At 38.7% G+C, this 130,593-nt stretch overlaps 3 protein-coding genes and 1 long non-coding RNA gene across 5 annotated transcripts in view; 2 read left to right on the top strand and 2 right to left on the bottom strand.

Annotated features, from left to right (window-relative positions):
- Positions 1-8,506, top strand: part of LOC108718537 (D-3-phosphoglycerate dehydrogenase) — an 11,549-nt gene extending 3,043 nt beyond the window's left edge. The window contains exons 3-4 of the mRNA XM_041566343.1: positions 7,908-8,004; positions 8,252-8,506. Of these exons, the coding sequence (XP_041422277.1) occupies positions 7,908-8,004; positions 8,252-8,408 (254 nt within the window). The 3' untranslated portion in view covers positions 8,409-8,506. The remainder of the gene's footprint in view (positions 1-7,907; positions 8,005-8,251) is intronic.
- Positions 8,507-16,801: 8,295 nt separating this feature from the next.
- On the bottom strand, positions 16,802-22,325 carry LOC108719163. The gene is made up of 3 exons (XR_005961952.1): positions 22,289-22,325; positions 20,325-20,407; positions 16,802-16,973 (listed from the first exon to the last, which is right to left on the bottom strand). It is a non-coding gene; the product is annotated as an uncharacterized LOC108719163 (long non-coding RNA).
- A 3,500-nt stretch (positions 22,326-25,825) lies between these two features.
- LOC108719164 (serine/threonine-protein kinase 3) lies at positions 25,826-29,976 on the bottom strand. Its single transcript, XM_018267838.2, has 5 exons — positions 29,837-29,976; positions 29,577-29,649; positions 28,116-28,291; positions 27,407-27,605; positions 25,826-26,441 (listed from the first exon to the last, which is right to left on the bottom strand). The coding sequence occupies exons 1-4, from the start codon at positions 29,853-29,855 to the stop codon at positions 27,487-27,489; spliced, it is 387 nt and encodes a 128-aa protein (XP_018123327.2). The 5' UTR covers positions 29,856-29,976; the 3' UTR covers positions 25,826-26,441; positions 27,407-27,486.
- A 7,973-nt stretch (positions 29,977-37,949) lies between these two features.
- Positions 37,950-120,739, top strand: slc66a2.1.L (solute carrier family 66 member 2, gene 1 L homeolog). 2 transcript variants are annotated; one of them, XM_041565396.1, is made up of 6 exons: positions 37,950-38,115; positions 46,757-47,086; positions 48,588-48,721; positions 59,724-59,777; positions 82,383-82,599; positions 117,317-118,232. In XM_041565396.1, exons 2-6 carry the CDS (start codon positions 46,884-46,886, stop codon positions 117,513-117,515), a joined length of 807 nt encoding a protein of 268 aa, XP_041421330.1. In that variant the 5' UTR covers positions 37,950-38,115; positions 46,757-46,883; the 3' UTR covers positions 117,516-118,232.
- The last annotated feature ends 9,854 nt before the right edge of the window (positions 120,740-130,593 follow it).

Consider the following 130,593-nt stretch of genomic DNA (forward strand, 5'->3'; position numbering starts at 1 on the left):
CTCTTGCTGTTAGCGAAATACAGCTTCTCCAGACAACAACCGAACAGACACAATGGGTATATCTAGCAATGACCAGGGATGCAACAATAGTGTAGTAGACCCTGTGACTGTTGAGGGGCCAAAATGTATATCAATTCCAGGGGACCTCATTGATATGAAATGATCATGTTTTTGAGGCAATCTTCCTAAAGATGTGGGGGCCCTAACAAGCTATTGCTCTGGCGTCCAATAAATTCTTCCACATTATGTTCACCATTTATGCTTTCTAGCCCACAGGATTTCATGTTCACCTGAAACCAAGGAATTTGATTTGAATTGGGTTGGTGATGATATTACGGGGGCTACCCTGGGCATAATTGGCATGGGAAACATTGGCTACAGTATAGCTCTACGAGCAAAAGCATTCAGAATGAGGATTCTTTATCACAACAGAAACAGAAGGTAGGCCGCATTTCTTTTCTTGTTCTATGCATTACTGTTACATGTCAGCAGTATTTATATTAGTCACACAACAATGCACAAGCATGCAGGACCATGTCATTGATCCACCCGATTCTTGCACAAGTATGCAGAAATTCTGACCCATCCAAACCTTGTCCACTCTCCTGTAAACTTAGACTTTTAATGACACACAGATTGCACTCTTATGTCTTGAGGCTCACTCTTCCACAAGCCTCTGACTGCAGTCCCCCCTGTACCCCCTGATGGAGGCTCTGTCCAGACCATATATGGAGCCATGCCAATTGCCTGTTTGAATGATAAATGGCTGAGGATTAACCAGATTTCAGGTAGATTTAAAAATCATGTTGGGTGAGGACCTCCTTAGCCAACTGATGTGGTCCTTTCCTAATGGATTTGCATAAGCCACTACTATAATTTGTACTACTAGTTTTAGTTTGCCTAATAGAAAAGGGTGATGTACTGTTTCCTATAGGGATGCACCGAATCAGCCTTTTTCAGCAGGATTCAGATTCGGACGAATCCTTCAGTCTTCTAATTTGCATATTGCAATTAGGATTTGGATTCGGTTCGGTATTTGGCCGAATCTTTCACAAAGGAGTCGAGGGTTTGGACAAATCCTAAATAGTGGATTCGGTGCATCCCTAGTTTCCTACATTAACCTCCTACAGTATGTCCTGGTGATGCCACTTTGTATAATGGAAATCACTATGCATTTCTGTTTTACTTAATATTTTCAAAGATGGCTGTCAGTATCACTTTGAAAGTGAAATATACATGACATGAGCTCTTTCAGTTTGGTTATGTATAAAAAGATACATAAACCTCCCTCTGCATCATCCCCTGTGTCCCCTACCGCCCTTTGGCTCATACAGTGGTGTAACTACAGGCACCCAGGCCACTCTGTCATGAGTGTAATGTATTCATGGGTGTCCAGATATGCATGTGGCACATGGGAAGGGGACCCTTAGAGGGGTGAGGGCCCAGTTGCAAATCCCTCTCTGGCCTTTCCAAGTCTTCGTATGCAGAAGGGCTCATAGTTTCTCACCTTGTTCTATTGTGAAGTGATGTATTCTGGGACTTGGAAGTGCCTCTGCTGTTTTATGGATAAAACCTATAGAAGTGTAGCCACATATCCATCTGTAAATACATACAGATTTCATAAGGAACAAGAACAGCTAATTGTCTGCATGTTTTTGTCTGCAATTACACCCAGGTAGGGTGTAATTTATACAAAGAATGAATATAGTTTGAAATTATAGTTTATAACTGGATTACAATTATTTGTAAACTATTTGACACTTGATTGTACAGACCTCAAATGAGGAAAACTGAATCATTTGTTAACTGCTATTTTATATTAAGGTTTATATTTAACTACTGTGGTTTTATTTTTTAAAGGTTTTTTTTTCTGTCTTGGGTGCTAAACAGCAAAGTTTGGTGTGCTAGTGTGCTTACAGCAAGTTTGTCACAACCTGCTTTACTTTGCAGTTTTCCCTCCATTTGAGGGGGTGGGGTTTGATTAGTTGCACCTGAACAGACTGTATAAATAGAACCCCTGGCACTCCAGTGGAGCTTGCTCTAGTGTTAGCTGCTCTGTAAGTGTTTGCTCTGTAAGTGGAGTTATAAACACCGGAGTTAAGTGGGGGATCTGTAAGTGGAGTTATAAACACCGGAGTTAAGTGGGGGATCTGTAAGTGGAATTACAAATACAGGAGTTAAGTGGGGGATCTGTAAGTGGAGTTATAAACACCGGAGTTAAGTGGGGGATCTGTAAGTGGAGTTATAAACACCGGAGTTGAAAACTAAAGGAGGTTCAAACTAGGTCAAAAGTTTGTTCTAAACCCTCATTTTTATTTTATATATTTTTATTTTTTCCTGTTTTGATCTGTAACTGGGATAATGACTGCTAGCAAGATTGAAGGTCTGACTCAGTGCACAGTCTGCCATATGTATGCAGATTTGGAACAAGAGATCCAAAATGCTTACCTTTGTGGTGGTTGTGAGCAAATTGCCACTTTGGAGGCTCACGTTAGAGCACTAGAGCAACAAATTGCAACATTGCGGTCGATTGACAATCTTGAAAGGAGTCTTTTGCTCACTGACCTAGCGGGGTCAGATAGTTTGGGGGGAACAGAACAGCAGCAGGATGTTGAGGCAGCTAGCTGGGTGACAGTTAGAAAATCTAAGGTGGGCAAAAGGAAAATGGAGGCTGATCCGGAGATTATACATCGCAACAAATTTGCCAGATTGTGTGAAGATGATGGGAGTATGAACTCTGGATTGGCAATTCTAGATGGGGCTGATCTCTCTAACAGCCGGGAGACCAGTTTCTCTAGTAGTGGTGGGGAGGAGAGTAGAGTCAGGCCTAAGCAGATTGTGGTTGTAGGGGACTCAATTATTAGGAAAGTGGATAGGGTAATTTGTTGTCCGGATCGCTACAAACGAACAGTTTGCTGTCTACCTGGTGCCAGGGTTCGGCATGTGGTTGATCGGATAGACAAATTATTGGGTGTGGCTGGGCATGACCCAGCTGTCTTAGTGCATATCGGTACTAATGACAAAATAAATGGTAGATGGAAGACCTTAAAGAATGATTTCAGGGATCTAGGCTCTAAGATCAAGGAAAGGTCTTCCAATGTCATCTTTTCTGAAATTTTGCCTGTGCCACGTGCAAGTTTAGGAAAACAGCGGGAGTTTAGGGAGCTAAATGCGTGGCTCAAGTCTTGGTGCAGGAAGGAAGGGTTTGGGTTCCTAGAGCACTGGGCTGATTTTTCATTGGGGTACAACCTATACAGTCATGACTGTTTGCACCTCAATGGAAGGGGGTCCGCGGTGCTAGGGGAAAGAATGGCTAAGAGGTTGGAGGAGTGTTTAAACTAGGCAAGGGGGGGGGGTGAGATAAAGAATTATGGGGAAGCTAGGGTAGACGGGGGAGTGGGGTTAGTAAGGGGTCATGGGGGAGGAGTGAGGGGGGCATACAGTTTACCAGCTAAGGAGGTCCCTCTGTTACAAGGAAAACAGAATAATACTAATTTAACGTATAATTCTTCACTAAGTAATGCAAATTTCAAAAGTAAAAGTAGTAACCTCCGCTGTATGCTGGCAAATGCACGGAGTTTGTCAGGTAAAATGGGAGACCTGGAATTAATTGCATGCTCTGAAAATTATGATATAATTGGTATCACTGAGACCTGGTGGGATGAAACATGTGACTGGATTGTGAATTTAAATGGTTACACCCTTTTTAGGAGGGACAGAGGGATTAAAAAGGGTGGAGGAGTGTGTTTGTATGTAAAGCCTGAATTAAAGCCATGCGCTAAAGAAATAACAATAGCTGGCACTGGTGAGGGTGTAGAATCACTCTGGGTAGAGATTTTGACTGGGCAAAAGGTAACAAAAAGAATTATCATTGGTGTATGCTATAAACCACCTCGTATAAGTGTCGAGTATGAAGCCCAGCTACTCTTGCAGATACAAGCGGCTTCACAGCTGGGTCAAGCTGTTGCTATGGGTGACTTCAATTATCCAGACATTGACTGGGGTAATGGGGTTGCTAAGACAGAAAAAGCTAGTAGGTTTGTAAATATGCTGAATGACAACTTTTTATTCCAGCTCGTTCAAGAACCTACTAGGAATAACTCTCTTTTGGACCTTGTAATAACTAACAATACTGAACTCATCTCTAACATTTGTGTGGGTGAGCATTTAGGGAATAGTGATCATAACATGGTCTCCTTTGAGATTCTGTTGCAGCAGCAATTCTATAAGGGAGTAACTAAAACACTAAATTTCAGACGTGCAAACTTTGACAGTATAAGGGCATCTCTGCAACATATTAAGTGGGAAATGCTTTTCACAGGGTTAAACACAGAGCAAAAATGGGAAGTCTTTAAAATTCTGCTTAATAAATATACTTGTCAGTATATTCCACTTCTAAGCAGGGAACGTCGTTGCAAAGCAAAACCTTTTTGGTTCAATAGAAGCGTTGGTGATAAGGTGGGTAAGAAAAGACGTGCTTTTAAGGCTTTCAAGTTAGCTGGTACAGCCGAAACATTTATAAGGTACAAGGAGGCCAATAAATCATGCAAGGAAGCTATAAGGCAAGCTAAAATTGCTATAGAAAAGGATATTGCAGCAAGCAGTAAAAAAAATCCAAAATTATTTTTTAAATCTGTTAATAGTAAAAAAATGAAGCAGGAAGGGGTGGGACCCTTACTATCAGAGGGGGGTCAGCTGGTTGATGAAAACAAAATAAAAGCGCAGATTCTGAATTCATATTTTTCATCTGTCTACACAAATGAGGAACCAGTAAGTGAAGGTTTCCTTCTTAACAGTCCCAATTCTAGTAATACAACTAATGATGCATGGTTCACACATGAAGAAATTCAAAAGAAACTAGAACATGTTAAGATTAACAAAGGTCCGGGGCCAGATGGTATTCATCCCAGGGTAATTAGCGAGTTTAGCTCTGTGATTGCCAAACCTCTTTACTTAATTTTTCAGGATTCATTGAGATCTGGCATAGTGCCGAGAGACTGGCGAATTGCTAATGTGGTGCCTCTATTCAAAAAAGGATCCCGTTCTCAGCCTCAAAACTATAGGCCAGTTAGTCTGACGTCAGTGGTAGGAAAGCTTTTCGAAGGGTTAATAAAGAATAAGATACTGAACTTCATAGCAAATCATAATACTATGAGTTTGTGCCAGCATGGTTTTATGCGTAATAGATCTTGCCAGACTAACTTAATTTCTTTTTATGAGAATGTAAGTAGAGACCTCGATTCTGGGATGGCAGTGGATGTGATTTACTTAGACTTTGCTAAAGCATTTGATACAGTGCCACACAAGGTTACTGGTTAAATTAAGGAATGTTGGCCTGGAACATAGTATTTGTACCTGGATAGAGAACTGGCTAAAAGATAGACTACAAAGAGTGGTGGTAAATGGAACATTTTCTAATTGGACCAGTGTTGTTAGTGGAGTACCGCAGGGCTCTGTACTAGGTCCCTTGCTTTTCAACTTGTTTATTAATGACCTGGAGGTGGGCATTGAAAGTACTGTTTCTATTTTTGCAGATGATACTAAATTGTGCAGAACTATAGGTTCCATGCAGGATGCTGCCACTTTGCAGATTGATTTGTCTAAACTGGAAAACTGGGCAGCAAACTGGAAAATGAGGTTCAATGTTGATAAATGCAAGGTTATGCACTTTGGCAAAAATAATATAAATGCAAGTTATACACTAAATGGCAGTGTGTTGGGAGTTTCCTTAAATGAGAAGGATCTAGGGGTCTTTGTAGATAACACGTTGTCTAATTCTGGGCAGTGTCATTCTGTGGCTACTAAAGCAAATAAAGTTCTGTCTTGCATAAAAAAGGGCATTTACTCAAGGGATGAAAACATAATTATGCCTCTTTATAGGTCCCTGGTAAGGCCTCATCTGGAGTATGCAGCTCAGTTTTGTACTCCAGTCCTTAAGAGGGATATAAATGAGCTGGAGAGAGTGCAAAGACGTGCAACTAAATTGGTTAGAGGGACGGAAGAAATTTGAGGGTAGACTGTCAAGGTTGGGGTTGTTTTCTCTGGAAAAAAGGCGCTTGCGAGGGGACATGATTACACTTTACAAGTACATTAGAGGACATTATAGACAAATGGCAGGGGACCTTTTTACCCATAAAGTGGATCACCGTTCCAGAGGCCACCCCTTTAGACTAGAAGAAAAGAACTTTCATTTGAAGCAACGTAGGGGGTTCTTCACAACCTCAGGACAGTGAGGTTGTGGAATGCACTGCCGGGTGATGTTGTGATGGCTGATTCAGTTAATGCCTTTAAGAATGGCTTGGATGATTTTTTGGACAGACATAATATCAAAGGCTATTGTGATACAAAACTCTATAGTTAGTATAGGTATGGGTATATAGAATTTAATTAAAAGTAGGGATGGGTGTATGTATGGATGCTGGGTTTTCTTTGGAGGGGTTGAACTTGATGGACTTTATCTTTTTTCAACCCAATTTAACTATGTAACTATGTAATGTACACTGGTAATTCATGACTTGGTGATTTGAAGCTAGTGACAAATTTCTTACTATATAATACCCTAAAGCCAGTGGCTCACTAGGCGTTTTCTCTACCTGCAGGCCTGTGACAGGTGCAATATCAGCCTGTCATCACACTAGTGATGTGTGGGTCTGGTTTTTCCTGATCCGCACCAGCCCTCCCTCCACCCGCGCCCGCCCGAGCCTGTCTCCTGGCTTCCCTTTATAGACCCGCGCCGCCCGCCGATGATGTCAGAAAAAGGGGCGAAGCGAGCAGGCGCGTGACTATAAAGTTGAAAGCCGGCAGTTGAAGGTGGCGGGCGGGGAGAGCAGGAGGAAGAACTCGAACCGGACCCGGCTGCCACCAGCAAAGGGGGGTGTAGGGTCGGCCCGAACCCAACCGACCCGCGGGTATCGGGCCGGCCCGCACATCACTACTGCACACGTGGAGTTCATTTTGTGTGTGCTGACAGCCAGTTGCGTGTTGGGCCTTCTAAGAAAACATGATGCCAGGGAACCATTCATGTATATACTTCCCCTCCATTTGCCTTCTGTTTTATTATCTTTTATTACACCCATCCTAATTTCATTATCCAATCCTTTTTCATATTACTGTGTCATCTTTTCCACTGTGTGGATGGTCTAACTTGTTTATGCATTATCCTGATACTGTCATGGGAAAAAATGCATCAGTAAATAGTGCTGCTATAGCAGAATTCAGCACTGAAATCTTTCTCAAAAGAGCAAACAGATTTTTTTTATATTTAATTTTGAAATCTGACATGGGGCTAGACATATTGCCAGTTTCCCAGCTGCCCAAGTCATGTGACTTGTGCTCTGATAAACTTCAGTCACTCTTTACTGCTGTACTGAAAGTTGGAGTGATAACACCCCCAGAAGCCCAACAACAGAACAATGGGAAGGTAACCAGATAGCAGCTCCCTAACACAAGATAACAGCTCCCTGATAGATCTAAGAACAGCACTCAATAGTAAAATCCAGGTCCCACTGCATTACTTTCAGTTACATTGAGTAGGAGAAACAACAGCCTGCCAGAAACCAGATCAATCCTTAGGTTTTGGCTCTTTCTGAAAGCACATGACCAGGCAAAATGACCTGAGTTGGCTGCCTACACACCAATATTACAGCTAAAAAAAATACACTTGCTGGTTAAGGAATACATTTTATATTGTAGAGTGAATTATTTGCAGTGTAAACAGTGTAATTTAGAAATAAAAACTACATAATAAAAATCATGACAGAATCCCTTTAAATCTTGTTACTGCAGCAGCTATGTGCCCTTCAGTTCTATGGCATCCTGGATGTTTCAGACCTGTATAAATAATCCCATTTGCCTTTACATTTTGGAGAAAAGAATAACTATATTATTATCAATAATTTGTTTTGCAGGCAAAGTTGTTGACCAGGATGCCTTAGTGGAAGCCTTAGAAAACAGAACTATTAAGGCTGCTGCTTTGGATGTCACAGATCCGGAGCCACTGCCAAGGTATGCATTTATTGAATCTCGCATTATAACTGCAATGTTTAGAAAAGGATTAGCCACATAAATGTATATTTCACTGTGTTTTGTGTGATTTCCCTATGACATCTGTTTCCCATTAATATTAACTGTTTCTAGCCATGCAACTAACAACAACAAACCTCCATTGCAAAATCAATGCAGATCTCATGTATATAGGCAAGGTATTTTAATTTGCCATAATTTATGATTTAAATTTTATGCTCCTGTTTAGAAACCATCCTTTGCTGACGATGAAGAATGTAATTTTAACACCCCATATCGGAAATGCCTCTGACAAAACAAGAAGGAAAGTGGCAGAAAAGCTTGCAACAAATGCATCAGATATAATAAAAGGATTACCCATAATAGATATAGTGACAGCGCCATGATTGTGTTTTCCTATAATCATTTTTGCACATTTTTATTATTCAGCATGGTAAAAAAAATGCAATAAACAAACCAATAAACCTAGTTCTTAGCAGTCCTACCCACTATATGTATTGACTCAATTATTTTTGTGCAGATAGAGCAGTGCAAGCACAGAGCAAAAAAATATCAATCTGTTGATTAAGATGGCATGTTAAATCATAAACACAGCTATGTAACGATAAGCCCTTGCTAAATATTTTGACTCATTAACCTTAAATAATTCTTCTTAACATTATGTATGGTAAGTGAAGGTGACTTTTTTTGTTGATCAGGCAAAAATAAAACTCACATCACCCAGTAAATCAGCAGCCAGAGTCTGGAGTGGTATAACTTTACCAGCATTATTATTCTGTGTCCATTCCTCCACTCCTTGTACTGCTCCATTGCTTGATTCAGCCATTTAAGCTCCTGGATCCTCCCCTGCCCCCCATAGCACACCCACAGCCCTGTAGGTATATACAGTTAGGTCATAAATATTTGGGCAGACAACTTTTTTTTCAGCTTTAATTCAGTGGGTTGAACAAAATGATTGAATAAAAATGTGAGGAACTAAAGCCTACAATCACTTCATTTCAGGGGCTCAAAAGTAATTGGGCAAATTGAAAAACTGAAATAAATTTTTCATTTCTAATACTTCATTACTTTCTAAGACATCACCAGATTCTGGGGTTCCTCCTTTTTAATGCTCTGCCAGGCCCTTACTGCAGTGGCTTTCATTTGTTGTTTGTTTGTGGACCTTTTTGTCCCAAGTTTAGTCTTCAAGAAGTGAAATGCATGCTCAATTGGGTTCAGATCAGGTGACTGACTTGGCCATTCAAGAATATTCCACTTCTTTGCTTTAATAAATTCCTGGGTTGCTTTGGCTGTATGTTTTGGGTCATTGTCCATCTGTATTATGAAACGCCTCCCAATCAATTTGACTGGATTTGAGCAGACAGTGTCTCTGAACACCTCAGAATTCATTCGGCTGCTTCTGTCCTGTGTCACATCATGGATAAACACTAGTGTCCCAGTGCCACTGGCAGCCATGCACACCCAAGCCATCACACTGCCTCCTCCATGTTTTATATATGATGTGGTATGCTTTGAATCATGAGCTGTTCCACGCCTTCTTCATACTTTTTTCTTGCCATCATTCTGGTAGAGGTTGATCTTGGTTTCATCTGTCCAAAGAATGTTTTTCCAGGACTGTGCTGGCTTTTTTAGATATTTTTTTTTAGCAAAGTCCAATCTAGCCTTTCTATTCTTGATGCTTGCAGTGCACCCTCTGTATTTACTTTCATGCAGTCTTCTGTTTATGGTAGACTTGGATATCAATACACCTACCTCCTGGAGAGTGTTGTTCACTTGTTTGGCTGTTGTGAAGGGGTTTCTCATCCACCACTGTTGTCTTCCGTGGATATCCAGGTCTTTTTGCGTTGCTGAGTTCACCGGTGCTTTCTTTCTTTCTCAGGATGTACCAAACTGTAGATTTTGCCACTCCTGATATTATAGCAATTTCTCGGATGGGTTTTTTTTCTGTTTTTTGCAGCCCATGAAATACCGTATATACTCGTGTATAAGCCGACCCGTGTATAAGCCGAGGTACCTAATTTTGCCTACAAACACTGGGAAAACATATTGACTCGCGTATAAGCCTAGGTTGAAAAATGCAGCAGCTACTGGTAAGTTTTCCTAAATTTGGTCACAACAAAAATCTAATTAATGAAATGGCTCACTACATTCTTTACATACCTCTTACTCTGGTCTCTGAAAAGCAAACAGCTCAGCTGCTTCATTCATTTGTTCTTCCTGCTTCTGTCCTGCTTGCTCAGCCCTTTAACCCCTCCCTTCAGAATTGTCACTGCTATCCCACAGCCACAGTCCTAGAGGGTATTAACCCCTCTGCCACTACCCTTTAGTCTCATAAATGACTGCTGTTCTGCAAGGAATTCCATTAAAGGGGAATTCAACCTTCCACACATTTTCTTGCAAACCCCAATTATGAATTGCCAATGAGGGCCCCAGCTGAAACACTAACTCAGCATGGCACTTACCCTAACAGTTCATATCTCACCCCTCCTGTCTCCTTTCACATTCATCCTTCCTAAGGCCTCCGTACACAGTTCACATATCTCCTTCCTTCCCCCTCAGGCGTCAGCCCGCACCTCTCACTTCTTGTACAATAAATATCGATGCCTTCTGCTACTCCGCAGAACTTGAGAGGGCATGCTTTGCTGTACTTAAATTTCTGAAAGCAAGGCTAATGAATGAGGAAGGTGGAGAGATATATTGTACGAGAGGTTAGGGCTGAAGTCTAATTTATGAGGGCTGGGGGGGGATTAAGGACAGATGTTATCGGAGTACAAAGGAGGAAAGAAAGTAAGGGGAGTGGGCGTTGCATGCTGCTGCCTACCGTAATTAGCTGCACTCGTAGAAAAAAAATCCGGTACCTGCAGGCGGCGGATCAGCCTGTCCCTCCTCTGTGTACGTGGGAGGCTACTGCTGCTGCCGACACCAGGTCCAGATATCACTTCCTACACTCCCTACATACCGTATACCGGTACATGCCAGGACGCGCCGCTCCTCAACGTGATCGCGCAAACAGTGCGCATTCATACTTCCGCCGTAAGTCACGCTTCTGCACGTCTTCCTTTTCATCGACTCCCAGGGGCGTGCGCAGAGAGAAGGCAGCGGGAGAAGGCAGCGGGAGAGGGCTTGGCACTCGCGTATAAGGTACTGACTCGCGTATAAGCCGAGGTAGACTTTTTCAGCACATTTTGAGTGCTGAAAAACTCGGCTTATACGCGAGTATATACGGTAACTGCTAAAAAGGCTTTAGTTTTTTTATGCAATCTTTTTGTTCAACCCACTGAATTAAAGTTGAAAGTCTGCAGTTCAACTGCATCTGAGTTGTTTCATTTAAAATTGTGGTAATGTACAGAACCAAAATTAGAAAAAAGTTGCCTCTGTCCAAATATTTATGGACCTAACTGTAGTATACATACAGATAAGCCTTGATTTTACATTTCCTCATTTTGCTTTTCCAGTGAGCAAGGACATGGTCAAAGTACACCAGGCCAGGTTCAAATGCATAACCATCTGTACCACAAACAGATGCCTTAATGTATTGTTATTGCTACTTTTTATTACTCATATATCTATTCAGGCTTTCTTCTATTCATATTCCAGTATCTTATCCAAATCAGTGCATGGTTGCTAGGGGAATTTGGACGCAAGCAACCAGATTGCTTAAAATGCAAATTGAAGAGCTGCTGAATAGAAAGCTAAATCACTCAAAAAACACAAATAATAAAAAATGAAAACCAATTGCAAATTGTCTCAGAATATCCCTCTCTGCATCAATCTAAAAGTTATCTCAAATGTGAACAACCCCCTTTAACCATTACTCTACAGCAGAAAGTGCAGTAAGTAAGAGCAACAAAACAGGCATTGATAAATATTTTCGTTGCACTGCACACTGCATTTTGGTCATTCTCAGGTTTACACATAAATCCTTAGGACCCTCAGAGTACAAAAAAAACCTAAGTGTGTAAAGTTTACTTAATTTCACCCAGGTTGATCAAATTTGCAGATTTTAACAGAGACCAGTTAAAATCATACTTTTATAAAAGAGTACTTATCAATAGGTGAAAGTGAAAGTTCATCCTTTGATTAATACACCTTTCAAAATACCATAGAAATGAATGGAGAGTGGCGGAATTTCTAGAAGATTGTGGCGATCTCTAACTTCACTCTTTGATAAATATACCCCTGTGTCGTACTAATATAGTCAGACCTAACTTGTCACTCCCCCAAGGCGGGTACGTGAGTAGCCACAGCGTTTATATAAATTTAGTGTGATGTCATGAGATAAAACCTATGAAGAGACAATTTGCTCTTTGGTAGGCGTCACGGCGCTAGACTGTAACTGTGCTGCGGAACTTTTAAAAAGCAATCCGGGACTGCGGTCTGAAAATCTGAAGAAAGCAGCATTGTTGGGTGGTATGTAGTCCATATATAGGTGGCGGTGCAGCGCGTTGATACAGCTAAAGGGCTTGCTATCGATCCGCCTCAAGTTCTGTAACATAAGTTTTTTTTATTTAATTTACAAACAAGTGTGCATTTTTTAGGCAAACTCCATTCTGTTTGTGCAGTGAAAGGTGGATGCCATTCATGTTATTTACATACGGGTGCAATATTACATTGAAAAACGTTATTATATAGGTTTTTAATGGGAACCCCTCAATAATTACATTAGAGACATTTAAAAATGCACCCTGCAGAGTGTATTTTACAGCATTCCATCAAATTTGCCTTTAGATACATATGTTAACATCACTGTATCAGCCAATTAACCTTAGTTCTAAGAATATTCAAGACAGCAACTAAGGGGCAGATTTATCAAGGGTCGAAGTGAATTTGAGGGAAGTAAAAAACTTCGAAATTCAAAGTAATTTTTTGGATACTTCAACCATCAAATAGGATAGTATGACTTTGACTAGAAGTAAAATAGTTTGAATATTCGACCATTCGATAATCAAAGTACTGTCTCTTTAAAATAACTTTGATTTCAATACTTAAACCTGCCGAAGTGCTATGTTAGCCTAGAGTGTCTAGAGCAGTTTTCTAAGTTTTTGGAAGTTGAAGAAAATTGGTTCGTTCGATCGATTGCTGAAATCCTTTTAATTTGTTTGATTTTACTTTGACCACAAATGGCCAAATTCAATGAAAAAAAACTTCGACTTCGATATGCAAAGTCGAAGTAATTCAATTCGATGGTCGAATTTCAAAGTATTTTCAACTTCGAAATTCGACCCTTGATAAATCTGCCCCCAAGTGTTCATCTCCAAATCTAACTCTAATTGGCTTTTAAGCTGCATCCCCATGAATATCAAAAGGAACAAATAGCCATTTTTTCCAAGTTATTTGGATTTTAGTGTAGGCCCTCCTAAGAGGGGCTTGCAGTTTTTGAACCACTACTCAAAGCTGTAGGCTTGTGCATACACACACAGTTATGACTTAAACAATGTACAGCAAAATGTATGCACGTGTAATTCTCTAATGTTTTTGACCCACCTTGCTGCTATGTAACCTGGCCGAGCGTCCAAACGACTGATCTCCATGGGACGAAAAATGTCGGCACTCTCCACACACGGTCCAAAAATCGTACGAATCGAGGATTCCTACAATCTGATCCTTGTGTCTATGGCCAGCTTAACTGTGGCAAACTAGCGAGCAATTGGGCAGCAGAGTTTAAGCCACAGAAGTAGATGGGGAGGGAGGACTACCGTACAGTAGACTCCACAGTCTAATAGTCTGCTGTATGGTAGTTAACACCACCACCTAAAATTCATTACAAGATAAGCTGTCTACAGATAGAAGTGACAGCTAAAAGTTTTAAGATGCACTTCACTTCCGGGCTCATACACATTTTAATGTATATTTTCTTTTTATACTAGGAACAAGCACATCATGATTATTTTATTTTAATAGTAAATCCCTTGTACAGTAGTATATTTCATCAGTGGCGTAACTACCGAGGAAGCAGACCCCGCAGTTGCGGGGGGCCCGGGGGTACAGGGGGCCCGGCAGGGCCTGCTTCCTCAGTAGTGCCGCCGTGCCGGATTACCCACAAGGCGCCCTAGGCTACGGTCCACCTGGTCCAATGGGGCCCGGAGAGTAAATTATGTATTAGGCAGCTTTCTCTTCGTAGAGAATCTGCTGCTGAGTGTTGCTGCTTCACGGCAGTGACTGCACGCCCCCTCCCCCGCAGCTTGGCTGGACTGTGCAGTGAATAAAGTTGTTGGAGTTTTCACGGCCACGTGACTCGTCTCAGGGAGCGAGAGATAACCGCCTGCAGCTCTGCACCATAATATATCAGGTCAGCATGTGAGGTCCTGAGAAGTTCTGCTCAGTAGGCAAATAGGGGGTGGGAGGTTAAGGCTGTAGACAGGGGAAGGGAGCTGGAGAGAGGGGTCGCTGACACTTTTTATTGCTGCCCAGGTACCAGCCACAATCTGGACTGTTGGGGGGGGTTGGCGAGTTCTAGTTCAGCAAGTGCTTTGGTTTTTCTAAACATATTAACTTAAAATCTGCCACATGTTTTTGATCTATGTTCCATACTGATCACAATTAGAAACATCACAAGCTTTCCACTACATCAGGATAGACCAGAAGTGCCCATTATTAATCCCACACATTCCTGATTAAATAATCCCTGATTAAATATTTTTATATCTGTATCAGCATGCACAAACCATCAAACTAACTTTTGTTTCTCACCTACATAGTAGGTGAGAAAAATAAAAACCATCTCCATAAAAAGTTAAACGGGTTGTTCACCTTTGAGTTAACTGTTAATATGAGGTAGAGAGAGATATTCTGAGACAATTTGCAATTGGTTTTCATTTTTTGTTATTTAAGGTTTTTGAGTTACTTATCTTTTTATTCAGCAGCTCTCCAGTTTGCAATTTCAGCAATCTGATTGCTAGGATCCAAATTCCCCTAGCAACCATGCACTGATTTAAATAAGAGACTGGAATATGAATAGGAGAGTACCTTACTAGAAAGCTAAAAAACAAAAATTTGGCAATAACAATAAATGTATAGCCTTACAGAGCATTTGCTTTTTAGATGGGGTCAGTGACACCCATTTGAAAGCTGGAAAGAGTCAGAAGAAAAAGGCAAATAATTATAAAACTATAAAAAAAAAATAATATATATATAATAATATAATGTGTGGGACTGTGTTGAGAAGGTTACATTAATACAAGTAAAAAACAGCAGGCACATGATAAAAAGGAAATAATATAGATGGGGTAGAAAAGGAGACACAAAATGAAAGGCTTGATTTTTTTAATCAGAAAAATAGAGGTCACAAGTCAGTGATTTGGAAAAGTGGGTGTGTGATGATATGGCAAAAACATGAGTTCTGGGGTATTTATACATGAAATAGCCTTTGTGTTATCCTGCATATATTCTGGGGGTATTGATACATTAAATAATCCCTGTGCCATCCTGCTATAAATTCTGGGGGTATTTATACATGAAATAATCCCTAGGTCATCCTGCTATGAGTTCTGGGGGTATGTATACATAGAATTGCTACCGTGACATCTTTATATGAATTCTGGGGGGTATTTTATATGAAATGGTCACTGCATTCATTCTACTAAGTGTTTTATGGGCATTATAAATGAAATTGCATCAGTGGCTTTTTTTTCAGAACAATAAGATTTATAGGAAGAGGTTTAATAGGAAGAGCTAAAATAATATATATATATATTTCAAAGTGGGCACGATCTTACTTCTGCAGTAACAGCCCTTAAGTTTGCTCATAGCCTTTACAGAGAGATATGTGAAATTGACACTTTACCATCCTTCTGTAGTTCTGGGGTATTTATATATGAAATTGACACTGTACCTGTCTTCTATGACCTCTGGGGATATTATACATGAAATTATCCCACTATTTTGTGCAGAGGGGGCCCTGAAATTTTTTTTGCAGGGGGGCCCTGGCATCCGAAGTTACGCCACTGTATTTCATAAACCTGAGTTGCTGCATTGCTACCTACAACCCGTGTTCATTTTATTTCAGTCTTTGGATTTGTGCAGTTTGTTTCTGTAAGAAAAAAATGTGCACCCTATAATTTATTATGCAGTTTAGCAGTACATGCTATTAATGGGAATTGTTTAAAATTGTGACTATTTAAACTATTATTGTCACTGTGGCTTACTTGAAAGCAGTCACATTTTGGAAAACTTCACTTGGCCTTTAAAGCCTCTTCTGTGTGACTCTAACCTACGTATTTACCACTAAAAAAAAATATCAGTAGTAATAAAGCTGGTGATAAAGAAAGGGCAGTATACATCTGAAATAAAAGTTTTTGCTGTCATTTCAACTTTTTGTTTGAAAAACTTCACCCCAAACTTACACCACTGGCAAATAAGGGTCATAAAGCAGCTCAAAAGGGTTGGTGGAGAAAAGAAATTAAGAACATTAATGTAGGCATTTTATGGATGTGGAAGCCATGCCCAAAAGAGGGTTGGTTGGATCAATGTAGGGAAAAGGTCCATCCTCATTAGCCAACCAGAAGTTAAAGAGTAGGAGGGGGGAGTGTTTGTTTCTTATTATTTTGTCTGCCCACAGGGGGCCTCTTCCCGAATACTACAACACACCGTTTTCTTGTGTTACCCACGGTGCTACCCATTGTTTCCAGAAAGGTTACTGTAGGAATGTGTGATGTCAGTAGGAACAACTTACCACCATTTGAAATAATGTAAAATTCCCAGAATTAAATTGGCAGAAACAACAACTCCAACGTTTTTATTTTTTGGCAGAGCATGGAGGAAAAAAAAAATTCCAAAGCAATTTAAAACTGATGAAAATACCCCCCCATGTATTGCTTAACACATTCATTTTTGGATAATTAAACTTACATTATAATATAGTTTACAAGATACGCTCTTAATTTAACATATATAATATTGAATATAATATATAACATGTACAGCAGATTCTTCACCACAGTTTCATTTCAGTGCTGAAAAAAAAAGAATTGACATTTGTTACAATTCAGAAAATAAAACCAAAATGTAATATTTAACTAAAAACCTTCTTGTCCATGTAGGAGTTCACTGGATATTACTTAACATGAACTTAACATAACATTAACTATGATATAGACAGAAATAAATGTAAAGTTATCAACTGATCAGAACAAAAAAAATCCTGTCTCTGTTTGGGACGCCGGGATAAATGTTTTGACAAAATATGCCGCCCCCCCCTTTTTTTTTCACAAATTTATTTTCTGCTTTCTGACACTTGTAGGCCTATTTATTAAAGGTCGGATTTTGGTGGTGTTATAAATTTTTTAAACCACGATTAAACTCTATTTAACTCTATTTAATTTATTAAAAGAAGTTTTTTGTGGTTTTTACATGTAATAAATCTTTTAAATCTTTTAGAGAAAAAATAAAACACACATTTTTAGAGAAAAAATATGATTCATTGAAAAGAAAGGAAATCTGCATTTTAGTAAATTTGCCCCCATATCAAGGTTGCCCCCTCTCACCCCTGCTCTTTGCATTTGCAATAGAACCGCTGGCAATACAGATTAGGGACTCCCCGACCATACTAGGGCTGCAAATAGGTAGGCTTGAGGAAAAGGTCTCCCTGTACGCAGACGACATGTTACTATATCTGGCCAATCCTAGAGGGGCCTTTGATGCTGCCTTAGACCTAATTGAAAAATTTGGAAGGTTCTCAGGTTTAAAGGTTAACCGAGATAAGTCTGTGATTTTCCCCATAGATCCACTCCCTGTTGAACTTGCTGCGAACATTGGCCATCTCAGGGTGGTACAATCCTTCAAATACTTAGGGATCACCATAACGAAAGATTGCAAAGGTTTTGAGGAGGCTAATTTGTCCCCAATAACCAAGGCATTGGCCAACAAAATAGACGTATGGACGCAATTACCACTTACCCTCCCTGGAAGGATAAACTTATTTAAAATGGTATTCCTCCCCAAATTCTTATATGCCCTTCACAACTCCCCCATCAAACCCAGATCCCAGTGGTTCAAATATGTGGATCGGCTTATCAGGAGACTTGTATGGGCCGGAGATCGCCCCCGTTTAAATTTTAGAACTCTACAAGCCCCCATCGCTAAAGGGGGACTAGCCCTTCCCAACTTAAAGCTGTATTTCCTTGCAGGCCAGCTGACCTACTCGCATTGGTGGTTGGTTCCCTGCCGGGACAACACAGCTACAACACTGGAAGCCAACATAGTGGGCTCATTAGAGGTCCTAGCAAACCTCCTTTATAGGGGACCTTCTATAAGACATAACACCACGACCCCCATGCGAACAGTGCTCGATGCATACCAGAAAGCACTTAAACTGGCACACGGGTCTCGACCAACATGGTCCAAGTGGGCGCCACTCTGGGGTAATAGCTATCTTCCTCAATTTCTCACTATCCCTGATGTCTCTCAATGGGCCGCTAGTGGTATCAAACAATTGCAAGATATAGTAGTGGAGGGGGACTTAAAATCGTTCCAAGCTTTGAAGGATGAATTTAACCTGCCCCAAAGTATGTTTTTCCGGTACCTCCAACTTTCCCACGCCTTTCGTTCCCAATTCCCTGAGAGACCGATAGAAGTATCAGGCACTACTCTTGAAAAATATCTGCGTAAAGAGGGTCTAAACAAACCTTTGTCCCGCTCATATGCACTGTTTTGGTTGACCTCCCCTGATCCACTAGTCAATGTTCTAGGTAAATGGAAAAGGGATATCCCTGAATTAACTGATGACATGTGGGAGGACAGTTTAAGACAGATCCCTGAGATAACTATACCTGCTAGGGACCGGTACATTCAAATGAAATTCCTGAATAGGGTCTATCTGACTGCCTATAGGCTGGGCAAAATGTTCCCTAATGCATCCGATGTCTGCTTTAGGTGTGGGGGGGATGTTGGTTCATATATGCACATATTCTGGCATTGTCCAATTATTCAGAAATTCTGGAAAGACATGCTTTATTCCTCGGAAGCCTTAGACCTGCCTCGTATTTTGTCCCCACTGTTCTGCCTACTGGGAATATTTGAAGACCTGGATCTGGACCACTGCACCAAAATCTGCTATCTCCAACTTCTCTACTTCGCAAAGAAAGCCATACTTCTGAATTGGAAATCTACTGCCCCTCCATCCCTGCCATTCTGGCTGAACCTAGTCAATGGTTCACTGTCAAAACCAAAAACTGACATACCTTTCCCGCGGCTGTCCGCAAAAATTTAACAATATCTGGGGCTCTTGGCTGACCTATAGAGATAACCTGCTGAGAAATGTGAATTGTTAAACTGTGCTGTTCCTGATTGCTAGATGTGTTAGAATGCCCTGCTCCCTTTACCTTTGCTCTTCTTTCTTTTCTTTCTCTGTCTCTCTCTTAACCTATTTTCTTTTGAAAACCTGAAAATAAAAACTTTTAAAAAAAAAATTTGCCCCATATCTCTCCCTCTCTTTCTCATAACTGTAATTGTTACACAGAACTAAAATGTGCAGTTGCGCAGGTAAGATTTTGTGGAACAGGTAAGTCCTTTTGTAGTTCTGTCCTCAAAATTAAATGAATGGTGAACTTCTCTTTTAAAGTGATACTGACACTAAAAAAGTACATTTTAAAATAAATATGAATGTGCATTAAAAGTTACCTATAGGTCATGTTGATCATTTTTTGCTAAGAGGTTTGTTTTTTTAAGTTATTGTTAGTTGAAGTTTCTATACCTGACTGTTTTGCCAACCTGACTGTCCCATCTAAGCCTGTCAGTTAGAGATTCTGATGCCAACGGACTCCTGCTGCACAAATATGGCAGCCCCTCATACAGGAAAATGGGGCATCAGACAGGTAAATGTAAAAGCATTGGGCAAATACTTAGGGGCACATTTACAAAGCTCGAGTGAAGGATTCGAATTAAAAAAACTTTGAATTTCGAAGTGTTTTTTTGGCTACTTCGACCATCGAATGGGCTACTTGGACCTTCGACTACTACTTCGACTTCAAATCGAACGATTTTTTTATTCAACAGCTTTCCAGATTACTATTTAAGCAAACCAGTTGCTAAGAGCCAACCATGCACTGATTTGAATAAGAGACATGAATAAGAGAGGACCAGAAAAGAAATATTTGTAATAAAAAGTACCCATAACAATAATTTTGCAGTATTACAGAGCATTTGTTTTTTTAGCTGGGGTCAGCGATCCCCATTTGAAAACTATAAAAAAAAAAATAATGAAGACCAACTGAAGAATTGCTTAGACCTGACCATTCTATGACATACTAAAAGTTAACTGAAAGGTGAACCACCCCTTTAAGAATGCCAATGTATTGTATTTATACTTATGCAAAAAGATATGTCTCTGTGTTAATTGGTCCGACAGAACTTGGAATTTCTCTTGAAGTTTCTTCAGCAGGTTATCTGCCTAGAATGGAAAGACATTTTAAATGAATATTTAATTATTCTGTAAATATAATTTATTCCCTTGTGTGTTGGCTTAATTTTCATGAACTATGAAAATAACATAGATGGGAAACAAACCTCTGCTAGTGTAAATGACACTTTGACCTCAACCCAACTTGAAATTTCTGTTGGTCAATAATCTGTTGTCACACTCTCCCAACAAAGAATAGTGCAATATATATTGTTTAACAGTATAAGGCTAACATGGAAATATTTTGCCTACCCACAACTAAGCAGATCTGCTCAGTGCCCCTGCTCCATTGATTTGAATCTGATCAGCCTCTGTGCGCTCACACACAGGCTGAAATCAGCCCAAATATGCAGGCTGAAAACAACTGGTGGCAACAGCCTGTGTGTCTATAGCCTTAAAGGGGAAGGAAACCTCCTCGGCGCTAACCCCCCACCCCCCCTCCCGTGTATTGCCCCCCCCTCAAAGGAGGAAGAAGATCGCGTGGAAGAAGATGTCGCCTGTGAACTCCCTGGACTGGACCTGCGCAGAAGGGTAAGTAACAAGTTATGGGCATTTGCCCAGCGGGAGGGGTAGGCCAGGGGGGAGGAAGGAGGGGGGGCAATACACGGGAGGGGGGGAGGGGGGTTAGCGCCGATGAGGTTTCCTTCCCCTTTAAGGGTAAGGCCACACTGGGCATTTTGGGGAGATTTGGTCACCTGGCGACTAATCGCCTCGTCTTTGCGGCTACCATTCTCCCCAAACAGCTTCCCTCACTCTGCACCAGCTAAAATGAAAAAATGCCGGCGCTAATCACACGCAGCTTTTCTGAAGTCACCCGAAGTTTCCTCGTGAGGCAAATTCGGGCGACTTCTGAAAACAAACCGCGTGTGTGATTAGCGCCGGCGTTTTTTCATTTTGGCCCGGCGCAGAGTCAAGGAAGGCATTTGGGGAGATTGGTTCAATCCTAACGTTAAAAAACCCCTACCCACCCTACATAGACCCCCTCCCTCCAGCCTAAGTGTTACCCCGGGCAAATGCCCCATACGTTCTACTTACCCCTCAGTGCAGATTCAGGCATTGGAGTTCACAGAGCCATCTTCAGCTGCTTCTGTAATCTAAGGAATGAGACCATCGCGCTCCAACTGTGCATTCGGTCTCATTCTGAAGATTTCCGAAGATAAGAAGATGGTGCCTGTGATCTGCACCGAGGGGCATTTGCCCAGGGTAACACTTAGGCTGGGGGGAGAGGAGGGAGGGGGGGTATTTTTGCCACACCCATCTTTTGGCATCACTCATAAAGGGGAATGGGGATGTGACAGGACATACTACTGAGAGGTATGAACCCAAGCTTCAGTATGAGCAGTTGGATCACATGGTGTGCATGACTGGTCTGAAAGTCATAAGAACAGATTAAAGGGTTTTGATCCAACGTGTCAGAAGTAAGGATCACAGTATAACCAGTTGGATGGTTATCAGATAGACTTGAGCTCTTAATGTTATTGCTTCAGTGAATAGAAGTCAGTATAAACCTCTGATGTTCTGTATGCCTACATGTATTGTTTGCATGAGATGCCATTCAACATGTGTTTAACTATTCTACAAAATTAACTGCCTTTTCCCTTAAAATTGGAGTTGGTGAGCATTTGCCCTGACACTAGCACGCCCCAATTATATACATTTGAACATACACATTTTAATTGGTAAGCTCTTATGAGCAGATAAGATAACTTTCTGCTAGGTTTCCAAAAACAAATAAAAATGTGTGATATAGAAGTCGTATTAGGTGTTGCTGTCTCTTTAAAAGCACTTTTGTCATATATTATTATAATTATAAAGTCATAGCTTATTATTACAATTAGATTATAGGTCCGCAACCATAATATTCACACGAACCTCCATGCTACGTGCTATTAAAGTAATATCTGTTTATGCATGTTTCCATTCTGCGTGACAGACAGTGCAAGTGCAACAGAATTCCAAGGGAGGATCCACTGTGTGGAAAGGATAAAGCAACGCAGAACAGCAGTAATAAACTTACAAAGTCGGAGAGATCCTGGGGAGTCTTGGGATCACTGTCTGTCATAGCTGTGAGTGCTACAGGAGCTGTGCCACCAACCACACAGGTAAGTCTTCTGCCCGCCCACCACTTTCCTCTCTTATCAGCTGTGCTGGGCTGGGACACCGAGTCTGTATACCAGGGATCCCCAACCTTTTGAACCCATGAGCAACATTTAGAAGTAAAAGGAGTTGGGGAGCAACACTAGCATGAAAATTTTTCTTGGGGTTACAAATAAGGGCTGTGATTGGCCATTTGGTAGCCCCTATGTGGATTGTCAACCTATATTAAGGCTCTGTTTGGCAGTGCACCTGGTTTTTATACAACCAAAACTTGTAAACCAAAAAACTTATTAAAAAATATGCACCTGCTTTGAGGCCACTGAGAGCAACATCCAAGGGGCTGTAGAGCAACATGTTGCTCACGAGCTACTGGTTGGGGATCACTGCTGTATACAAACCGAACAATCACCTGCCTAACTGACTTGGTAACCTCAGCAACCAATCAGAGGATAGCTTGGGCCAACCCAAATCTGACTGTCTGCAGACAGCCCTCCCCCACTCTTAGCAACAATGGAAGTTTCTTATGATGGAATGTGACAATGACTAGTAGCTCTGTACAGCGTGTTGTACTTTCAACGGGATTTAGAAAGAAACCTGTGTCCTTTAAAGGGGCTGTTCACCAGCCCAGGGGACTTTTCTCCTGAATTCAGTGTCGCTGTGTGATCATTGGTCCCGGGAATCTCTTGTGCCACCCTAGCTCTGTGGTCTGTGGTCAGATCCAGTCCAAAATGTACAACTTTTTTCCTCCTGCATCGTTCTTGTATTGTACATTAAATTAATCAGGTGCCAGAATATACAATAAGCAAACAAAACAATAGAAAGGGGACACAAGCCTCTCTCTCTCTCTCTCTCTCTCTCTCTCTCTCTCTCTCTCTATATATATATATTCTGCTCTGAATTGGGTTTCAGCATGGAAGGTCCCATTGGGCACAGGGGTGTGAATAGCCCCCCGCCCAAATATACAGAATAGGGACAAATATTCTTATCATATAATAGATCAGTCCATTCTACCAATATGCACACTGGCACTCTGCACATACCCACTCATGCCCTGCACTGGCACATTGTGTGTACCACAAAATGTAGACTCATTGAGCCCTATGCATGCTGCAGGACCTTCAACCCCATCAGTGCTGTTGCCTAAAGTGCTTACAAAGTCATGCAACAACATTTGTACGGGAAAGGGAAAACCCAGGGGTGCCAAGAATCAGTATAATACTTCTTGGGAGCTTACTATAATGTAACTGCGCCCAGCTTAAATCAGTGCAAGGGACACCTGGCCCCAGTGAAAACATGGTGGTGTTGTACCAAATCTCAGAAGCAGTGTCATGTTTCCCATGTTCATGAATATCAGTGGGCATGGATGAGAATGATTTGTTATTCAACCTTATGTGAAATATGGCAGCCTGCCCAACGTCATTCTACTTTATCCTAACATGTGGGAAAGCAGCGTCATGCAGAGGGTGATGGGACTAATATCAAAGTGTGGGCCAAAGAGAACTGACAAGCTGATACAGACACAGCCTGCATTTAAATACAATAACCTCTCTTTAAAGGGTAAGTAAAAACCTGAAATCATCATAGACTATATGGTGTCATGTTTGGGACAGGGCTGTTTCACATATCCAACATCATTGTCATTAGTAAAGTTACATCCCACATTTAGAAGAAAAATCCTTCCTGGGAACTCTGGTGGGGTGGGATCCTCTTCAGAGGGAGGCAGATTTGCACCCCTGGGGAGCAGGGTACTAGGGTGATATATACATTATGATATAAATGGGTATCAATATATGTAGATTCAATTATACCCTTCTTCATTTAGCCCAGGGATCCTAGAGCTTTTCCTAAGGCTGAAGACAGATTGGGTGTGTTGTCAACCAAGTAAAAATCACCTCTTCTTAGGGCAACAAAGGGCCCAAAATAATTTTCCATCTGTGTTAATTGAAATCATTGCATGTAGGAAACCTGCATAAAAATACCCTCTGTCACCTTTTTTCACTACTACTCTGGTTCGGCGTGCAGCATTTTAGCTGTGTGTAGATGCCAAAATAATACTAATGGCAATGTCATGTCTATGAGCCGGTCGCATCTAGGGAAAACGTCTTCTAATGTCAGTGACATGTTTATGGGTCAATCTTTCCTAGTCCCAAATTGTATTGATCACAGCAACATGTTTGGTCACTGACCCATAGTCCCAAAGGCTACTAATATATGTGATATGTTTATGGGATAGTCCCTGCTAGGCCCAAAATTTTGTAAGGGTAATTACATGTTAATAAACCAGAACCGGCTTTACCCAATCTGAAGATGTACATGGCTTATTCCCTTCTTATATTTCTTCATCTTTTTCACCCATTTCTCACACCCCTTGATTCCACCTTGTCTTTTAATGATCCATTTCCCTTGCACTACAGCTCTCCTTCCCCTTAATATTCCTATACCTAACAATACTAGGGTACAATAAAAATGCAAGAACACAATTATATAATGTATTTATATACTGCAGATTTATTCATATTAATTTTAAATGGAAAGAACTCACGTCCATTAAGTTAAAATTGAAGTGTAAATAGGACCTATTTGGTAGTTGATCCAGAGAAAGGCAAAAACCCCCATCTGAAGCCAGAGCCAATTTGCCTCAGAGGGGGAAAAATTCCTTCCTGACTCCCAAAGGGCAATCGGACAAGTCCCTGGATCAACTTCTACTAAGATTTCATGTCTGTATCCCTGTGTTTTTCCCTACCTAAAAATGCATGTAACCCATTTAAAACTAATTAATGTATGGGCATAATTTTTACTTTGCTGTAGAAGTGGATGTTTGAAGGCAAGAGATGTGAAATTAGGAGCAATGGTATTTTAAAGATAACTTTTTAAAAATTCTGAACTAAGGGAGCAATAAAAATGTAGATGAGAATTTATATTCAAGGAGAAGGTTTCTTGGGGCTATGTGAAGGCAACAGCTACTGGTGGATCAGATGAATTTTTGAAGCTTTTAACAAATATGCAAAAGGGGGCCCAGCAGTTGACAGTAATCACTACTGCTGGTGTTGCCTTGAAAATAAGAAGGTGATGGTGGAAGTGTGTTGATATGATGACTGAGCCTGCTGGTATAGGTTCAGTAGAATAAGGGGAAGAGGCTGATAGTGGAGCTAAAGGTGAATGAAAAGAAGAGGCCATGGGTGGAGGTATGGTAATTAAAAAAAACTAATGTCTAATATCCCTGAAAAATACTACTGCTAATGCTAAATGCTACTGCTACTGCTAAGTCTGTGAAATTCTAAGGTGGATATCGCTATTGGAGCTATGGTTGTATAAAATGTGATGAATTTAGAGACTTATGATGTAGTCACATGAATTCCAAACACCACTGTTGTAGCTGTGGTAGCCTGAAATTAGATATTAAATGAGCCATAAATAGAGGCACTGTTTGGGCTATGGTAGGTGGAACTGCAAATGCTGAAGGTGTACCAGCATGGTGGTCTGCTGATAGAAGAGCAGCAGAATAAAAAAAGTTGGTAGCTGGTGGTGGAGCCAAATATATGGTAGATATACAGTAAGGTGCCACTGCTGGAATTGTAGTAGCTGCAAAGGATAATGCTGGTGGAAACTGTAGATGCTGGAGGTGTGTTGGCATGATAGAGTCTGGTGGAGGAGGAGCAGCAGAAGTAGAAGAAGCTGGTGGTGTTGCACAAAGTTGTATGAAATATAGAAGCAATGGGTAGAATAATGGTACAGTAGTTGAAATGTAAGGTACCACTGGTGGAGATGTGAACCTTGAATGTGAGACTGCTGGTGGTGTTGCATGATCTCAAGATAGATGCCACTGGTTACATTAGTAAATTATCATCCTGGCGCTTCAGGGAGAGGAGCAGACACTGCTGGTGGAACTGCACTAATCTCAAAGTCACCACTGGTTCAGCTGCTTCACCTGTAATATAAAATAAAAATCAATTATTAATCTATCATTATGAATATTCATTAAGAAGCATGGCATTAGAAAGAATTTTATGCTCAGACAGAATTCCCTTTGGCATAGGCCTTATTAACAGTAATGGGTACTAGTAGGAAAACAGAGAATTAGAATTACAGATTCATGAATGTTGCTAAGCCTTTAAAGGCCAAATACATTTTAAAAATCCCCTTGTGGTGGCAGCTCTTGGATAATCAGCCTTAGATAGATATATAAGAAATAAGAAACTTTCCAAATACAATCAATTAAATATTCTGTACAGTGTCTGAAATAATCAAGTTTATCTTCACTATGCCTCTCTCAGCATCTGTTTCTCTTCATTCTCTCTTCATGGGAGTTGGGTTTCAGATAATCATTGACCATTAGATCCAGTATACCTTATAGGGGGGCTCCTTTTGCCTAGAAGATGAATTAGAGCTCACTCTATCAAAATCACCAGACATCATGTCTCTCTACATGCAGGATTTGTGCAAAAGGCAATTATTTTGTTAGATTTTGTTTGTACTGGAATCAGTTATTTGAGTGAGCTCTAATACATCTGCTAGGAAAGGAAGACCCCCCCCTATAAGATATATTGGATCTAACTGTCAATGGTTACAGTATCTGACACCCAACTGCTGCATGTAGAGAGAATGAAGAGAAATAGATGTTGAGAGAGGGATACTGTATATAAACTTGATTACTTCAGACCCTGTACACAATATTTAATTGATTGTATTTAGAAAGTTTCTTATTTCAGTATGATGCAATAAAGCTACTGTCTGTGAGCAGAGAAAACCCTGATTTAGCCCATAACATCTCAGGGTGTGCATTTATCTGCTTGTCTCTTTGCATGTGGGAAAGATTTCAAGCAGTAAATGCAGAGAATGTTGGTCTAAGGCTCTGTAGGACCAATGAATAGTGATATTGAATGGAGACAGTACCTTTCTCTGTGGATGTTTCTTTCACCTAGGATTTTACACAGGAGATTCATTCTGGGCTGTGGATGTTACTGGCCACAAGATCAGTTACAGGGAAAGCCCTCCAGGGCCATTTGCAGAGCCACTTGTTGTTCCTTTGCTGTGTTGCGTGCGTAGAAGTCACAAGCGCGACGCAGCTGTTTCATAGCTTTTCCCTTCAATCCTGTATAGATTAAAAAAAGGAAAGTGAGGAAATAACCAACATTAAATTCCTGTTTTATCTAATTATTTGGAAATAATAAGATAGATGATAATTTTAAATGAACATGGACAGACACCCTACAGAGAAATTCCTTCCTGGGTAGCGGTCCATAGTGGGGCCCCACGCACAAGTTCATTGGCAAAGAGGTTTTTTTTTCCAACCCACAACTTTGATGTGATGGCAGAATTATGAAATATAAATTGAAGACCAAATTCAAATTCTTAGAATCTCATTGTCAATAACGTACTAAAATGCAATATTAACGTGATGTAGCCCTTAAAATATTTTCATTATTCATATTGTGATAAGAAATGCATCTCTGATCAAAAGTAAAATGCAATAAAACATTTAAAAAAATTAAAAATACATTTTCTTATTCCCAGCACCACTTTCATTTTGCAGTGTCTCATTTCAGTGTTGATTTACACTCTGTGATGGTGCAGTTGTATCAGATATAATGGATTCCCTCACCTTTCTTGGCCGGCCGGTTCTGCAGAGCCCGGAGATGTTCTTCAATCTCAGCCCTGATGATCTTCTTAGGGGGCAGTTCTTTGATGAATGGGTGCTGCAGGAGTTCTTCGGCACTCCCTCTCTCAGAAGGATCCTTCTTCAAACAGGACTCCAGAAAAGACACAAAACTTTGTGACCTGGATAAAAGGAATGAGAAGATCTTTTAGCTTTATCTAGTAAAAAACAGATCTATCCCTTTAAATGTCTAAAATGCTGAGAAAGAGAGAAAATGACTGAAGAATGTTAAACATCACATCGAATTAAAGGATTCACCTTTAAGTTAACTTTAAGCATGTTATAGAATGGTCAATTGTAAGCAACTTTTCAGTTGGTCTTCATTATTTTATTTATATTTTTTAAATTATTTGCCTTCTTCTTCTGACTCTTTCCGGCTCTCAAATGGGGGTCATTGACCCCATCTAAAAACAAATGCTCTGTGAGGCTACAAATGTATCATTAATGCTACTTTTCATTACTTGTCTTTCTATTCAGGCCTCTCCTATTCATATTCCAGCCTCTTATTAAAAGCAATGCATGGATGCTAGGGTAATTTGGACCATAGCAATCGGAAATGGCAAACTGGAGAGCTGCTGAATAAAAAGCCAAATAACTAAAAAACCAGACATAATAACGAATGAGAACCAATTGCATATTGTATCAGAATATATTTTAGTACATCATATTAAAATATAACTCAAAGGTGAACAACCCCTTTAAACTGATATATGGTTATAGCTACAAATATATTTTGCTTTGTTGAATGTGCCCTGATTAATTCAGTTTGGCTGTGAGCTGTGTGGCCATTTTGGGGGTGGGATGGGAATCACAGGAGCATGGGGGCAGCGGGGTTCCTGCCTAAAGTACAATATCAATATATAGATGAGAAACAAATAGTTATCCTGAAGGTTTAGAGGAATCTCAAAGCCTAGGATTACCCACAACTATGCCATGTCAGTCAACAAAGATATGAAGGGGACAATATTGGCATATCTATAGTGACATAGACCCTTACAGTTATGTGTGTTGAGGGGACTGGCAATGTCAATGTTTCCCCACACCTTTTTGGTAAATCCTCTATAAGTGTAGGACTTAGGGCAGAGACCATACGCTGTGATCATACCCACTGTCCAGCACCTGTATTTCCCGGAGAGCACCCATAACCCAGCTTGCATTTAGAGGAATGATCTGGAACACTAAGCTGCAATCAAACAAGCCCTATTCTTGTAACACAGTTATGGGGTATTTAAAATAAAATACACATTCCCAAAGCTGAGACTGAAATTTCCTTATTATCACTTAGTGACTTGCCTGAATATAACAGTTTGGATATAGAAGTTGGCAAAATACCACTGATGTAAGTATGTAAGCAGAGTTCCATTGCACAGACACAATGCACAGGGACATGGGCTGGGAAGGACTCACCAGGTCTTTGATCGAAGCTTCGGTGGTTGGGCTTCTCTTATCAGGTGCTCCACTGGGTATTGCCCTGCGTAAGCTAAAAGTTAAATACAAATATATCAGACCCTTCAAACATGTCTATAACAGATCTAATTACGAAAAGGTCTTTTTGCTTGAAATGGTGAATAAGCTTCAATTCTTCCCATTCTGGTTCAGAAGTTCTTGCTGCTCAAAGTCTAAAATAAAGTATCCATAAGCAGCCACAATTGTTGTGATTCACTTACGTTCTTGTCCCTCGGCCATTTCGATGGCGGTTATACCCAGCGACCAGATGTCACACTGCAAAAGACAAACAAAAGAGAATTAGAAGGAGAGAATTGAGTTAGTGGGTTTTTTCTTTTTATTATTGAAAATTTTTATTAAATTTGAATTGCCAGAAAAAAGAATATAGCAACATATGGAACGAGGGAATAGCTTGCTAGAGAGAACATACAAAACAGTAATCTGATCATATTAGTCGGAAAGCATAACATAGTATCCGAGTTAGTGGGTTTTTAATAAAATCTATGTAAGGAGGCTACTACTGTTTCATATTCTACTTTAGAAACATATACATATATTTGTAGGGTTGCCAAAGTACATGGCATTCTCCTTAGGTCAATTATGGCCAAAACAGAACAAAATACAACTTCTAAAATATCCCAAGGCACACCCTAGTAATGAAGCACACCATGTTATTTGTAAAAGTGAGAAAATGCTTTATTATATTTACAAACGTGTATACAGCAATACATCTCCATTACAAACAATAGCAGTTACATAGCTGAGCAAAAGAGCAAATATTTTAAAGCAGACACATTGTGCAAAAAGGTAAGAAACCCAACGTTTCAGAAAAACTCCTTTCCCCCCATGAGAAAATTACTTCCTCTATGTCCCATTAACACTAATAGGTAAATGCTCGGTGTTGTTACAAGTATTATAAGTACAACATACTTTGGTGTCGTACACCAGGCGCTGGCCCTTCTGCCTTATGGTCTCTGGTGCCATCCAATGTGGAGTCCCTTCTGCTTCGTGGCACAATCCAGTTTGCGGGTCCAGATTCCAGCTGTTTCCAAAGTCGACTGAAATGACAGATAGAATATATTAATGGAAAATAATTTGTTTAACCACAATAAGAAACCTGAATTATGAAATCACCTGACTCCATATTAACAGAAGCTCCCCACCATCCATTACTCCATTATAACTGTAAGTTTTACTCACTGATCTTCACTTTGGCCTTCTCTGTGAGCATGATGTTCAGGCTCTTGATGTCTTTATGAACGACCTGGTTCTTGTGGATGTGGTGCAGCCCCTGGGGAGATAGCGATGTTGGTTATAAGAATGTAACAGACATAAGACTAAACAATCCCCACAAACAGATTGTATATATAATCTATGCAATTAAAGAAAAGTCCTTAAGGGGTAAATCTGACCTTACCTTTAAAACCTCCTTGCAGACATAGCCAATCCAGGTCTCCTTCAGGGATTGGCCATTGGTCTTGCTGATGAGGTTGTGGAGAGAACCGCCACCACAGTATTCAAGAGCAATCTGCAATAGAAAGAAATTATTTAAGGCCGTGTATTATATCATCTCTAGCAGTGATCTGTTTGGCACATAAGTGATGAATGTTATACAGTAAATAATTTCTTACTTCCAAGAGCTCTGATGAGCACTCCGTGAGTGGAGCCCTGTAGTAGGCTCCAAAGAAAGAGGCGACGTTCTTGTGGCCGCCAAACTGCTGGAGAAACGTCAGCTCCCTGCAGACTGAGTCTTCATCCTGGAGTGGAATAATAGAAATCCCTTTAGCTCACATAGGCAACCTCACAGATAGGAATTATATAAAAAATGAAAGTATAAAGATACGTTACCCGACTGATGTTGGCGATCTTCACGGCCACCACACCTTTCCGATGGTGTCGTCCCTGTAATATAGACAGAAAAGTTTAACTTACACTTGGTTTTAGCTACAACAAGGCATTTTGGGAAGATACTGAATTCAGCACAGAGCTATTTAAGCAGTTTTGTGAACCACTGAGTTAGTTCTTTATATTCAACCCTAAGTTGGTTGGTCCCTTACCTTGTAGACGTCTCCAGTGCCGCCCTCTCCGAGGAGCACATCCTTGGTCAGCCGACCATCAGGAGGCTGGACAATAAAATAGAATAAAAGGAGAATTTTATTCATAACATAATATTTCAAAAGGGTAAAATATGTCCATCACCAAACCATCTCCCATATTCCATGCTCTAGCAGCATTTACAGTGAGTGGTAATAGAAATTACCACTCACATTATTCACATTATTTTCCCCTCTTTTCTACTCACCTTGTAGATCTCAGAGAGGGAGCTGGATTCCGACTGTCGCTGAGGGAAAAGAGAAAGATTCTATTAGGGACAGTATAAGGCCCAAGACTTGCTGAATAACAAAATGGTACTACCCTGTGTGAAAGATGCCCTTATCCCAAATCTATGAATTATTGAAGTAACGGGGACCATAGCATAATTAAAAATGACTGGGCCCTATACAAAACCATTTTAGGACCTCTTAAACTTTGGGACTTAAAAAACATTTCTTAGTCAAATAAAAATGTAACAGCCATCTTACCTTCCTCCTTGGGGCACAGAATGGCATTGCGCCCAAGTCTTTTTGCTCTTAAAAGAGCAGTTGGGTTTAAAAAAAAAAAAGATATCAGCAGACGTGAATGAAAGATGTTTTTTCCTAGGAAACGTCAAAAATGCTGAATATCTCGCACGAAAATCAGTGGTAATCTCAGGAAATCGCAGGAAATCACGTAGAAATCGCTACGAAGTCGCTACGGATCGCTCAGAACTTTCACTTTATGGGGAGATGAAAAGAAAGAAGAGATTGTGAGCACAGATCATACACACTCATCTTGATTTTAGAAACAAACTTTAAACAGATGTCAAAAATCTGAAATCTGATTTTGCTGTAATGTGGCACTGACTCCGGTTAGCAAACATCTTAAGCAAAAATCCAACTATGACTAGCTGCTTGATCACCATACATATTAAAGGGGAGGTAACTTTTAGTATGTTATAGAATTGCTAATTCTACATAACTTTTCAATTGGTCTTCATTGTTTATTTTTTTATAGTTTTTGAATTTTTGGCCTTCTTCTTCTGACTCTTTCCAGCTTTCAAATGGGGGTCACTGACCCCATCTAAAACCAATGTTCTGTAAGGCTACGCATTTATTGTTATTGCTATGTTTTACTACTCATCTTTCTATTCAGACCCTCCCCTGTTTATAATCCTGTCTCTTATTCATATCAGTGCATGGTTGCTAAGGTTATTTGGACCCCAGCAACCACATGGTTGAAAATGCAAACTGGAGAGCTGCCAAATAAAAAGCTAAATAACTCAAAAACCACAAACAATAAAAAATGAAAACCAATTGCAAATTGTCTGAGAATATCACATTATACTAAAAGTTAACGCTGAACAACCCCTTCTTCTTCTGACTCTTTCCAGCTTTCAAATGGGGGTCACTGACCCCATCTAAAACCAATGCTCTGTAAGGCTACACATTTATTGTTATTGCTATATTTTACTACTCATCTTTCTATTCAGACCCTCCCCTGTTTATAATCCTGTCTCTTATTCATATCAGTGCATGGTTGCTAAGGTAATTTGGACCCCAGCAACCACATGGCTGAAAATGCAAACTGGAGAGCTGCCAAATAAAAAGCTAAATAACTCAATACTACAAATAATAAAAAATGAAAACCAATTGCAAATTGTCTCAGAATATCAAATTATACTAAAAGTTAACGCTGAACAACCCCTTTAATGGTGCTAAAGTGAATGGGTCTAGCAATCAGATGACAAGTGTCACAGGATGCAAGTCTATTAAGAGAGGGTTGGGTTTGTGGGTCAGAGGACTACAGATTGATTGGGGAGTCTGGGAGCATTTTAAGTTTCTAGTCAGAAAAATAAGCAATGGCTGCCTATTATTAACTATCAACAGCCTCACGCAGCATCAGGAGCCATAGGTGGCTGGCAAGTGGCAACTCCAAAACTCAATTTTTCTCACATGCTTTTACAGAAGCAATTTTATATACAAAGTGAGTTACAGAGAGAAATATGAATATTAATAGCATTAGAGGAGAAACCTGAACAGCAAGTGGCCAACTGTCTCTCCAAATGCTGTCAGTGACCCCTGTTACATGTTAACATGGGAGATTCCAGACATTTACCCTCAATACTCTTTTAACTTTTACTTAAAAGCTTTTTTAAAAAGTAAATGTTATATATAAAGTGAGATACAGAGAGAAATATGAATATTAATAGTATTAGAAGATGAAACTGATCACCAAGTGGCCAACTGTCACTCCAAACACTGTTCAGATTCCTCCCTTAGTAATTTCTAAACTAGCAAATTTTAATACTGAGTCAAATACAGAGAAATTTGCATATAAATATTAGAAGAACAATCTGAATCCCAAATATTTTATATCTGGAGAGTTTATATCTGGAGAGTTTGTAGTCTCCCTGCACCCCGACCCCAACTCTCCCATAATCACTTTTTATATCTATTAAAATGAGAGAAAATATGCAAAACGAAGACTAATATCCCAGGCGCTACCTATTGACACAATTAAATAGCCATTTTCTGCATTTATGTCATTATTATTTAATTTGTCCCCCCTGTGTGTGTGTAATGGTCCACTCACCTCTGGTCCCAGAAATGAAAGTGAGAAAACCGTTATTAACTGTCACTTTGCCGTGCAGCGATTTCTTGTCAGTGTCATGTGACTCCATCTACCTCTCTCCATTGGACACAGTATTATTGTCTAAGATGCAGTTGCCATTGATGGGCCCATAGCAGTTATTATAAAACTCTGTAATTGTTTTCTCCATAGAAGGTCTCCAGTGATGAGCTCTCCCACCTCGGCAGAAGCCTCCCATCTTTCTCGTACCCCTGACTTGCTGAGGGGTAACATGGACCTTTGAACACCATTGGATTCCCCTGTTTGAATCACAAGGATATTCACGTTACACAATAATGAATAAATCAATGAATCATTATAGACCAACTAAAGGAAACATTGACGCTTTGCAGCAATTGTCTTTTGACATATGAGTAGAAATTGGCTTATTGCTGCCACATCTGAGGTGAATTGCCAGTGTTTATTCACAGAAGAATTCCTGATGCCCTTACAGCTCCACAGGAAGAGTATCACATGGGAAGGGGGGTATGTGAAGTATAAAGGTGGGCTTGGCAGAGGTTCAGGGTTTAGAAGAGAGGAATCTGCCCCATCACCCACTGTGAGGCCCCACAGGCACCCCCATTCCCATACACACTCAGTATTAGGCACCAGGCTCCAGTCCATCTCTGTCTCACACACACACACAGCATTTTGTGTCCGGCATCCAATGGGAGAGGGGTTTCTTGCATCGTCATAACAAAACATAATTTGCTGCCACTTTAGCCAATGGTAGACAAGCTTCCTGCAGCCAATGGGAAAGCACTTCCTGACCCATCTATCCACAATATCATTTGCTGTCACTGGGAGACAAGCTTCCTGCAGTGATTAGGAGCTGCTTCCTACAGCCACAGAGTGAGTGTGGGGAGGAGCTTCCAAGAGTCTGCAGACACAGGAAATGGAGATCTGTATGGATACAAGTTGCAATAACACTGTTCTGGGCTGCAGGGAGATTTCTAGAGGACATTAAATCAGTAGGGGAAACATTTATGGGCTGCAGTTCTGCTTTAGTAAAGTGTATCTGTCAAGGGCCCACTGATTTGGGGTATCACTCTGCCACTGTGTCTCATTATTTTCCCCTCACTCACAAATGCCACTGTGGAATGCTCGGCCATCTTGGATTTGGTTCACAGATGTTTAAACGTAATGAATCCACTGCACACCTGTGGTTCACTTTCAATGCACTGGTGGTGCCCGGCTGGGTCCCTTAGAAACAACAAAGATTTCTGTTGCCACCAACAGTAGCAACGTTTGAGGGGGAAGACCCTCCTGATGAAGGAGGGTCTTCCCCCCCAAAACATTGATACTGTTGGTGGCATAATAAAAGGGGTAAGCTCCCCAGCAGCAAACAATTGTGTGTGTTCTGGCTAGCTCCATGTATGTGAAAGAGAGACACTGTACAATGTAGGCAATTGGAATGGCATTTAAAGGGGTTGTTCACCTTCAAATACATTTTAGTATGATTTAGAGCAGGGCTGTCCAACTGGCAGCCTGCGGGGACCCCCCCTCATGTGGCCCTCCACATCAAAGTCTGCCTGCTGTGTCTGTTTACCATATGTAAGATTTAAAATGTATCACTACAGATATTAACTGGCCCCTGCATTGTCTAAACCTCAAATTCAGACTAATCCCCTGCATTGTTCACTCCTGTATTGTTCACACTTGTGACACCTCTATTGTTCACTCCCCTAAAGCCCTGTACTGTTCACACCTGAGACCCAGACTGAAACTGCCCACATTGTTCACCTGTTCACACTTTATACAAAATGCTAATGGGGCACCAGCACTGTGTCACTGTATGTAGTACATATTAGACCGGTCCTGATTCTCCTGTCTCCTGCTCTGTTCTGTCTTCCCTCCCTGTGTGTGTCATACTTTGATATTTGTTCTGGGGGTTTGTTAGCATTTGAAAATTATTGTTAGTGGGCCCTATGGTGTTTAATCATATGCTGGGGTACTGTATTATACACAGGGGAGGAGGAGGCATATGGAATTATGTCTTATATGACTTAGCTTTTTTCACATATGAGTGACATCCTTGCCAGGGCAGGCATAAGTTAGTCCTTGTCCTAGTCCTAGGCAAGAGCTTGACTCAGTGTCCCCTATCCTGCATTACAATTTCCCTCCTTACCATGATGGTTTTTAAATAAAGAGAGCAAGTAAGTGTACAACACTTTTTCTTTTATATTACAGCCTCCTGTACCTGTGCAAGCAAGCTCAGCAGCCATCCATCATACAGTCCTCCTGCAGCCATCATATTGCCCCCAATCTTTACCTGTTCCAGCAGCAGCCAAAAATAAATCTGATCACATCATATTGCCCCCAAGTATTTATGTACCTGTGCCAGTGCCCAGCCCAGCAGCAAACATATGTGCCCAAAATCTGTACCTGGCTGTGCCAGCAGGAAGCTTCACACTTTACAGTAATAGAAAGAATGTCTTCAGTTCAGTGCAACTGTGCAAGGCTGCCTCTCTCTGTCATCCAACACATCAGTGACGTCATTGAGCCGTGTATGCACGTCACGGTGCACCGCACAAAGGAGCTATTACTTGCCGGCAAGAGGGAGAAGGGGAAGGAGATGGATTCCACCCAACTGTGTGACCATGATTACTGAAACAAATTATTAAATAAACACTTGAAAAAAGTGCGCCCCTCAATGATGGCATCCTAGACAGCCGCCTACTCTGCCTACCCCTAGTTCCAGCCCTGATCCCTGCAGTGAGCACCAACCATTTGGTTTTTTTGGTGTGCTATTAATGTGGGCATGGTCTTGCGGTAACATGGGCGTGGTTTAAAGTGGGTGGGGTCTAAAAACAGGGAGTGGCTAACACTGTCTTCCGTTATCGGCCCTCCACCACATAATTTGGAAAAATTCCGGCCCTCGGTACCATAGAAGTTGGACAGCACTGATTTAGAGAATGATCTTCTGAGACAATGTGCAATTGGTTTTATTTTTTTATTACTTGTGGTTATTGAGTTATTTAGCTTTCTATTCAGCAGCTCTCCAGTTTGAAATTTCCACAATCTAATTGCTAGGGTCCAGCAAAATAACTAGAGGGGGGCCCGGTTGCACGTCCTGCGCCAGGGCCCGCCCCCTCCATACACCCGGAATCAGTGGGCGTGAACTACCGGGGGGCCCTGAGGGGGTGCATGCCCTGGCCCAATCGATCCCCCAGTAGTTATGCTACTGCTAGGGTCCACATCACCCTAGTAACCATGCATTGATTTGAATATGAGACTGCAACTAGAGGGCCTGAATAAAAAGATGAGTAATACAAAATAGTGATCACAATACAGTTGTAACCTTACAGAGCATTTGTTTTTAGATGGGGTCAGCGACACCCCCCATTTGAAAGCTGGACAGAATCAGAAGGCAAGTAATTCAAAAACTATAAAAAAGAAAAACGAAGACCAATTGAAAAGTTGTTTAGACTGAGCCATTTTACAGCATACTTAACTTGAATTGCTACAGCCTACAGGCCTAACGCAAACTGCGAACTAAAACAAAAGCCAGTGTCTGAGTAAGGCCACGTTTTACTAAGATTCGTACACAAATATTTCACGTCCTCTCTACCTACGGTGTGCGTTTTAGGACACACACATTTCAATATACACAGAGACACGTTGCCGTCTCTCAGCGTGCACAACCAATCACGTGGGGTTTAGCAGACATTGTGGGCGGTACAGGAAAAGAGACACTAGTGACAATCCCTAAACTGTTCCTAGGCGCTGGCAAGAAGCTAGTCTTCCCTACAACATGAGAACGGGAGCACGGTAGCAGCACCGGAAGTAGCAGGTGAGTAGTGCCTGAGTCAGTGGCTGTTGGTGGTGGCTAGAGCAAGGGGTTAGTGAGATTGGCCGCCCGGTGCCTTGTAGAGAAGCTGGGATATAAATTGATGCAGATGTAAAGTGTAGGCATGCGCAGTACGGATGAGACAAATCATAGGGATGTGTGCTCAGATTCGGCGACGCTGTGGGTTGTTATGCTGGGCACGTGATGTGATTGTCCCGTTTCTTCTTCCGGAACCCGCCCCAAGCTTTTGAGTACCATAGAGTTATTAGTGCAAACACTGGATGCGCAAAGTGTTGTTGATCTTTCACTGGGGCAAATATAATCATATCAGTATGACAATGGCACACAATTCCATGCATTGGGTATTTCTTGTTTGCCTTTTGCTAGTTGTAGTTTTCTAAAGTCACTTGACTTCAATTTCAGTTCTGCCCAAAGCTCAAGCTCAGGTCGGAATTTTTCAAAATATGCTGGAATTGGTCTGAATTCTGGATTCAGTGTGTGCCTCCTATAAATCTGTATACTATATCAGCATGCTCCTTTGTTCTTGTAATCAAGTCTGTCCAGATAGATTCAGTGGCCCTGTAGTTTCTCCTGCTGCAGAATTCTAAACTGTTTCCGTTCTTATTCCCAGTTAGACTAAAGAAATAATCTGTAATTGTTTAAAATGGCCATAGACGCACCTCAGTATCGGACGAACAATCGTACGTCCTCGTCTCCCGACCTGCCACTAACCATTCAGACCAAATAAAGCAGTAAAAGAACAGATCAGGCGACTTTCTCACCCTACAGCAATCGTACGAAAGTTTATGTCCGACCAAGCTGGTGACAGTCTCCCACTGAAAATCGTCCGATTGGCTATACACGCAGAAATATAATCGGCAGCCGACAGAAATTTTCTAACCTGTCCGATCGACTGAACGACCGATCAGCATGGCAAGATAAATGTCGGGACACGCCACACACGATCCGAAAATCTTACGAATTGAGGATTCGTACGATCTAATCTGTGCGTCTATGGCCAGTTTAAGGACCAGTAAAGGCACTTCCTATACAAACACTATGTAACCACTGCAAATAATAACCAATGTCAGCCTGACACACGTAATCTAGTTCCACATATTCCAGCAGTATTTACACACCCATTCTTAGTGAGCTGTGCCGTAAAACAGAAAACAAGTCCTTGGTGTTGTGTAAATTATACGGCAGTATGATATAGCCAGATTTTATCAAAAAATGTACAAGTTTGTTTGAAATATATTTCAGAGATATCAAAACAACAGAGCTCATTCACATTATAAGTTTTATGACCTTCAGTCATCTATTGTCTACTATCCAAAATTCACCCTATGGGAGATGGCATTCCCTTTATTACAAGCTTTATGGATATTAAGTTATCATTAGGGTTGTATGCGCTACTTGTCTCATCAGTTAATAATGTCAGTCTACTGCATCTATAATAAAAGTAAAACTCTGTTTGATGGCTGATGGGTACTGTGCTGGGGAATTTTTTCTGTAAAGATGGCCAGACGTGCAGATTATAGCCTATGTTTGACGAACGATCATCCGTGCCTTCTAACCTGCAACTAACCATTCAGATTAATGTAAAGTGATCTAATCACACATGTTCTGACCTTTAATTGACAGAGAAATTGTACAAAAGATATGTCTAACAAATAATGGTTGAAAAAAAGACACATGTCCATCAAGTTCAACCTTTCAACTATTTTAACCTGCCTAACTGCTAGTTGATCTGCTAGTTGGTGACAATCTCCCATTGATATCGTCAGATAGGCAATATATGCAGAGATCTTTAGCCAATATAAATCTTATTGTTTGCCAATATAAATCTTTTAACCTGTTCAATCGACTGAACGATCGATCAATATGGTATAAAAAATGGTATGAATCATCGTTTTGTATGATGGTATCTTTGTGTCTATTGCCAGTTTAAGTGGTAGGCCGAATTCTGCCCATGATGTCATTGTGCCACTGTTCCTCTACTTATTTATATACGCTTGCATTTACAATCGTGCCTCCTCTGTTGACATCATTGGCAAAGATATATGAATAATTACAGACTGGGAGTGGGTGGGTTAGGCATGGGTTCTTTATATGTAGGGACTTTATACTTTATATACCGGTACTAGGGATATGCAGGTCACCTTTTTGTTGACCCACATATCTCTAGTCCCTATATATAAACTAGTCATTGGTGTGCACTAAAATACATTTTTGCCTTGTTCATGATTTTTTTTCCATATTATTATTAAATGTATTTATAGAGCCTCAATATACTCTGCAGCACTGCACATATATGTATTTAACAAACTGACATGCATTTTTGTACATTTTATGTAAAATTTGTAATAACAAAAAAAAGCCACAGTTCTGGTAGATGTGACATTTCCAACTCTGCCTGTTTAATAATTTAACCATTATACAACCACATAATGTAAAGTGCAAAGACCTCTGACAATATCAGCTTAGGTTAGTGCAGTTCAGCTGAAGTCCCCAAGGTTGGATGTGGTTCTCAGGTACATTTTTATACGTTTCTGTCTGTTAGTGGGTGTCAAAAAACCTCTTCACAAAACATCATTACTTTAATGTAAACCTGCCAGTGAATTGTGCTATGTATTGGTTAATCAGCTCATTACTGTGCCAAATTGGATTTTCAGTTTATTGCATAACTTATGCAGACAAACATATGCCCGGATCTCCCATCTCAGTTAGCTTCCAGGAGCAAGGCCATCTGTTACCCTGGTGAGGGCAAAAGGCCTTGAGCTGGACCAGAATGGTAAAGTATAGGGGAGTATTTGAGCAGTATTATCAGTGGCATTACATGTTTACACTGACCAGTATATAGACATTTGCGTCTGTATACTGGTCAAACACATTGCTTGTGTATACTAACACCATTTAGTTGATGTGCAGTTTTTTATATAGGTTGACACAGCAATGTAAATTCACTGTGAATTCTGCCTGTGGCATAGAGCCTGCATCTTACTTGATAGTCCTTGTGACTCTGCCAGGTAAATATTTAACTCAGGAAGAATTCTACAAAACCTTTAATAGGGTTATCCAACTGGTGGCCTGGGGGCTGAATTGAGCATGTACAGGTCCCCATAGATGCGACGATTCTTCTTTGGTGAACGGCCGATTTCAGTGCAGTCCGACCAATCCGTCAAATTATTGTGAGATTAGTGGGGATCAAACGATTGTACATCTTACGATTTTTCAGCCGACATCTGTCAGAAAATTGATTGGCCAGGTTCAAAAATCTTTATCGGTCCCATTGCAATCTATCTATGTTTGCAGGGACCAGCAGGCAGCTACTCTTCAGTTTTGCTGGTAATATCGCCTGAAATGGACTTTTCTCTAGGTCTGGTTGGGGGACACAGGGACAGTGGGTATAGCTGGAACCACTAGGAGGCAGGACACAATAAAAAAATAGAAACGTGATCCCTCCTCCTCCTGCTATACCCCTCCTCTGTAGGCAGAGACACTCAGTTTCATTGTGTCCTCAGGAGGTTAGGACCGTCTCCTGCATTCAGGAGTATATTTTTCTGCTGGCTATTGCCTCAGCACAGTATCTGAGATCTCTGTAGGTCTCCTCTGTTGACCTTCCACAACAACAGGGCAGTACTTCATACTTCTCCCTCTTTTCTTCCCAAGGTGGTTTCCACTTTCCACCTCAACCAGGAAATTACGATTCCTACCTTCTGCCCATCCCTTTCCAATTCGAAGGAAGCGGCACTGCACACCCTCGACCCTGTTAGGGCCCTCAAGTTTTACCTGCACCGGGTCAGACTCCTTGTTCATCCTTCCCTCAGGCCCTCTCAGAGGCACACCAGCTACTAAGACCACCATATCCTGCTGGATAAAACAGGCCATCCAGAGATACTATTCATCACAGGGTCAGGTTCCCCCAGACTCAATCAGGGCACATTCCACCAGAGGAATGAATGCGTCCTGGGCTTTTCAAAACCAAGCCTCAGCAGAACAGTTGTGCAAGGCTGCAACGTGGACTTCAATTCATTATTTTACCAAATTTTACCAGTTTGCACCTTGTGGCATTGGACACCCGCTACGGCAGGAAGGTACTTCAGGCTGCAGTGGCTGGTTCCACGTAGGCCTCTACTTCCCGCCCTTGATTCAGGGGACAGCTTTGGTATGTCCCCACTGTCCCTGTGTCTCCCAAGCAGACCTAGAGAAAAGGAGATTTTGTGTACTCACCGTTAAATCACTTACTCTTCAGTCGCTTGGGGGACACAGGGCTTCCCTCTCTGGATAGAGGCCTTCTCTTGGCTTCAGACTTGGTTGACTCAACCATCTGTTCTTGTAATTAGTTATCAGTTTTTCTGTTGATTATTAATAACCTCCTGTTTCTCCTTTGGTACGAACTGAGTGTCTACAGAGGAGGGGTATAGCAGGAGGAGGAGGGATCAAGTTTCTATTTTTTTATTGTGTTCTGCCTCCTAGTGGTTCCAGCAATACCCACTGTCCCTGTGTCCCCCAAGCTACTGAAGAGAAAGAGATTTAACGGTGAATACACAAAATCTCCTTTTCAGTTGATGGACACATCGTACATTTAAACGATCATTTCGAGATAATCGTGGTCTTTACATCTATTGCCAGCTTTAAGGTGGCCATAGATGCAAAGATCCGCTCGTTTGGCGACATAGCATGGCTATATTGGGGGTAATCTGAATGTTCGGCCCTATGGCCGAACGATCGAATTACAATGAGAGCGCAATGGGCTCCAGCAAAATTAAACCTGTCCGATCGACCAAACGAACGATCTCCGCTGGACAAAAATGATGGGACTCTCCACACACGGTCTGGAAATCGTATGAATCCTTGTGTCATGTTACACAGCAGATAGCAGATAAGCTCTGTGGAACATAATGGTGTTATCTGTTATCCACTATTTAATCTGTGCTAAATAGCCTTTTTTTCAATTTCCGCCATTGCTACACAGCAGCTTGTTTATATGAACTATAGTAGTGTTTCTGAAGCAAACAGATCAGTTTTACCAGTGCAGGGCAACAGTACATGATATTTTCATTACTATAAAAGACTTTAATTTTTTGGTGTTACTGTTCGTTTAACATGTGCCATGAGCTGTCATGAATGCCATGCATCTGCCATGAATAACATAACATACAAGTAATGGTTTTGCTTGCAAATGCCCATGCCTGCCTCTTCCAATTTGCTGTCAGGTTCACCTTTTTTGTTCTTCATGGCAGAGGCACAAAGTGTTGTACATGAGAAAAGTTGTGGAAAATGGCACATTGCACCTGTTTTTTTTTTGCATTTTGCACCTTGACCACATTGATTGATGAGTCTTATGATCTCTAAAGCTTTTACTACATATTGAGCTGGAATGGCATTTATCTAAAGGGGCATAGGTAGACTTTTATCACTGTTCTATATAGCACTGTTGTCATTAATAACCATGTCAACTAATATTAGATGTATTTACCAATCAGCGATTCTGGAAGAACTTGTCCGGCAATAGTTGCTTAGGAATTCTGTGCATGTAAAAGTGTTTTCAGGTGCTTTTTGGGGATGTGTATCCTGTGAACAATTACCCTTAGAAAGAGTACATCTATATTTTTATTATTCTTTTATATTTTCTTCCGTTGTCATTTTCTAAATAGTCAGTGTTCTAAAACACAACCGTTATTGTTATTGTATCAAGGACATTGCCAAAATTAGCTTGTGAAAAAAAGACACTAGACTGCTGTTGAAGAGTGGGCACCGTACAGCTCTCCAGTTGTTATCTACAGCACCCAGCACCGCTGAGCCAGCAGTTGAGCACCTACAAGCTGCTAAGCCTGATTTGCTTTAGGGCCAGTTTGCTTTAGGGCCTTCTTTATTGTACCAGCAATTACAAATCACAGCATAGCTGTGATTATACCAGCAATGTTCCCAGAGCCAAAGAACATTACAGGTATTCACCAGTACCTGATTGTGTTTAAATATCTGCTCTGTCACATTGTGCCCACATTACAATGGGCACAAGTGAAATTACTTGTAAAAAAAAAAAAAGGGTTGTGAAATGTGTCAGTCTTAAATACCAGCCATTGTGAATTTAGCGGCATTGTTAGAAACCTTATTAGAAACCTTGCCCCAGCAGTCCATGAGATTGCATGTGTGAGGATTGTATAACAGTTGGTAATAGTGAGTAGCACAGATGGATGGGACACAACCATCTGTTCTTTATCTGGGAAGGATTTATATCACCATAGCTTGTTCTGAGGGGGGGAGGCATTCTAGGAAAATCGGATTAGTTGAGTAACAAAGATTATTTGACATTTAAATCCTACGGTGTGGTTTTTATCTTTGCATTTTCCTGTAATCTCTCCATGACTTAACACATGATCTTTATTTCAATAAATATATATATATATATATATATATATATGACCAGCAACACCGAGTTTTTTTGAAAAAAGCAAGTTGTATTCAAGTTACATGCAAAGCCGACGTGACGTTTCGGTCCACTCAGGGACCTTTCTCAAGGCCTTGAGAAAGGTCCCTGAGTGGACCGAAACGTCACGTCGGCTTTGCATGTAACTTGAATACAACTTGCTTTTTTCAAAAAAACTCGGTGTTGCTGGTCATCTTTACTACATTATCTATTTATTTTACCTTGCACCTGAGGTAAGCTGCAAAGGCGGTGTGCTGCCCACTTGGAATCATTATATATATATATATATATATATATATATATATATATATATATATATATATATATATATATATATATATATATATATATATATATATGTTACCAGTAAAAAAAAAAGTCTTGTTTTTATATAGCAGCAATCATCTTCTCTTTTTAAATATGTAAATATATAAATATGTGTTTCAAGATTTATCAAACCTATACCCTGGGAATAATTTGAATTTGACTATTCACCACCTTAAACCTGCCAAGTTCATGTACAAGTCAGTGGGAGAGGTCCAGTGACCAATTTTATGATGTTATCAGCCTTCCTGACATTCGAGTTTTTTTCGGGGGAAAAAACTCAATTCGATTTTAGTCTAATTCGATTCAAATTCGATTAGAGTTTTCGGTAATATTTGTTCGAGTTTTAGATATTAAATTTTTTTCTTAAATAACCTCACAATCGAATTTCGAGTGTATTCAAATTTATTAGAGTTAAAAAAAACTCACATGAATTTGAACTTTGATAAATTGGCCTCTTAATTTTAAAATGATTTTCTAGTAGATTTAAGGTATGAAGATCAAAATTACAGAAAGATCCATTATTCAGAAAACCCCAAGCATTCTGGATAACAGGTTCCATACCTGTATAGACATTTATATTTTGAAACAAGTTGGAATTGGTTTTCATTATTTATTGTTTTTGTTCAACAAGTCTTCAATTTGGAATTCCAGCAGCTATCTGGATGCTAAAGTTTACTGCAACAACCTTGCACTGGTTTAAATGACTGGCGAAAATAAATAGGCGAGGGCCTGAATAGAAAGTTAGAAAAATAACAATACAGTTGTAGCCTCATGGAGTAAAAGTTTTCTGAAGGCAGGAAAAATAAGTTGGTGAGAGAGGACATACTATAATGTACTAAAAGTTTACTTTTATGCGGTCATCAGTTGTAAAGGGATGTCAGTGGCATCAGAAGACTCATTGATACTTGTGTATTATAAAAGTAATTTACTCTCTGTTGTAACATTGGATATTAGAAGTCACCTAGCACTTTCATGATGTATAATAGAACGGCCTTTTGCATATACAGTAGAACCCCCATTTTACATCCCCTGATTTTAAGTTTTCCCTCATTTTACATTGTTGTTCAGTGATCCCACCTATATATTATGCATTATACATTTACATTTTCCTGGATTTTACATCATTTTTTTTCTGGTCCCCTGAAAAACTTAAAATGGGGGTTCTACTATATGGTCATTGAGACTTGCAATATCTATATATCCTTAAACAGGTGGCATATTATTTTATATATGTACTTATACACACACACACATCATTGTATAGTTGTGTAAAAATAAGTTAAAACGTACCAGATTTGGATGGTGTAATAAAAAATAAATGTGGTGGATTTATTACCATAGGGTGAATCTGAACATTTCAGTGTAAGTGTGCATAGGTTTTTGCATCTAGTATAGGTACTATATTCATATTGTGCTGCTTTTAAAGGACTTGTTCACTATAAAAACAAAAACTGGCTAAATAGATAGCTCGTGCAAAATAAAAAATGTTTCTAATAGTTAGCAACAATGTAATGTATAAAGGCTGGAGTGACTGGATGTCTAACATTATAGCCAGAACCCTACTTCCTGCTTTACAGCTCTCTTGGTTTCCGCTGATTGGTTACCAGGCAGTAACCAATCAGTGACTTGGGGGGGGGCACATGGGCCATAACTGTTGCTTTTGATTCTGAGCTGAATGCTAAAGGATCAATTGCAAACTCACTGAACATTTATGTCCCATGTGACCCCCCCCCTTCAAGTCGCTGACTGACTAAGAGTTAGAGAGCTGAAAAGTGTTCTGGCTATTATGTTCCACATCCATTCACTCCAGCCTTTATACATGCAAAACATCCATGTATATGCTCTCTTTATGTTCTAAATACCACTGTTTTTACCTCTCTTAAGGCTTTGAACATGGAATTTGTGAAACCTCTAACAATCTCTATGAGTCTGGAATGGGCATAGCAATTCTGAATCTCTCTGTAGCAAGCTGGACCAAGTTATCTTTCTGAAGAGGCAAACACTGTCAGAAATGGAGAGAGAAGGCCTGGAATGGATTGGGGGTTTTCTGCGTATGCTGGTTTCCTGGGGTGCTTCCTGTGCCATGATCTTTGGGGGTGTAGTTCCATATATACCCCAATACAGGGATATCAGAAGGACGCAGAATGCAGAAGGATTCTCCATTTATGTTTGTCTTATGCTGCTAATAGCCAATATACTGCGAATACTGTTCTGGTAAGAACTAACATTAAGGAGGCTTTCAAGCCGTATGAAACCATTATTTAGATTCATTACATACATCATGGTTTAGACAACCTTTTATCTCTTCATATGTTGCAGAACTACAGTACCCAGAATACCTTCACTTGGCTAGCCGATTGATGGATTCTGGGAATTGTAGTTGTGCCAGACTCAGTTAGGCTACCTTTGAATTCATTTAAATAGTGATACACATTTTGGTAAAAATTCTGAACACATACATTGTATGTTCTCTCTCAGTACAGTTTATCAGTATGTCTAGTAGAATTTGTTTCATTTCCTATAGCTGCTCTCTGCAGCTGTTTTCTACCATTACTTGTTCTTCTTTACTTCTTCTCACACCGCAGTGGTTTGAAAATATTCTCTCACCTGCTATGCTATACTGCTATTGTATTGGTGTTTCACGCCAGGCTTGGGTTGACAAGAGAGCTTAAGCAGTATAAAAAAGGATTTGGAACCATAGCAATAACTTCTCATGCCAATGCAGAGTTTACAAGCTAAGTTATAAACACTTGTATATAAGGCCGGGAAGCTACAAAATGAATAATGTAAAACTATATTCTTTTCTTGATATTTCCATAAACAAATACAAAGAAAAATATTATAAAACTATAGCTAATTTGTGTTTGCTAAAACCTTGGTAAAGCCCCCTGTAGTACACTGACACTTTCAAGCATTATGCCAGTTAAATTTCTGCTAGCACTGAAACTACTTACTTATCAATGAATCCATTAGCTGTCAACTGTTCAGAAAAACTTTTTATTCAGAACACAGCATAGTTATAACCACTCCAGGTGAGTAATGTAGAGTCTTCTAGCAGCATTGTACTTTATAGCTACTGTAGATCCATGCATGCAAAATATTCCAGTTTTTTCATTTTTTTTTTATCTTTAATGAGTTGCCAGTTTTTAAGCTTATTAGTAAACAAATGGAGATTCATTTGGTAATTTATTTAATAATGAGAATTCAGTAATATAATAATTTTACATATCAACTACTTTGTACAAAAAATGCCCATTTGAGAACTTTCTTTAACTCATGGAATTTTACATGTATTCCTTTTAAATGTTTCAATTATCATTTTCCACCTAAATAGCCAGTCACACCAAAAAAATTAAAGGGGATTTTATGCATTTACTATAACGCTGTTAATGCTGTTAATAATTGTGTGATAACAATTTGGCTGTGTAGATTACAATGGTTTGATTTCATACACAGGATAATGAAAAAGGGTCAAATGCCATTCACTGGTCTCTACAGAAATTCAATTTTTTTGTTGTATATAAAATAATGTTTTGTAGGTTCTGGATGAACACATTCAAAGTTAGAAAAAATGTCCTGTAAAAATACATGTTTAAAATGTCTCTTTATGGTGTTACTGTTTCTAACTTCTGCTTTTTATGACTGTAATATTATTTTATTTTGTGTTGTGCCTCATATATATATATTATATATATGAATTTTTTTCTCTTATCAGGTTTGGACACCACTTTGAATCACCTCTCCTTTGGCAAAGTATTATAATGATTGTTACAATGTTGCTTATGTTGAAGTTGTGTACAGAAGTGCGTGTGGCAAATGAGCTGAACCCAAAGCGGCGATCATTCACAGGTTTGTAACACAAAACATACAAACACCTCTCAATGAGGACTGACCCTCCTTGCCAAATTCATCAACTTTTTCATTCAAGTAAATAGTCTGCAAGGTATACTTTTAAAGTATAAAAGTAAACATATTTCTTAGCAACTTTGAAAAATACATTCATTACACTTTTTTATGGTTTTTAAGTAATTTGTATTTGTATTGCTATTGAAAGTAGTGCTTGTCTGTCCCTTCCCATTCTCTTCCCTGGTGGCTCTGGCTTTTGAAACAATGAAACACAAGCCAACGTACTGACAGACTTGTCTTGCTGGAGATGACTGGCTTTTGCAACATTCTTTAAAACCGGTTCTGCTTCACTAGCAAATACATTTACAAATAACTTTTAAAACACTAACAATTTGTAATAAATTCATATTGGAAAGTTGCTTATAAAAGTGTATATTTTTATTAGGCAAAAAAACATTTTTTGGGTTGACAAACTATTGGCAGTGTGTAGATGATGTCACAGCAGTTCATTGCTTTGAAACTCTGTATCAACTGCAGCAGTTACTTTTTGCTGTTAGGTCCCTACTCAGGAGGAGTGATATTTTCTGTTTTCACACTGTGTAGATTTATTGGGTTAGTTCCAATCACCAAGCTTCTTTCATATTACTACTTTCCTTGTAGCAGAAGGAGGCTGAGAGTGTTTCCTCACAAAGAATAGGACTAGCTTAAAGGGGTGGTTCACTTTTAGGTTAACTTTAAGTATGTTATATAATGGCCAATTCTAATCAACTTTTCAATTGTTCTTCATTATTTTATTTTTTTTCATAGTTTTTAATGATTTGCCTTTTTCTTCTGACTCTCTCTAACTTTGAAATGGGGGTCACTGACCCCATCTAAAAACAAATGCTCTGTAAAGCTCCAGATATTTTGTTATTGGCACTTTTTATTACTTATCTTTCTGTTCATGTCTTCTCCTATTCATATTCTAGTATCTTATTCAATTCAATGCATGGTTGCTAGGGTTATTTGGACCCTAGCATCCAGTATGCTGAAATTGCAAATTGGAGAGCTGCTGAATAACTCAAAAATCACAAATAATAAGAAATGAGAACTAATTACACATTTTCTCAGAATTTCACTTTCTACATAATACTAAATGTTAATTGAAAGTTGAACAACTCCTTTAAAGTGAGTGTTTCCACTACCACACTTTAAATGAGCCTGCAGTGTTGTTGCATAGGGTTGAGAGCACTAATATGTAAAGTAAACCTTTTGAAATGCTGTTGAAGCTATTTTTTTTATGAATGTGTTGTTGTTAAGTTTGATTAACTATAAATATGTTTAACGATGGGAAAAGTAAAATCATAATTACCTTGTATGTCTTATGTATGATTCATGAGGACTGTGGAGTCCCTACATAAATCCTTCTGACTTTAGTTTATGGTACCTCTGACTCCATCTCCTCTGTTTTTAAAGGAACAGTAACACCAAAAACTGAAAGTGTATCAAAGTAATTTACATATTATGTACTGTTGCTCTGCACTGGTAAAACTGCCCCCATGGCTACACAGCTTATTTATATAAATTATAGTAGTGTTTCTGAAGCAAACACACAGCTTTTACCAGTGCATGCTAACAGTATACTATATGTTAATTACTTTAAAACACTTTCATTTTCTGATCCTTTAATATACTAATTTATTTTCCATGTTGATTAATAAATGTACACAACATACAAGGCATTTTATCACTTCCAAAGCTCAAAAATATAAACCACATTCTTTGGTAATTCTAAACCGAAATCGAAGTTAAACTGCATAAACCAAACACAATTTGAAAACCTAAAACAAGGTATATACTAATTGAACCTGGCATATAGCTGCAGAATAGCTGTTAAATACAATCTAAAATTAACTAAAGTATTGCGCTTAGAAACCAAATTGCTTTTGCCATATCCTCCTTGATAGAAGCTCTTAAATCTGATTTGATTATTCTCAGTACCTGTATTTAAAGGGGTTGTTCACCTTCAAACAACTAGTTGGTTTCAGATAGATCACCAGAAATAACGACTTTTTCCAATGACTTTCTATTTTCTATGTGTGACGGTTTTTCTAATATTGAAGTGTAAAGTGTAATTTCTCTCCTTCTGAAGCAGCTCTGGGAGGGGGGGTCGCCGATCCTGTAAACTGTTCTAAATGGATACATTTAGTTGATACATTTCTTATCTTTGTCCCTGCTGGTACAATCCTTATAGAGGGATGTCGACCATTTAAAATACAATACATCACACTTAGTCTTAACCAATGAGTGAAAGGCTCAATACAAAAGTGGCAAACCAATAAGAAAACAATTACTAACCAATGAACATAGATCATATAGTGGTTTACCCTATAGGGTAAAGAAAAAGTACCAAAAAAAAATATAATATACTAAACTTATAGGAAAATAATATAAAAAAGAAAAAAATATATAAAGAAGATTTATGAAGGAGATATATAGGAGAAAATTGACGAAATGCATATTCCACCTGAATTACAGCATCAGAGGGAATATGCACTTTTTATCATAGATATACATATATAATAACTATCAGTATACTGAAAGCATGTTACTTAGTATTCACTATTTAAACCGTCTGGTATTCTCGTGTGCAGAAAGAAAATCCATTTTGTCTCTAGTTGCAAAAGTTTAGAGATTGGGTCCCCACCCCTTAAACTCTTCTTTAATTTATCAATGCCTGTGGCCCTTAATTTATGAATACCATTTCCATCACACTGATTGAAATGTTTTGCCACATTGGAATGAGGGTTTTTGTTTTTTATGTCTCCCTAATAGTTTTTTTTTTTAGGTTTCTAGTGGTTTGGCCCACATATTGAATGTGGCATTTCGTACATTCCAAAAGATACACCACTAATGAAGTGTTACAGTTAATGAAGTGGTTTGGTAGTGTATCTCCTGTGTGTAGAAGAAGACACAAAGTATTTTGTTTTTTTATATGGAATACTTAATCTGCAAACCTATTGTCCAGAAATCTTGGAATTACAGGAGGATGTCCCATAGAGTTAATTTTAAGAAAATAATTCTAATCCTAATCATTTCCTTTTTTCTGTAACAATAAAACAGGACCATGTACTTGATGGTAACTAAGCTGCCCAAATCCATATTGGTGGCAAAACAATTCTGTTGTGTTTATATAATGTTTAAATGATTCTTAGCAGATGTAAGTTATGGACAGCCTATACTTGTATGTTATATATCTGCATATCGAACAAAAAGTGATCCCTTATTGAGTAAAATTACCCTGCGGTAGAAGCTGAGGTCTGACCTAGGTCAGTGCCAGTTAATAATTGAAAAAATGAAGAAAAAGTACCCCACTAGCTTCAAACTCGCTCAGCAGTCTCTAGTGGTTTAAACCTACCTAATTAAAATAGTCACTGATGTGTGCAAATTTGCTAATAACTTAATGTAGATACCAAAGTGCTTGTGCTAAGATTAAATCAATTGAAATTCATTGATTATAATTTAATTAAATATTAGTAATACATTTCATTCGGTTCTATATAAAAGTTTCAGAAAAACATTGGTACATATACCCTTAATTGTGACCAATTCTATTTTGCAACAGTGTATCTCTTTTTTGAGGGTTAATAATCTCCCCCTTCCCAATCACTTAAAGTTAAAGTGCAAGTGCTTAACAGTTAATGGATAATAATGATTTCATCCAGATTAACCAAATTCATAATATTGAAAGTGCTCATTAGTGCTTAGAATCGATTAAAGTTAAAAAGTTAATTGATTAGAGACCGCAATAAATAGGATAATTATTAAAAAACACACAATTGCTCAGGTTCAGAAATAAGTTGGAAAATGGAAAAAGAAGGAGGTGGAGTTGTCCCAAATCTACTACCTAATTTGTTTCTATCCCTGGGACACCACAAAGTCAAAGAAGGCAGAGTACCCGGGACTGTGGTCTCAAATTTACTCTAGTCCTAGACTCAAAGAAAACTATATAGGCCTAAAAAACCACAAATCCACGGGCTCTTGTGAGCTTTAGTATCAGATAGATAAGCGAGTGGCGTTCCGAGTCCTTTTTAACTCAAAACCTTTTATACCTCAGTCGATTGGGTTTTCAAAGTAGTGGAGGGGGTGGGGAGGTTCCAAACCTCAACCAGTGCTCGGTTCTCTGCTTATCTATCTGATACTAAAGCTCACAAGAGCCCGTGGATTTGTGTTTTTTTAGGCCTATATAGTTTTCTTTGAGTCTAGGACTAGAGTAAATTTGTCCCCGGTACTCTGCCTTCTTTGACTTTGTGGTGTCCCAGGGATAGAAACAAATTAGGTAGTAGATTTGGGACAACTCCACCTCCTTCTTTTTCCATTTTCCAACTTATTTCTGAACCTGAGCAATTGTGTGTTTTTTAATAATTATCCTATTTATTGCGGTCTCTAATCAATTAACTTTTTAACTTTAATCGATTCTAAGCACTAATGAGCACTTTCAATATTATGAATTTGGTTAATCTGGATGAAATCATTATTATCCATTAACTGTTAAGCACTTGCACTTTAACTTTAAGTGATTGGGAAGGGGGAGATTATTAACCCTCAAAAAAGAGATACACTGTTGCAAAATAGAATTGGTCACAATTAAGGGTATATGTACCAATGTTTTTCTGAAACTTTTATATAGAACCGAATGAAATGTATTACTAATATTTAATTAAATTATAATCAATGAATTTCAATTGATTTAATCTTAGCACAAGCACTTTGGTATCTACATTAAGTTATTAGCAAATTTGCACACATCAGTGACTATTTTAATTAGGTAGGTTTAAACCACTAGAGACTGCTGCGCGAGTTTGAAGCTAGTGGGGTACTTTTTCTTCATTTTTTCCTATATCTGCATATGTCACAAAGGAAAATTCTAAATACACGCCACAGTCTTGCTGACTAAAACAATTGGTCTGCTTTTTCTGTGAATGTGCTGTTTCAATAGTTATTCTTATTGAAATATCAATGCCTACATCACAAATCAAACTTTAGCACAATTCAGTTGGAGCTGTGTGGAAAATAATTCCAGTGGACAAAAGCAGTAATAGTGCTGCTTTTTTTCACAAACTTTATCTGCAATGACAGTTGATTAAACTATGTTCCTGAAATGGGCAACTCCTTTAAAATTAGGCGTTAAAGCTGTACAAGATGCAACTATAATATTTTCATACTTCTACTGTGATTAAATCAATCCATTCATTTGGAGAAAGGAATTAACATTGATGTTGCTATGAAGCTAAAAATTATTTTGCATTGGAATGACAATATGCAAAAATGTACCTATTTTTGACCTATTTTTACCTGTAATCCAGTTAAAAATTTGATTGAAGTTCAATTCTGAAATGTTATGTTGACACATTGTGAAGGTGAATTGCATGTGTTGTATTCCTGGAAACTGCAGAAGAGGTCACAACTAAGTGCCTGCCATAAATTGGTTTATCAGCGCTTACTGCCCATGTTGTTTGTTGTTGCCCTCAGAGATTTGTGAAAGAAGTCTATTTGCTTGCATAGTAATGCATAAAAGCCCAACCTGAAGGTCAGCTAGGGTGATATTTGAGGTAAATCTGCTTTTGCTGTCCTATATTTGAATTATGTCAGGATTACTGATGCATCAGTGTTTTCATATATCTGTAACGTTTTATGTGCTGAGGGGGCCTGGATCATGGGATGGACCTCCAAGAAAGCTTAAGAGGGATGCTACATTAATACAGCAAATATCTGAAATTGGGAAAAGCTTTGGATACTACCAAATATCATACCTTGCATTACTCAGCTATCCCACTTTCCATGCTTATGAGCAGGAACCTGATAAACAGTGTTGGACTGGGATGCCAGGGGCCCACCAGAAAACCTTAGGCTGAGGGCCCACTTTTCAAACTATTATACCTCCTCTCCTCATTCAACCTCTTTATTACCCTAGTCTCTTTTCTCTACATACCAGGTTGGACTGGGAGTCAAAATAGGCCCTGCCATTCCAAGTACACAGAGGCCCAAATAGTCTACCACCAGCCCACTAAATAGTAACTGTCTATCATGGGACCTTACAGCAACCCCTCTGGCATTTGCCAGAACCCACAGATTGCCAGTCCAGGCCTGCTACATACTATACTCTATTTTTCCATTATTAAGCATATTTGTGCCCATAAAGAAATAGGAAATGACCATGAAATAGACCAAATGGTTAGAAGCAAGAGGCCCACTGACACCTGGGCCCACCGGGAGTTTTCCTGGTATCCCTGTGGGCCAGTCCGACACTGCTGATCATTTTGTTTCAAAAATATATTTATTTTCTTAGCTAATTTATAACGTATGCTCTTTACCATGAAACAATACTGTTATACATGTGGAGCAACATTGCAGTGTGGAAAAATTACAGTGCATTATCAGTGTAATTGACTCCTTTTACTGGGGTTGCCGAAATATTAGGCATCCCGCACTTTTTTGACAAGGCCCTGGTCTGGCTCACGTTTGCTGAAAACTGCACTGACACAGGGTGCTACTGTGCCGCATCTTCATGGATCCTCTCTGCAGCCCATTCTGGATACACACATGCAGTATTGTGAAAAGCTGAACAAAAAAATAGCTATTATTTTTCTGCTCATGAGTCTCATCCAGAGCCATAATTAGTATCCAAAAGTGTGGTTCTCCTACAGAAGAACAGCGAACAGGAGCACCAGCCTAGGGTATCAGACAAGTGATTGTAATCACTGATTTTACCCTTTTTCTTTAGGGCAGAAACACACATGGAGATTCGGAGAGATTTAGTCTCCCAGCAGGATACTGCCCGCCTGACAAGGAAACTTCGGGCTACTTCTGAAACAAAGCTCTCCGAGTGCCATCCCAACGTCGATTTAGACAGGCGACTAATCTCCCCAAATCTCCACTTGTGTCTCTGCCCTTAAGGCCATTTAGGTAGGAGGAGATTTTTTATCATAATTTAATTAAAGGGGTTGTTCAACTTTCAAACACCTTTTTTCAGTTTAATTGTTTTCAGATTGTTTACCAGAAATAAAGACTTTTTTCAATTACTTTCCATCTTTTATTTTTTAAAGTTTTCCAAAATCTAAGTTTGAATTTTAATGTCCCTGTCTCTGGTATTTGAGTCTGGCAGCTCAGTAATTTAGGTGCAGACTCTAAACTGTTATAATTTTACAACATTTAGTTGATGACAATTTACACTTCACAATATTAGAAAAACAGTCACACATAGAAAGTAATTGGAAAAAGTCTTTATTTCTGGGGAACAATCTGAAACCAGCTGAACTGAAAAGTGTTGGAAGGCAAACAACCCTTTTAAATATAACTAATCATAATTTGGTATTCTTTCACTTCAGGTAGGACATATAGCCCTAAGTGGATACTTATTCTAAATCTAGCTTTACTTGTATTTGGCTATATTTATTCAGTGCTTACCTGTACCCACCCGTGGTGTTTTTCCATATTTTCAGCTCTGCTGTCAGTTGTCCGTATTTCTGTTGCTTATTGCCTCCTGCTGCCATTTTGTTCTTCTACATTCTTTTCCCCTTATTCTACAATTTCTTTAATGGCAACCGGAAGCGCTCTGTGCTGTCTTTTGAACTATACTCTTTTACTTTCCAAATAACATGCTGAGAAACACAGGGGCTGGCACATAGCACACTGGGAGAAATGACAGTGGGAGAGAAAAGTATATTAAGCCTACAAAATTAAGCAGTAAGTTAACTTCTGTAATATGCAGTGCACCACTGTTTAAATAAGATGAAATTCTGCAGGGGACAGGGACTGTAGTTGGTTGAGTTTTGCATGAATCCCCAGATATCCTGTTCTGATGAACAGAAAGTGCACAGTGTTTGGGGTCACATCTTATTCCTGGTGCAGAAGGATAGATAAAAGCAACCTGAAATTAAATTTTTATTTTTTTAAAGGCCAAGGTTTATTAAGTTGTATACTTTGTTCTATTTTTTCATTTTGTCAGCCCAGTATCTGTACAGGCATGAAGATTTGTTTAGCTGACTGTGTTGTCTTCATATTTTAAATAATTAGTTTCTTTAAAAAAATTGAAAAGCAGGGACTTTGGCACCTTCTGGAGATACCTGTATACTATATATATTTTTCTACCTGCTAGCATTTCTTTGTTGTGCCTTACTCACAATAGCTATTTCTTTTTAATTTGAGCTCACTTCCATGTTTCTGAGCATGTTGGAGCTAGTGATAGAAATTGCACTGTCACCATAAATCTCTACTACTAACGTTGCTGAACATACACAACATCCCTACTTCTTCTCACCCACAGTTTGGTTTCAGTTTTATTTCAATTACGGTAATGTGTGTAACAAATTGCTTTGTTAAGACAAAAGACATAATCAAGTAAAAAAATAATAATATGTCGTCTATCTATCTGTCATCTATCAATTTACCTATCTATCTTTCTTATTGTTTTTATAGAAGTATTCAAACTTTACCGGTTTTTTTACTGAGTACCAAATCCTACATGCATATTTTTTTCTCAAACCACTAAAGATTTACATTTTTATATATTAAAGGAGAAGGAAAGCTACCAAGGCAGTTTATTGCCAATAGATTAGCCACAATAGTGCAAGATAGAATGCTATATTTATTCTGTAGAATGCTTTATCATACCTAAGTAAACAGCTCTAGAAGCTCTCTCTGTTTGTTTAGGATAGCAGCTGCCATATTAGCTTGGTGTGACATAACTGCTTGCTCATAACTCTGGGCTCAAATTACAACAGGAAGGGTAGAAGGGAGAGAGAGGAGCAAACTGAGCATGCTGAGCATGCTCAAGCCTCCTGTGCCTTAGAGATGAAAGAAGGAAGTCTGATACAGAAGCCCATGTGTACACAATAGAAGGAAATGAATGTGTTCCTTTTGACAGAGCACTCATAGCAGCATTACTTACTAGTGTGTATTTTTATAGACCTTTCTGATAAAGATTACTTTGTTTTAACCTTTCCCTTTAATATATTTTAAATATATTCATTTTTTAGCTCAAGGCCTGGATGTTTGTACAGCTAAAAAAAAGTGTCATGGCGCTGTTGTAACAGAATTCATTCATATTAACAGTACATGTATCCTTTAATATCTTGGAATTAAAAAAAAATAATGAATGTACATTGCAAAAGTGCTTAGAATAGCACACTCATCAATTTTACATTCACTTATTTTATAGGTTTACTTATCCTTTTAAGGGTGAAATGCCACAGTCTGTCACATACAATATTTCAATGACACAAGGAACTGCTACATAATATTCAAGTGCAGGAAAAGTTATTATTTTGGGATGCTTGTTTATGTAGATGTGTTTGAATGGATCCCATTATTTATACAGTGTGTCCAGAAAAATAATGTAATTTTAGTGGGTGAAATCAGTTTATTTCAAATCTATAGACTATAGTCTATAGACTGACAGATGAAATAGGCGACTCACAGCTTTTAGAAACACAGATAAGAATGATTTGGATTGGGATTCCATTGACACTAAAGTAACCTTGTTTTCTTTGTCAATAAAATTGAGCGGGCATTTCAGTCAAAAGGTCCTTACTAATGAAACCTGGCTCCACTAAATACACGTCAGTATTCTCCCGTGAAAGAAATAATGTAATTTCCTGACCAGTAAATCCCCACCTTGGAGAACACATACAACTTTAATCCCTGAACCAACAAAACACTATTTAGTCTTCTCACTTCACTTCTTATAAAATGTTTCCATTGCCGCTTTCCCCGTTTTTACTGAATTGTGGAAAGTTATTAGTTTTGCCAAATGCAGAGGAAAGAAATAATTTTAGCAAAATATTAGGGGTAATGCTGCTTTGTTTCTTTAATCCGTGACCCAGCAAAACCCTATTAAGTCTCCTCTCTTAACTTCTTATAAAATATTTGCATTTCCACTTTTCCCATTTTTACTGAGGCACCGCCACACCTGCTTGACTTCTCAAATCCCAGAATATTACTTTGAAGAGCCGTTTCAGCCAAACTGTGATCCTTTATTTGATAAGTTGCACAATAAATACCAACAAAAAATACCTACAAAAATGTTTTTGAATTTGCAGTTTGATACATAGGCTTAAATTGTAACTTTAAGGCCCATTGCATAGGAAGAAACATGGTGGACAAAACATTTTTTTTCAGTAGCAGTTACCCATTTACTTAAATGGGAAATACCTTGACCATGGCATTTGTAGGCTATTAATAGCCCTTCTGCTTCCATCTTATGCAAAAATCAATGTGGGACCAGGCTAAGTAGGTTTAGGTAAGGTATATTATAGCCAGTCGATTTCCTTTTATTGCACCCTCTTGATCCTTACATAAAAGGTCAATTTTATCACTCTTATGGCCATAGTAACAAAGTGGAATTAGATAAGATGTTTGCATTGTATAAATTCTTGTGGTGAAAGACCAGTGGAATTGCAGCTGATAATAAGCACTACAGCTTCTTTGGCTAGCTATGTGTCCATAAAAGATACTGTTGAATAACAGGTGTTATAAAAGAGACAATGCTCTAGGTATGTGACAGTAAGTTTTATATTATTTCAGCTTGGCCAGTAAAGTATATTTTATAATTTGTTATGCCTGATAGATTCTCTAGTTTTGTGTATCTTTTCTAAACAAAGCAAATAAATGACCTCATGTTCATAAGCTTAATTTAAATGTCTGCTTAATATCCTCTGAAAAGCTGGTACTGTCACCTTGGCATAACTACCCTCTCATCAAACCACACTAATTACTGCTAATAATTATCTTCTGCAATAGCTGTTTCTCTACTATGCAACACGTAATGGATGTGAGCCTCTCTGTAAATGTAATGCACGGTTGGAATTTCTACTTCATAGCACTGGGATGTCAACCATCATTTGAATTTGGCTCTTCTAGGAAAGGAAGTTGTGCACACAGTATTTAGGAAATAGTATCTCTAAAATGCATATGTTTTATATGAACCTTCTGTTTTCTTCTTCTTTTCTTGTTAATATTTTTGTAGCCTCAGATAGTAAGGATGAAGAACTCAAAACTCATCCCAAGAGATGCTTTCTGGGTATGTACCCTTCCCACTCACATTGCATGAGGTCTGTGTCCATCTTGTGCCCCAGTGTGCCCTACACCTTTATGTGCTTTGCTTTCTTTCTTTTTCCACCACAACCCTAAAACACCATTAAGATTGGAACTGATTTCTTTGCATGTGGGATTGTGTGTGCATAAAGCAAATTCAACACTAAATGAAATTTCTAATGTGACAATATTTATTAGATCATTCTAGAATGAACAAGGGGACCTATTGTGTTATTTGGAAACTTTATATTTTTTTCTCAAACAAATGTGTGGACTTTTTTTAAACAACATCCTAGTATGGTCTAATACATGATTTTATAAGCTTTCATTATTGATTGTGCCTAAATAGTGCTGGACTGCTCTATTCTTACTCAAACATGTTATCATGGGTTTAACATGTTCATCAACATTAGGGCTAAATTATTAAACAATACTGCTTAAAGGACCAGTACAAAAAACACCAAGACATATTTAACTTTAAAATTGCAAAGCCTTTATTAAGAAATAACTTACCGAAACTCTGCTTCTGCTCCTCTTCAGAAAATATGACAGGACGATGATCCATCGTGCAGCATTGGATTTCTCCTCCCTGGCTATCGCCCATATTCTACTGACAGCATGTGAAGGAGCGTGGGCAAGCAACAAGGGACACTAAGCCGCCCGAGGCAAGGTGACACCAACTAGCCATTGGTTGGGCCATTCCAAGCAGCAGCACATGAGCAAGTGAACCAGGTGCCCAACAGCAGCAGTAGTGCTGGCATCGCAGGAGGATGTAGCGGCACCAGTTCGGCCTCGGCTCCTCCCTGCAGGCTGCACGTTCTCCCGTGTCTTCTTGTCCCGTGCCTTCTGTCGGCAGTGTCTGGAGGGGCGCCGGAGCCCCGGGGATTCTCTCCAGCTGCGGTGCCTGGTCCTCCCTAAGCCAGCAGGCCCATCACTAGTGCACCATTCAGGCTTTCTGAGGCTGCACCACCGCCGGCAATGCGTGGATTGTAAAAATGCATAGAGCCATGTGAAATGTTTTTGCTAACGAGAACTTACTAGCAAGTACTCTTTAGAGCAGTAAGAGATTGAGGCCCAGAATGAATGACTCAATAAGAGCTGTTGCTTTGATTGACTGCGAGTCGCAGCAGTAGTGCAGGGTGTTTGTAGCGGCGCTGGTAGAGACCTGCAATGAGAGCCAGTGAATTTGATGATTTCATATGCCCCGAGCTGGCAGCAGTGCCGCCTCAGAAAGCCTGAATGGTGCACTAGTGATGGGCCTGCTGGCTTAGGGAGGACCGGGCACCACAGCTGGAGAGAATCCCCGGGGCTCCGGCGCCCCTCCAGACACTGTCGACAAAAGGCATGGGACAAGAAGACACGGGAGAACGTGCAGCCTGCAGGGGGGAGCCGAGGCTGAAACGGTCCCTCTACCTCCTCCTGCACTGCCGGTGCTATTGCTGCTGTTGGACACCTGGTTCACTTGCTCCTGTGCTGCTGCTGCTTGGAGTGGCCCGACCAATGGCTAGTTGGTGTCACCGTGCCTCGGACGGCTTAGTGTCCCTTGTTGCTTGCCCACGCTCCTTCACATGCTGTCAGTAGAATATGGGCGATAGCCAGGGAGGAGAAATCCAGCGATGCATGATGGATCGTCGCCCTGTCACCTTTTCTGAAGAAGAGCAGAAGCGGAGTTTCAGTAAACTATGTTAAATATGTCTTGGTGGTTTTTTTTCCATTATATACAAACTAATTTTTTTTTTTTTAAAAAAAAAAATCATGTTACTGGTCCTTTAATAAAATTTCTCTCTAGTGATTATGCTGCCTGATCTGCATAAACCTGGTTCCCTGTTCTTTGTTCCTAAAATCATTACTGAAGGCATTTAATACATTTAAAAACAATTGTCCAGCAGCAAACACCTCACCTAATCACTTGTCTTTTATATGATTTATAACTTTGTTAACAGCAAGCTAAAACTTTTACAGTAATCTTCCTTTATATATTATTCAGCAGCCACATGATGTAGCTCTGATAGGAATGGTTCTTATTTATGAATCTCCTGGTATCTGTAATTAACTTTGGGCCATGTTCTTCGAGAGCTTGGTAGTACAAAAGGACGTTTTATCGGTAGACTTATGGTGCCTTTAAAAAAGAATGTGTTATGCATATTGTTTTAATTAAAAAGAAAAGGTTTCTCTGCATAATGTAATTATATTTTATACTGTAAGCATGCAAACGATTTCCTAACAACCTCAGGAGAGGCACTATTAATTTATTATACCTGAGCAGGCAGCACTTAGGAGAGAAGTTTAGCATTCAGAAGGGAATCATTTTAAAGAAAAACAATATAAAAGGAATACATAATCCATTTGTATAGGGCTTACCATGCAAAGTAGAGTTTCTTTTATCATTACAAAAAGTAAATTGCATGTCATCTTGTAAATGATAAGACTCCAGGCATAAACTGTAATTGTAGAGCAGAATTTCATATCACTAACATAAGTGAATGTATTACTTGCTTGAAGCAAGGGAATGTTCCCCCTAAAAGTAAGGCATTTGCATCACAACAAAGTGATATATTACTCAATTAAGAGAGAATCCCCTTAATGAACCTCTCTGTATTAATTTGTGATAAATGTAGGAAATTAATAATCATAGTCATCTCAAGAGGACTATTAAGAAATAACAAAAAAATTGCAAATTTGCAAGGAAAAGTTACATCAAATGACAGACTATATTTTATGTTAATAATGCTAACTTGTGTTACTTTCTCTGCTAACTTAGTGTTGCCTTTCTACGGGTGTTTAGCTGGTGCACACTTACAATGAAATGCTGCTCCAACTACAGGAATTAAACACTGTTCATCTACTGAAAAAGTGTAGGATATAAGAATGTCTCTAAAAACCTGTATAAATATGCTTTCTAGTAATCCATACTCTGCTCTTTGGAGCCAGAATCCACTTTAGAGTAGTGATTTAGAGTAGTGATTCCCAAACTATGAGTCAGATCTTCTCCTTGGGAGCACCAAGTGATGGGAAGAGGGGCTTAATCTGAAGCTCACATTGACTGGAAACGTTATAATTGTTCGTTATGTCGTTTTTTTTGCACTTTGCTTACTGTGTGCAGCATTGTGCAAATAGCTGAAGGCCTTTCGCCCCAAAACAGAGTGAAGATAACTGCAGACTGTGCTCTGAATCTAACGCAGCCTGCACCCCTACCCACCCCTATCTTGTGCATCATTCTGAGGCACCAGGTAGGAGTGGCAGAATAGTGGTAAGGACCATCCCGTGATGATGATGCCCATCATAATGCTGCCCTCCTTACTGAGTGCATGATTTTTTTAATCCAGTGGGCAGTACAGGGCGCAGCATGCTGGGGGCACTACTGCCTTCCTAAATTGTCTCTAAGGGCTGCATTTTTGCTTAAATTAAGTCTTAAAAGTTAATTTACTGGTGAACTACCCAGTTACTAAATAGAAATGTAATTTAAAAAATACATACAATTTTTTAAGATCTATTCTTAATTAAGTAGCTGATCTACAGGCCTGGACACTCTTTGAATTGGGTATCACATGAAACACTTTACATAAAACACTGTTTGTTACTGATCTGATTGGCTAAATCAGATGTTATGTTATCAGCCACCTGCATGATGGACATGCTATTGAATACAGAAAGGTTGCTTTTGCATAAAGGTCTGTCAACCCCAGATGGATTGCTGGGGGATGCATTGGTTGCCCTTGTTTTCTTCATTGGTCAGAATTTCCCATTTGGATTGGCCTTACACTTTGTGACATAATTTACTGCAGTCAGCATCACCATCACGCAGTACCTGTGTATCTGCAAAAGTTCCACTTTACAAGTACAGTAGAACCCCCATTTTACGTTTTTCATGGGACCAGGAAATAATTGTGTAAAATCCGGGAAAATGTAAAATCAGAGAAACGTGTTAAAGTAACTTTTTCTTCAAGTACTGAAAATCTATTGGCACAGGAGTCTGTTTTACTTTGAGATACAATAAAAAGTTTTAAGTTGCAAGTTGTGTTAATAACGAGGGTTAAGCATTGCAGCGTTAATGTCACATTATGGGGCAGACTAATTGGAATTGACCATTTACAGGCAGAACCATGGCAAAATAAACATTTGATAAGTATTTTATAACCTTTTTCTTTCACAAATAACATTCATAGAGGAAAAAAGCAGTTTTGGGTACATCGGGACAAAATTTGGATGTAAAATCAGGGAAAATATTACTTAAAATCAGGGAAATTCACCCATTGAAATGCATTATAAATTGGTGGGACCACAATCAAAAAATGTAAAATGCGGGAAAACTTAAAATCAGGGGACTTAAAATTGTGGTTTCACTGCATTTTACTTTTGCAAAGGTGAACATCTATAAGTATAAACTGTATATAAATGTTAGAAAGCCAATTGGAGAAGACTTTTTTTCAGACTATATTCAACCATGGGGGCCATCTGTATTTTAAGGTTTCTTTGCATAATTTGGATTCCATATGTATTGGCCTAATCTTTCCATTTTTAATGCACTTATATCTTGGGAATGATGTCAGTGATCTAATTCCAGCCTGTCTGTTATTATTTCTAGGGGAAGCTAATCCATTTATTTCTGTGTCTCAGGTGCACAGTTATGGTCCGGGCTGCATTTAGGATTTGAAATGTAAAAATAGTTAAAAAAAAACAAAACAATCTGTAGCCTGCTAGAGATGGCTGTAACTCAAGGGCCACAGGCACACCTCTTAGCTATGTCTTGCTGTTGGACATCCCTACACCAATTCCTAGAAATTGATTTTCCCCCTGTTTGCAGTAAAACTGCATGACTTTAATCAGTCCATAAGAGGGCAGTACCTGCATAACTCTTGGTTGACAATGTTTGCACATTAGCAACTTCTTGTTCTATAGCCTTTTTATGAATTCAAACAATTTGTTAAGGAAAAAGAAGGTAAAAACAAACATGTACTACTTCTTCAGTACCTCTTGCACCTTCAGCCCTAAAGAAGTATGAGAGAGAGGCGTGTCACTACGTGCCAGTACGTGTCTATTACTAACACCTTCAGCACACAGGCAACAGTATAGACCAAGTGGCAGATCATTTCACTAATGTGCCCAAATATTACGGCTACGCAATTCCTGATTGCACTGTGCTGGCGGGCCACATTATTATTAATTTCATGACAGAGGCAGCGGGCTGGTCTAAATTTGAAAACGGGCCTCAGTTGGCCCCCCCGGCCAGACTTTGGACATGCCTGTTGTAAGGGTTAATTTACAAACATGACAGCAGAGACCTGCAACCACCCACAAAATAAAGCTGCATACGCCAGCGCTGTAGTAATAAGGGGCGGGCAGGGGGATCCACATAGACCTGTGACCACCCAATAAATATAGTGTTGGCTGCATTTGCCAGTGCTATAGTAAAAAGGGACGGGATAGGGGAGCCGTATAAGCCTCACACCTCTCCATCCCTAAATTGCATGTTATTTTGACCTGCAAGTTAGGGAGTACCCTGTGCCAGGCATTATGGAAAGGGGTTAATTTTGCTCACAAATACTAAACTCTGCACTTGTGTCGCTAGTAATCAAAGGTGGAGTGGGGGAGGCATGAAGGCATCTCCCCTTACTTGTGTGTCATTCAGACATGCAGTGATGTCCCTTGCAGGAGTTAGGGAGAGGGCTACTTTTTGCCTGCCTCTATTTTTTTTATCCAGCATGAGGTGTAGAGTCCAGCTAAACTCGCAGAACTAGTGGACTCTTGCACCCCCTTTCCTGGGTCTTTGAAAACGACACCCTTAGTATCTTGCAATCTGAGAAACTTAACATTTTGGGACATATTTATTATGCCCCAATATGATTTATTTTTGATAAATCTACTTTGACTTTAATTTTAGCAATCTGCCTCTCTTTAAACTTGCATATAAAATGACCACTTGGTGTTTGGGTCATTGACCATAAGAACCAAAAAAGTGCAATGAGAAGCGAGGTATTTATAACTATTTTTCAGTATTCCCCTTTTCATGCTTCAGGGTGTCATTCAAGTTACTACCTCCATAGTAGTAAATACCAAACTGGAGAGCTGCAGAACACAAAACTAAAATATTAAAATAATACATAAAATACCCATTAACAATGCAGATTCAAGTCTATTTGCATTAGAATGATATAAAGCCCGAATGTCTACATCCTGCTGATTTGTTAATTTTAAAATATCCAAAGCATATTTTAAGCAGTTATATGCCTCACCTTCAGTAAATATGTTAAGGTTCCTATTACTGTGCTTCCACTGGCTATCAAGCATAATTGGATTGCAGACTATTTTTAAGACTTGGGTCTAACTTGTGGTCATACCGCAACCATATGGCCCTGTTGCTGCACTGAAATGCACAGTAGAGGGGGTGCATTTATTTTGAATATTTACATCTTGCCGTGTATCCTTAATAATGTGCCATGGGGGCTCAAATGACAGTAAATTTCTTGTACATCTGAATGCCCAGAGCCATTCCAATTTACCAAGAATTTAAGGTGCATTACAAAATGCTGTAGGATTGATGATTTTTCTTTGGCTGCAAATATACTAAGGGATACGCTGTGACCAGCCCAAAACATTTCCATCAGTTTTACACAGTTAGTAAACTGGACCGCCACATCATGGAGCTTTCCATTCTTGAGCCAGAGACAGGCATTGACTAACACAAGCATGATAAAATGCAGTATTTCAGTCTCTGGATATGAAATAACTTGGAGAGGATTTCTAACTTGGACTTCCTAATTTACAGAAACATTTTGTTCCCCTGGCAAGGACATTTACTTGATAGCACAGAAGGATCGTAAGGACAGCTCTGGCAACCATAAATTGTGTTCTGTTATCACTTCTCATGTGTGGCCAGAATATCTACATTTGTAATGTTGGCATTAATGGCTAGCAGCAGAATATAATACATTACACTGGTAACTGTGCTGTCATTCCCGGGAATGTAAAAGTATTAACCCTACAAGTGCACTGCCCCATTGTCATTATATAAGATGGCACTCTGTAAACTTAATAGTCCTCAGTCCTGCCCTCACAAAACCAATTCATTGCTATCTGAAAATGATCCATGTCTAAAGGAATGATTTTGCGTCAGTCCAGTACGAATGTGCATATGTGCTAAATAAGTGGGGAATATGACTTTTGGTTGAGAGACCCAGAGTCTGAGATTTTAGTTAAATTGCTGAATCTCACACCTGATTATTGGCCCTAATTAACCCAGGGCTCTATTGTTTTCTGTATAATATACCACCCCCCACCCCCAAATCATTCCAGCAGCTTGGTTTACCAAAGCTTCATTAAACTTTGATTGCTACCCTGCAACCAATATTGGTGAATGTATTAACAAAGCAGCTGGAAGTGTCTCACACATGAGACCATACACTCAATAAACCATTTTCATGTAGAATAATCTTTTTCATTACTTAGGAGGTCAAGCGCCACTTTAATCCTTGGATATGGGGACTTATGTTCTGTATGTTGGATTTATTAGTAAGAGGATTTGGAACATGAAATACTGTATCTGTGCCTTCTGAAGGAGAGATTTTCAAGGAACCAGTCATTTATTGTTTACATCAGAGGAATACTATTTAAAGGAACAGTAACACCAAAAAAAGTGTTTTAAAGTAATGAAAATATCATGTACTGTTGCCCTGCACTGGTAAAACTGATCTGTTTGCTTCAGAAACACTACTATAGTTCATATAAAGAAGCTGCTGTGGAGCAATGGCGGAAATTGAAAAACGGCTATATGGAACAGGAAAACTAATGGATAAAAGATAACACCATTAGACAGACAGAGCTTATCTGCTATCTGCTGTGTAACTTGAGCTTTTTCTCCTTTGAATGGCTGCCCCCATTGCTAAACAGCAGCTTATTTATATAAACAATAGTAGTATTTCTTAAGCAAACACATCAGTTTTACCAATGCAGGGCAACAGTACATGATATTTTCATTACTTTAAAACACTTTTATTTTTTGACGTTACTGTTCCTTTAAACATATGTAGTCAGCATTCTGTATTGCAGGCTAGATTAAGTGGTCTACATACATGTAGAATCAGGGTGCACCATGATTTTAAAAAATGCCAGTAAAGGCATTTCACAATCTCTGTTGATGAGCCAAATATGTAAATCAAGGAAAATAATTTTTATCTTGGAATGATCAGAACTATTTTTTGGGGGTGCATGAGAATTGGAACATACACTATTGGTTACAAGTGTTTTTTTGCCTCCAGGTGTTCCTGTCTAGCTTTTTGTCAGTAGTTATACTTTAAAGGAAAACTCTGTATAAAAATATATTGCATAAAACAGCTCATATGTAAAACCCTCTAAATAATCCATTTTCATAATAATATACTTTTTTAGTAGTATTTGCCATTGGGTAATCCTAAATAGCAAATTCCTATTTTAAAAACTAAGGGGGCCCCCTGGGATACTGCGAATTGCAGTGCAAACAAACAAACCAATGAGCCAATTAAGGATAAAGTTCTCTCTTGTGCTCCATACTTCTTCCTGTTTCAGTTAGAACTGCATTATTTCTGGTCTGGTAATCTCTGAGGTAGTACACAGACCATCACGAACTATCAGAAGCTGTTTTTGTAAAACAAACTGAAAAAGAACAAGCAGGGCACATAACAACCTGTGTGAGCACACAATTATTAGTGTTATTAGTACTGCACGTTTATTGTGCCCTTGGAACTGTACAGTGCTACATCTAGCGGTATAGTAAAGAAGCATACAATTACACAATAGTTTACTTAAAATGCTGGATTTTGATGTCTGTCACGCTGTGTTGAATGTCACTGCTTGAAATGAGAAGATCTGAAGATATTTAAAGGTACATTTTATATGTACTTATGTGTAATTTGGTGCATTGTGCTAGCGTTTGTTTGTCTATGGTTTCTTTATCCTTGCTCTTATGTACCCACTGTGTGCATTTATATAATGTTCTGATGGCATACTGTTTCCATTATAGTTAAATGGAATGCTCTTTCCCATTAAGTCTTCTTTCTGTATCCACTTGTCAACAGTCTCTACACTTTAAATTAGTGTTTCTCAAAGGGATATTATAATTTTTTGTGTAATAAAACATAAATTTTAAAACTTAAAAACCTTGTTCCCACTACAAATCTGTACTTTTCTTGTGTTAGAAAAGATAGGCCTGCTTAGCTGTCTGCAGTTATGGCAGTTCATTCTCTTTTAGTTGTAGACAAGCGCATGGGGAAATGGCTTTCCTGTGATTTCAAGCAAGAGAAGACTAATTGGGTAGTGATTGCATAGGCACTTTCTCCAATGGATTGCAATTTCATACCTAGTCTTTATAAAAGGAGAAACTACAGTTGCCAGAATGCCTGATTTATAGTTTGTGTATACCTGCTCTTTATTTCTGGAACCTCCCAGTATTGGTGTCATTTTATATAATGTCATAGTATCTTGACTTTCTCTAATAGTTTCCTCTCAGAGCTGGACTGAGTATTTTCGATTGGGTTCTCTGGTTCCCTCCGCTAGCTGACCACATTTCTCTGCCTGCATCATTTTCTTTTATATCCTAGCCAACTGTAGGAATGTTTAAGCCTTTCCTTTTGTCCAATTGCAGCATGCTATACATCATAATCATCTGCAGTCCATTTCCAATTCTTATTTCTACTTCAGAGTGTCTTATCATTGGGTCCTTATCCGTGAATCTCATCTCAGACCCTCCTGCAGCAGTATGGATGTTTAATTAATAAAGCAAACTTTAATTTTCCAAATTGGTTTGAATTTAAATTATGGGAGGAAGAGAAAGTTGTTAATACGATTGGGAGTGCATAGATAAGCGCCCCCTGTATTATTAACTGTTTATACAGAACTTATTATCTTTATATAAACAAACTCAACTGATTACAAGGAAAGAGGTACAACAAAACAATAATCTGTTGCTTTATAATTAAATAAAAACCATACTGCCCCTTAAAAATAGATATTTACACTACGCAGTAAAACATCAGTGACTTCTGTTACTTGCTACCCTGTACGGCACAACCCCTGTTAATTGCTGCCTTTCTTTTTAGGTAACTATAGTATGGATGCACCGAATCCACTATTTTGGATTCGGCCGAACCCCTGAATCCTTCGTGAAAGAATCGGTCGAATACCGAACCAAATCCAAACCCTAATTTGCATATGCAAATTAGGGGTGGGAAGGGGAAAACATTTTTTACTTCCTTGTTTTCTGACAAAAAGTCACCTGATTTCCCTCCCACCCCTAATTTGCATATGCAAATTAGGGTTTGGATTCGGTTCGGACTGAGAAGGATTCAGCCGAATCCGAATTCTGCTGAAAAAGGCCGAATCCTGGCCGAATCCCGAACCAAATCCTGGATTCGGTGCATCCCTACTATGTAGGCATTGAATGGATACATTATAGTGGTATGACTCTATTTTACCCTCCAATATGCATTAATTTACCATTTTAAAAGTTAGCTGTAAATGTAATTGCATATTGTGCAGTATTTTTTTAGCACTACTTGTTTGGAGCCTTCAAACACTGTAGTAAATGTCAGTAGTTTTCCAGCTAAAATTCCATCGTTGTGCATGCTTCCTTTTCAAAGGTCTGTAAATCCACTGTATCCTACTATATTGTTTCTACAGTTATAACCAGGGCAATTTTCAGTTAAACATAACTTCAAAACCACTGACTATATACTGCAAAGTTGCTTAAGTTTTTGTTTTTGGCTTACAACCCCTCATAAAATGAGGCAAAGAAATGCAAATCCTTTTAAGGAGAACTAAAATTAAAATGAGTTGAAGGTGCCAAAATGTTAGTCGCCCCTCAGTGATTATATTTGCTTACCTGATACCCTGGAGCAGCACTCCTGTTTGTTAAAAACTGCACTTTCCAGGGTATTTCTGTAGAAATTCCTTGTTGCAATCTTCTTCAGCTTCTTCCATCTTCTTCCCGGTCTGGGCGCATGCAGTAGATTGAAAGCCGGACTTTGATATGAAAAGCCAGCCTTTTCACACTACTGCGTATGCATCTGTCCATGCCTGAGAAAAGAAGACAGAAGAGGAAGAACACTATGATGGCCTTCTACAAAAATACCCAGGGCTGGTGCAGCTTTCTGCTGCCCAGGATATCGGGTAAGTGATTATAATAACTTAGGGGTGGCTAACATTTGGCATCTGCTAATGATTTTAAATTTAGTTTTCTTTTAAGTCATTCTCACGCCCTCTACACTTCATTTGTTTAAAACCTATACACTTGTTCCTTTTATATATAAGCTTTTGGCATTCACACTGATTCCACTATAATGCATACACATTACAATAGAATGATCAAAAATTGGGTAGACCCTAGATCTTATCAAAGGGTAGAAATGCCACATCTTACATTTGGGGCTTATTATCAGCCCAAGGCAACCACTGCCCATTAGCAGTTACAACCTGTGTGTCTAAATATGCACCATCTTCTTTTTGCTGATTCACAACGGCTGCTGTTTCTTGAGCTTACGAACCGCTTCTTCCGACAGTATATTGTATAAAAATGTCATGGTGCGTGGCTGATTAATTATTAATTGAGATTCTCATTACATGGCAGCTCCAAAACAAGTAAAATTGACATCAGAATGTAATTATTAGCCCTGTAGCATCAGCTTATATGACAGACAAGCATCATTTTGTGCTTGATAATTTGCAACGACTCTGGCATTTCTAGCCATATTTATTAGGGTTTAGTTCTTCTATAAGAAATATGGACAAATGGAGAAAGTGATCTCTTGGGGGTGTTTAATGAGTTTGGAACCCACAATTTAGAATAGAATTAAGAAAATATCTAAATCTTTTTTTTACAGTAAACTAAAGCATTTTCTGAATTGAATAAGTAACTTGACAGTTTTGTCATAAGTATTTTTATTCTGCTGGATTTCTGATTAAATTATCTGTGCTTCACTGTGTTGACAGCCATCAAAGTATCAGTATTTGAAGTCGATATTACAGCAAAGTATGTGAGCCGCATCTAACTTGCTAATGTCCCACCCATTAGCTTAGTTACAGCAAGAGCAGTATATAAATTATCCAAGTTGTTGAGCAGTTGCCTTATGTCATTGTTGATAGGAATGCCTTTTGACTTGTTATTGACTAATATTCACTCATTCATGATTTATTTAGGATTCTCGGCAGCTGGGTGAGGTTCCATAGAGTTAATGTGTAGAATCAATGTTACAGAATGACAAAAGTTAGGCATAACTGTACGCTAACTCTGTGACTTTCCTTTTCTTTTATATGCTGCAAGCCATGAATCTACTGAGTAGAACAGAGCTTTTAGTATTGCTTTTACTTAATGTAGTCTTTATTATAAGCTTTTCCATAGTGTGAGAACCAAAATGAAAGATATATCTTCTGCTTTCAGAAAAAAGGAATAGAAGTAAGCTTGGGTGAAATACGAAGTTGAGGAAACACCGCTTTAATGCTAAAAATATAATGGTACAATTTTACTGAATAATTGGGAAAGCTGTTCAGGTTTCAAAGCATATATATATACATCAATGTCACAATGGATCCAATTCTGGAGTCCTTGCTATTTTATGAAAGCTGGGAAGATGCTTAATTGGATAATTATTATTTATTCAGCAATGCAAGTCTGGACATCCAATACTATTGTCAAATAAAAAGTAAAGTCGACAATGTATTTGTTATTGAAAAAGACTAATCTATTTCATAACAATAGCATTTAAAATACATATCCATTAGCCTCACATTATCGCTAACTCTGTTGCAGAGTCAGCACAGCGGAGCTCACAGGGGCCATCTTCAACGATTCGGTAATCTCCAGTAAGTAAGCGCTGTATCGGCGCATGCGCAGTTGGAGCATTTTCCCGGTTTGTTACAACTGCGTATGTGCCTAAAGTCCCAAAAATTACCGAAGTGCCAGAAGAAGACCCGAAGATTACCGAAGCACCGGAAAATGGCGTCCGTGCTCCGCTGCACTGACTTTGCAACGAGGAGTAATTACCGGTTTAGGGGCATTTACTTGTATTAACACCTGTGCAGGGGGAGCAGGGAGGGGGGACTATGGAGGGTAGGGGTTTTTATTAGCAAGGGGGTTGAGTTCTCCTTTAAGAGGAAGTCAGTTCATTTGTCAACACTGGGCAAATTTGCACCTGGGCAATAACCCATTGCAACTAATAGTAATTAGATCTTTTTTCAGCCATATGCAGGAACAGTGTAAGCAAAAATGTGATTGCTTGTCATGGGTTATTTCCTAGCTGCTCTTATCCCCACTGTTGATAAATGACCCCCAGTGAGTGTTCTGCTATAAAAGCTGCTCCTGATGGAGTGAATAATAATATTTGCATTACTAGGGCTGGAGCTTGCTAGCTTATTCTGTCACATTGTATTTCACTGAAGGTGTCTAGTTGCTGCATTTAGGTTATTTTGAATTTAGCAGAGGTTATTTCAATCTTCAAACTGGCAAAAAGGTGTTTCATCAAAAGTGTGTGTATAGGTTGTTTAGTAAAGGAAATGATTTATTTAGATATTTTCTCCCATGGAGCTTAAAGCACTTTACAGGGCTTTTGCAGCAATTAAAGTAGCTGTCATAGGCACACCAGGCGATTGAGTGACTTTTCCAGGGTCATCAGAGGCTGCAGTAGGGATCAAACCAGTGTCTTTTGCAGGAGGCCCAGGAATATCAGTTATAATCCAATCCTTCTCCTAGTAAATGTGCTGATAGGCCTTGCAGGGGAAAATGCTGAAATGACGGAAGTAAATCATAATCATAAATATTAGCAAGTTTATTAGGGTCTCCAAAGCAAAGTGGGTGTTGTATGAAAGATTTGTAGGTAAAAAAAAATGTTTTTTTTTAAATTTTTCTGCCATTTTATTTCTAATCAGTGTTCTATTAAAAGGGTTGTTCACCTTCCAAACACTTTTTTCGGTTCAATTGTTTTCAGATTGTTTCCCAGAATTTTGTTATAAAAGTTTAAAGTTTAATGTTCCTTTAATGGTCTCTGGTGTTTGAGTCTGACAGCTCAGTAATTCAGGCGCAGATTCTGAACCATTCCAATTCTGCAACATTTAGTTGATACATTTTTCACCAACATCTCTGGAGTATTAGCAACTATTGTATTGTATTCTAACAAATGCTTTTAATGAAACTCCGGGATTCTGCTCAGCAGGGACAAAGATAAGAAATATATCAACCAAATGTATCCATTTAGAAATGTTTACAGGGTCGGCGACTCCCCCCCCCCACCATCCGCCAGAGCTGCTTTAGAAGGTGAAAATTTAAACTTCAGTATTCTAAAAATTTGGCAAATATAGAAAATGGAAAGTAATTGGAAAAAAGGAATTTTTTTGTTGCCACTGACGTGCTGTACCCTTTTGAAGGACAAAATTCCAAAACTCGCTTCAGTACTAGACCAAAATCTAAGGGGATTATTTACTAAAACTCTAATTTATCTAGTATTTTTTTAAAACAAGCTCGACCAAACTCCCACAATTCTATCTTATTTATCAATGAAATATCTAGAAAACGTCTGGTCGAGAAAAAACTTGATAAAATCAAGCGAAAACCCAAACTTTTCTCCCGATTTTTTTCGGGTTATCGTGCTAAACCCAGCGCAGACCACAATATCTTCAAATTAAAGGACCAGTAACATCAAAAAATTAAATTGTTTTAAAGTAATAAAAATATAATGCAGTGTTGCCCTGCACTAGTAAAACTGCTGTGTTTGCTTCAGAAACATTACTATTGTTTATATAAATAAGCTGCTGTGTAGCCATGGGGGCAGCCATTCAAAGGAGAAAATGCTCAAGTTACACAGCAGACAGCAGATAAACTCTGTCTGTCTAATGGTGTTATCTGTTATCCATTATCTATCCTGTGCCATTTAGCCGTTTTTCAATTTCCGCCATTGCTACACAGCAGCTTGTTTATATGAACTATAGTAGTGTTTCTGAAGCAAACACATCCATTTTACCAGAGCAGGGAAACACTACATGATATTTTCATTACTTTAAAACACTTTCAGTTTTTGGTGTTACTGTTCCTTTAAGATAGGGACTTCAACCATTGACTTTTAAATTACCTCTACAGGTTTGAGATGCTGGGTTTTCGAATTCAAGTTTTTTTTGCAGCATTGAGGTATAATAAATCTGAAAGAATTCAAGTTTTTGCCCCAAAAAGCCCAACCAGAAAAAAAATTTAGGTTTAGTAAATAAGATCCTAACTGTTACTTATTAGCCCAAGTTAATTTACTTAACAACATACAGTGATAGTCTTAGTTTTGGTTCTGTCTTTGGACATTTTTAATAAGAGAACTAAACCTTTAAAGACAAACCTGTCACTTAAGGTGGCCATAGACGTACAGATAATATTGTACGAAAGAAATTTTCATACGATATTCGGTGCATGTATGGTGGGAAATGAGCTGACCGATATCGGCAGAAGACTTGGATATCGGTCGGCTCGTCGATCTGGCTGGGTACAGCAGTACCTCCATCCTATGATATATTACTACTCTTATGATCCCTCCCCCACGCATTTATCTCTATGGTGACTTCTAATTAATCCATAATATTCCATGATGAGGAACAACAATGGACATGAAATACAAGATATAGCTCTTTCTCTTTGTTTTCTCTTTATTAAAATAAAATGTAGTACTAACAAGAGATTACACAGCCGGCTATTGGCTTTGGCTTATCTATCATCGCTCTCGGTGGAGTATTAAAGCATGTAGCTGTGTGGCAGAAAGCGACAGTTAGCTATATGATTCAGTCTAAGTGTGCCCTGTTCTACTTCAATTACATCTTATTATGGCAGAGATATTATAACATCATTCTTTTTACATGCTTGCTCGTTGCAGGTTGGCTCTAGTTCAGATCCAAGTAATTGACACCTTTACTGATTCTGGTCCAGACATTTTAAGAAAAAGTTAAATTGGATTAGAAAAATGACACTGCCATTTTAATAACCCAACTCTTTATAGGTTTTGGCCATTGTGCCTGTCGGATGCAGGTGCTGAATGTTGCGTCTGCATCCAACAGCCGTGTCGTGTCAGATGCACGCTGCGGCAACACCCGACATTTCTATGACTTACCTTATTATCGGCGCATCCGACTTGACACCAGTGTTTTGTCGGCTCGCGTCGGAATGCATTTAAATCGCCCATGTAGTTCTGACCTTTTACATACACATTACTATATATATATATATATATATATATATATATATAAAACCCTCTCAACAAACCGCACTCCAAGGACTTGTGAGTTGTCAAAAATCAAAATGCCTTTATTTCAACGTTTCGGCTCTCACTCGTGAGCCGTCTTCAGGACTTTCCTGAAGACGGCTCACGAGTGAGAGCCGAAACGTTGAAATAAAGGCATTTTGATTTTTGACAACTCACAAGTCCTTGGAGTGCGGTTTGTTGAGAGGGTTTGATAGTGATATTTTTACCTGCACCCAGGCGGATGTTTTTTGGAAGAGAGTGCACCTGACTAGGACTGTTCTATATATATATATATATATATATATATATATATATATATATATATATATATATATATATATATATATATATATATATATATATATATTTTTGCATAGGAAAAGTTCTACTCAGCACTTGCAAGCTAAGTATAGTTTTGGACCATACAGCAAACACGAAGACTGTGATGTGTTTTATGGTTTAAATTGCAAAGGCTAATAAAGAAACCCCCGCTTTAATTTTTTTAATTTTGTTTTTTTATTTGCATTAAGAGCATTTGGGGATTCAGAATGAAAATTACCCTGTGTACCCTGTCTCATAATGGGACTGTCAGAAGTAAAGTTAAAAAAAAAAAAAAGACAAAAAAAAACAAGGTTCGAAAAACTCCTTTCTAACAGGGAGAGGTGAATGGGCATGTCATGCATGTAACCCCAACCTCATACCACCTTATGCATTGTGGGAATGCGTGGATCAGGAGTGTCATGGTGTTATTACCAAACTCCATCCACGAATAATGTGTGTAGGAAGGTCCAGTGGATGCCATCAATGAGGTGGTTGATGCTGGTCTGTCAGGTTGGTAAAAATATAAGAACAAAATGTAAATTAAATCAATGTATACAAACATATCTTCTAGGGATTCACCAAATCCACTATTTGGGATTTGGTCGAATCCCCAAACCTTCTTGAAAGATTCGGGCAAATACCAAACCAAACATTTTCCTTTCCGGGAAAGGAAAAAGTGGGGGAAAAATTACTTCCTTTTTTTTTTATGAAAAGTCATGTGATTTCCCTTCCCGCCCCTAATTTGCATTTGCGGATTCAGTTCGGCTGAATCCTGCTAAAAAATGGCCAAATCCTGCTAAAAAAAGGCAGAATTTTGCCCAAATCCCTAACCAAACCCTGGATTCAGTGCATCCCTAGCATCTTCAGATAGGTATCTAATGCAAAAGTAGTTCTCTAAAAACTGATTGAAATCTACAAAATTTCTTGTGCTGTTCTTGGCACACCAGAAAATCTGGTGCTTCTCAGACTGATTACTTGTTTTTCATATTACGAACTCAAAATTAAAACATCTTATAATCTTATATGTAGGGTTATCACCCGGCCAGTATTTTACCGGCCTGACCGGTAAAAATGATGGTTGATCCCAATGGGGAAATAGGGGAATATATAGGAAGGCCGGAATTTTTTTCCAGAAAAGGTGACAACCCTACTTATATGGGTGAAAGAGAGTTTAACGTATTTGCTAGGAACATGCACAGACCAATGTACAGTACATGGTATATACTTTACATCCATGGGATCTGTTATCCAGAATGCTTGGGACCTGGTGTTTTCTGGATAAGGGATCTTTCTCTAATTTGGATCTCAGTACTTTATGCTTAATAAATAAAGTAAATCACATTAATTAAACTCAGTAGGATTGTTTTGCTGCCAATATGGATAGTTGCAGCTTAGTTTCCATCAAATACAAGCTGCTGTTTCATTATGACGAAGAAAAAGGTAATAATTTTTTTTAAAAAAACTAGTATTATTTGACTAATATGAAGTCTATGGGAGCTGGTGTTCCAGTAATTCGTAGCTTTCTGGATAATGGGTTTTCCGAATAACAGCTCCTATACCTGTATCTAGTTCCACTTGCCAAGAATCCCTTGGAGAATTTAGTCTCAGGATAGACATTAAAGAAGAAATCACGCATTTGTTTAACTAATAGTCATTGAGTATGTAACTCCTGTTCTTAAAGGAAAACTATACCCCCCAAACAATGTAGGTCTCCATAAAAATATATTGCACAAGACAGCTCTTATGTAAAACCCTGCTTCATGTAAACAAACCATTTCCATAACAATATACTTTTATAGTAGTAAAGTAGAGCCTTATTTACTATACTTCACAGAGCATTTATTTTTTTAGATGGGACTCCCATTTGAAAGCTGGAAAAAGTCAGAAGGCAAATAATGAAAAAACTATATAAAAAAAAAAAGCGTTGCTTCGAATTGACCATTAACATTTCGCGATAGTTCCCCTTTAACTTGAAGGTGAACCGCCCCTTTATTTACACTAATAAATGTATCCTTTATATAATGCTAGCTTTGACCTGTGTTTCAAGCAGCCAATAGATTAAGGGAGAACTTTACTTCTTTTGGCTTTGAGAAGGTGCTTTCTCCAACATCACTCCCGCAATCTTTATTTTTTTTTTTTTTATATGTCTTTGGCCCTCTATCCGATCTGATCTGGCCACCGTAAAGCCAAAAGTGAAGGTATAGTAGACCAGTGAGAAGTGTTGTTATCAGAGAACCATTACCTGCAGCTCTTCTGACACTTTCTCCCATAATCCATATGCTATTCATATCTACATTCCTTCGAATACCTGGATTTTTGCATGCATCCATGTTGATCAGTCATTTTACTTGATTTAATTTTTATTACTAGAACTAAACAGTGCAACAGGGAGAATTAAGATGCTCCATGTGAATACTGGTACTCTGATAATCCCCTTGCAGAATGCATTTAAGATTACGTGTCCTATTCTGTGTAATTCTATACCTTGCAAGAACCTGACATGGAGAAGCCTAATTTCTCTGGTTTCATTGTTTACCTAAAGACATTAAAAAATTTTTTTTTCTAAATTAAAATATTAGGAGTAAAGTATATTTGGCACAAGCCATACTCACTAATCTCTTGTTGAGTAAGGGGACGGATAGCATGCTGTTGTAATGTAGTGTGAACATCAGGGCATTACTTTGGATCTTTCAAACATTTGCATTCTTTCTTTGATTTAAACATACCCTGTGACTCCATACTGCTGATTGCACTGAAAGGCCTCAGAAAGGATGAAAGGGACCTTTATTTGAAACTAGAAGTGTGTACCAAATGGTGTTAACCTATTTATAGTGCAGTAATACAAGTGTGCAGGCCTGGTTTTGCCAGTAAGGAGCCCCATGGCAAACCCGTTGGATGGTCCATCTCACACTCCCACTTGCTTGCCTACACCTCCCTTCCTCCAGTTTTGGGACTTGGCGTGAAGGAGATTTAAGCAGTGGAATCACCCGAGCGCTCAATTCTACAATCTTCAGAAAAATTTTAGAGGCAGCTGGGTGGCTTGCCACGCCTTAATTTGTACCGCAGTGGCAGTACCCAAGTCATGGACCAATTGTTCTGGACTGTTTCAATGCAGTCTTATATTGCAGCCTTATTGCTAAAGTAATTCTGTTTGTAAAGTCTATGGTTTCATCACCCTTTAATATGAATGATTTCAATCATTTTTCTCTTCATCATATTACTAACATCCCCATGGTGCCTTTAAACGTATGTCTTTTTAGACTGAGAAATTAGATAGGAGATAGAATTATTAAAGGGATACTATCTTGGAAAAACATGTTTTTTTCAAAATGCATCAGTTAATAGTGCTGCTCCAGCACTGAAATCGGTTTTTCAAAATAGCAAACAGATTTTTTTTATATTTAATTTTCAAATCTGAAAACATATTGTCAGTTTCCCAATTGTCCCTGTCATGTGACTTGTGCTCTGATAAACTTCAGTCACGCTTTACTACTGCACTGCAAGTTGGCTTGATATCACCCCCTCCCTTCCCCTGCAGCAGCCCATCAGCAGAACAATGGGAAGGTAACAAGATAACAGCTCCCTGTTAGATCTAAGAACTAACAGCACTCAATAGTGAAATCCATGTCCCACTGTGACCCCATTCAGTTACATTGAGTAGGAGAAACAACAGCCTGCCAGAAAGCCGTTCCATCCTAAAGTGCTGGCTCATTGTGAAAGCACATGACCAGGCAAAATGGCCTAAGACGGCTGCCTACCTACACACCAATATTACAACTATAAAAATATACACTTGTTGGGTTAGGAATGACATTTTACATGGTAGAGTGAATTATTTGCAGTGTAAACAGTATAATTTTGAAACTGCACCATAAAAATCTTGACAGAATCCCTTTAAGTCTTCTCTCTTTCATGCTTCTCTTTTTCCCCCCCTTGTTTACTCTTATTTCTTATCCAAATTCTCTTTCAATTCTTTCCTTCATGCGTTTTTCAAGCTATTCTTATTCCCCAACGTTCTCTGTTGTATTAGTTTATGTGTGTACTGGCAATAATTGGACCACCCAAAGCATCCAAGGTGATAGAATGTAATTGTTCTTTTGTGCTTCCAAGCCTTGCAGCAGCTGAAGATTGCACTGAATGAGATATGAAATAATTATTTTATTTGTAGAACATGTAACCCAAAGTAGCTGTTCTCCCCTGAAGGTCACATGAGTTTAATTCATACCATTATCCAGCCTGGTGAACATAATTATTTTTAAGTGCTGAGCAAAAAACCAAATTGCATTGTTTTGAATCTAATGCTTGGTGATACATGATACTTCATAGTGCACTTCTGTGTTGCATAAGCAGTTATTTAGACACTTGACTGTTAGGTTATTCATAGGGGTACACTGAATCCATGATTTTTGGATTTGGCCTAAAACCAAATAGCTGTGACACACAGTGTTGAATTCTGGCTAAAAAAAAATTACAAGTTGACTAAAATGTTTGTGTCTGCGCACACCTTAGTATATAAGCCATTATTTGTATTAGAAGGACTGATAAACACGTTGGTGTACCTAAGTATATATTACTATAACCAATTCACCTATAATTTCACACATTTAAAGAGGATGATATTCAATTGGTTACAATTAGCCAGCTTAAAGGGCCAGTAACACCAAACTTTGAAAGGGCATCATATACACGATATATATATACAAGCTGCCAATTCGGAGATGTGTTGCTGTATTTTTTATTTTTACTATTTAGAAATATAGCATATATATGAACAAGTTGTTGACACATTTGTCAAAAATAAACATCACTGTGTGTCAGGGCTGTGGAGTTGATACATAAATCATTTGTTTATGGTACAGGTATTGGATCCGTTATCTGGAAACATGTAAAGCTCCAAATTAAGGAAAGGCTGCCTCCCATAGACTCCATTTTATCCAAATAATCCAAATTTTTAAAAATGATTTCCATTTTCTCTCTGTAATAATACAACAGTAGCTTGTAATTGATCCCAACTAACATATAATTAATTCTTATTGGAAGGAAAACTAGCCTATTGGGTTTATTTAATGTTTAAATGATTTTTTAGTAGACTTATAGCATGAAGACCCAAATTATGGAAAGATCCATTATCCGGAAAACCCCAGGTCCCGAACACTCTGGTTAACAGGTCCCATACCTGTACTTTCAACATCTCTATTTTTTAAAGGAACATTAACACCAAAAACTGAAAGTGTATCAAAGTAATTAAAATATAATATACTGTTGCTTCTCACTGGTAAACGCTGTGTGTTTGCTTCCGAAAGACTACTATAGTTTAAGGGGGCAGTCATTCAAGCTGGAACAAATGAGAAAAGGCACAGGTTAAAAAGCAGATAAAAAAATCATCATTCTGTTGGACAGGGGTTGTCTATGTGCTGTGTAACCTGTGCCTTTCTCGTTTTTTTTATTGGTGCCCCCATGGCTACACAGGAGCTTATTTATAACACAAAGTTTTTACCAGTGCATGCTAACAGTATATTATATGTTAATTACTTTAAAAAGCTTTTGATTTTCTGTTGCTGTTCCTAATTTATTTTTTATGTTGATTGTAGGAAGTTAAGTACACAACATATAAGGCATTTTATCACTGCCAAAGCTCAAAAATATAAACCACATCCTTTTGTAATTCTAAAACAAAATCAAATTTAAACTACATAAACCAAAAACCAATTGGAAAACCAGAAACAACTTCTATATTAATTGAACCTGGCATATAGCTGTAGAATAGCTGTTAAATACAATCATTACAATACAATAGTTAACTAAAGTATTGTTCTTAGAAACCATATCCTGTTTAATAGAAGCTCTTTAATCTATTTTCAGTGCTTGTATTCAAAGTTATTAGGAGTCTGAGTCTGTATATTTTTGACGACTCAGACTCCAGATACCCAAAATCTCTTACGACTCCACGACTCCGACTCCACAGCTCTGCTTTGTATGTGCATAGTCTTATTACTTGTTACATGCATGTCTAATGAGTCTTGTTTTTGTTATTACAGATTTTGATACAGCTTTCTTTTGGCACTGGACCAGATTCATAGACTTTATACAGTGTGTTCTGGCCTTCACCGGTGTGACAGGATACATCACTTATCTCCTCCTAGACTCTCCACTTTTTGTAGAGATATTGGGCTTCCTTGCTGTTTTCACCGAGGCCTTGCTTGGTGTTCCTCAGCTTTACAGAAATCATCAGAACTACTCCACTGAGGGAATGAGGTGAGTACTTACATGCCCTATAAAAATAGAATGAACAACTAAACCCTCTTCACACTATCATTTCACATTCATCGTAAGGCAGTAGTGATCAAAGTTTAGCAATGTGGAACTAGTTTCAGATAAGTTATTGTATCATAATCACTTGAAGTTCATTGTATTACTTTGAGATGTTTTACTCAATAACACTCTTAAAAGCCATTTCCCCCCCAAACTTCAGAGTATGGAAGGTATAAAGAATGGTGATCTTATGGAGATACTGTCAACAATAATGGACTGATGGGATCTGTTAGTCATCAACTTATGATCTACTGGTAGATACCAATCTTCCAAAAGGGCACCCCAATCATAAGGTTTTATATTTGTTTGCCTTAGCTACAGGAACCCCTTGGGCAGATTTACTAAAGGGCAAAGCGACAATTCACTAGCGTTACCACCCACATCACCGATTTACTTATAGGCCCAGGCGCCAATTGGCTAGTGGTCATTCGCATTCTTAGCGCCAGGTGACTTTTCACTCTGGTGAATGGTTGTTACTCCACATATTCACTAAAGTGTGGCTTTTACTGAACGTTACCTCTTTTGCCAGAGTTGCCTTCACCACCTCAGACCAGGTGAAGTGCATTAAAGTAGCTAGATCTTCCTCTTCTGTTGCTTATATTATATTCTGTAAGCCGAAAATGCATCGAAGGCTTTCAGCCTGATTGCCTGAAAAATACCTAACCTTAACTTTTTTTGGGTAATTGGTTTTCCCCATACATTTACAAACATATGGAACATTAATTTTACTGTGGGCATTAAAATAACTCTATTGTCTTTATTAAGGTTCTCTGGACATGTGTTTTTAAAAAGTGTAATTTGTAGGTATATGCACCAACATTTAACATAAAGACGTCCATACAACTTTAAATTTCCCACCCTATGTAAATTGACATGAGCGCAAGATCCCTAGCGAAGTTTCACCGGGCAGAATTGAACGCTAGCACATCTTCACTTTCGAATTCTTGCATTGCAGTAATGCTAGCGAAAAGTTGCCAGCGTTCAATGCCCACAACGAAACTCCACGTTTTAGTCAATTTGTGTAGTCTGAGCGCATTTGCGCCTGGCAAAGTGTAGCGATGGGTGTGAATCGGTCGCTGTCGACAAATTCGCCCTTTTGTAAATCTGCCCCTTTGTATTTTTCTGTAACTATATTTTGTAAAATACCTTGATATACAGTTTGGCACTCTCCCTTTAAAAGTTTTTAGTTCATTTTTTGCTGTGCTGTAAAACAAACGAGTAACCAACTAGTATTTATTTATTTTGTGCCAAGGAAATTTGCTAAATGCCTTCTTTCCAAACACAAATCATTCTTCCCTAGATATTTGTGTATATGAAGTGAGATTGATGCCCAGTGCATTCAATAACTGTATATCAATTTCTGTATCTAATAAATTCCATCTGGCACCGAGTTGTGTTCTACAATACAATTTGAGCAAAGCTCTGCAATGGGTGCTATACAAAATATTCTCTACTAGCGTTCATGCTAAATGAAGAACTATTTCTTTGCATAGAGATTCAGAGGGGGATATATGCAGTGATATAGAACTATTTAAATCTGTATTCCTTACAAAGAAAAATGCTGCTAAGCCCAAGAATGAACGGTACATTCAGCATGACAAAGTGGGTTTCATTCTTTGTAATTGACACAGAATTGCCAGAGAACTTTTTGATACAATAATATCCGAGCAGAAACTGTTCAACCATGAACATGGAACTTATAACCAAAAGAAAACTTGTTCAGAACAAAATAGTATCATTCTACTGACTTTTTGATTCTGTTGCATGCATGTGTATTCTCTGGGGGAGTAAGGTGTTTACTTGCTTAACTCCTTCAACACTGCTTTTATATTCACATTTGAAGATATGCATCCATTCTGTCATTGCAGGGAATATACTGGTAAAACAGTCTTGTAAGCAAAATAGAGACTGCGGCTGTTATTAGGCAACAGTTGGGCAAAAGGGCACCATTATCATTATTCATTAAAAATAAAGCTTCTGTAAAAGTAAATATGCCTATCATGCTGTATGTGTTTGTATCTACCTCTTTAACAAAATAGATGTTCCAACTATTATTCTTGTGCATTGTTGCAATGTGCAGTGTAGGATATGGGTGTCAAAAGGGCCCAATATTGTGTGTGTTTTACCAGCATTAGGCTGGTGAAGTATAAACTCCAGGGAAAAGTCTGTGTGGCTGCAGCAAGTAATGCTGTTTAATTCTATTCTGGTTTAGGAAAAGCTGGATAGTGGGTCTCTGGAGTGAATGGAAGAGAGCAGGGTGGGCTTCCATTCCTTGATTCAGTAAGGGGTTTTCAGCTGCCAAGCTAGAGGCAGTTAACTAATTAAGCTACAGGTGAGCTGTAGTTAAAAGGAGGTGTGGAGTAACACCTCAAGGGCTTCTTCCCCTGGATATCTCCTGGAGCTGGAGGAGGGTGTGGGGGCCATGTGAGGACCTTCTTGAGTTAAGGAAGGTGCCTGTTTGTAGCTGGGAAGGAGACTGTATTTGAGAGAGAGCTCTAAAGGACTGGAGAGGAAAAGAGAAACCCCTCCCAGGAGACAAGTGTGTCTTCAGTGTGCCCAGAGAGGATTCTGGGATGCGGTCCACCCAAAAGCCAGTGAGGGCTAAGGAAACCGTGCGTTAAAGTTAACACCAGTGAGGGTGTGAATTGGGACTGTTAATGCTTATGTGAAGCTAATGTTATCTCCTATGTGAAGCCAGTGGGCTGAAGATTTGTGTTTGTGCCAAATAAAAGTCAGCAAAGCAGCATTTAAACTTAAAGGCGGTGTAAGTCTCCATTCTCTGTGCTGAAATCTGTGCTGGGGCCTTGGGTTTCGCTACCAGAAGCTTACAGCAGGCACTGTAATAGAATTACTTAAACATTTTTACAGCAATGTATATACAGCGATACTTAACACTGTTTGCAATTAGACTCTTTTTGATTCTTTTTAAAATAAATTTTGTGTGTTTTTAGCTATTTTTCTTTTTGCCGTTCTTCTATTCTAGAATTGATCGTTATTTCATCAACCCTAGTGACTAGGCTGTGATTGAATGACAGACGTGAAGATGAATAGGAGAGGGAATAAATTAAGTATTCTTATAGTTATCAGGCTGAATAAGTGTGATAATGTTTGGTTTTTAACTGTATAAAATGCTTTGAATAGTAGCCTTTATAAAGGCTTTCCATGCATGTATCGGCACTGTCTATCAAATTGCTCATGCTCACTGAAAGTGGCCATAGACGCACCGATAATTTTGTGCAATATTCAGTGCATATGGGTGTAGACAAGCAGACCAATATAGGCAGAAGACTTGGATATCAATCGGCTTGTTGATCTAGCTGGCCAGAAAATTTGGATTGGGTCTGTTTCAGACTGCATTCAATTCATCTCACTACCTGTGGCCATAGACGCACAGATAATATTGTACAAAACAAATTTTATACGATATTCAGTGCTTGTATGGTGGGAAAAGAGCCGACCAATATCGGCAGAAGACTTGGATATGGTCGGCCCATCGATCGGGCTGGACGGAAAATTTTGACTGAGTGCCTTTGAAGGCACCCAAACATCTGCCATTGTTAGTGCTGAATCATCAGATACAGGTAGAATTCTATTGTTTCTTCCTGTATATCTGACAATTCAGCTCTACACGTGTGTGTACTGAAACAATCTTTCTTGGAAAGATCTTTTCCAAGAAAGATCGTAATTGTTTGGTCTATGGCCACCTTAAGGGTAAGGCCACATGAGGAGATTCGGGGAGATTTTGTCACCTGGCGACTAAATGCCTCGTCTTTTGCGCGACTATCTCCCCGAACTGCCTCTGCGTTTTTCCCCATAGGCTACATCGCAAAGTCGCCTGCGCTAATGCACACTCGGCGATGCGTTTTCAATAGTCGCCCAAAGTTGCGGCAATTGCGACTTTGCGCTGTAGCCTATGGGGAAAAACGCAGAGACAGTTCGGGGAGATAGTCGCGCAAAAGACGAGGCGTTTAGTCGCCAGGCGACAAAATCTCCTCGTGTGGCCTTACCCGAGGAAGGCAGGCAGTGTTGGTGGGAGTTGGTCGCAGTGTTGATTCAACAGACTTGTGCCGTGAATCGCTGAATGATTTGACCAGCTCTAAGTGGCTGATTCTAAGCAGATCTTATCTACTGACAAACACCATGCAACATGCATATCTTACAATGATTAAAATCTACTTGTCATAAAGGAATATTAAGCATCCACTGCAGTAAATGAGATTTTGTTAATCGTGACAGTTCCCCTTGCACTCCACAGACTGTGTTAATTAATTATAGAACAATTGGGTAGCTTTGCCTTTCACAAAGTGTGCCTATAGCCTAGAAATTATGTATTTTATGTACTGAACTTACTGTACCAGGCCAGAGGTATTGCATCCCGATAACCTAAAACAAGAAGTTTAGAGATGACAACATATTTCTACAATAGCACCACATAATAATGTTATGTAATGGCAGGTAACAGAATTCTCGCACAATTTCAGTGACCATCTTTAAATACCCTACATTTGCACTCCTATATTTCTGTTCAAAGAGAATTAAAAGGATCCAGATAAGTTTATAATCTCTGCTTACTTATGCCACTGATTTTTTCCTCACAAGATAAAGAGAGCACACTGTATAAAAGGCATACTAATTTATGTTGGGAAACTTCATCCTTAACTTGACCTTGCACCTCATGTCACCTGTGTTTTCTCTGAAAACATTAATTAGCTTGTGACACCTAGGGAAGGAGATTTGTGATTAATGGAGATTAGCTTTTCTTTTTTACAGACATAACTCTTGCTTCTCACCTTGAACAAATCACTGGCTTCTCAAAGGGAAAACCTGTTCTAAAGTGACCCTGCTAATTCGAGTTTATAGATTGTCTATCAGACTAATGCTGGCCATACACAGGATCATGTTGGCTGCCATATTGGCCTCTCCAGACTGAGTAAGCAGATATCTATATATGCTTCTAAGCATAGACTTGCCCAATCAATATTTAGTCGGGTGAGGAAACCACTGTACCTTGAATGCAGTCCTCTTCTCTGTATAAGCCCCTTTTCTGACCAGACTGTTGGTCAACGCCAAAGAATTGGCCTGATCTAGCAAGGTCACCAAATGAGCAGATCTTTGATGTATTGATGTATGCAATATTAAATGATATAGAGTGAGTACAGGTATGGGACCTGTTATCCAGAATGCTCAGGACCTGGGGTTTTCTGGATAATGGATCTTTCTGTAATTTGGATTTCCATGCCTTAAGCCTACTAAAAAATAATTTAAAAATGAATTAAACCTAACAGGATTGTTTGGCATCCATTAAGGATTAATTATATCTTAGGCGGGACCAAGTACAAGGTACTGTTGTATTATTACAGAGAAAAAGGAAATCATTTTAATAGCATCTGAATTATTTGATTATAATGGATACAATGGGAAGCTTTTTTCGTAATTTGGATCTTTCTAGATAACGGGTTTCCAGATAACAGATACCATACCTGTCTTTATTTTTATCTTCCCACGCTCCAGGGTCCTCAAATTATTAACTTTGATAAAGACCATTTATCTGCCATTTATTAGGACAGCTAGAATCCCATATTTAGTAAGCAATAGAAGAAATACAGAAGTAGCTTTTTCCTAACATAATATATAATAAATATTTTTCAACACTAAGGGCGGCAGTGTATTTACTAAGACTCAAATTTTTCCCGTTTTGTATTCAAATAAAGTCGACCTAACTCCCATCCAAGAATTTACCTAATCATAAAATCAGATTGAAAAAGTTGATGCTCTAGTTGTCCGCTTTAAAATCTCAACTTATTCTGATTATTGAACGAAAACCAGCCTGAAACCCTCGAAAGTCATGAAGTCAAGAAACATCTTCAAGTTGTAAAAGGGATATCTGCCAATAACTTTTACATGACTTCGACAGGTTTTAGCTGGAGTATTTTCAGGTTTTTAGCATCTTTGGAGTATAATATATGTCGAAAAAGTTTTTTTCCCTCTAAAAATTTTCGGGTTCCCCCTAAAAAACTCGACCAGAAAAAATTGAGGCTTCACAAATAGACACCTAATTGAATTCTTTTATTTTAACATTTAAACAACGTGCATTTTAACTTTACTTAGTTGTACACCTCTATGTATGCTGCAGTAATAGTGCAGCCAAGGATGTTATCATTACTTGTAATGACTTGTGCCTTACAGGATGTGAATGATGGCTGCTGTCAAATTACGAGATAGTTTTGACATTGAGCAAACAAGAAGTTGTCCTGTAGGAGAACATTTGCTGTACTCTTTCCTATTACTTGGGAACTGCAGCACCACATTTAGCCTTGTGCCTGAATGCGAATAGATTAAAGAAATAATCCAAATAAAATACAGTCTGATGTGAGTTGTTAGCTCTTAGAGGTTGACAAATATTATTGCTGCTGAATCTGAATCATGTGTAAAATACGCTATGATCCAGTTAGTTCACATTTACCAAGGAGCATTGCCTTAGTTATTTCTGGCTCAAAATGCAACTATTTCACAGTATAGTTTTTCTTATATGTATGCTCAAATGGCGTGTGTAAGCATTTTAAAGTGCAAGAATCTTATGACACTAAAGATCAGGTATATTGTGTACTTTCAGGAACCCTCTTTCTCCAGCCCTTATGCATGCATATGCAAACCACTCTAGTGGGGACCTTGTTTATTTAGTTGCACACCTATGTCAGATAAGATTTGTATGTAGGCACTGATTTCAGGAGCAGGACTTCTTAGCACTACGGTACAGTGATATGCAGTGGGCATGTTTGTTGGTTTGGCAGATTTTGAGTTTTACAGTTCAGCATCTATACCATACATGAAGCATTGGATGCTTTAAAGGACAAGGAAAGTTAATATAAAGAAGTAGGCTAGAAATGTTGTACATTATGTTTTGTGTTTCTGTGCCAGCTCTAGACAACCAAATCCCTTTAGCAGGGACGATGTGGCCTCCAAAGATGCCCCAGTAGCTCCCCATCTTCTTTTCTGCCGATTCACTGCACATGCTCTGTGCTGCTGTCACTTACTGAGCTTAGAGACTGACTCAAAATATACAGTACACATAGAATATAAATGTCACAGTATACGGCTGATTAGTAATTAATGTGGATAATTACTACATGGCAGCACAGAAACCAGTGCAAATAGCATCAGAATTTAATAATCAGCCCTGTAGCATCAGCTTATATGACCAACCGACCTAATTTTCTTCTTGATAATTTGCAACAACCCCTAAGCTTAGCTTCTCAACAGCTGCTCAGAGCCCACTGAGCATGTGAGTGTCACAGACACTTTCCAAGATGGTGACCCCCTGTGACAAGTTTGAAGTCCTGGATCATTGCTGCTATTGAGAAGCTGAAACTTTAGGCTGGGGCAATAAGTTCAGTATATAAAACATTTCATTTTTAGCCCTATTCATTTTTCGGGTTTAGTTCTCATCCTTTAACGGATGTATCATTCTGGGCCCTAGGGCCACCCACACTAACAGATAGCCCTGAAATAATACTATAAAGCCTCTCTTGATACTTGTAACTTTTATGCTTAATGAACTTCTAATACTGCAAAGAGTCCGTCTGCATTAACACAATACTTAAAGACTAATAATGGTGCTATTAATAGAGACTAGTGAGTCCAGCAATAAGATAGATCTCTCTTATACCTCCCAACTTTACTCGCGGGACAGTCCCATTTTTGAAGGCTCAACCTGCAGTGTCGGATTGTTACTGAAATGTTCTGATTTTCTCTTTGATCTCCTGTACTGAACAACCAGAAAAAGATATGTTTCTAAAACTCAATTGGCTTTTGGCAGAGAGCACAGAATACAAGGCAGGTGCACTTAGATAAATTTGTTACAATTTTCGATAAGCAAAGAAACGAGCAATTAAAGATAAGCAGGTCTCTTGGGGAAACTGTGACTTGCAGCTTAAAGGGGCTGTTCATCTTTAAATTAACTGTTAGTATGATGTAGAGAGTGATATTCTGAGATGTGCAATTGATTTTCATTTTGTACTATTTGTGATTTTTTTTTTTAGTTATTTAGCTTTTTATTCAGCAGCTCTCCAGTTTGCAATTTCAGCCATTTGGTTGCTAGGGTTCAATTTACCCTAGCAAACATGCATTGATTTGAATAAGAGACTGGAATATGACTAGGATAGCCTTAATAGAAAGATGAGTAATAAAAAGTAGCAATAACAATACATTTGTATTACATTACATTTGATTTTAGATGTGATCAGTGACCTCCTTTTGAAAGCTAGAAAGAGTCAGAAGAAAAAGGCAAAAAAACTAAAAAATAAATAATGAAGGCCATTTGAAAAGTTCCTTAGAATTGATCATTCTATAACGTACTAAAAGTTAATTACTAAACCACCCTTTTAAAGGGCAATTCACCTTCATTAGCAAAACTGTAATAACACATAAAAACCACAGAAATGTGTTCAAACTTTCATAATCTGCCAAATTTTGTAAAAGTAACATGGTAATTAGGGGTGTGGCCACAAATGGGCATGTTCACAAAATTTGCTGCGCTCCATGCGGCAAATCTTTTTGTCCCTCTTTGTATTTCCAAAATGTTGGGAGGTATGCTCTCTCATAGATAAATAATTTGCAGAGAATGCATTTTCTACTGATACAGTAAGCTTTGCCTGCTTAATTCCTAAATGTCAGATAAACCCTCATTATAATTAGGATATATTTTCCTTTTAGCAGGATGGCAATGATTTGGGGAGGAGTAACGGCAGAAGCTAAGTGTATATCAGCATGCAGAACAAGAGCACACATTGTACAGACACGCTATTTTGAATAATTATGCATTGTGAGGCACAGCTCTTTGTCTGAATCAAAGGATCCTGGCTGCTGTCTGCCGCTCACCTCTCCAGCAGAGAACAATGAGAAAAGTATGCTATTTAACAGCAGTGTGCCGGCAACTCTGAGCGCAGTACGATTAATGTAATGTGTTTTAGATTATGAAGTTGAACTGCCACCTCCGCAAGCTGTCAAGAGGGTTTTAGCATTGTATCAAAGGGACAGGAACATATTAAAGTCAAAGTGCATGCTATGTGATTTTCTTTTCATTTAATTGTAGAAAATCTTGCTTAATTTACACAAAATATAAAATAACACTGATATTGGTATTTTTCTTTAGTTTCATCTATTTAGCTTTGTGGCAAGCTTCCTGTGACAACAATTGTTGGGCAAGCAGAATTGCCTCTACTAAATAGATGATCAGGGTTAACCCTTAAGCCCCATTCTCCCCAGCTTTTAGATTAGCTCAACCTGTGTTGTATTAATTGTGCTATGAAAAAAAGAAGCAGTTGCAATAAATGTGTGATCGTAAAATTGACCCTTTAAGCATAGTCACTGTACATGATCATATCCTAGTCTTCTTCTGAGCAATTTGAATCTTCATATTGGATCCCGTTAGTCCACAAATCTGCTCTGTGCACTTAATTAGTACATCAATGATCACGGAGTACAGGAAACGTGGCTTCTTCAGTTAAACCTTCAACAAATGTTTTTCTTTTCATTAAAACATCCACATTATGGAGACTTAGGGGCAGCTTTATTAAAATGTGAGTTTAGATTCAATAAATAAATAAAAACTCACCCATATTCTATTCATTCATATGGGATTTTTTGTATTGTATTTATCAATGGGTGAAAAGAAGAACTCACCATTTGATAAATACAATTCTAAAAATCCCATAAGAAAGATAAGCAAAGAAAGAATTGTAACAATTTAAGATAAGCATGTCTCTTGGGGAAACTGTGACTTGCAGCTTAAAGGGCAGTTCACATTCATTAGCAAAACTGTAATAACACATAAAAACCACAGAAATGTGTTCATACTGTGCCAAAGTTTGTAAAATGAACATGGTAGTTGGGGGTGTAGCCACAAAAATGGGCATGGTCAAATGTTTTTGCAGCGCGGAGCACTTTCTATTTCCAAAATGTTGGGAGGTATGGTACAGGTACTTCTGGAATAAAAATACAAAGTGTCCAAATTTGCCCTGTATTGCAAGACCATGGAAAAATTTATATCAAAAGATATATGTCCCGAGGCTTTTCATTAGTAAAAATAAATTATTTATTTGTATTCACATTAAACGTTAGATACATACTGACCCCACCTTACGCATTTCGTACCCTCCAGCACTTAGTCATAGGTGTCTCTGAGTGCCGGAGGGTACGAAATGCGTAAGGTGGGCCATGTGGGGTCAGTATGTATCTAACGTTTAATGTGAATACAAATAAATAATTTATTTTTACTAATGAAAAGCCTTGGGACATTTATCTTTCATGTTGACTTGGATAAGGATTCACATAAATCAGATGTAGACTCCCGACTGAATAATAATCATTTGCAAGATCATGGGTCAGTCAAATAGAAAGCAATTGTACATACACCTGAATATTTATAGTATCAGGCATAACAATAGGAACCCATCGGGCTCCTGACTGATGCACAGTTTCAATATATGCCTTCAAAAAAAAACTGGTAATATTGCTTTTTTTACAGACTTTTTCCAACTTTTGCAGCACTTCTAGAAGGCATATTATCTTTGCTTAAATATTTCATTTCATTTTTACCTTTGGATATGGAAGACCTGACGGGAAGGCTCTATGATTGATTTATACCATTAGAGTCTCCATTACAAACAAGCAGGCAGTGAGACAGAATTCAACTTTTGACTCTGTAATAAATTATATGCAGCATTGGGGCTTTGAGATGTAGTAAATTCATAGCTTGAAGAACCCTGTTGTTTTGCAAGTTTGGATTCTGAAAAACATTTTTATTTATAAGTCATTGTGAATTTCCCATTTAGGTATTAGTCAAGAAGAGTAGTATATATATTGAAAAACTCAGCACGGTGAATATATGTGTCAGCAGAAAAACAAGGTGAAAACTTTTCACCCTTCATGTTAAATATATTCAGGCTTTAGGTTTCTACATTGAAATGTAAACTGCTTTGTAGGGAGCTGAGAATGGATAAGATAACTGTTGGCTTAAAATCCGAGGACAAAATAAAAACATACATTGTATATAGAACACAGTACAAAAGTAAAATATAGAAATACTGTATACTGTGACTCAACTTGGTCCAGGTGCACCAGCCACCAAACCCAAAAAAAACCTTCAACAAAGGGTTTTGGAAAAATCATATAGATTAACTAAAAAAAGATCTTTTCCATCTGTGATTTTATTGGTGGGTGGTTGTAAAGTCATTTCCTGTTGCTCTCATTTAGCCTATGATTTAGTGCTTGGAGAGTACATACCACATAGAGATATTGTTCAAATAAAGTTTTTCTGCTTTTCTGATGACCTTTGTTTTTTTTAAGTGCCTGAATCCCCCTTTTTTGCAGGTGATTCTTACAAATCTAAGGCCCTGATATTGGATATCCCTGTAGTATAAATGTAGTATATATGGATTTAAAAATTAGAATTAGGTGATTTTATGGAAAATATACGGTAGGTTATTCAGTCATCCAATTTACAATTTTGCATGATCCCAAAGGCCAATGGCTCCTGTGGCATTAAGTAACTGTGTTATTTGGGGCTAAAAAGTACAGCGATGAAACACCAGAAATGTGTATCCAGAAAACCCCAGATCTCAGGTATATATAGGTATAGGATAGAATAGATCCTACACCTGTAAACTGAATCATGATTCTTATGGCACACAACTGCAGCTGCCACAAGGCCATCAATTCTCGCTGTAATATGAAGAAATTCAGTCCCTGATTTTCTAAAGTTATCAAATTTTCAGATCATTCACCAGAAATAAAGACTTTTTTTCCATTGCTTTCCAAATTTTTTGACCAGTTTTCCAAAATTGAATCTTAAAGTTTAATGTTCCTGTCTCAGGTGTTTCAGTCTGGCAGCTCAGTAATCCAGGTGATGCCTCTATTGGATATATAATAAGGATTGGCAATCTTCAGAATTTCATATATTGTTAAAACTAGGACTCCTAGTTCACCCTTATAGTCTTTGGCTATCATGGAGATGGATGGTGGGAGTTGTAGTTTAGCATCTGGTGGGCAAGAAATTGATTATGCCTGAAACTCATTTAATTTTTCTTAAACCTTCCCTAACATAGCCCTGTTCGCCTTTATAGTGGTTGTGTTTACAAGTTTACCTATCATGTTTATAAGAGCATTAGGAGAAAAGATTTTGTTGCAGATTCAAGTTTGAGCTTATTCAGTCACTGAACCAAAACTAGCATCAGTAAATGTTGCATTGCAAACCCTTTTACTGCAAAACAAAAAGTGATCCCTTTTACTTACTAATTATGTTGTAGGATTGTTATTTATAGCAAGACTAATGTAAGAATGATATCTAGGAAATATCTTTATTAGCATATCTTGGAAAGTGACTGTTCCTTATGATTAGAATAGTTGCTGATTCCAAAGAAACCAAAGGGAAGATTGTTATTCTGTCTGTCCTTCTGTAATCCCTTTCTGTAGCCAGTGTGATAGGAATTGCACTTTTGTTCTTGCATTTCAAGATATTTACAAGGCACAAATGGCTTAGAAGCATTAATAGTGAGCTGATTTATGAAAGATGGGCAATCAGTATATCTGTTATCTGCATTAGATATTTCAGTTGAAGAACCCAAGATAATTGCAGAAATAAAATGAGTTTTAAAAAGCAGCCCACCTGTTTCATCAGAATACATTTCCAGTAATTATTGTTTTATAAATCTGCATTATAATTTAAATTGACAATGATGCTACTAATTGATTGCCTCGAAATAATGTTAATATCTGCAGTTATGAAACAGGAAACTTATACATCTCTTTGATTGAGTCTGCCTTGCCTACTTCATATATTTATTTGGGGGGCACTTAATAACCCATAAATAAGGATAAATAAATTGTGTGCTTATGAATAGTTCAGGCTTCTTTTTTTTTTTTTTTTTTTTTTTCAATAATGTTTTTATTTATTTATATGCGTTACATGTTAAATGGCATATTGCAGGTAAAATAATGTAAATAACAACAAAAAAAAAAACAAAAAAAACAAGTATAACAAAATAAATGTCAAGTGAGGTAGTAGAGGTGTGACTTCACATGTCATGGTTAGGTAAAGATATTAAGTATTACCAAAATGACCAACAATTGTATCTTTGGTTCCCTTAATCAATCATATCATACAACCGTATTCTTCTTTCATGTAGGTGGCATTGCTAAATTATAAATCGGTATTTTGCAGGATTGACGGTTGACCAGGCTTCTTTATAAATGTGTTATACAGATGCTTCTCATTAGCAGTTGCAATACATTCAGCTGGGCATTTTGTCCTGAACTTTAAAGGATGGGCTTTCACATGAAATATAAGCCTGGGTTTTTTAGCAATTTTTTAGCAACCCACACAAGCCTTCTGCAATAAGTGTAACAGAGGGACTTTTCATATACATCAGTCAGTAAGCACTGTTATTTTTCCAATCTACTTTATAAGCATTATTATTATTTATATAGTGCAAACCAAATCAGTCTATGAAAATATTTAGCTAGCAGACCGCCGGTTGGATCACATGGGGCCTTCAGACACAGATTGTGTTCACAATTAGGAATTTTCAGCATGTGGTGGCCCTGATGAATGATTATCTGTATTCCATACATAGAATAGTTCAGCCAAAACAGGCCAAATCACTCTCTTAAGACTTTGCCATTGTCAGATTTCCATTCCCCCAAAATGTTAGTAAATGCCCTCTTTCTATATATATATATATATATATATATATATATATATATATATATATATATATATATATATATATATTATATTTCTTTGTTAATATAACTTCTAAAATTAACAAGTCACTTTAGTGATAACAAGCAAATCGTCCTTGTACAGTGGAGAATCATACATCAGCTTGAGTAGCGTAAAAAAACCCACTTTTTAATTACGTTTTATTACAAACTTAAACCTGCTAAAAACCGTGAACCAATATTAATGAAATAAATCACGTTTTGAATTTATTCCTGGCAACCTTTCTTGGATCAGTTCCATTGTAAACACATTTTTCTGGGGGGAAAAAAAGTTTATTGTTCTCATAAACACAGAAAAATAATTCAAAGGAAATCTAATTGCACACTGGGAAATACCATATTTAATTGCATTCTAGGTATTTAAAGAGACCATAACAGATGGTAGCAAACATTTCAAGGTACAACAATGCCTGCAGCAATGGCCTTTCATCTTGTGTTGCCAAAAGGAGTTTTATTTTATTTGTTGCCACATGGCCATTCTAGGGCCCCAAGCCTAATTCCCCTGCTTTTATTTCACTCACACTTTCCGTTAAAATCATACTCTGGGTGGGAGTTAAATATCTTCCTATTTAACAGAAGTTATTACTATCATATGGCATGTTGGGTGGAAACAGGGGCATATTTATCAAGGGTCGAATTTCGAATTGAAAAAACTTCAGAAATTAAAAAAGACCAACCGAAATGAAGTCTAAGGTTTTTTTGGTTGTCTGTTTTCGATCTAATAGGTCTATATTCTGCCAAATTCGAATAGCACGAATCTAAAGAGTAGCGCATTCGATCGAATTCGATTAAAAAATTTTCTCCCAAAAAACTTAAATTTTTCAAAGTCCACCAATTGATTTCAAATGGGTTCTAGGAGGTCCCCCATAGGCTAAAACAGCAATTCGGCTGTTTTAAGATGGCGTATGGTCGAAGTCGAATTTTTAAAGAGACCGTACATGATAAATTTCAATATTCAAATTTTTTTCAAATTCGAATCAAATTTGGACTATTCCCTAGTCGAAGTACACAAAAAATAGCTGAAAATTCGATTTTTTTTTTTTTTCCTTTCAATTGAAAGTTCACCTAAATGTAGATGGGCTGTTGGTTGTAGTTGGAATCTTTTGTTTTACATAACATGGATCCTGTTCGTATTGCTGATACATTTTATGGGACACAGTCTGTAACCACAGTTTTAGGGCTTTAGCAGAGGCAGATTGGGGGAGATTTAGTCGCCTGGCGACTAATCGCCTCTTCTTCGGGGCGACAATCTCCTCGAACTGCCTTCCCCCGCATGCCAACAGAAATTTTCTAACTTGCCCAATCAACAGAACGACTGATCTCCGTCCCATGAAAAATGTCGGGACACTCCACACACGGCCCAAAAATCATACGAAACAGAGATTTGTGCGATCAAATCTTTGCGTCTATGGCCAGCTTTACAGAAAGCAACAGAGGTATGTGCTCAGGTTCCCAGTGCCCACTTCTGAAATGCTCGAGACACAAGCTTCTGCTGCCTACCTCTTGATCCAGCCCTGACCATGATTAACTGTTGGAAACAAGATATAAAATATGAAGTCTTCATTTGGTGTCAAGCATTAACTTAAAGGGATTCTGTCGTGATTTTTATGATGTAGTTTTTATTTCGAAATTACACTGTTTACCCTGCAAATAATTCACAATACAATATAAAATTTCATTCCTGAACCAGCAAATGTATTTTTTTTGTTGTAATATTGGTGTGTAGGCAGACATCTCGGGTCATTTTGCCTGGTCATGTGCTTTCAGAAATAGCCAGCACTTTAGGATGGAACTGCTTTCTGGCAGGCTGTTGTTTCTCCTACTCAATGTAACTGAATGTGTCGCAGTGGGACCTGGATTTTACTATTGATTGCTGTTCTTAGATCTACCAGGGAACTGCTGTCTTGTGTTAGGGAGCTGCTATCTGGTTACCGTCCCATTGTTGTGTTTTTAGGCTACTGGGGGGGGGAGTGAAGGGGGTCATATCATTCCAACTTGCAGTAAAGAGTGACTGAAGTTTATCAGAGTACAAGTCACATGACTGGGGAAGCTGGGAAACTGACAATATGTCTAGCCCCATGTCAGATTTCAAAATTAAATATAAAAAAATCTGTTTGCTCGTTTGAGAAATGGATTTCCGTGCAGAATTCTGCTGGAGCAGCACTATTAACTGAATTTTTCCTGTGACAGTATCCCTTTAAACATAAGTAGTAAAAGTAGAAGTAGTAAAAAAATGATGACATTCAAAGACTATATTTCTTCTATTGCTCTAAAGTATAAGTTTTCTGCTTAGTACATCAGTGTGTGTATTTGGAGCTTTTTGGCTTTTGTCAAAAGTTGTTTTGCAATATAAATACCACCCTGAGCAAATACCCAGTAGCTTATGTCTCCACCGGTCACTGCCAGGCCTATCAAAGGCAAAGTATTTTCAATAAATCTCATCAGGAGTGCCTAGAACATCCCTATGTTGACTTTCCCAGAGGAAACATTCAGTTTACTCTTGCCTCTATAATTAATTTAACTGCAACTCAATTGATTTATATTAGGCATTACTATTATTCTTTCTACCTTTATTTTGTTTTAATACAAAAAAAGCATTTTTATTAGAGAGAGTCTGCATCTCTGATTGTGTAGGGTTAAAATGTAAAGTAAAGTAGCACAGACATCAGCCGGCTTCATGGTTTTTGGCATCCACAGGAAGTTCAACAAAATGTGCTGCCTAATGTGAAGATTGGAAACATGGGTTGGCACTATGTCCCACAATAGGGCTGTTTTTTTAATTACTGCTTGGATTGTTAAATAGTATGCCAAAGAATAAAACTAATGGTCTAATGTAATTAAGCAAATTCATTTACCAGTATTGTTTATTTTGTTACTTATAGAGGCAGGTTCCAGCACCTATAATGTCTACTGAAAATGAGTACACAGCACATCTTTCAGACCCCTTCTCTAGGCTGAAATGTTTCCCAAAAACACATCTTTTATGTATTAGATTTATAATTTTCTTGTCAGCGTCTGGCTAACACTATTCAGATTGTAGCTAGAAATCGATGGGCCCTGAAGTAAATGGTCCCTGATTCCTAAATTTGGTACTGGGCTCCCTTTTTATAGCTCTGTGGATTCTGACAAACGCCAAAGGGGTGCTGTAAGGTGCCATAGACAATGACTATTTATTAGTCCTGTGGATGCTTTATTGGGCTGTGTGGGCCTATTTGTGGTTGAAATGCCAGGGCCTGTTTTGAATCCCAGTCCAGGCCTGCTCTCAAACCCTCATGTGCCTCATGCCTTTCATGCGTGAAAGGTACTGGGAAACTCCTCTCTGGCAGTGCCTCCACCTAATGGGATCCGGGAATACACCTGCAGATAGTCCCATTAGGAAAACTTTCATACACACACACACTTTATTATATAAAAATATAAACTTTATACAAAGAAGTGCAATTTTAAAGGGGAAGTAAACTGTAACATTATACACATAAATGCATTCAAAGCATGACCCTCTACCCTAGGAACCTGTAGCAATCCATTCCTGGTAATTCCCTGCCAGGAAAAGTCCCGCAACTCCATTTTGGTAGCCCAAGAGTCTCCATCACTTGTCCCCAAACAAGGGACTGACATCCATTGCTGAACTGTAGCTCTCAACACTCTCCATACCCTCTCCAAACACTCCTTGGTTTAGAAGACAAAAAGGAACACCAAGAGCCCCAATAGTGTAATATGTTTTTACAAGGAGTAATGGTAGAGTAAACAAGTTAATACTCACAAACCAGGGTTACCGATAGGCAACCACTGTATAGGCAGGTGGGGAGATTATCCTGACCCCACTCAGGAATAAGACGTCGCTCTCTGTAGAAGAAGAAAAAGGGGATGATACCCCTCCACTCGGGGTGGACTCGATATAGTAGTAAAACAAAACAGAGGCGCCAAAAGGATAAAATTAGCTAAAAACACTTAAAAACCCAATGGGTAATTCAGAGGAGGTAGTAGTGGACTTACCTCCTCCAAGCAACACCAACGAAAGTGGTCATTTTCAGTAATAGTTTATTCACAAAACAGTATTGCAACGCGTTTCGCAGGCATTTCCTGCTTCATCAGGCAATGTGGAACGGGAGCAAAAACAACTAAATACACAGAGACAGGCAAGTTTGTAAAACATTATTGTATACGGCTGTTCGAATTATGGGGAAGTGTAGATACTGAGTGATGCCCTTGGGCCAAGTATATGGGGGGAAGGGGAAACAAGGGGAGGAGAAATAGTTCACAGCATGGGGAAGCAAGTGCTGATGGACATGGGGGATAGGCTGCTGGTATACCACTGGAGGATCCTGCCCAGCCTCGGGGGGGTCTATCAAACTCCCTTTTGCCAACATTTTGCCGGATAGGATTCACTATCTCCACAGTGAATAAGGTAACTGTAAAACTGTAATGGCTGACTGAGCACATGGCATCGCTAGGGAATAGACCTTTGCATACACTTCCAGACACTCCAAAACAGAGGCACAGACAGTTCAGTTGAGCATGGCTTTGGTCAGTTTGTTGGAAGCTTTTGGAGAGAGATAAAAAATACAGAAAACAGAAAAAACCTAAGCCTGTCCGGCTCTAACTAATACAAAGATACTTTCCCTTACTAACCCAGGACAAGGGCCTTGCGCCTCAATCCCTTACAAAGCAAAATGCACAAATAAGTTTTCCACACTTACAAGGACATCAGAACACAGCTTTTCCCAGGGTTCTCTCTTTCTCTTTGAAAAACCCAGCAACTTTTTTTAGGGAGCCAACCCCTGTGCAGCTAAAGCCTAATCATCATGCAGCTACCTGTCTGGGAACCCAATTCACCTGCAGTGGCCTACTGGAATGGAGGATTCACCCACTTTTGTCACACAGACAATAATAACCTAAAACATTGTGACTTCTGCCTGTATAAAGAAATGGTTAATATTCAGAACTACGTGTTGATGCTGTATGTTCATTTATATAAACACATTAGACCAGGTTGAGTGGGGTTTTTTTGTGCCTAGCTGCAGGCATTGCTACATTGTGAATATTTGTTATCAGCATTAATTAGCCATTTTAGCATTAAATGATGAAATGTGACTCTTTGGGAAGTAGTTGTTATTGCAGCATTGACACTGTGCTCTGTTAATGGTAAGGATTCAGGATGATACCCCACTGCTAATGGTGTTAGTAAAATACCTAATTGCTCTTAGATTGCTTAATAGATAGTAATGTGTGCTGCCAAATGTTTTCTGTGCTACTCACGTGCTCTGCCACATTGCCCTTTTCTTCCTGGGCAATTAAGGGGGGTTTGCTATCCCTACTCCCAAATTTATTTTTAACTTGTATCCTTTTCGTTCTCTTCTGTTTATCAATGCTGTGGCCTTGTTTTCTTTGTATGAAGCAAATCACTGATGTCATATAGGTTTTGTTTTCCAAATCTCCTGATTCTTTCTTATTATTCATCCCATGTCACCCTTCCCTGCATTTATAGAGCATCTGTCTGTATATGTAGCAGTACTGAATGTTCATTACTACACCTGAATAAAGCAATTCACGCTTTTCACATTTTTCAAGGCCATTTGTACTTGTACATTGCAGTGGTTGAGAGGCCCTCATGCAATAATGAATACCACTTTAGCTGGGTGATATTTAAGAAAAAGCAGAGTGTTTATAATCTGAGAAATGTAACATTGCCTTCATAACAATGGAAGCCAAGTATTGGAAAGGCTTTTTGCAGATCTGGAGGTTAAAATGTAGGAGTCAATGGCAAAAGGTCCCTTGAACCATTTGAAGATGTTAAAAGCCTTCATGATGTTCGAGGTTTTTTTGGAAAGTTTTGCCCTAAAACTTTGAACGATTCGAGTTTTTCCCCGCAGAAAACCTGATTAATTCAAGTTTTCAGGTTTCTCAACTCGAACTCACAGAATCTAGTTTTTTCCATTCGAGTTTTCTTATTAAATATACCATTGAAGCTGTGAGTTCATTCGAGGTATAAAAAACTTTCGACCTTGTATAAATAACCCCCTTAGCCTTACTTGTTATTATATGTTACAGTTAGAAGAGGCCACAAAAACATGGGGCTGGTTTACGAAATATCAAACTAGGGTATCCTAAAGGAGTCCGAGCAGACTTTCAGGAAAGTTTTTTAGAATTGACACACTTATCGAACTCAATGCCTGTGTTTATGTGTCAGAGCAACTGTGTGCTTTGTGAAGTCAGGCACCATTCTGCACTAGAGATCAGCAGCCACACTGTGCACTTTTCTAAAATGATGGGTAATACATGAGGGGTGAAATGATTCAGGTAATTATTTTTTAAAGAAGAACGAAACCCGTGTAAGTTAAGACCCATGGAGTGGCCACTCTCCCAAACAGCACCACTGTGCTCCCTCACTACAGCTCTATTTTGTCTACATGTTGCAGTTCACCCACACTGAACATGTGCTGTTGAAGAATGGTCCAAAATGGCTACAGTTGAGCATGCTAAGTAACATCGCTACTAAATCCTTTCTAAGAGAACAATAAGAAGTGCAAGATGGTACCTACTAAACCCTCCTGCACTTCATTGCTTTTTGGGAACAGGTAGAGCAAATAGGACAGTGTTGGGGGAGTTCAGTGGTGCAATTTGGGGTGTGTGGCCAGGACCTAACGCCTTTAAATCCCCCATGAGTAATTTCTATAAATCTGTAGCCTTTAAGGGGTTGTTAATTTTAAGACATACTTTTAGTATGAAGTAAACTGTGACATTCTGAGACAATTTGCCATAGGTCTTTATAATTTATTATGTGCGGGTTTTGAAACACACACACACACACACACACACACACACACACACACACTCTCTCTCTCTCTCTCTCTCTCTCTCTCTCTCTCTCTCTCTCTCTCTCTCTCTCTCTCTCTCACACTCTTAGGTCCATAAATCTTGATTTTTAAATGAAACAACTCAGATGCATCTGAGTTGTTTTATTTAAAATTCATTGTGGTAATGTACAGAACCAAAATTAGAAAAAAGTTGTCTCTGTCCAAAGATGTCACACTTCAATACAAATAAGCAAAATGCTGGATATCATTTATTAAGATGAATTCATTGCAATAAGACTCCCCACCCTTATCAAGTAGTGCATCATTCATAACACAAAAAGGGGTGTCCTCTCAAATTGCTATTAATAACAACGTAGGTCTGAAGAGATCACAATAATATTGAAAAGTATTGCATTGTTTGTAAACCAAACAAATTCTCCAGTGGCATAGTACAAAAGTCCCACTCTAAACCTACACAACACCCATAGTCATTATGTGCTCACTTAGGGCATATACAAACTGTCACATATATGAGAGTACCGTATACCCGAGTATAAGCCGAGTTTTTCAGCATCCAAAATGTGCTGAAAAAGTCTACCTCGGCTTATACTCGGGTCAGCGGTACCCGACCCGAGTTGCTGAGATTGCAATCACTTTTAATCATTCCTATACCAACAGTTCACTTGGGGAGAGACTGCAATATCCCACAATGCCCTCTGTTGGTTATATGAAAGAATAACAGTGCGCCCTTTGTTGGTTATATCAAAGAATAACAGTGACTGCAATATCACACAGCGCCATCTGTTGGTTGTATGAAAGAATAACAGTGACTGCAATATCACACAGCGCCATCTGTTGGTTATATGAAGGATTAACAGTGACTGCAATATCACACAGCGCCCTCTGTTGGTTGTATGAAAGAATAACAGTGACTGCAATATCACACAGCTCGCTCTGTTGGTTATATGAAAGAATAACAGTGACTGCAATATCACACAGTGCCCTCTGTTGGTTATATGAAAGAATAACAGTGACTGCAATATCACACAGCTCGCTCTGTTGGTTATATGAAAGAATAACAGTGACTGCAATATCACACAGCTCGCTCTGTTGGTTATATGAAAGAATAACAGTGACTGCAATATCACACAGCACCCTCTGCTGGTTATATGAAGGAATAACAGTGATGGCAATATCACACAGCGCCCTCTGTTGGTTATATGAAGGATTAACAGTGATGGCAATATCACACAGCGCCCTCTGTTGGTTATATGAAGGATTAACAGTGATGGCAATATCACACAGCACCCTCTGCACATGGTAGTGGGACAGTGGGACAATGCACACAGTAATCCGTTTGGCAATTCTCTGTCACCATCAACTTTGCAAAGAAGTCGCTGGGGAGGTCGCTTTGGCAGAATGTGCGCTGCTGGGAGACAGGGCTGTAGTTGTGTCTAGGCTTATACTAGAGTCAATAAGTTTTCCCAGTTTTCGTAGGTAAAATTAGGTACCTCGGCTTATACTCGGATCGGCTTATACTCGGGTATATACGGTAGTTAGTTTCCTTATAGCAGTGCTGGGCTCAGTGTCACCTTATACTCGTTAGTGGCTTATCCAAATGGTACAGATCCCAGATGATCAAATTCAGTCATTATAAATAATAGTACAGGTATGGGACCTGTTATCCAGAATGCTCAGGACCTGGGATTTTCCAGATAACAGATCTTTCCGTAATTTGGGTCTTCATGCCTTAAGTCTACTCGAAATTCATTTAAACATTAAATAAACCCAATAGGCTGGTTTTGCCTCCAATAAGGATTAAATATATCTTAGTTGGGATCAAGTACAAGCTACTCTTTTATTATTACAGAGAAAAAGGAAATTATTTTTAAAAATTTGGATTATTTGGATAAAATAGGAGTCTATTTCGGAGCTTCGGAGCTTTCTGAATATCGGGTTTCCAGATAAGGGATCCTATACCTGTACATATAATACCCCACTCTCCTCTTAAAGGATCCAATTCACATGCCTGTCCCACTGCTCACCCATCCCAATTTTACCTGCTATTCTCCATTTGCTGTGTCTATTTTTAGATGCCCAGAAGTACATGCATTTTGCTTTCAGGTTGCCACATAATGACTATGGTTGTTTAGTAGTTTTAGAGCAGGACTTGTGAACTTTTATGCTACTCCACCGGAGAACCTGTTTTGGTAACATCATTGCAATACTCATTGTGATCCCTTCAGCACTCTGTGTTGTATTTCATAGCAAATTGAGGAGGTGTCTCTTTTTAGCGTTATATAGAAATATGAAATAGAACGTTGTAAAGCGTTGTATTAATTACAATTAAATTATTTTAGGAATCAGGCTCTGTATACCCAAATTTGCTTCCGACATCACGCCTCCAACTCCACAGCTCTGAGTATTTCCCTGTATTTTCAATCAAATTGCATAGGCTTCTTGCTGATAGGCGCATACTTAGGCATACTGCAGGAAGAACTAGCGTGATTAGACTGCCCAAACTGAACTGCCTGACTGACGGTTGCAAAGGAGCACTGCGGTGCCTACTTGATACTGACAAGGCTTTGGACAGAATAAAAAAATGTAACTAGGAAAGTCACAAAAGAAGAGCACTGAAATACTTCTGAAAGACTACACCAAAGCTCTTGTATAGCAGCACTGTGGGGATTGGAAAATAAGTCTATATAGACCTGAATGATTTGATTTTGACCAAAAACCTTATTTTAATTTATGTTGAATGCTACTTCCCTGACTATGCTGATGTACAAATATCTACAATTGTTTATTGTGCATTATTGTCAGCTATACTCTCTTCATTCCATTCCCTTCTCTCTCCCTTGCGCCTTTCAGTTTTCTCTATGTTGTTGAAAACTTCTTGAGAAAACTTAGTTCAAAGCATAATTGTAAGGAAAAAAAAGAATTACCTAAAGGCATTTTCTGTTCTTAGTGCGCCTAAAAGATGTGAGCAGAGTACAAAACTGAACGGCAGAGCATTATTCTCTGTGGATGGACATAGTTGTTGTATGACTTCATTCTGTACTTATTAACAAGGTACTTGTAACCCATGAATCTAACCTCAGACGTGCACTCCAGTAATCCCTTTTGAGGTAATTATCACTGTTTTCTTTACTTTTCTTTCCTGTCTGACATCTCCCATCCTCTTGGAGTCAATTAGAATAAGAACTGCTGTAGATTTCTTAATTGATGGCAGAATAAGACATTTACAAATCCTTCTGTGATTTCTGCTATGCTTATTTGTTTGTTTTGAGGGGTAAAAGAATGTTATGGTCTCGTTTGAGCTGATGTTTCTCTTCAGCATATACTCTTAACTGCCAAGAACGTTCATCAGCAAACAAGCATCGTATTCTAAAACACTGCAGAAATGTCCTTATGGCAAGCAGGGAAATGCTAAATTATTTCTACAGAGCTGGAGCTTTTTTTTAGGTGGAACATTATGGATAGTAAAAGTGAGTATAAACTCTTCTGACACTCGCCTCGTGCCGACTAATGAGAAGTTATTCTAGGCACTTTACTTTCTTTGCTTAACTAAACAGAATGTTATGCCCGGAAGGCTACTTGCAAGTTCATTTAGCCTGTTTTTGCATAAATATGACAATGGTATTTATCCATGAACTTAAAGGGATACTGTCATGGGAAAAAAAATTTTTTCCAAAATGAATCTGTTAATAGTGCTGCTCCAGCAGAATTATGTGCTGAAATCCATTTCTCAAAAGAGCAAACAGATTTTTTTATATTCAATTTTAAAATCTGACATGGGGCTAGACATTTTGTCAATTTCCCAGCTGCCCCTGGTCATGTGACTTGTGCCTGCACTTTAGGAGAGAAATGCTTTCTGGCAGGCTGCTGTTTTTCCTTCTCAATGTAACTGAATGTGTCTCAGTGGGACATGGGTTTATACTATTGAGTGTTGTTCTTAGATCTACCAGGCAGCTGTTATCTTGTGTTAGGGAGCTGCTATCTGGTTACCTTCCCATTGTTCTTTTGTTTGGCTGCTGGGGGGAAAAAGGGAGGGGGTGATATCACTCCAACTTGCAGTACAGCACTAAAGAGTGATTGAAGTTTATCAGAGCACAAGTCACATGACTTGGGGCAGCTGGAAAATTGACAAAATGTCTAGCCCCATGTCAGATTTCAAATTTGAATATAAAAAAATCTGTTTTCTCTTTTGAGAAATGGATTTCAGTGCAGAATTCTGCTGGAGCAGCACTATTAACTGATTCATTTTTTTAAAAAAGATTTTTCCCATGACAGTATCCCTTTAAGTAAAAGAAACATAGAGTTGTATTTGGGCAGCTTACTGTTGGCTGCTGTTAGATGTAATTCTGAGGAAGTTTGTTGCTTCTGCTCCCTCGTCATTGTGCATGAACCTCTTGAAACTGTCCTGCCACAGTCTGCTGCTGTTCAGTTTAGAATATTAAGTATTTACAATATCTGCTGTTTTCCAGCAGGGCAAATTGACTCTATATTGATTTTAAAATACACTCTTTGGAGAGTGATCGGATTTTGCTAAAGCATTTATTTAGCGCACAAACTTTTCTCTTATCATCTCTAATTCTATTTTCTTTTCCAAGGACTGGGAGGTTTGCAGTTATATAGGATATTTTAGCCTCTTCCGTCTAAGATAGGAAAGATTAAATTTTGCGACCACAGCCTCTGCCTTTCTCCTGCTTTGTGGTGCTCCCAGGGATTAGAAAAAAACTGAGTTAGATTCTATGGGAGCAACTCCAACTACTATTTATTTCTAATTTCGAGGCTAAATAAATGAACTCAAAAGATAGGTTTTAATTCATTTATATTAACTTATTGGCACGGGCCAGTTTATTAATTTATGAATTTCATCGGATAAAATGGATTTGGATTGATATCAATAATTTGGAAGCACTGCCACGTTAGAAATCCATTTAGGATTTAATTAATTTTTATTATGAATTGATTATTGTACACTGAAGTAATGGCGTTTTGATTATTGTGGAGCACTGAATTAATTTTATAATAATAAAAAATTCATAATAGATTGGATCACGTTGGGAGTGGAGTAATTGATTTATTTTTAAATAAATGTTTAAATTAATGAATTCATCTACAATTGAATCACACAGAAAGCACTTGCACTTTATAAATAACCACATTAATTTATTATAGCTATTGATTGATTGTTTGGCACAGATGTGATCGTGTTTTTAATAATCGAGTCCTAAAGTTAAGAAATCATAGAATTATTGAGAAGTGATAAACCAATACGTAGAGGTGACAAGCGGGTCTTTGGAAGATTTCATAGAATTACCACTGAGAGTTTTTAAGCGGGTGTGGCGAATTTTTTAAAATAAAAATCAAATCAAACTAAAAACAAGGTTCTTTTCCTCTTTCTTTCTTTTGTTTTAACTGTTTTCCAGCCTTATGGTTTTCAGAATGTAACACTGGCTTACTGGAACCATAACTATACATACATACTATACATACTATACATGCTAGAGAGTTGAAGGGGCCTATTAACAAAGCCTCGTTTTTTTCTGGTCAAGTTTTTTTAGGGGAAAAACTCGAATTCTTGATGTATTATAACCCAAAGTTGCTAAAAATCCAAATCTGAAAATACTTTAAAACCAGCCATGGTCATGTAGAAGTCAATGGCAGTTGGCTCTGAAAATGTTTCTTGGCATCTTGATCGGCGCTGGTTTTCGTCCGATAATCGGAAATAGTCTGGGTTTTCAGGCGACAACTCGAAAAAAAACATTCAGTTCGAGTGTCAAATTAGAAAAAGTTGTACGATACGAATTGTCGCATGATTTTGTCAAGAATTATCCTGCACTACAAATTCGAGTTGATTAATTGATAATAAATTTGTGGATGGGGAGTTAGAAACAAAAGACTAAAACAAAACGTTTTACTAAATACCCCACTTAATGTTGATAATGTAGAATACTGGACTTACTTCTTTTTTTTTTTTTAAACTATTTTAAGAATCCAAATCTTTACTTTTCTTAAATATCTTCCATTAAGAAAAATACACACCTGTAAATTTACCCTTTTCTCATAATCCGATCCAGACGGAGATTCATAGGCCCTGGCATCTCATGTGCACAGAGACCAAAATAGCCTCCCCCCCACCCAATATATAGTGATTATTTATGGCATTTGCCAGAGCCTACTGAATGCCAGTCTGGGTCGACTCACAATCGCCATTAAATTGATTTTTGAAGAAAATGTACCAGTTTACAAACGTTCTACCTGATTCCAAAAAGTCTTAATTCCCCCTTGGATCATCTTTTTCCATAAATATTAGTGCAATTCTTTTGTTTATTTTAGCTTTCCATTACAATAAGCAGCTTTTTTCTGAACTACCCCTGTGATGCCCCATGTGTATGTTTGAATGGCCTGTGTGCACAGATAAGGGCAACTCCAGGTACAACTTGGTGTTGGGAACATGCAATTTGGGTAAGCAACATGGCACATTGCACCTTTCACCATCTAAATCAGCTCTGTTGTTATTGGTTGCTTTTTATTTACATTCTGTACAATGTTAAACATTAATTTTAAAGTGAACCACCCCTTTAATGTCTTATGAGGCAAAACAGACAAAAAAGTGTCAGCATGCCACCTAAGCACTATTTACCACTTTAGAAATCTTCAGTCTTGGTATTGGCCTTTTTGGCCTTATTTATAATAGGATTTTTCTCTTGCTCCTTCTCAAAGATTTAGTTGCCTTGCTATTGCTTTTATACTACTATTTCTGATGATTGATGTTGTATTAAAGGGCACAGACAGGACATTAAAACGTCATTCTTTTTGTCAGCTTGAACAAATTGCTCAAATTGGTAAAAAAAAGAAAAGGTCAGAACAAGCAAAAGGGTTTGCTAAGCAATGTCAGGAGTACCACAGTGTCATAGAAATCCTTGCCTTGCCAGCGATTGTAATGAACTGGCTTGAAAATTGTAGCGAGATGTTTTGACAGAAAGACATATTAATTCCCTCAGCAGAATGTTAATCCCATGGCCTAAAGAACATTGGTTCCCTCAAGCAATGTATACAGCAATATTGTAGGGGCATTGTCAGTCTGCAATCTCCTGCTAGTGTATTGAGATAACTAATAGTCTCCTGAAGATATTTCAGTGTTATCTGTCCCTATCTATTGATTCCCTGAGTCTGCAGAACACTACTACTGCTCACTCCTTCATACCAATGACCAGAAGAATACAACATCCCCGGATGCATGTGATAAATGGAATACTAGCAGTGACTACCCTCTAATGGAATACTAGCAGTGACACCAAATAGTGTCTCATTTCTGATGCACTGTAGCAGTACCTATGGTTTATACTTTTGACCAATAGAATATTCTGCTTCTCCACTGATATAAATGACCAATAGAACACTCTGTGTCTCTGCTGATATAAATGACCAATAGAACACTCTGTGTCTCTGCTGATATAAATGACCAGTAGAATACTCTGTGTCACATAGTAACATAGTAAGTAAGGTTGAAAAAAGACACATGTCCATCGAGTTTTTTTTTTTTTTGTTTATTAACTACCTATCTGCTAGTTGATCCAGAGGAAGGCAAAAAAAAACCATCTGAAGCCTCTCCAATTTGCCTTAGAAGGGGAAAAATTCCTTCCTGACTCCAAAATGGCAATCGGACTAGTCCCTGGATCAACTTGTACTATGAGCTATTTCCCATAACCCTGTATTCCATTACTTGCTAAAAAGCTATCCAACCCCTTCTTAAAGCTATCTAATGTATCAGCCTGTACAACTGATTCAGGGAGAGAATTCCACATCTTCACAGCTCTCACTGTAAAAAAACCCTTCCGAATATTTAGGCGGAACCTCTTTTCTTCTAATCGGAATGGGTGACCTCGTGTCAGCTGGAAAGACCTACTGGTAAATAAAGCATTAGAGAGATTATTATATGATCCCCTTATATATTTATACATAGTCATCATATCACCACTTAAGCGCCTCTTCTCCAGCGTGAACATCCCCAATTTGGCCAGTCTTTCCTAGCTAAGATTTTCAATACCTTTTACCAGCTTAGTTGCCCTTCTCTGTACCCTCTCTAATAAAATAATGTCCTGTTTGAGTGATGGAGACCAAAACTGTACGGCATATTCTAGATGGGGCCTTACAAGTGCTCTATACAGTGGAAGAATGACCCCCTCCTCCCATGACTCTATGCCCCTTTTAAAACAGCTCAAGACCTTATTTGCCCTTGATGCTGCTGACTGGCATTGCTTGCTACAGCCAAGTTTATCATCTACAAGAACTCCAAGGTCCTTTTCCATAATGGATTTGCCTAGGGCAGTCCCATTAAGGGTATAAGTGGCTTGGATATTTTTACATCCCAGGTGCATGACTTTACATTTATCAACATTGAATCTCATTTGCCACTTAGCTGCCCAGATTGCCAGTTTGTCAAGATCGTGTTGGAAGGATGCCACATCCTGGATGGAATTAATTGGGCTGGATAATTTTGTGTCATCTGCAAACACTGATACATTACTTACAACCCCCTCCCCTAAGTCATTAATGAACAAGTTAAATAAAAGTGGACCCAATACTGAGCCCTGGGGGACCCCACTAAGAACCTTACTCCAAGAAGAGAATGTCCCATTAACAACCACCCTCTGTACCCGATCCTGTAGCCAGTTTCCTATCCACGTGCAAACGCCTTCATTAAGCCCAACAGACCTTAGTTTAGAAAGCAGTCGTTTGTGGTGCACAGTATCAAACGCTTTGGCAAAATCCAAATAGATCACATCTGCTGCCCCCCCCCCCACTGTCCAGAATCTTACATACCACATCATAAAATGCAATCAAATTCGTCTGACATGACCTATCCTTCATAAAGCCATGCTGATTGTTGCTCATAATGCCATTCATTAGGACAAAATTTTGAATGTGATCCCTTAAAAAGCCTTCAAATAATTTGCCCACCACAGATGTCAAGCTTACTGGCCTATAATTGCCAGGCTGAGATCGTAATCCCTTTTTAAATATTGGAATAACATCAGCTTTTCTCCAATCCATAGGCATCATACCAGATGACAGTGAATCTGAGAAAATCAGAAATAAGGGCTGGTCTAAAACTGAACTAAGCTCTCTTAGAACCCGGGGGTGTATGCCATCAGGCCCTGGAGCCTTGTTTACATTAATTTGTATTAAAGCTTTTTGAATCATATCCTGAGTCAGCCACTGACTAGATTGAGCTGAACCATTTCTGCAGTTATTAAGTGAGCCTGTGAACCCAGACTCCTCTATTGTATACACTGAAGAAAAGAACTGATTTAATGGGGACCCGTCACACCCAAAAAAATTATTAAAAATCCTATTTTATCACATTAGTCAAGCAAAATGAACTTAAGAGCAGGGACATCTAGGAAGTGCTGAATGGAAAGTGAAAGTAACTGTCTGCCCCGCCTCTATGCCCATGGCATAGAGGAGGGGCAGACAATATTTGATTGACAGCTGAGATTTTTAAATGAGTTTACAACAGCTATGAATGCTTTAATAAAAAATAGAAATTGGATTTCATGTTTCATTTGAAAAGGACTTTTATTATACAGATTTTTGTGTCTGGGTGACAGGTCCACTTTAACACATTTGCCTTATCTGTATCTGTTACAACCATACTGGTACCATTATTTAATGGAGCAACACTCTCAACCTGCATCTTTTTACTATTAATATATTTAAAAAACTTTTTAGGGTTAGTTTTCACCTCCACCGCAATTAACTCTTCATTTCTTTTCTTAGCCTTCCAGATTGCTGATTTACAACATTTATTTCAGCATTTATATTCATTAAATGTAGCTTCTGTCCCTACAGATTTGTAGTTTTTAAATGCCTTACTCTTCTTTCCCATTAACTTCTTTACTTCTGTATTAAGCCACACAGGATGATTCTTAGAGCTTCTACGTTTAGTCCTTAAGGGAATAAATTGAGAACAGTAATGATTTAATATAATTTTAAAGGACAACCATTTCTGTTCTGTGTTTCTAGCTGAAAACCTAATGCCCCAATCAATGCTCTGTAGGGCAGCCCTCAAGGCATTAAAATTAGCTTTTCCAAAATTGATGGTTTTTGTTGCCCCAGTATATTTTTGTTTTTTGCACCAGACATTAAAAGATATAACATTATGGTCACTATTATCCAGGGCTTCAATGACTTGCACAATTGCTATAAGTTCTGGGTCATTTGAGATCATTAAATCAAGAATAGCATTTTTTCTGGTAGGCTCCTCAACAACCTGTGCTAAAAAATTGTCGTGCAATAAGTTGATAAACTTTTTCCCATTAACTGATCCAGCAGTACTGATGCTCCAGTCAATATCTGGGTAATTAAAATCCCCCATTATCATTACTTTACCTAAACTAGCAGCCTTTTCTATTTGCATTAGGAGCTTTGTCTCTTCCTCCTCACTTACATTAGGGGGTCTATAGCATACTCCTACAATTAATTTGCTGGATTCTTTACAATTGGTGAAGAACTCCACCCATGTGACTTCTGCCCCCTCATTTTCTAACATAACCTCCTCCTTTATATGAGCTTTTAAAACCTGCCTAACATACAGACATACCCCTCCTCCTTTTCTATTGCCTCTGTCCCTCCGAAACAAAGTATAGCCACTGATATTTACTGCCCAGTCATGCGACTCATTCAGCCATGTTTCGGCCACACCAATCACATCATATTTTCCTTCCAACACCAGCAGCTCCAGCTCTTCCATTTTACCAGTCAGACTTCTTGCATTTGTAAACATACATTTAATACTGGTACCATATTGAACATATGACATGTGGTCCTCCCTATCCTTAACAGTATCCCCAGCCAAATCTCCTCCCCCATTTTCCCTTTCTTTGCCCACTATCTCATCTAACCTGTCTTCCACTGAATCTTTTACTGAACCCTCCCCCCCCCACACCTAGTTTAAAATCTCCTCCAACCCTCTAGCCATCTTCTCTCCCAAAACATCATCATCATCATTGAGGTGCAGCCCATCCCTAGCAAAGAGCCTGTAGCCGACTGAAAAACCAGCCGTGTCTCTGCTGATAAAAATGACCAGTAGAACACTTTGTGTCTCCGCTGATTTAAATGTTAAATGACCAGTAGAACACTCTGTGTCTCCGCTGATTTAAATGACCAGTAGAACACTCTGTGGGGCAAATTCACGAAGCGCCGAACGCTAGCGTTAATTCGCTAGCGTTTGGCATTTTCGTTACTGCGCAAATTCACTAATGAACGCTGGCGTAGTTTCGCTAGTGTTACTTCGCACCCTTACGCCAGGCGAATTTTCGCTAGCGACGTAACTACGCAAATTCACTAACTTGCGCAGTGTACTGAACGCTACCTTTTACGCTAGACTTCCTTCGCCACCTCAGACCTGACGAAGCGCAATAGAGTAGATAGGGATTGTTTCAAAAAAAGTCAAATTTTTTTCTAAGTCCCAAAAAAAGCTGGCGTGTTTTCTACATGATGGGTGATAGGCTGAAAAAGATCTAAAAATTTTTTGGGGCTCCCCTCCTTCCCCCCTACATTTCCTGACTCATGGCAACTTACCTAGACAGTGGGCACATGTGTAGGGCAAAATAAAATTTTTATTTGATGATTTGAAGGTTTTCTTGGCATTTGTAGTGCTGATACGTATTCCTCCATTGAAATTTGAATTTGGCGCTGTATGCAAATTTACCTTCGCTAGCGTAACTTCGCTTTACATAGCGAATCAACGCTAGCGCAACTTCGCAACCTTACGCTACCCCTGAGCGCAACTTCGGATTTTAGTGAATTTGCGGAGCGCTGGCGAAACTACGCCTGGCGAAGTGCGGCGAAGCTGCGCCTGGCGCAACTTCGAATCTTAGTGAATTTGCCCCTGTGTCTCCGCTGATTTAAATGACCAGTAGAACACTCTGTCTCTGCTGATATAAATGACCAGTAGAACACTGTGTATCTGCTGATGACCAATAGAACACAAGCAGATGACTACTCTGCCAACTCCAAAACAAACTTTCCTTAGTGTCACAAGTAGAATTGTAGCAGTAAATATCCCTTAATGGAGAAGGAAAGTCGCAGTCACTTGGGGGTGCCAAAAGTTAAGCACCCCCAAGTGATTTTAATCACTTACCTGATACCCCAATGTTCTATGTAATTTCGCTTGTCTCACACCTTTCCCCCTTCTGAGAATTTTTGTTTTTCTTTCTCCCTTTCCTCTCCCCATTAGGTAAAATCACCCTTCACAGCCTCCCTGCCTGGTGGGAATCCCTCTATTTAAAAGTAACTGGACCTGTTGTTACAACTAAGTACTCTGTAAAAATGCTGTATTCCCACAGATGTGTATAAGTTTTTACATTGTGAACATTTAAACAGAACTGAGAAAAAAATATGAGAAAAAAGCTTCCAGTTATTGCTTTAAATGCTTCTGCTGAAATTTGTTCTCAGCTTTCACTACTCTTTTAGTAATATGAACTTGCTGCTATTTTTTATCTTATTCTTTGCGACCTCTTGTTTTCCTACTTTATGCTGGAGGTTAATACACCACTGATCTCCTACATGTGCCCCCAGTCATTTTAAACTAGAACTCTCAATATCACAACACAGCTATATGTTTGTTTCTCAGATAATATACTGTGAAAGTTAGAAGCTAGAAAGAACCTGTGATGCCTTTCATGGAAACCTTCCGCTGGTGTATTTTATGGCTCATGTGTGCACTTCTCTCTGCTCCTCATTTTCTCAGCTAATAAAAGAGTTGTGTTGTCTCTCTGCTATACGTATAAATTACAAGTCATTCAAGTGCAGTTGAGAATATCACCCCCGTTCTCCCTTCCCCCCTGCATCCCATTAGTGGCCTATCAACAGAACAATGTGCAACTAACCAAATAGTAGCTCCCTGACACCTGTGCTGAAAAATTCATTTGCATTGCTAAAAACCCTGCTTTTTCCTGCTTGGGTGCTATTCTCATGTCTACCACTGGGGCTAGGGAGCACGGCTTGGGTCATATTGAAGTGCTATGAGAAGGGGAGAAACAATAGTTGTCTCAAAGCAGTTCCATCCTGAAGTGTTGTCTTTTCTTAAAGGGATACTGTCATGGTAAAAATGTTTTTTTTTCAAAATGAATCAGTTAATAGTGCTACTCCAGCAGAATTCTGCACTGAAATCCATTTCTCAAAAGAGCAAACAAATTTTTTTATATTCAATTTTGAAATCTGACATGGGGCTAGACACATTGTCTGGAGCTGGAGCAGCAGTATTAACGGATTCATTTTGAAAAAAATTTTTTTTCCCATGACAGTATCCCTTTAAAGCTCAGAGTCAGGCACAATGCACTGAGATGGCTGCCTCCACACCAATATTACTCAATATTCAATAATAACATTTTAAATAAAGTTAATTATGTGCAATGTAAACAGTGTAATTTAGAAATTAAATTTAGAATCCCTTTAAGGTATGGTGATCCAAATTACGGAAAGATCCCTAATCTGGAAAACCCCAGGTCCCAAACATTCTGGATAATAGGTCCCATACCTGAAGTACCATAGTGGAGTGCATAGATTGCACCACCCTTGCCTTGGGAGCCAAAGCTTCTTGGCCATGTTCTGATACCTGATATCTACATTAATATAATAGAACAAAGAAAGAAATGTTATTATGGGACCTGTTATCCAGAATGCTCGGGACCTGGGGTTTTCCTGATAATCATGTAAACATGAATTAAACCCAATAGGCTGGTTTTGCTTCCAATAAGGATTAATTATATCTTAGTTTGGATCAAGTACAAGCTACTGCTTTATTATTACAGAGAAAAAGGAAAATATTTTATTAAAATTTGGATTATTTGATTATAATGGAGTCTGTGGGAGACGGCCTTTCTGTAATTCGGAAGTTTCCAGATCCCATACTTGTATATAATGACCAGTTCACTATCTTTGTGAAATTTCTCAGTCCTGTTTTTATTGTCCGTGTTTTCTTTTGCTAATATTGTTAACAATATACATTTGTCATATTGACTTAGCAGTTTCTGTCTCTTATCTCTCATTGTCTCTTTCTTTTTCAGCATCAAAATGGTACTGATGTGGACAAGCGGGGACACCTTCAAGAGTGCGTACTTTGTTCTAAACCAGGCTCCGTTCCAGTTCTCCATCTGCGGCCTGTTGCAGGTCTTTGTAGACATTGCCATCTTGCTCCAAGTGTACTTATACAGTGCCTACCCCCAGAAGCCAGTATCACACGCTACTAGTGCCAAAGCTCTCTAATTAACAGACAAAAGTGCTCCCCATGTAATTCTACCTGATGGTGTCAGTACCAGTAATCCATGTATCTTATGCTGGGTCTACCTGTATTCCTGCAGCTCATTCATATACTGCAGTGTTCTCCACTATTTTATATAAACCGTTACTCTGCCTCATCCGTAAAGCATGTCTCTCCCGCAAAGCCAATGCACGTGTTTTGTATTCTGTACTACGGACCAACTTGTGTATTGTACGTATAATAGACTTTTTTGATTGTAGGGTTAAACAAGAACTCAAGAAGTGGACAAAATATGCTGATTTAATGATCTATGGCCTCTGTAACATTTTGCTTATTTTTCTCTCTGCTCCCAAGAATATTTCTGTTTTTGTGGATTCTTCCTTCAAGTGTGGGTCCGCTAGGGGTGCACCTAATCCAAGTTTTGGTTGAATCCTTCAATTTTTTTATGGAAGATTCGTTTGGGTTTAAGTGTTATGATTCAGCCAGCTACATCTGAAACCTTGTCTTTATGTGCCTTCCCCAAACTGAACGCAATAAAGCCTATATAATAATGCATAGTGATAAAGAAGAGATTTGGTGCCTAGTGTAGTCACAAAAAGGACTATTAAAGTGATACTGACACTAAAAAACTACTTTTTAAAATATGACTGTACATTAAAAGTTACCTATAGGTCATGTTTTTTTTTTTTTTTGCTTAAAGGTTTGTTTTTGTAAGTAATTGTTAGTTGAAGTTCCTAAACCTGACTGTTTTGCCAACCTGACTGTCCCATCTCAGTCTGTCAGTTAACATTTCTAATGCTAACAGACTCCTGCTGCACAAATATGGCAGCCCCCTCATAGAGGAACACAGGTAGTCAGATAGGTAATGAAAAAGTATTGGACATGCAAAGAAAATTTTATGGTAGATGTAAAAAAGGTTTCATTTCTGTTGTTAGTATCTCTTTAACGTTATGGGGTATATTTGTTAAAAAGTGAAGTTAGAGATTGCCACAGTCCGCTAGAGTGAAATACCGCCTCTCTCCATTCATTTTTATTGAATTTTTAAAGGCGTATTTATCAAATGGTGAACTTTCACTTTCACCCTTTCCTAAATACGCCTTTAAAAATCCCATAGAAATGAATGGAGAGAGGCGGTATTTCACTCTAGCGGACTGTGGCAATCTCTAACTTCACTCTCTGATAAACACATCCCTAAGGGTAGGACTACACAGACATTTTCGGCATGATCCGATGCGCTGCAACAAAACACTGGCGACAAATCACATGAGACCAAAATTAAGAGCTAGAAATGTCGTATGAAGTTGGAGCGTTGATCCAACCCGCCACGACTGTCGGATGCAGACGCAGCGTCTGCATCAGACAGTCGTGTTGCGTTGCATCAGATCAATGCTGTGAAGTCCCAGGGGCTCAGTTAGAAAGACGAGGCAATTCTGCATTTGTGCATCACAACCAATAAGAGATCTGGTCTCATTATCCTATCTCAAGCACGATGATCAAGGCTAATTGTGATCCAATGCTGTGGGTTATTGCACAGATTAGACAAGCCCCATACAGTCATTTGTACACACAAGGAGTTGAAGGTGATACTCTGCTTGAATATGACAGTGATATCTTGGCCAGCCTTGCGGCTTTTAATTTTTACTGTGTAAATTTTAGTCACTTTTATGACTTGTCAGTCCATAAATTGTGTCTTGCCCACATGTCATTAGCAGGTGTCATATCTAACGGGTTTTGTCCCATAGGAGACAATCACTACAACCTTCACTAGGCTGAAAATCTCCCATTGGGAAGCTGCGTGTGAACATGAATCATTCCAAGTTTGTCTAAAACACTCAGCTTTATGAACAACAATCAGCTTGATATTTGCCACTTGTAATGGGTTTTAATCTATGCAATGTGTTCTGTACATGCCCCCCAGCAGAGGAACAACTATCTCATTGTTACATGACTATCGTACTTCATTCATTTCTAATCAAATCATTGCTTCCCTTCATGCAAAGGCCTCTCTGCTGTGGATTCCTTACCCAAAGTTCCAAGAATAGATAGAGTGAACCCAAATTAGCAAATGCAGGGCTGTGACCTATAATAAGAATACTTCTCAATCATTGCTTTTTTTTTATCCTTTCTAATAAAGTCCATTCTGCAGCCGTAATTTCCCATTTTCATGCCTCGCTGGGGTGACTTATGATGCAGATTTCATCTCTGATTAGTCCGGCTTCTTACTCGTGCCTCGTGTTATTTATATGCTCTGAATGTTGCTGACTCACTACAGAAAATGTTTTACAAACAGCTATTTATTGAGATCAGGCACAGGCAATGGTCTGAGCTCTCACAGCTGCACAACTCTCCAGCAGAGCAGGATTGGCAGGGAATTCTGGGAGTTGTAGTTCAGCAGCAGTGGCTGGCTTACTGACAATTGCCTATCCCTGACTTTAAATGAATATTAAATACAGATATGCCATTGCACACAGCTTTTGCATGCTGTTACATATAGTATCTAGAAAAGCACCTATTGTGTGTGTGTATACATATACATATATACACACATACACATTTAGCTACTGTATTGATTATTATAAGACAGATATATTTATCTAGCATTGATTTTTATTGATAAATCAACTTGTATGTGTAAATTAAGCAGTATTTGCATGTTGTATTTGTGTTCCCCTTTCTGTATTAGCTTCTTTATTATATGTGCATATTTTATACACTATATATATATATATATATATATATATATATATGTATGTGTATATATATATATATGTATGTATGTATATATATATAGTTATATGTACAACATATGGCATCTATTTGTCTGTATATGGGTTTAGTGGTTTTAAATAACTCTGTTCAATGTATTGCCACAAATGTGTTTTTTTGTTTTAAATCTATTTTCAATACTTTTTTAGAAGCTTGATTATGAATTAATATGGTTGGGATACTACAGGGAAATTGGTGAACTACACTTTCAAAGAACTGACTGTTGTAGTTGCGCAACCACACAACTGGCACAGGAGAGCCCTTATTGGCTCACTTTGTAAGTGTGTTACCCTTGCAGGGTAGGTTGCAGCTGGTGTTTAATTGTGTACCCTGCTGGAGTAAAGTTTTGTGCAATTTTTTTCTTTGTGTTATTGATTACAGCCATAATTGTTTTTTTAGGGCAGAATTTTATAATTTCCTCAAATTATTTTCAAAGAAAATAATAAAATCTGACTTTTACGTATGTTTGTGTTCACTGTTTAAATATTTCAAAGTAAAATGTAAATTGACTGTGCTTCTATCAACATGCTGATGATCTGGGAAGTTACAAGGGAAGTTACAGTTAGAGTTTCTTAATATTAACCTGCTGAATAGGGTAGTCTGTTTATGTTATAATAAGAATGTAAATGGCAAAGGCTGGGATGTTTCTCTGGTGAGTTCAGATGAGAACTGGCCTGTGGCAGAACAGTCCTACAGGCAGCAAGTGTAAACCCCGGGGAAAAGAAGAATACATATACACATATAACTGCATATAAACCTGGAGAGAGAAGTGCAGGGGGGATTCCAGATCTGTGGGATAGCCAAGCAGTTCTGTCTCTGTCAGCAAAGGAAAGAGTATTTTGTATACTATAAATTTAGTTTGCCCAAGTAATCATATTCTACAATAGGTAGGGAGCTTCCAGCTGCAGGACAGCCTTGCTGCTACCACAGCCTCAATTTACAACAATCCAACACAGAAGATTTTCAGGCATTTCTTTTTAAGTAATTGGACTGCACATGGCAACTTGCACCCCTTATTGCACTTGTGCTTGTAAATGATCCCTCCTGTCTTTATGGGGCAGATTTACATAGGGTCAATATCGAGGGTTAATTAACATTTGTAGAAGGATTTCAATCCATCGATCGAACGCTTTTTCTTCAACCAAAAAAAGCTACCAAAGCCTATGGGGACCTTCCCCTTAGGCTAACATTGACTTCGGTAGCTTCTAGGTGGCGAACTAGGGGGTCTAAGTTTTTTCTTAAAGAGACAGTACTTCGACTATCGAATAGTCGAACGATTTTTAGTTTGAATTGTTCAATTCGAAGGTCGAAGTTGAAGGTCGAAGTAGCCAAAAAAAACATTCGAAATTCAAAGTTTTTTTCCTTTTTTCCTTCACTCGAGCTAAGTAAATGGGCCCCTATGTCTCAAAAAAAGCAGCCTAACATGAACCCAAAGAAAAAAACAGTGCTGGCTTTCAACTACATAGCAAGTGTCATTACAAAGTGAATGTCTTAAGAGCTATTTGTGTGTAGGAACACTTATATTGTTGGTGAAAGTGACACATAATAATAATAATTCTGTGTATGCAGATTCCTCCTGGAGGCCCCTTACTTGGATGGATTCTATTCTCAAGCTAGCCTTGGTCACTATTATCCTGGCCTTTTGTAATTTTATTACAATTCTGGATTACGTATAAAAGGTTAATTACAGAATGGAAGCCTTCAGCACCCAAGTGGACCTTCCAAAATGTCGGGAACAGAACAATTGCCATTGTTAAGCAAAGTGTAAGTTGCGTATCGTGTACTGAGAAACTTCAGAAAGTTTATATAGAAGCCTGGCTAGCTATTTCAGTGCAGGAAGCTGATGGATGAATTGTAGAACTTATATTGTTATTCAAAGAAGTCAGCAGAGCTCTTGGGCAGCTGGGGGGTATACTATTCCTTGCATGCTGAATCCAGCCTGGGGGCCTCCAATTCGCTCTCCTAAAGAAGTGAGTTTTCTGGACAAGACGTGAGTGACACGGAGCTGATGCTTGACATGGTTTTGATTCTGCTGAAACACAAAGAGCTTGAGATACACACTTAGAATGGCATTTGGAGTGAAAGTGCATATAACCCCAGGCCTTATTTTGTTCATGGTAATACAGCAGTCATTTTTGTTTTCAATGGTTCTCACACTAGTTTTGTGGATGAGACAGAAACACTCAAAGTTGTCTGCTCTTCTGACAATAAATGGGCTAAATTTACTTTCTTCTACCGGGTGGGAAACTGGTTCAGGTGTCAAAATTATACAAGATAACCATAATCCTTGCTGGACTACAGTGAAACCTTAAAGGGGAACTCCGGCTACCAAACCAAACCCTTAATATACCCATCACTGTTAGCGTTTTCTTCAAAAAGCATGAATAAATGCCATTTTCTATGCTGAAATCCAGCTGTTTAACAGTTCTTCGCTTTCTGCATCATTTGAAAATCTGGCAGGGAAGGAAGAACGTCTCCACAGCTTACAGACAACATGCAGGAACTACATAACCCACAATGCATTGCACTATGATGTTCCTTTCCTTATTGAAATCACATGTGCAGGGAATTGTGGGGTTTGGTGGATGCAGGCTGAGGAAGATGGCTGTTGATACAAAGTAACAGTAGTCAGTCAGCTCAGCAAAGTAGTCAGAGAGATCAGCAGGGGGCTAGGCTTAGGGAACTGTCAGAGACCATTAAAAATCATGAAAAGTCTGCATATTTTTTAACTAATGTCTACTGCAAAGTTGCTTGAAATTACATTTACTTTTCTAAAAACTTAAGTTATGTTTTTGTGGAGTTCCCTTTCATTTTACAACCCCCTGATTTTAAAGGGGTTGTCCACCTTTCAATAAAATTTAGTAGGGTGTAGAGAGCAATATTCCAAGTCAATTTGCAATTGGGTTTCATCTTTGTTATTTGTGGTTTTCAGGTTATTTAGCTTTTTATTCAGCAGCTCTCCAGTTTGCAATTTTAACTATCTGGTTGCAAGGGTCCAAAGTACCCTAGCAACCATGCATTGATTTGAATAAGGGACTGGAATATGAATAGTAGAAATAGCAATACATTTGTAGCTTTACACAGCAGTTGATTTTAGATGCGGCCAGTGTCCCCCATTTGAAGGCTGGAAAAAGTCGGAAGAAGGTAAATAATTCAAAAATTATAAAGAAAAAAGGGCAAATAAAAAGTTGCTTACAATTAGCCATTCTATAACATGCTAAACGTTAACTTAAAGGTGAACCACTGCTTTAAATTTTTCTGCGTTTTACACAGTTTTTCTGAGGCTCTGCCAATATATTATGGCTAACACATTTCCCTGATTTTACATTTCTCCAGAGTTTGCATAATTTTTTTCTGGTCCCCTGAAAAATGTAAAATGGTGTTTCTACTGTAGAATATGAATAAAATGCAGTTGTAAAAAACTTCTGGTTTTAAGGCTCCTAACAATTTAGTACTCGCCATAATAATAAAATAGCTGCCCATAAATAAACTATCAGCAGTTAGGCTGGCAAAGTACTTCCTCTATACAGGTTTGGGATCCGTAATCCGGAACCCCGTTATCTAGAAATCTTCGAATTACGGAAAGGCCGTCTCCTATAAACTCCATTATAGTAAAATAATCCAAAATTTTCAACATTATTTCCTTTTTCTTTGTAATAATAAAACAGTACCTTGTACAGTACTTGATTTAAACTAAGATATATTTAATCCTTATTAGAAGCAAAAGCAGCCTATTGGGTTCATTTAATGGCTACATGATTTTCTAGTAGATGTAGGGACCCTGATATTTGGGTTAAATTACTCAGGCAGTTCCCCTTTAATATTTGGACACCTATGTGGTCCTTTAGTATGCCCAGGCAGCTATGTCTCCCTTCCTGGGTCCACTGGGATTGTTCAGAGTTTTTCCACTAGATTGCACGAGTACAGTGGGGGTCCGGGCACACTACAAGCAGTTGTAGCCTGGTCACACAGCTTTAATACACAGCAAAAGTACACTCAAGGGTGCGCTACACTTGCGAGCCAGTCTGAATTGACTGATCCCAGACGAGCCCCCAAGTGTAGCACACCCTTGAGTGTACTTTTGCTGTGTATTAAAGCTGTGTGTGACCAGGCTAAAACAGCTTGTAGTGTGCCCTGGACCCCACTTTACCCATGCAACTCCCGGTACCTGGTGTAGATCAATGCAGCAGGATAATCAGCCAGACAAGTTTCTTTGCAGTAACACAAACTTGTTTATTAACGAAAACTGTTCAATGGTGTAGTTCACAGACAAAATAGGATAGCTTCAAACAGCAATATTCCCTCCAGGGGGTACAAGGTGCTCCAGGTGAGCTAATCTCCAATGTAACAAAGTAACAGCAATAATAGACTTAGGGGATAGTTACCACTCTCAGCAGGCACTATCCCTCCAGATGATCACTAAAGCTCCCCATAGACGCGATGATTCTTCTTGCCGAACAACCGATTTTAGGGAAGTACGACCAATCCTTCGAAATTATTGCGCGGTTAGTGGGATTCGATTGATCGTACATCTTACGATTTTTCGGCCGACATCTTTCAGGAAATTGATCGGCCAAGCCAAAAAATCTTTGTTGGCCCCAGTGCAATCTATCTATGTTTGCAGGGCCAAGCAGGCAGCTCCCCTTTGTTTTCCTGGCAAATTGGTCTTTTTAGTTGATGGTCAATTCGTACGATCGTTCCGAGAAAATCGTGGTCTGACGATGAGGATCAGATCTTTTAAAAATCTCAACATCTATGGCTAGCTTAAGGCTTGGATTTCTCAGCCTGGGGTCTTGTATCTAGGCACCAGACTTGGTCCTCACCTCACCCACTGTATTCAGCCTGGGGTCTTGGGTCTTGGCACCCTATCTGGTCCTCAACTCACCCACTGTAGTCCCTGCTCTAGTGGTTCACATACCACGAGATCCTAACCCCACTATTTCTCCTCATTGGAGCCACATCTGCTCACTAGCTACCCTGTGCTGACTATATCTACCCTATATCTACCCTGTTGTTCTTAATGGGAAATGTACACCATGAAGAAGAAAAATAACACAGAGCCAAAACTTGCCCTGTGCTGCCCATCCACTGCTATGGTTTTAATAGTGGAGGCTCCATTTAAAGCAGTGATCCTCAACCAGTGGTTTATGAGCAACATGTTGTCCACCGACCCCTTGGATGTTGCTCTCAGTGGCCTCAAAGCAGGTGCTTATTTTTGAATTCTTGGCTTGGAGGCAAGTTTAAATTGCATGAAAGCCAGGTGTACTGCCAAATAGAGTCTCCTATTTGCTGCCAGTCCATATAGGGGCTTTCAAATGTCAGGTGATATTTGGCACCCCAAGAACTGTTTTCATGCTTATGTTGCTTTCCAACTTCTTTTACATTTGAATGTGGCTCATAGGTAAAAAAAAAGGTTGGGGATCCCTGATTTAAAGGATAACATTGATGGAAGAGCCATTCAGTCATAGTTCCAAGAACAGTTTGGGCAGAAAACAAGTGCTCATCTCTAAATGACCTGTTAATTTCAGGTTTATCTAGGAAAGGAAATAACGATTATCATTAAAAACATACCCTCACTGACCTTCAGACTTTACTCCACCCCTATTAATTTCTTCAGGGCCACCATGCAAAGCTGTACTACAGTTTTGGAGCAACTGGTACAGTCCCTTAACTTTATTTATTTCATGTTATTTAGTAGTGCAAATGAGCATTATTCCCAAATCCTACTCTTAACTGGTCAATAGATTTTAGCCTCCCATCACTTCTCCAGGCCCCCCAGGCAAGGCACCTCTACAGTTTGGTAACCATTGATATAGTCCCTAAAAGAAAAGCATGAAACCCAGTGTCTGATAGTCAGTGCTATACTCATAGTGTGTGTAACTGGCTGATGATGATCAAGCAATATAACAAGCTGATCCATGTACCATTTATGCAGCCTCTATTGAAGAAATATCTGTCCCATTCTGCACTGTCTGTCTGTAACTCTGTAATCACCACTGCATATAGCTTGCACCCAAGAAAGTACAGGTATAGGACCTGTTATCCAGAATGCTTTGGACCTAGGATTTTCTGGATAACAGATCTTTCCGTAATTTGCATCTTTACACTTTGTCTACTAGAAAATCATGTAAACGTGAAATAAACCCAATAGGCTGGTTTTGCTTCCAATAAGGATTAATTATATCTTAGGTTGGATCAAGTACAATGTACTGTTTTATTATTACAGAGAAATGGAAACTCATTTTTAAAACTTATGAATTATTTGAATAAAATGGGAGATTCCATAATTTGGAGCTTTCTTGATAGTGGGTTTCCGGATAACGGATCCTATACCTGTACACCCAAGGCGATTTATTTTCAGTTCTTGAAATTAACTTTCCTGATCTAAATGACAAAAGCATCCATTTTATTCTCTAACCCTTTATTTTCAAGCGCAATATTAAAAAAGCAAATATGCTACTATTCACCATTCCACAAAATAAATCCCTGCATACAACTCTCATAATTAAATATATTTTATATCAAAATAACTGAAGCTTTTATCATAATTGACACTAATGCTTACACTAGCGCTTCAGAAGATGGCAGATGCATTCTTAGCATATTATAATGTGCAATACAAATAGAATTTGATAAATAACATGGTTTAACATGCAGGAGACATGCCTGGGTGTAAGGCAAGGTCACATTAAGCTTTTGTTTAAATATAAAAATAATGGATAAGGCTGAATATCACTCAGGGAATATTAGATACATTCTCGTTCTGTAGGGTTTCTGCTCAGCAGACATGATACAGGAACTGCATGATACATCATTTCTCCATTAGTTAAGGATGATGGAAAATGCTCTGAACTGGAAATGTTTTCCATTTAATTGAATTTTATGTTAAATGAATGCCTTGAGAGAGTTTGAAGTATGTAATTTATATTAGTAAAGCAATGTATAATAAGATGTATAATAAGCCTAATTGCACAAAGGGGCCATTCACCTTCAAATTCACTTTTAGTCTTGTGTTCTATGACTGCTGAAGTCATTTCATTTCTGAATGGCTAAACATGGGCCAACCAGGCACCGTAGTTCTTCTCATGTGGGTCTTCTTTACTTCCACATATGCTGATCCAGATATGATTTTCAAACAACCTCGATCAACAAACCAGCCAATGTCTATGGTATATGGAAATTGGTCAGGTCCCATACACCTACTGAAAGCCGTATAAAACGGAGTATATGGGTAGCTTTACTCTTTGATCTATCTCTCAACCCCTTGTTGTCTGCCAATATACTTCACACCAGGAGTTATGGTTTATTCTCTGTATATATTGATTTATTCCCTGACCCGAGTTGAGGTGCAGAAATTCCATCCAATCTCAATATTCCATTTGTGGACCCTTAGAAGATAATCCTCCTGCTACCAACAAGGTTATATCTGGATCTTCCTGATCTTTCATTGCTGCGAGATGTTCTGCTGAATGGCACCTTACCAAGCAGAAAAACCCTGAGGATATCAGTTGCCCCCCTGAACTTCTCTTACCTAGGTCTCTGCCATGTGGCACTTCTGCTCATGTGGCTCTTCTTCACTTCCACATACGCTGATCCACGTACTCTGGCAGATATGATTTTCAAATAACCTCTATCAACAAACAAGCCAACATCTATGGTATATAGAAATTGGTCGGGTTCCATACACCCACTGAAAGCCGTATAAAACTTCAGATATAATCTTTAATGGTCAGCTATAATCTTTAATCTATGTCTGCCAATATGCTTCACACCAGTTTATTCTCTGTATATTTTAATTTGTTCCCCAACCTGAGTGAAGGTACAGACATTCCATCCAATTCCAACACTGTGGACTCACAGGACCCTTAGAAGATAACCCTCCTGCTACCAACAAGGTTATATCTGGATCTTCCTGATCTTTCATTGGAGATGTTCTGTTGAATCGTACTCTACCAAGCAGGAAAAACTCAGGATATCCATTGCCCCCTGCACTTTCTCTGACCTACACCAACGCTATGGTTACAGGACGAGAGAACAATGACTGCAGATACAATGATGACTATAACCCTTTCTAACATTAGACTTAATAAATAAACTGTGGCTTTATTGTAGATGAGGTGTCACCCACTTACTTCATTGTTGGAAGTAAAACTATTCATTTCTTTTTCATTCAGACAAAACACTTAGAAGCCTTAGAATACTGCATCTCCTGGGAAGCTGTAGTTGCAGTAATTAAAGGTTGCTCTTTATTCTGGAAAATCTTCTTACATTTGATTAATAATGTTGCTATAATTGTGTGGGTCAGGACAAACTAAACCTGCACATGATCTTAACTATCAAAATCTTAACCCATCCGTGACAAACAAAATGTTGCCATTGTAGGATCCACACCCGACCTTTACCCACTCTGTGTAGAGTCCTGCAGTTTTTAGGTACCCACGGGTTTTTCGAGTGCGGATATAGATGTGAATCTGCGGCTCGCGTTGTGGGTCTTATCTATATTTCTTATGTTATATTGTCTATATTTTACTCCTTTTAATATTTTACAAAACGTTTTTCTGTCTCTACCCACTATTGATTATGTCACTTCCAGTGTGCAGCAACAGCACTTCCTGTTTAATGGTGGTCGGTGGGTTGCAGATCGCATTGTGGATAAGGCAGTTGCAGGCCGTGGTCAGGTAGCGGATCGAAGTGGGTAAATATGTGAGTTGCTGTTCGGGTCATGTGCTGTTGGTTGCGGGTCTCAAAAATCGGTTCAATTGACTCTACTTTTGTGCGGACCTCTGGTTTCAAGACAGGGAATCTTCAGGTGCATTGGAGGAGTGGATTGTCCCAGTCTGATCCGCACCCAACCCTAACCCACAAATGTTGGTCAAATTTCAACCCGAACCCACCCAACCGGGAGTCAACCTGAACGTTACAGTGGGTTTTGGGCCAACCCACACATCACTAGTTGCTTCTTGTTACATCTTCACTTGACACAATTACACTATCTCTGGTACTTGTTAGGTACAAAAGTATTGTGCACTGCAAAATACAAGGTTCTCAGGCTCTGGTGCAAGTACAGATGGGGCACTATAATTGGTGAGTTATGCTGCCATTGTAGCACCAAGTACTGTAATAAAAAGTAGTAAATGGTTAAATGTATTTTTCTTCATACGTATAATATTATGCTTGTTTTTTCCCAATTTGGTTTGTGCACTATGTAATATTGGTCTAGCTAGATAGAATCATGTAGAAAAAAAATATGACAGATATGGCTGGAAAGGCTTCAGGCATTCATTGTTTTGTCTTGTGCTGTAATGTCACATTGTGCTGCATTTAGCGCCTTTAAAGAGAAGGAAAGGTTAAAACTAAGTAAGCCTTATCAGAAAGGTCTATATAAATACATCAGTAAACCCTCAAAGTACTCAAAGTGCTGTTCTGAGTCCTCTGTCAAAAGAAATATCTCATTTCTTTCCTTCTATTGTGTATCAGACTTCCTGTTTCATAAACCTTCAGGGCTTGGGCTTGAGCATGCTCAGTTTTCTCCTCTCTCCCTCCCTTTCCCCCCTCCCTCCTCCCCGCCCTGATGTAATCTGAGCCCAGAGCTATGAGTTAGCAGGTAGAGACTCAGGCAGGAAGTGATGTCACACCAAGCTAATACTGCAGCTGCTATCCTAAACAAGCAGAGAGCTTCTAGAGCTGTTTACTCAGGTATGGTAAAGTATTCTGCAGAATAAATATAGTGTTATAGCACTATTGCAGCTAATTTATTGGCAATAAACTGCTTCGGTAGCTTTCCTTCTCCTTTAAGAATTTACTTACTGTAGTACAGTAAATGCAAATTACAAGAAATTATTCCAAAATATGTTGACTCTACAGTTCAGCTGTTTTGTTTTTCAGCTTTTGTTTGACTCTTATATCATCTATGTTATTAAGGACCTTTTGAAGTTAGTTTTTCATTTTATGTGATCTGTCCCTGCTGTAGAGGGGATTGAGACTCATTTGTCCTCACAAGTCCCCATACACTGGTATAAGAGAGAGATCGCAGGCATATATATAGCCCCTTGAGACTTTGCATCAGCTCCGGTGATTAATTGAATAAGCACAGAGTACTGGCAGGTACATGTTAGTACCAAATGCACAAACCCATTCATCAGTTCTGTTGCTGTACCGGCCTCTGAGAAGCCTCAAATGGTCAAATAAAAAACTTAACAGTAGCAAAAATTACGGTGAAATAAACCCTGTATGTACAGCTTCTTTTTTTTTGGACAGGAGTTTCTTACAGTAGAGGAAGAGGGATTATGCTTGCCATTTTTCCATGTTGGGACCATA

Source organism: Xenopus laevis, chromosome 6L (genome assembly GCF_017654675.1).
Source record: "Xenopus laevis strain J_2021 chromosome 6L, Xenopus_laevis_v10.1, whole genome shotgun sequence".
In the NCBI taxonomy this organism is placed as follows: Eukaryota; Metazoa; Chordata; class Amphibia; order Anura; family Pipidae; genus Xenopus; species Xenopus laevis.

Bases quoted from the DNA above. Each gene is read 5' to 3' on its own strand.
- slc66a2.1.L (XM_041565396.1), top strand. From the start codon at position 46,884: ATGGAGAGAGAAGGCCTGGAATGGATTGGGGGTTTTCTGCGTATGCTG. The intron at 59,778-82,382 runs GTATGTACCCTT...TTGTTATTACAG, and splicing joins TCCCAAGAGATGCTTTCTGG to ATTTTGATACAGCTTTCTTT. The intron at 82,600-117,316 runs GTGAGTACTTAC...TTTCTTTTTCAG, and splicing joins TACTCCACTGAGGGAATGAG to CATCAAAATGGTACTGATGT.
- LOC108719164 (XM_018267838.2), bottom strand. The intron at 28,292-29,576 runs GTGAGTCCTTCC...CCTTTTATCCAG, and splicing joins AAGCTTCGATCAAAGACCTG to GTCACAAAGTTTTGTGTCTT. The intron at 27,606-28,115 runs GTGAGGGAATCC...TAATCTATACAG, and splicing joins GAACCGGCCGGCCAAGAAAG to GATTGAAGGGAAAAGCTATG.